The sequence below is a fragment of the Myxocyprinus asiaticus genome, chromosome 6 (assembly GCF_019703515.2).
Source record: "Myxocyprinus asiaticus isolate MX2 ecotype Aquarium Trade chromosome 6, UBuf_Myxa_2, whole genome shotgun sequence".
In the NCBI taxonomy this organism is placed as follows: domain Eukaryota; kingdom Metazoa; phylum Chordata; class Actinopteri; order Cypriniformes; family Catostomidae; genus Myxocyprinus; species Myxocyprinus asiaticus.
In genome coordinates, this window is record NC_059349.1 from 27,934,704 (window position 1) to 28,045,125 (window position 110,422).

At 40.3% G+C, this 110,422-nt stretch overlaps 2 protein-coding genes across 3 annotated transcripts; both read left to right on the plus strand.

Annotated features, from left to right (window-relative positions):
- Positions 1-384: 384 nt before the first annotated feature.
- On the plus strand, positions 385-68,318 carry LOC127442285 (glutamate receptor ionotropic, NMDA 3B-like). 2 transcript variants are annotated; one of them, XM_051700189.1, is made up of 10 exons: positions 385-1,034; positions 25,922-26,583; positions 33,780-34,872; positions 35,400-35,545; positions 41,716-41,831; positions 44,483-44,634; positions 62,386-62,550; positions 64,694-64,764; positions 66,344-66,900; positions 67,006-68,318. In XM_051700189.1, the coding sequence occupies exons 1-9, from the start codon at positions 582-584 to the stop codon at positions 66,897-66,899; spliced, it is 3,414 nt and encodes a 1,137-aa protein (XP_051556149.1). In that variant the 5' UTR covers positions 385-581; the 3' UTR covers position 66,900; positions 67,006-68,318. The 2 variants fall into 2 exon arrangements, with proteins under 2 accessions (XP_051556149.1, XP_051556148.1); XM_051700188.1 differs by having other exon boundaries at positions 66,344-68,318.
- An 8,468-nt stretch (positions 68,319-76,786) lies between these two features.
- Positions 76,787-107,818, plus strand: LOC127442290 (phospholipid phosphatase-related protein type 3-like). The gene is made up of 8 exons (XM_051700197.1): positions 76,787-77,124; positions 81,978-82,081; positions 83,678-83,863; positions 84,087-84,216; positions 90,474-90,669; positions 99,182-99,239; positions 101,674-101,847; positions 105,771-107,818. Exons 1-8 carry the CDS (start codon positions 77,097-77,099, stop codon positions 107,091-107,093), a joined length of 2,199 nt encoding a protein of 732 aa, XP_051556157.1. The 5' UTR covers positions 76,787-77,096; the 3' UTR covers positions 107,094-107,818.
- Positions 107,819-110,422: the final 2,604 nt, after the last annotated feature.

Genomic DNA, 110,422 nt, shown 5'->3' on the forward strand with positions numbered 1-110,422 from the left:
CTACTGAACAATACATTCTTGTTTTTTTTAATTAAATATTGTATGAATGGTGTATTGTCCTTGAACTATGACAAACCGTCTGAATTCACGAGGCAATTATTGACTCAGTCACAGCTTTATCTCTTTCTAAGACTTTACTGAAATCATTAACTGCAAAAATATTTGCCTTGGCAACCTAGCTGCTGCGTATGGGATTTTACATCTGCTATCTTGACTTAATGATTCATTAACTGAAGATTTGAATATATATTAATATTGTTTCATGAGTTTTTTCCTTGATCATAATCTGATATTGTATCAAATCTGGCATGGCCACAGCCAAGAGACAAGTCGTTGCCAATGCAGCGCAACTGTCCTCCGACCAGATGCTAAGAATATCTCAAGTGGCATAGCACCTCCTCCCTTAACTGCGCGCAGGCAGACCACCTCGCTTTCAACACTTGGAGTAGACGAAATGGTTGCAGTTGCATCTTAACCGAGACTACATCAGCGTAACAACTATTAAGGTCAAGACAAACTGGACAAGAATAGAGCGATGCCATCTTGTCACGAAACCTCAATCCAGTTGCGAAAGGAGCAGGATGAATTTAGTGCTCTCCAGATTTTTGGCATACCTTCACGTCGGGCTCCAGGTCGCTCTCCAAATGTTTATTTACCCTTGCCATCTGCATCCCCAGCCTTGCCACATCCTGGCACGCATTGGGCACACAGTGCGCTTGGGTGCGCTCCTGCCGACCCGTCAACAGTCCAGGATACAGGGCGCCCTCAACCGCGCCTTGGTCCACCTCCGGCAAAGTGGGAACAACTTCTTGCCGTACAACCTGAGCTTGGAAGTATTGTCCCGAGAACCGCTAAATGGAGACCCGGAGTCCATGTTCAGGTGCGTGTGTCAGGATATCGTTGTTCAAGGAGTCTCCGCTGTGCTCGCGTTCCCACAGAACCACGAGGAGCTCATACAAGTGGAGTTTATGTCCTCGTTTTTGGAAATACCTTTCATCAGCATCATTGAACAGGGCGAACCTCTTAAAACACAGGTGAGAAGGAAACTACGTTTCTACGTGTTATCTACTAATATTACTCATGTCATTTTTAAGCCGTCTTTTTAGCTTTTGGGAGAAGATACCCTAGCTAATCTAGAGTTTCTGAACTAATCTAGAACGTATTTAAACGTTTCAGGCCACGTACACACTAATAACTAAGTTTTAAAACACTGTTCAGTTTCCTAACGTCATTCGTTTTCCAAAAGATGCGGTTATGGAAAAAGTCTCCGTTTTCGGTGGAGGAAAACCACGTTCAAGTGTGGATTAGCGTCGTTAAGGTTACAAACGAAAAACGGATGAGTGTGAAAGGGGCTGTTCACACCGAACGCTTAATTTGCGTCCGTCTGCGCTGTTTTTCCAATTGTTTTTCTACACTCACTGAGCACTCTATTAGGAACACTATGGTCCTAATAAAGTTCCAGATGTGTTTTTCTGCTGTTTTAGCCCATCCACCTCAAAATTCAACTGATGTGCATTCTGAGATGCTATTCTGCTCACTACAATTGTACAGAGTGGTTATCTGAGTTACCATAGCCTTTCTGTCAGCTCAAACCAGTCTGGCCATTCTCCATTGACCTCTCTCATCAACATGGCGTTTCTGTCCTCAGAACTGGCGCTCACTGGATGTTTTTTTGTTTTTGGCACCATTTTGAGTAAACTCTAGTGACTGTTGTGCGTGAAAATCCCAGGAGATCAGCAGTTACAGAAATACTCAAAGCAGCCCGTCTGGCACCAACAATCATGCCACAGTCGAAATCACTGAGATCACATTTATTCTAGGGATGGGCATTCATCAATAATTTGGTATTCGAATATTTAAGCTAAAAAAAAAACGAATACTTGAATATTCTATTATTAAATGAAGGTAATTAATGAGAAAGAGATGTTGTAAAATTATTTATTTAGTCATAAAGTTGCGTCACCATTTAAAAATACAAGCTTCTAATTATATCCAAAACAAGCTTATATTATGTCCTGTGTTTTTTGTTTTTTTTTTTTTGAAAAATTTTAACAAGCAATGCGTGAAAACAAAAAAGTATAGAATGAAAGCTTTTAAGCTCACACAAAGCGAAGAAAAAGAAACTTCTAATAAAGTAGACTGACGCAATTAACGTACAGGACGAATATAAACACTCGACAAATAATAGTTATGTTAATATAGTATCTCATGTCATGTTTTTATTGAGAAAAACAAGCATATCCACGTGCTCAGTAAACTATACTCATTTGTAAACACCAGTTTAAATGATGGAATGTCCCTTACCTCAGCTAGCATAGTCTTTCTCGGATGCCATGTTTGTTGTTTACAGAAGAATCGCAGGGATTAGGTTGTTACGGAGACACTGCTTTCTGTCGAGCTGCACATTTACAGGAGTAAATTGTACACTGCTTATACAGTACATTTAAACAGGAACCCAGCTTTCTCGCAGTAAGCCACATCACAATAACCCACTTTTTGGTGTCCATCTAAATGTACTGACAGAGCGGTTTGTTCATCAAATGTGATCAACTTGTGTCCACACTCAACAGCGCCACCCAGTGCATTCTGTTAAATCTGGCAGTTTTAGTTTGTGCGTTCAGGATTTAACATGTATCTCACAGTATGGCCGGCAAAGCAAAACTTTGCGAAATCCGAATAGTATTTTTACTTTTCAAATAATTATTGCAGATGAATACTCGAGAATTCGACTATTCGTGCACATCCCTAATTTCCCCCCCCATTCTGATGGTTGATGTGAACAACTGAAGCTCCTGACCCGTATCTGCATGATTTTATGCATTGCACTGCTGCCACACGATTGGCTGATTAGATAATCGCATGAATAAATAGGTGTACAGGTGTTCCTAATAAAGTGCTCAGTGAGTGTATATAAACATGCACAAGACATCTTTAACCATTTTTTTCAGAGTCTCGTGCAGGTGTGTTTTTTAGAAGCAGTGTTAAGTGTAATTAAAAGAACTTCCCATTTCCAAAAAAGTGTCTCAAACCACATGTGTCGATGTTGGGTTTTTTTTAGCGCAATAACGCATTTGGTCTGAACGGCCCCTAAGTCTGCCGTACTCTAATTTTTTCTAGCATTTTGCTTTTTGTTTAGTTTTGTTCCTTTTTTTAATGTATTTTTTTAGATTCCCTATTATTTGTCACTCTTGTTATCAACATAATCCTGGTAACAAACACTGTAAATTGTAACATGCAGTGGTTACCTGTCTATTTCTACCTGATAATGCTTAAAAATTACTTTTATTTTGTTACTTAATGAGGTCAGGCTGATTCAGTCATAATAATAATATTTTAGACAGATAATTTAGGTGATACCACATGAAGCTCATTTTAGGTTACCTGACAAAACATTCTAGGAAGCGTGTAGTGATACAGAAAATGGGCTGAGCACTGACAGCAAACTGTTCTACCTACCGCACTCCCAAACAGATATTACAGGTTTAATTTTTTTAAAGAGAGGGAGACACAGAGTGAATGTTTTCAGAGTGTTTTCCCAGTTTTTGAATGAGGGGCTGGACACAGAGATCCTGGTGTATTCCAGTGGAACAATCCCAATGCTGTTTAGGGCTCAGTGTTGAGATGTGTGGACTCTCATTAGTATTCTAAGCAGCAAACGGAGAGGATGCCAGTCACACCAGTTGTTTCTCTCTCCAGCAGTTCAGCCAGTTGCAGCGGTTTCTCCTGGCAGGGAAACCTCAAAAGATTTTCCTCCCATCAAACTCTGCCAGCATTTGGACACAAAGGAACAAAGACATCCCTGATTTTGCATAAAGAGTCTTGAACAGCGGGTCAGCAGAGAGACTCGACTTTATAAGACGTTTTCTTCATAAGAGCATGATTTATTCTACATCTTATAAAGTGTCATTCAGTCTTTTGTATCTTGTAATGTACATTTGCAGGCAGCTTGCACGAGCGACTTCATATATTTTGTCACTCCAAGCCAGAGCTGAAACATAACCAGGCCCATTTCTGTGATTAAAATTATTCACAAAAATGTTTGTAATTGCTCCATTTTGACATAGCCCTTAGGAAGTGTGAAGTCATTAGTGCATCATTTTTAGAAATCATTAAAAATATATTTTTTCCTGACAAAGCAAGGCTTGGCTTTAGGCATCATAGTGGAGTCGTTAACTTTCCAAGTTACTTTAACAAATTAAAAGTAAAGACAAATGTAATGCTACAAATTTCCCTGGCCTGTGAGAGAACAAGTATGCTCATTTATTTTAGGTGGCAACCCCAGGATATTGCATATATCTGTATGACTTCATACTGTCTGAATGCTTTTATCTTCCAAAGTAATATTCTTTATCCTGGTGAATAGCTTCCCCTTTTGGGTTTTTAAAGAAAAAAACCCACTGGTGTCCTTTGCTGAGCACTATCTGAATTCACAATTTCCGCCTTAGTGGTTCAAATACAGTTTCTCTCACTTCCGTGAATATATTCCCCCCAGCCAATCAAACAAGGGGTAGATTACCATATTTTTAGTGTGTCCTAATTTATTTTGTTTGCTGACCAAATATTATGGGCCTGTTTTGTCTAGAAAAATTATTCTGCTCATCTATGCTTGAGTGCTCATTAACTTGTCTCCATTCTATTGAAGTACAAAAGGAAGATTAGCACATGAAAAACTCATTTTGTCCCTTTGAATAAAATTACATTCTAATCCAAAGGCCTTTCTCAATTATGCCTCATTGTTAGCTCACCAGTGGACAACTGCTGGGAGGGTTATTAAGCTTAATGATTACTTAACTCAAGAGAGACTACCCAAATGTTGATTTTCAGTTCAACCCTAGCTCTTAACATCCAGAGTGGAACTCCAAAATGACCTTGTTCATGTACACCTAAATGAAGACATTAATTTGAGCAAAAGGTATCATTATCTCATGGATGCCCTCCTCATTACAGTATAGCATGGCCTTTTGCCATTGCAGTCTTAACTTGTAATCACAGAAAAAAATAACCTTTCTAAGAGTAACCCATTAGTGAAATCATATACTTTGCAAAACAGCAGCCTTGGAGTTAGGGGACCATGATAACAGTGATAAAATCTGACAGATTGTACTGAAAATTACACTGAAAAATGTGGTAACCTATAACTTTTCTTTAGTTCTACTTGACTAACGCATAAAAGTTACATTAGTTGGTGTAACTTAATGTAGTCAGATTGAGTCAGCCAGCTTAATTAAGAGTTTTTACTTTAATTAAACCTAATTTAGATGTTACCACATGAAGCACAATGTTTAGGTTACCTTCATTTTTTCAGAGTGACTATTTGCACCCAGGTGTAAATAGAACCTGCCACACAGTGCGGCTGTTTGCAACCTAACAGTCTATTGGAACTAGCTATGCGCACAAGTAAACGATTAATCGAGTACTTGTTCGTCTTTTAATATTTGATGAGTAAACACACTACTCAAATATTGCAATTTGATTTTCATTTGTGCTTTTGCCTGCCATGGGCAACAATGAAACTGCTTTCCTCACTTAAATCTTGCTGTTAATTCAGCCCAGAAAAATTCTGCCATAATTTAAAGTGATTGTATCGCTTCAGAAGACTTGGAATGTATGTTTCTATGTGTGAGTGCAAACTTTTATTTTTATTTAATTTTTTTCACTTTTGAACCTAGATCTTGTTGTTTATAAATTGTGCAAATTTTTCATAAGAAAAACAGATTCAAAAGTTCAAAGTTGAACTTAAACCTGCATTTTTAGACAGATTGGATATCAGTCCGACAAGCCTGATCCAAATCCGATACTGTGTGCCATGTTTGTAACTCTCAAGCTCCAAAAAATGACATAAAGGAACCATAAAAGCACAATTAAAGTAGTCCATATGACTCTTGCATTTTATTCAAAGCCACTTGAAGACATGCAATAGCTTTGTGAATCGCAAAAGGCCGCATTTAATCAGTAAACATAGAGCATGCGCATTGCGTTTTAGTGAATGGCGCTGCTCTGTTGACACATACAAAGCATGCACGGGCTGGTGGGGCTGCCGTAGCTATTTTCAGCCCTCAGAGCTTGTGCTTTTTTCATATTTGAGCGCTACTCAAGAACAACATCTCAGATGTAGATGCTCAGTAGTTTGGTTTATTTAACATGTGTATTTAGAATGGCACCGGAGGAGCATTTTACCAGAATTTGAATGTTAATCTAATTAAACTACTGTGAACTAGCCTACATACAGACACTTAAAGGACTTCCTGGAGTGTTCTAACCATCAAAATAAAAGCTAGATGGTTTTAAAGTTAAAGGTGCATGACTGAAATATCTTACTGTTGTATATTAAAATTCTGAAAGTCAATAATAATAATAATAGTAATAATAATTTATTATTATTATTGTTATTATTTATTTTCAAATTACAACAATATTTAAGTTGAATGGGTTCCAAAAAATAACTGATATCTTAACTAAATAAAAGAATAATAATAATAAAAAAAAAAAAATCGATCTGAATCCTTTAAAGTCCAGATATAAGTTGAAAAAATTGTGCAAAGAAAACTGGCTTCTTTTCTACTGAAGACTTAGACTGGAATTTCTGTTAATTTTGATGCTCCATTATCCAGTAGACTAGTTAACAATAAAGTTTTTCTTAATAGGCGATACATTTATATTGGAATAATGTGTAGTTTAGAGGTTTGTGTTTCTTTACATAAAAAAAAAAAAAAAAAAAAAAAAAGAGTACCTCCAATTAGTTCCACACACTGAGGTATAGAAAAGGTATTATTCTAAACTGATTATAAAAAAACAACACTGGTATCGGATCGGAACCGGTATCAGCCGATACTGAGATTTCAGATATCGGAATTGTATTGGAAGAGAAAAAGTGGTATCGGTGCATCCCTAGTTAGGTTTAGTGGTAGGGGTTGTCTGTGGGACTCTAAATAAACACAATAAACACGCCGCAGTGATGCCCCTATACTGTATGTTAGTATTAAATTTGGGGTGCAAGTAGTATCTGCCACTGTTTGCACCGGGGAACAATTAGCATCAACCTTTATTTGTACCAGGGTGGGGGTGCAAATAATATTTTTTTTATTTGCCACTATTTGCATTAGAGTGTAAACAGAATCTACCTTTATTTGCACCAGGGTGCAAATAACATCTGCCTTTTTTATAGTACAGACATATCCCACTTTGTAGACTATAAGTCAAAGAAATGCAACAGTAGATACATTTTCAGAACTCACATTGTAAAATAGAATGATGTCATATTTCCTATAGAATTCGAATGTTGGGAAAAAAAGAGCTTTTCAACGGAATTTTTTTTTTTTCATGTGGTAACGTCTAAATTAACTGATTCAAGTCAAAATATGATTTAACATATCTCAACCAACCTAAATACATTATGTTACACCTAAACAATTTTTAAGGGTTAGGTCAGGTAGAAATAGTTACTTAAGGTAACAATTGTAAGTTACCACTTTTTACAGTGTAAAGTGACTGTTATTTACATACTGTATAAAAATGCACAGTGGATGTTAATCACACAACATCAACAAAAAATTGCACAAAAATACACATTTCTGAAAACAACAGGTATGCCAGCACTTAATATTCACAGAGGTGGTCTATGCTACTGTATATCTCCCTTTCTCATTAAACTGCCATGCACACATGCTACAAATTCTCCACCTATTCCCAGCCTGAACAATGCTGATCATCAGTGCATTGCTGCTGTGATTGTCTGCAGCCTGGATCGCTCCATTATAAAGGCTGAGGGTGTAAATAATGTGTGAAATACCTGGAGGAGATGGTCTGTAATCTCCCACATGTGCAGGGCTGAGATAAGAGCATATGGGCCACTGAGGTCTGTGACAGTAAAGAGGTAGTAAGAGCAGCGGTGTGCCAGACAGGTGAGGGAGAATGTGCTCCGAGCAGCGCTTGTGGGGTCAGGAACGCTCAGTGTTGCCAGGCACCTAGCTTTACAGCAACCTAGGACATTCAAACATTAAATATACACAGCTGTGTACTGTATGTGGTTTAATACCATCTGGATTTGGGTCAATTCCCATATGCTATAAGCCAAGAATTCTCTGACCCATCAAAACTAATTGAACAAGTAAGCTGAGGGGTGTTTTTGGTGGCCCTGGGTTGGTGTACGTTTTGTTATAGCTAGTTTTTCTCTTTTTTGATGCACCTGCAAAAAGATGAGAGCTTAATTGAATCTGAAAGTCCATTTCAAGTGGCACAGTTCAGATTTAAACTGTGTCCTGAGGTACTTCATGAGACTTTCTTAACCTTCTACCTTTTTACCACCTACAATGTGTTTTTGAAATTCAACCCTCTGCCTGCCTAGGGTGAGCTTTGAAGTTGTGGCTGATCTCTTAATATAACGTGATTGAGTTTTCACCCTGCTTCAATCTCACATCTGACTCAATATGTCCCACTGAATGATTCACACTGGCTCTCATTCATCTCACTACCCACTAAATCATTCATTGTCTTTATTTTGGCAGTTGTCAGCACTATGGTGTGCACAGAGCTGACCAGTCTACATCTCATGCCAATAATTTCTCCCCAGAGTCCCTAATTCTCGTTTTGTTATGGAATGATTATTGTTTTCACTGTCCTAATAGTGCATTCCAAACCTTTAATGGTTTTTGCAATGTATCCATTGCTCATAGCATAATAATGAGAAGCCTGTTTATCTTTTTATCTATTACATCTAACAGACCTTTTACATTTTTTTAATCAATTTTCCTTTGAAGAATCCACTCAGTAGCTTGGCATTCGCTGAAGCCTATATCTAAATCTGCAATCTCATTGCTTCTCTGATTGCTTTGATGGCTTAGCTGGTGGAGAAAACACAGAAAGAGAGAGAGAGAAAGAGAGAGCAACGTCTGTTCATCTTGGCATGGGGAACCACAAGCAGCATCTAAAGGATGCAGGAGAGATTTGCATTAGTGGGTATTATGGCACTATGGATACTTCTCATGCAAAGCACCCTCTGTGTCAAAGTCCCTCTGAAAGTCATTTTCCATCTTCTCTGCCTCGTCCATCTAATTCTTTTATTTCCATTACTTTTGTCTAATCTCTTTTACTCAACTCCCTGAGTGAGCATGTTTCAGTTATCTTACTCACTTTTTTTTGAAGGGGATGGAAAAAGACTTTGGCTGCATAACAAGGCAGGAGATGTGACGAATTTTCCCATATGTGAAGCATGCACAGGCAGCTTTGGTATCATGCTTATTAATGACTGTGTATGCACTTTAAGTACGCTGCACTTCTGATCAGAGCAAAGACTCTCACCCATGTGCACAAACTTGCCTTTGGCTTCAGTTAAGCTGTAAGTGAGGGATTTCACTTTCTGTGGAAGACAGTCTACAATATTTAACTCTCATGTTGATTCATAAACACACTTATGTACTCCTCTCTTTTAACACTAACAGCACTTTAAACACTTTAAATTCTGTCATCTTTTAATCACCCTCATGTTGTTTCAAACCAGTATTACTTTCTTACTTCTGTGGAAAACAGAAGGAGAGGTAAGGCAAAATGACAGTCTCTGACACCATTCATTTTCATTAGTAATTTGAAGTAGAACGTGTTGGGTGTAATCCAATTACAAAGTAGTTAGTTACTGTAATCTTATTACTTTTAGTAAAGAAAAGTAGTGTAATGAATTACTTTTTAAATTATTGAAATCAGATTACAGTTATTGACTTTCAATAAATGTAATTTCTTTTAAGTACATTATAGGCTTATGCTTATTTCTAATATATTATTTATATAGAATACATGATTTATGGCCCCGTAACGAGTCATTGAGACTCGTAAGAAGGAGAAATGTGAGGTTCTGAGTGTATGACTTGTGTGTAACAATGAACAAGGAAGAAATATAGACATTATTTTGAATTTGTTGAGCAGAAAAGTTTTAGGATGTAACTTAAAAGTAAAGTAATTAGTAATGTGATTAAATTTTAAATGAAGTAATTAGTAAAGTAATCTGATTACAATTTTAAATAAATAATTAGTAATTTAAGTAACTTCCTCAACACTGGTAATGGATTACCTTTGAGTAACTTACCCTACACTGATGATGACAGAATTATTTATTCTGCTTATAGCAAATGATCTACTGAAGGTGTGACTCCATTGGACTGACCAGATTTAGACATGTGAATGTGTGAGTTCTGCCACAGCATTTTACACTTAAGGCTTTTTTTTAACCTACTGTAATTGTGCAACTGGTGGTGAACAGTCTGCTGTTTGTTTTTGCTCAGAACAAGAACAATTATTTTAGGATTTATACTGTAACAGTCATCAGAGCTTTTACTGTTTTTAATGCCAGTTGCAAGCCAGTAAAATGCTAAGTTAACAGCCACAATGCTGCTCAATAAAACGAAAGCCCATCTGCTTTGATGCAGCAGTAAAACTTCACTCTCTTACAGACTCTACAGATACATTAATATCCGCCCTCATTCTGTTAGCTGAAAATTCATTTCCCAGTCTTGTAATGTGCCTCAAGGTGGGTCAAGCTTTGAATGTTTTTCAGTTACAGTGCAATAAGGAGCTTGTCACTGAAGATAATCTCGACAGTAACCAGGGAAACATAGAGACAGCCGTGTGGAAGTGTTTATTCAGCTCTGTCAGTCTCACTTACTGTTGGCTGTGTGTTGCTGATGATTGCAGACATTGTGCTGAATTACTATTGTACCTCTCTGCACCTTCTAGCAAAGTTGCCTAGCCTTCTAAGTGCACATTGCTTGGCAATCAGAATTCTTGTTAACTTTCATCTTTTCTTTCCATTTCCCTATTGCCATTTTAAAAGCATCTATAAACATGACCTGATTTGCCTTGACATATCCAATAACATTGTTTTTGTTTTTTCCGTATGGACAACTCCAATGACTGAGAAGGAGCAGATGTCAACTGCCTTTTTATATTTACAGCTTCATCTTTGAATCCAAAAACTCCTTGACACTCTGGAAAATCACTTATCATAAATAATGAATCAGAGGGTTTAGATGCCCTGCAGAATAACGCAGGACATTGACAGGTAAAAATATTGCTGAAGAAATGGGGCATCTCTTTTGGCACAGACAAGTGTTCCTTTTTTATGCCCATCTTGCCATGACAGGCTCCAATCATCATCTTTCACTGCTGATGTCACAATTTAAATAAACATTAGTCACAGCTACTGTAGAAATAGACGTTAAGATGGTACAGGTAGTATGTCTTTGTGTACAGTTTACCTTTGTATCTAAACTGGTGATTTTCTGTTGCATTAGAAAATCCATCATCAAAATAAATGTTTTTGGCAATTTAGACTAAGCACATTCTAAAACCGAATTAACTCCCGAAAAATTCAGGTAGTGACAATCGCATTTTCAGAAATTCCACGTAGTGTGTACTGAACTAAATTGAACAATTACTTGTTAATGGCATGGTTAATGGTGCGTGTGAGTTGTGTCCTTCTTCTCCTGGTGTAAATCACACAAACAGAGGTATGTGTCTTAATTTATTTATATATTCCAGTCTCTCTCTCCACTGTAGTTTCTCTCATCAGCCCTGCAGTCTCGGGGTAACCTGTCCATCACAGTCCAGAGAAAGCATGCGCGCTGTTTAACACATAAACAAAACACAGTGATTCTGTCAACGGCAGTTAACTAAACATTGCCAGATGATAATACATCTCTGGTGGATAATCTTTTTGCTCAAAAATAGAGAGCACAAAACTGTTAAACTGGTAGTATTGTTTCTTGTTCGCAGGCGCGAGAGGCTGCAGCGTTGCTATGGTTATCACTTGTCAATCATCTCAATTGCGAGAGTAACACACATGGAATGAAAATTTAGGGGATTCACTCCTGCATTTAAATGCTGTTTTCACTCCCGAAACTTTGTAGCGTGTACGTGGCCATACTTACTCTGGATGCATACTGTAGTGTGGATTTTTCTTTCATACCCTAACTTTCCAACCTGGTCTCATAGAACCCATTACCATACCTACTGTACATCTTTGCAAAATGATTTTTCGTGGCTCATTGTACATACTGAAGCAGTTTCCTGGTGAAAAAAACACTAGAGGTGCTACAACCACAATAACTTTTGTTCACTTTCAAACAAATCTCACAGTTCGTACTTCATAAACACAAACTTTTTGCCCTGTTCCTCACACAATGCTATCTTATGAAATCTAAACACTTTTACTGTAGTGCATCACTTAAGGTCATACATTTTAGCATTTGCATAACCAACTACATTTACAAGCATGTTTGAGTGCGATTTGAGTTTAAGGTAGGGAGGTAGGTTTTGTTGATTTAAAACTTGAGCATTAACCTTAAAAACCAGATCTGTTCGGGAGAACATTTAACTTGATTTTAGTGCCACACAGTGTATGAACGTGTATGAACCACGTGATATAATTTAGAAAAATGTCACCACAGTCACCTAATTTTCCTGAAATCAGTAGCTGGGTTTTCATCCACATATTTTTATGCACATTTAAAAAAAAACGTATATACTCGCCTGAGGTGGATACATTTTTTATTTGATAAGAAGAAATGTGTATAAACTATGATGGAAACACATTAACTGAATAAACTCCTATTGAATTTATTAGGAATACAAGATGCGCAACAAAAAAGTAATATGACCGAATAACACGTTCATAACTGGACTAACCAGCGGACCAATAATCGCATCTGAAATGTTACTCTGGTCATCCTGAAATAATGGTATCTATAAAATTCAAAGCATGCAAAGAGTTTGCGGGGCAAACAAGTCAAATTCAAACCTGAACTGTGCCAAAGAGCAAGTTTTTTGACACTTTTGAAAAATATTTTATAGATCCACACGGTAAAGACATAAGAAAGGAGGAATGCACACACCTAGTGCTCCCAGAACTGTGTGTCACGCTGTCGCTTCCAGACATGAGACAAAGTTATTTTCTGTGTTTTGTCTGTGCACTCTAAACCGCAACTAGTTTATTAATAAAAGTTACAGTGGCTTCAATTTCTCCGTAAGTGACAGTTTTGTTCTTTTGAACACATGGGATGGAACCGTGGCTTTATTCGCACTTTGTTTTTGCGATATTATGGTTTTTTCACGTTAATTAAATTTGCAACTTGGATGGAAACATAGCTACTCTGTAAATTTGAGAGATTATGCGTCTCATGTATTGAAATTTCTTCTGGGGGAAGGTTTAAGAACAAAACGTGGTTAAAGTGATGCGTGTTATTTTTCAATGTTAAAATACTTTCTCATATTTGAGCTTCATATACTGACACAACTATAAGTAGGCAATTTGTAGGATGATATCCCTGAAGAGTGTTAACACTGTGGTGCTTTCCAAACTTTGCTCTGTTTGTTTGGAAATCCTGACCAGCCCAACAAAGCAACATTGGGGGGAGTGTATGGGACTTTAAGGTGGTTTTCACACTGGGCACGTTTGCTGCGGTCCAAATCCGAGTGCGATTGTTTCTGGCGCCCCCCGGAGCGTTGGTCTGGTTTCAGACTCGCATATGATTCTGTTGAAACCCAGTGCTTTTCTGTCATCAACTTGCATCATCACAAATGTGCACATATTGGAAAACATGATGCAGGTCAATATATTTGTGTGTTCTTTTATGAATTTTGTGTCATGATGCGTACTAGAGTGAACAACACTTGCGCCTCTGTGCATCGCATGCCGTAATTCAGCATTTGTGCATGTCCAGGAGAAGGCAACTTTATCTGATGCTTAAAAAATCTTTTTTGAGGACACAGCTGGTTGCATGCTCACTCACGCACATATATAAAAAGCACCTCACCTTTTCTGTGTCCCACAACATTTCCCTGACACTCATGATGCACATGTGTTTGTTTTTATGCAACTGATTATGCCATCTTGCTTAAATAGGCAAAAACGTGTGCGCAAGTCATTTTACTTCCTGAACAAGTGCGGACCTGAGTACAGGTTGCTTTCTCACTCATGCGAACAGCGCCACGGTTCCATTGCAACAGAGCTCAGACCACCTCCTACAGGTAGTCTCGGGTTCGGTACCATGGTTTGCTCCCCGGTCCTCAAAACAACTTTCACATTACCAAATTTTCATGCAAACCATTCTCTGTTTCAGACTAAACTGCCAGTGCGAAAGCCCCTAAGACTTGCTAAAGTAACACTAGATATACCTCTACTTTCCTTTAGTCCAAATGATAAACCGTCTCCAGAAATCCTTCCTTTTGGCCTGATCTTCAAATTACCACTATTCTAGAAATCCTCTATCTTGTAGCTGGATTCTAAACCAACCCCACATTCTCCTCTCAGACATCCTGCTCTGGGGTTCTGCTGTCTTTCTACTTTGCCTAAAGCCATCAACCACAGGCCTTCATCTCAGCTCAGCCTGATAAATTTCCCCCCACCAACAGACTCTGTTTTCTGGCATCCGGACCTGCTGAGAGGATCAGGCCTGCCTTGTTCAGACATCGATTCCAAAACGTTATTCTTTCTGAGCAGAGACCATGTAAATGTCAACCAAAACTTGAAAAAGGAAAATTGATCCAAGCATGAAATCATCATTATCTGCAAAGCACAGACCAGTAGTCTTTGGATTAAGAGAATTTCAGTGGTGACAACAGAGAGGTGCTGCTGCTCTTTCCAAACAGATGAATTGGAAAAGGAGCTCAAAAGTAGCAGTTGTAAACCTACAGCCATGAAGCTACATTTCTCTGAAATTCTGTTTATTGAATGTCACTTATACAATAAAGTTTTGAAGGCACAATAAATAATACCTTATTAAAGGGGTCATGAAATGCTCTTTTTTGATAGTTTTATTATCTTCCCTGAGGTCCACTGATAATGTTAGTAATTTTCCACCCTGTTTGTGGCCCTCTGTCTGAAATGCTCGGTTTTGGCCTAAACGACTCCTTAAAACTTCAACGTAAATGCCCACTGTTATGATTGGCTAACATCGTGCAGCCCCTCAAATACAGCCATTTTTGAAACTCAATCAGAAGAGAGTGAACCAGCTCAACAACATTATAAAACTAAATGTCGAGGATTACACATAACGCACATCCAACACATTGCATCCAAATATATTAAACTGTTCACCTCAAGCACAATTGTTAACACACACACCCTGTCTACAACAGACATGAGAGTCACGTCACTTCAAAAGCAATTGAACCCATTATAATCAATAATGCTGTCTACCGTGGAAGCGTCCGTTGCGGCGTGTCGCGATGCACCAACAGTAAACAGATGTCCTGTTCCATTTTGCACTGCACGCGGTGGCGCTACTACTACCAACAACACAAATAAATGGTTTAGAAAGTTCATGTAGACAGCCTCAAGCCGTTTGTGTCACGTCAACGGATGCGCCCAGTGTAAACAGGATGTCAGCACCATAAACTATCACACAGTCATGATCAATGAAATATTCATGAATTAAACTATTTACTCACGTTTTTTTGCGATCGTGTCCAAGTGTTTGTAACTGCCTCATCCTTCAATAACATTTTGACTGGTATGTTATGAGCCGAACATAAAATCCACTCTAAAATACGCTGAAGACACATCCACATCCTGATTCCAGTATCAGTCCTTCATGTTTTCATACACTAACAAACTGAAAAATAGCGCAGATGAGTGAAAATGCGTCAATGATGCGATTGTGCTCAGCTGAATGACAGCGAACTTCTCCACTTCAGAGTTGTAAATTGACACCTCATCTTTTAAAAGCGGCCCAAGATCAAGCGGTCAAAGATGTCTGTCTGTGCATGTTTAAGTTGAAAAACTTTTAAATCCAGACAGACACATGAAAGTGTCGTGTGCAGGTCCATTTAGGATGAATCTCCCATGACAGACCCCATCTCTCTGCTCTTCACATGTGTGACTGACTCTGAGCACCAGTGGGCGGGACCAAGGATGCAGTGATGGAAAAATAGGCGTTGCATATGCAGATGTATTTGGTCCTAATGATGTCACAAGTTCCACAAATTCCAAACGAGACGTTTTTACAGCTTGGTTTAAATAAATGCTCTTTTTCTATTAAGGAGGAGGTTTTCAGTTCTGAAACCTACAGTATGTTTTTATAGTACAATGACCTCTTATATGTAAAAAACAAAAAAGAAAAAAAAAAAAGATCAAGGAAAATGTTATTCCTCATGTCATGACCCCTTTAAATCTTCTCACTTAATCACAGGCTACATCATAACTGGCTTTTCAAAACACGTAACCTGCATGCATAGCCATTTCTAATAATAAAGACTTACATGGAGCAAAGTGTCTTTGGTCAGGCTGCAAAGGGTTCATTAAAAGTTAATTAAAGGGAATTATTTGTTAATTATTAATAAATAATTAATCAGTGCTCTGTCATAAATCCTGGGACAAATTATGTGTCATGCATCATATATTAGGATCTTTTCTTAAGACCACCATGGTGCAGCCTACCTGAATGTTTTCCTGGCCTGACTTTGAATCAGATAGCATATTTCACTGAAGACGTTTTTGCATAAAGCTTAAAAAGATTACTCTTCACTTGTGATATCTTTTGCACATTTCAATGCTATCAGTCAACATTCTGAGAACAGCTTTGCATATGAAGCATCTAGATGAGGCTAAGCAGAGCAGGCTACACATGCCAGGCTGTAAAGAGAGAGGATTTCAGGGCATTTCAGGATGAGTGTGGAAGGCAGCTCTCACTGCCTGCTGCTTTCCTTGCTAATTGAGCCAAATGCAGTGTATGTACGCCTCGCTAAAGTAATGCTAATGACTTTCTTAGCGATCAGAAAGTTTAATGCAGCTCCATACATTTATTTACATTAAAAAGGATTTTTAACCCTCTTCTACCAAGTGGGAGAGCAGGATTTAGAGCAGAATGTTGGTCTGAACAGATTGTTCATAAAAATGCTTTGAGTCTAGATTTAAAGGATAGTTCACAAAAATGTAAATGTTTACATGTTGCTCCCAAACTTGTATGACTTTCTTCCATGAAACACAAAAGGATGTTAGGAAGAATATTAATCACAGTCACCATTCACATTCATTCAATACAATGAAAGTGAATGGTGACTGAGGCTAACATTCTGCCTGATATCTCCTTTTGGTTGCCACATAAAAAAATAAAGACATATTGTGAGGACAAATAAATGATAGATTTTTTTTTATTTTTGGGTGAACTATCCTTTTAATGGAGGAGCTGTTTTGTTATCATTCCTCTTTAGCAAATTGATTTTGGTAGAGATATCAAAGGCAACTGGGAAGCCAGCTTATCTGTGTCTATTCCCCTCTGAGGCTAAGTTGTTCTCTGGCCATTGGGGCACTAATTCAAACCCCAGCATTCAAACCTCAGTTACAGTTAAACAAAATTTGATATTAACCTCCTCTTATCAGGCTGACATAACACAAGTCCATTAAGCAGGCACTGCTTGGATGTGCGGCAGGAACATGCAATTCGATTTTAACTATACATTTATTTTGTCCTTAGATAATTATTTAGATAACTTGTCCAAAGGTGTCTAAGTATTCATGAAGATAATAAGATGATAATTATTGTTCTAACTTCTAATATTTAATTTGAACTTTTAGTGTCTTTAACAATTACATTTATAAGATAAGAACCAAATCTAATTTTATTGTAACTTTTTAGTTTAGTTTAAGTACTTTCTCCTATTCCACTTTAATGTGCAGAGAATACTAAGCCTTGTATAGGCTGCCCTCACAAAAAGTGTTTTTGTGGTTGCTGGTTTTGTGGTGCTCTTAAAATATTGCTCTGTTTTTAATTGTGCAGTCTGGTGTCGGTTTTAGGCTCAAAAAATTGTGAGTCTGCGCTATGGCACAGTGTAGTAGTTTGTTGCTTTCAACATATAAAAGAGGTGTTGCACTTAAAGGGATGTGGTTTCACAATTTGTCTGAACAATGGAAGAAAGCGGAAGCTTTTAGAAATGAATAGTTATTTAAGCAATTCCGTTTGGTGCCGTCTCATTTTGAATTCAGCGACAGCAGTTCAAAAGTCCTGCTGCTGAAATCAGTCGAAACTCTGCCTCCAGTGGCCGAAGCTGTAAGTGTTGCTGAATGTATGGGCACGTGTGAGCTCAACCCAGGTAGGTGTAGCTGCAGGCTTAAGATTTCTAAAAGAGGGCTTGGTTATTCCAAAAGGGGGTTGCACCAACTCCAAAAGGGGGTGTCACTTCCACACATGGTTAGGGTTAGGGAAAGGGTTAGGTTAGGGGCTCCTTACCGTTGTGGCCAAAAATATTGGCACCATTGGTAAATATGAGCAAAAAATGCTGTGAAAAAAATCTGCATTGTTTATCCTTTTGATCTTTCATTCAAACATTTCACAAAAATCTAAACTTTAATTGAAGTAAAACAATTGAAACATTGGAATTGAAACAATGGAAATATCTCATTATTAAATAAATATTTTTCCAAAACGCATTGGCCATAATTATTGTCACCCTTTTATTCAATACTTTTTCAGTCTCCCTTTGCCAAGATAACAGCTCTGAGTCTTCTCTTATAATGCCTAATGAGGTTGGAGAACACCTGAAAAGGGATCTGAGACCATTCCTCCATACTGAATCTCTACAGATCCTTCAAATTCAGCGGTCCATGTTGGTGGACTCTCCTCTTCAGTTCACCCCACAAATTTTCTATGGGGTTCAGGTCAGGGGACTGGGTGGCCATGGCAGAACCTTGATTTTGTGGTCAGTGAACCATTTTTGTGTTGATTTTGAGGTTTGTTTTGGATCAATGTCCTGCTAGAAGATCCAACCAGAGCCTATTGTAAGCTTTCTGGCAGAGGCAGCCAGGTTTTTATTTTTTATCTGTTGGTATTTGATAGAGTCCGTGATGCCTTACATGGAGCAAAAACAAGATTTCCAGGATCTTTGGCAGAAAAACAGCCCCACAACATTAAAGATCCAGCACCACATTTAACTGTGAGCATTTGGTATTTCTTCATCTCTGTGTGCGCCAAATCCATCTCTGGTGTTTGCTGCCAAAAAGCTCTTTTTTTGTTTCATCCGACCATATAACCCGGTCGCATTTGAAGTTCCAGTAGTGTCTGGCAAACTGAAGATGCTTGAGTTTGTTGTTGGATGAGAGAAGAGGCTTTTTCTTGAACAACTTGTGGTGATGTAGGTGATTTTTTTTTTTTTGACTTTCCCCAAGACCCAACTAATTTCTGCAATTCTCCAGCTGTGATCCTTGGAGATTCTTTGGCCACTTGAACTATCCTCCTCACTGTGCGTGGAGACAATATAGACGCATGTCCTTTTTCAGGCTGATTCTTAAGATCTCCAGTTGATTGGAACAAGTGAATTATTGCCCTGATGGTGGAAATGGGCATTTTCAATGCTTTGGCTATATTCTTATAGCCACTTCCCATTTTGTGAAGCTCAACAACCTTTTGCCGCACGTCAGAACTATATTCTTTAGTCTAACCCACTGTGATTGATGATTAAGGGAATTTGGCCTGTGTGTTACCTCATATTTATACCCCTGGGAAACAGGAAGTCATGACTGAACAGTTTCATGTCACCCAGGTGCACAAAAAAATGTGAAATATGAATGGGAATATACTTCAGATATATTTTACTCAAGAATTTCTAGGGGTGCCAATAATTGTGGCCAATGTGTTTTGGAGAAAAATATTTATTTAATAATGAGATATTATCCCTCTTTCAATTGTTTTACTTAAATGAAATGTTAGATTTTTGTGATTTTTTTTTTTTTAATGAAACATCAAAAGGATAAACAATGCAGATTTTTTTTCACAGCCTTCTTTGCTCATATTTACCAAGGATGCCAATATTTTTGGCCAATACTGTATATCTTTGCTGGCGGTTTGGAGCCCCCGCACCTATTTGGAGCTCTGTCTGCAGCTATATCCTTCTCGCTTAACCTGGTCTCATAGAATGACGTCACTATAACTACATTAATAAACACTAGAGACTAATAAACGAGTTTCACTTTCACACAAATTACAAGTAAAACGGCAGTTCCCTATCTGTCACTCACTCAATGTTGTGTCGATGTAGTGACACTAGGGGTCACTCTTGGGAGCCCGAGACACCTCTGGTCTTTGATAAAAGGCCAATGAAAATTGGCAAGTGGTATTTGCATGCCACTCCCCCGGACATACGGTATAAAAGGAGCTGGTATGCAACCACTCATTCAGATTTTCTCTTCGGAGCCGAACGGTCATGCTCACTGAGCTGAATTCCCATGACTGTTCATTCACCTCTGCTGGATCTGACGGCACATTTCAGTGGCTTCTCCCCCCTCTGCACTGGTGCAATGCAGAGAATGCCCCTGGGCGCTTCGGCAGAAATAAAAGAGTATATTTCTCTAAAAGAGTATATTTCTCTAAAAGAGCGGCACACGCAGAACGTCTTTTTAATGACGCGTCTTTCTAAAGATGCTTTTCCGATTGTGTGTTATTCCTGGTTGCGCTCGTTATCTCTCGCCTTCTGACGGTCACGATCACTGTCTTTCGTGTCTGGGCACTGCTCACGCGGAGACAGCATTCGTGGATGGTCATGTTCTCATTACGAGGGCATGTCCATGGCAACGATGCGGTCGCGGCTCGCCTTCGTAAGAAAGCAAGCCACCCCAGAGGCTCCCCGCCTCGGTCCTTTTACCCACGGGTATGAGGCCAGCGTGGCTAGCACTGGGGGCAATTTGGGGACCCCTTAAACCAGCAAGTATTTTGTGGGAGAAATCTCTCTCTGATTCTGTTTTGTACTGTAACTTGACTTGATTGTTAGCAGGACTCGACTTGACTTGCTTGAGGTGATCCACTGACTTGACTTATCTTGCTTGACTGTATGCATTGCTGACTTGAGACTTGCACATGTATGACTTCCTCCCACTTCTGCTAAACCCTATGGGACTGTCCCTCCAATAAGTGTACTGTAACTCCACTGTAAACTGTAAACTGTAAAATCCACTGCAAATATTTATGCATAAGAAATACATTTTAAGGTTCAGTTTGTAATTCCCAAGCAGGCAGCCACGTATATTTTCCTTGGCTGTGTAGTGAGTTTGCATTTAATGAAAAAGTTATAGATGAAGGTTTAGAGTAGTAAACACATTTTCTGGAGTGCCCAAATAATATGTCAAACTAATGTCCAAATATTTGGTTAAACATTTTTCCCTGTCTGAAAGCTTTTGCACCTTGATCAGGAATTATACCCCTGGTACAGAGTTTCCCTGGATGTTTAAGGTTCTGTTCTGGTGAATTTGGACAGAGCTATTTGGTAAATCACCTCATCCATAACCTCACATGTCCCCAAATGGCTTTCATTTTCAGATATTACTTTAGCACCCAGTGGGAGTGTACCGTGCTACTCACAAGGCCTAATGTGAGAGATCATTCCTATTATGAAATGTAAAAAATATATTTGGTTTTAAAACCTCCAGACATCTCATTACGGTGCTGTTTTCTATGCTATGGTGTTGTGAATTTATGAGCTCTCCTCTCACTCATGAAACGGGTCATTTTTGCAGCATAGCATTAGGGTCACTGCGGAGCAAACAAGATTTGGAAATGTTATCAAAAGTAATAACAGGTCAGAGTCCAGGCAGCTAATATTTAATTTCACAGGAACTCCATTATACTTCGGACGCATACTGAGTGCAGCGGTACACACGGGACAGTGATATAGTGATACACGCAACACAATGTAACAAGCAGTAGTGAAAAAAAAATAACCCTCACTTTCTGCCCTCAGAGAGGAAAGACACACACAGTTTGGTGCAAAGTATCCACACTGGCACCTCCTAAAAGAGCTGAGCTTTTTGTTTCTTGACTTAGGTTTCATTATTTTACAGTACCACATAAAGTTCTGATTCCTGTGCAATATATGCACAGTTAAGATAAGAAAATTAGAGTGCAGCTTTGTCACAAATCATTTTTATAATTCTGATCTCAGCACAAAGAAATTAATTAAATGATTCAGTTTTTCTTTTCTTTATTGTTTTAAATGATTTCCATTGCAGATCTGAGAATGTAAAGCAGGGAGCCATGGACTTTGATGGTAATGCAGAGATTATGAAGAGCTGACATCTCTCCACTTATCTGATCTTGCTTAAGTGAGCCTTTTGTACAGTGTTAGACTCAGGTTTTCACATATTTGCCAAACAGATGTGGCTAACTGAATACAGAGGGGATGCCACTCAATATATGGCAGGCTGAGAGAGTATTTAAGTATCACATTCACAGCATATGAAGGATGATAGCTGTGCTCTTCATCACTTATACAAGCTAATTTACATGCTCTTTAAATAAATCTTTAAAGTATGCTAAATCTTTTTTCCTAGACGAATTTACACGGTACATACATGAGCATGAATCCTTTATCAGGTCATAATGCCCCAAACAATTCATACATAAAATTAAATGTTCCATAAATCACTTCTTCACATGATCCTCTTTAGATTTCAGTCAGACCCCTAGAGAGAACCTCATTTTGATTCTGTAATTAGACATTTGTTTTTTGCGAGACTGTCTAAGTGTTTTGAAATTATTCAAATGTGTTAGTAAATCTTCGCTGATTCCCACAGGGGTCTGTTTTAATTAGCTTACTGTCATTCCTAATAGAGGAGAAATTGTATCGATGTACATTCGCTTACATTTTTCTCTCTGCCACCTCATTTCTTTCTTCAAAACATTCTCAGTCAGAATTTTTATATAATTCACTAGATAAGCAATTCCCTTTTGTAGTTCACTTCAAAAATACAATGGGAATACCCCTGGTGGTCACGATGGTCCGAAGCCCTATAGAATCACATAAATGTATTGGCTGATGGTGCTTAAATGACACCCATTAAGGAGCTATGCCATGGGCTCCTTATAAGCGTCCGCTTGCCGCCGCCTTCTCAGATTTTCTTCACTTCAAGTGCACGATTTGGTCTCAGCCTGTGTTGTTCTGGTAACTCCCACCCTAACTAGTATTATTTTCTTTCTTTTGAATAGCAACGTGAGGATGTCGTTCAGGAAGTGTGTGCATCAGTGTACAAGATTCAACATAGGTGAATATACTCACAAGAAATGCGTTACTTGTCAAGGTCAAACTAGAGGAATTGGATTGCCCATATTGTGACATGATGAATGTACCAATCCTTCTGCCTCAGACTTTGTTAATGTGTGTCAAGCAGCAGAGCACGGATACTGTTATGGTATACTGTTCACATCGGGTCAGCCACTGACGCAGCGTCAACGTGAACTATGAAAGAGAATGTCTGGGTTACATAACCCTGGTTCTCTGTGTAGGGAACAAGATGCTATGTAGCTTGCCATACTGCATGGTTGCTGCACAGGCTCATGTCTCTTGCAGAAAATCTGAAGAGAAGGTGCCAAGCGAATATTTATTATTTAATATGATATAGCTTCTTATTGGGAGTTGCTTAAACGCCATCAGCCAATAAATTGTTGTGATTCTATTGGGCTTCAGACCATCGTGACCACCTAGAGGTGTTTCCATTGCGTCAGCTTCTGACGAAGCATCGCGTTCCCTACTTAGGAACCAAGATGTTTTCTTTACAGCCTTAAAGCACTTTAGCACAGCGTTGTAGAGTTGTAAAAATGATCTCAAATTTGCTTATGGAGTTATAATAACAATGCTGAATCAGAAGTCCGTTTTGTTCTAAATTAAATGCAAATGAAATTAAACAGACTATAATTTCAAAATTACTTACTATATGAATATAAATTTGTTATACAAGCACATCACCTATCGGAGCAGACATAATTGGGTTTAACAAGTCAATTTGGGGAAGATAGACAGTCATTTCCGATTTCTCAGCTCAATTCTGGTTTGTTTAGGCATCAGGTGCTGGTGCCATGTGAGTGACAGATAGATTCAACACGCCCTATCTCTACACATGCATAGTAATTGGATGGCAAAACTACTCTATGTGTTCATTCGCAAAGCCTGTATGTTGCCATATTAGTTATATATGAAATTTTACTCTACAGCATTTGGAGCATTTATGAGTTATCATTTAAAGAATAGTATGCATTTATTTGGCCTTGGTTGTTAAAACAGATTCTGAAAATTGCTTGCGGGGTGTGGATAAGTCGTAATGAAAAAAGACATATTAAGCAGATGTCCGAGGTGGATGGCAAGTCAAAATATTCATGCTGCTCTGATTGTCTGATTCAGAGAACACCTGAATGTGGGCAGCATTTCTACAGGGTGTATCTATTGTTTGGAGGAGCAGGTGTTTTCAAATCGATTGAGCAATGAGAGGCCTCAAGGCTTTAAGTTTGCATTCAAATATAGAGTGTTTGTTTGTTTTGTTTGTTTGTTTGTTTTTATTCACCTGGGAATGCTTGGATATACTGGTAAATAAAAGATAAGCTTGTTCCAGTTCTCACTTCTTATCTGAGCTCCCATATGTACACAGAACAACCCTGAGATCCCTGTGGTCCATTTCTGTTTTGTTTTTTTTAAACCTTTTTCCTATTCTTTTGTTTCAGCAGAGCAGAACTCTAACACCAAAAAGAATCAAAAGCCCACACTTTTTTATCTTTCTTTTTCAAATCCGTTTGGTTTGGCATCGCTGCATGGAGTTGTCAGTGTGTGTACTAATTTGTGGATGGGTTGTGATGTGAGTAATGATGAAAGTCACTGGGACACATGGCAGAGCTGCTATGCTGGCAGTAATGTAATTCCAGTCACATAGGTTTTAGCTTTGCGTAGGGGCTCCACTTGAGCGCTGCGGCCCCGTGCTTTGTGCTCACAGCTCCCCCACCAGGTTCAAACACTCCCTCTCCCCCTCAGAACACCCGAGCATCCCATCATTCTCTCACAGCACATTCATGCACACCCCCCTGTCAGTACCCATCAAAAACAACCAAGTGTCTGTATAGACATGGCCAGGAGCCATTCCAGATCTGTGATAGAGCTTTCAGCCTGATTGCTCTTTCTTGCTGTTTAGGTGTATATTTGTCATTCAAGTGATTCAAATGATGTCTCCATTTGGGCTGAGATTGTGTAAAAAGGAGTGTTATATTGGGTATTCTTGAGTATGGGGTCAAAATAAGTTCGGAGTTAGTAAAATATGTCTCTATTTGCCTGTGAGGCAGCTTGGGGAGATGCAACTTACATTCAATACTTTTATTCAAACTTAAAATCAATAGGGACTACAATATGCATTTGCAGCCTGAGGCTATCTTTATTCAATGGTAGAGTTTTGTTTTTGTTTTTGATGAGGCTTTGAATAATAGACCTTAGTCAGGGTAGACGGCAGATTGAATTTTATGCAGATGAAAACAAGAGCTGTGTCCCAAATGACGCACTATGCACTGTGCACTTACACTATGCAATATGCACTTAGCTATGTAGTGTATGAATTTTCAAAGTGTAGTATGGTCTCAGATGTTTTTTACTACAAGAAAGCAGTCACTGTTTTTCAGCTAATGGAAGTGAAGTTTCAAGTGCATGCGATGTGTTGTCGCTAGCTTTACCGCATTAGCAAATCTCGGTTGAACACATATCTCAAATGATGTACATATTTACACAGTGTGGGGTGATGGTAAAGCTTTCAACTCACATTTGTAAGGTGCTGTCTTCACAGAATTTACGGTAGATGCCACATTCACCATTAATTAAATTAGTTTTGTTAGGCTTGCTTCTGCTACCTATGTAAAGCCACAAGCGCTGATTGCGTAAAATGTCAAATTTTTATTTTGGTTGAATAAGTACAATATCTGGGTACTCGTAGTACTTTTCTTTTTGTTGCATTTTCAGTGTGATACTCACACTACTTGCAGTACAAAATGACATAGAATACTGCAGAAGTATGCGATTTGGGACACAGCTAAGCTTTTATGCAATTTTATGTCTACTGAAATTTTTTGGAAAATTTTATTTTAAAAGTTTCGCCAGCTATACAATCAAAACCACATCTGACTTTGTGTATGTTCTCTGGGTCCAGAACCGGTTCCATCTGCAGATGATGACACGTACGCCCCCTTCAGGTCTAGCGGAGCTGCTGTTAGCAGTGTTGCTGAAAGGGGGCTGGCAGGGTGGGGCAGCCACTCTTTGTCCGGGAGGTGGGAACACAGGAATGCTGGAAGAACTGGAACAGAGGGGTCATCTGGGACTGGATGGCGCACACTGGCACCTTTGGGAGACCCTCAACTTGTCCAGACTAGAAACTGGAGCCACAGAGGAAGGAGATGAGAAAGTGAGGGAGCAGAAGATGATGGAGCTTCTCTCACAGCTCTTCAGCAGGACTCCTTCTGCTCCAGCATCTTCCGTGGTGCTTTTTGGCTCTGACCCGGAATGTATGGCCACTGTGCTGCATAGCGCCCACCAGTTGAGCTTTGCGTTGCCCCTGATGCACTGGATAATGGGATACCCACTTAGTCTGGATTCTCTACATTCCATCGGCTCCCCCCAGGGCCTTCTGGCTTATGGGGAGGTGAATCGCAAGCCCCTAAACTTCTACATAAGGGATACCCTGCAGCTTATTGGCAGGGCAGTGTATGCTGCTACAATGGTGAGACCGGACCTGGCACTAATCCAGAATATGGTAAACTGCTTTGACAAGCCCAATAAACATGAGCTGCCCTCCTCTGGACAGTACCTTGCCCGGTAAGCATGTTTTTTGTCTAACATTTTCCAGTGTAAGGGGTCATTCACACAGCTAAATGGAGTGCAACGGAATTGAACAGAAGGGGCGTTTATAGGCGTATTAACTCCCATCCGTTGCTAATAAAAATTACTTAAAGTGCTTCTCTGTGTGTAAATAGATTAATCTAATTGGTCCATTGTTTTAAAATTGACGTTGATGCTCTGCGCTAATATTGCTAGATGCTGAATAAACTGTGAGACTTGCCCTAACGGCTCAACACATTCATCTAATGTATGATTAGACCAAAAATTTTGCAAATGGAAGGCAAGAATGCTTCCTGTGTGAATGACCTCCTAATGTGTTGGAGAGTAGCCAACTACAAGTAGCAATGCAACAAAATTGACTAAATGTTTCAGTAGCATGACAGTAGCTCAGCTATTTGCAAAATATTGTAGCATTTCCAGTAACAAGCTTTTTATTCAAACAAGAAGTGGTGTAGCATGACAAAACGCTGTTGTTTATGTCTCATTATCACTAATAGCCTACATTTTTGCACAGGTAGACTACTCCCCATTTACCATGTTTCACATACTGATTAATGAGAAATTTATGGGCAGCTAGCCCAGGTATTTAAACAGAGGTTTCGTCAAGACCAGACCATCCAAGACCCAGACCCAGACCAAGACTACACCCCTTGAGACCCAGACCAAGACTAGACCCTTCAAGACACAGATCCAGATCAAGACCTATCCACAAGACCCAGGCCAAGACCTGTCGGTTCAAGGACCAGGCAGTACATTTTAATGAACCAAGATGCTGAATTTATATTTGAAGAATCTTCTTTAAAGTTTTCAAAAGCAAATTTGACCACTGCAGTCTCTGTCATTTTCCAGACAGCTATATAGAGAAAACAGACCAGTTTTACAAGATGCCTTTGTAACCCAAAGGTGTCACAAAGCAGTTTATTCTTCTGCCGTAAAAAAAGTCAGATAAAAAAGTGTCATATATGGCTCTTTATTACAGGCATCATTAAAAAAAATAGAAATAAGTAAAAATCCTGAATGATAATACAGTAGATTGTTAAAGAAATAATAAAATTTCTGTTTATCCAATATGATCTTAATGTATTCTTAGTGGATACTTTTCTGATTGCTTTAGAATTGGTTCAAAATTATGAACAATTACTTCAAGATTTTTTGCATCATAAATTAACTCTCAAAACACAGATGGCTGATTCACATGTTAATATTAAATACCAAATTCATCTTCACTAATCAAAGTTAAACCGAGAGATGGAAACGTAATTGAAAACTATTGTTGGAAAATTAAACTATTAAAACAGCTATGCATAAACAGAATGTTCTTCACGGACAATAACACTGACCATCTCTGATTGAAATAAAGAAAAACAAATGCTGATGTAAAACAATCGCAATAATTGAAAAGAACAGTTTGAAAGAATTGTGAGTTCATGCTGAACTGAAGTGATTCACAGCTTCAGTGATTATAAAGGGAGTGTTCTTTGCTCACTTTCTGTATATTATATAATTACAATTTAAATCACAATTGTTTTTCATGCTGCTAAGAGAAACAATGCGAAGTTGACTGTTTCTTTGTGTTGTTAGACCATAGTTCTTGCACTTACATCCATATGATGAGCGAGACAGTGCTTGTCAATCATGCAAGATGACACAGAGGCAGAAGTACTTGCAAATTCTCAGTAACGGTGAAGATGCCATGCTAACTAGTGGTTGAAATAATTATCACATTTAGTGCACTGGTAATACACTGCGGTCTTGACTAAGACCATAAGCCGAGACCCAAATCCAGACTAAGACACTGAGTAATGACACCCAGACCAAGACACTGAGTAACGAGACACAGATCCAGACCAAGACACTGAGTAATGACACCCAGACCAAAATACTGAGTAACGAGACATAGATCCAGACCAAGACACTGAGTAATGAGACCCAGACCAAGACACTGAGTAACGAGACCCAGATCCAGACTAAGACCACCTTTATATGGTCTCAAACGTCTTGAGACCAAGACCACAAGATCAAGACTCCAGCTCTGATTTACAATGGAGCTGCATGGCAGGAGAATTGGACGTTAGATAAGGAAGCAACTATTCATGGCCTTATTTGTTGAAATCATTTTAGACAATCTGTGCCAAAGAAATCAAGCATCAGTTTAAGAATGCAGTGTGCAGACTTATTATGTTGGGAAAGACTTTTGCAGCCAGATATCACTGGTAACGGTTTACCTATAATTTAAAAAAAGACTCTCCTTAACATCATTGTAATTCTAAATGATCTTATTTGAAATTTTTTCATATCATGTATATTTTCCCCAATTTTTGTTAATATAGTAAAATAGACATTATTTTATGTATCTGTGTTTGTTAGTAGCTTTTATTGTAGCTAACTACTTTATCAAAAGTGTTGATTGATTGTAACTTAAATGCTTTTAATTATAAGTAGAATGTAGTTTGGCATTAAGCCAGCTTCTAAGTAACTTCCCCATCACTTGTGTATAGCCTGTCAATATTAAAATCTATTATATTTGTATTTCATAATCACTTATTCATTTGCTAGCTGCTCACGCAGTGCAGTCATTTCAAGCTTTAAATTAACTTTTGGCCATTAGTGTGGGTAGACATATTCAGCACATTTTCTATAAAGGCTTTTATTATAAGGTAGTAAATATTCTCAAAGGAAAATGGCTGTATAAGTATTCCAGCCACTTATATTAAGTCACAGGAATATTCTTTCTTGGCTCCAGCATGGTTGCATATCTTAAAGTTATTTTCCTAATGGAACCACTGGAGACTTTAAAACGCAATTACATGACTAAGGGGCATTTTAAATACATTAATACCTCCTTAATCAAAACAATATCCCTGTGTGCATTTAGATAAACAGTCAAGTTAGCAAATATACAATGATGTACATTCTCAGCAGTGTGGAATTAATTAATTTATGCCACTTGTCTGCTCCACTCTGTGGTGTGGGCTTCCATAGAAAAGAAAAATTACAAATGAGATATCATAATAGTGTTCTATGCAAGAATGAAAGTCAAACAGGTTTGGAACAACATGAGGATGAGTAAATAATTACAGAATTGTCATTTTCTGGGGGAACTTTCTTTTTAAGTCTTATGCTTCACAAATGTTTCTCCTAAGAAACAAACCTTAGTAGGTTAATTTTCTCAAAAACTGTAAACTCTGGGCCTCATTCATGAAACTTTCTGAAATGTATGAGTAAATTCTGAGTAATGTGCGTGTAAAGTGGACCTTCCCAAAAACTTTCCACCGGATTCACAAATGTTTCGTACTCCCCAGATTTGTTAGTAAAATATGTATATGTTTTCGTAAATAGGGGCATGTGGACATTCATTCACAATTATCTTAATCCATGGCCATGAAAAACGCCATATAAGGAAGGCACCAGACTAGGTCGTAAATGCTGTTAACATCTATGCGGAACAGTAATGAAATCATTTTTAATAATGAAGTGCATTCACATAGTAAAAGTTTGATTTAGCAAACACAATAGCATCTAAAAAAAAAGTGAGGACTTACTGTTATCACATGTTTTTGCTGTCATCTGAGGCTCTTTTGTTTCTTTTAAATCAAACAGTTCAAGAACTCAATAAAAATGGTTTGACATGAGTGTAAACAATGTTCAGTTTATGCCAGGAGGAGGATGTCCACCACCAATAAACTTTTCTGGTTGAGTTTGCTGCACATCGCCAGCATTATTTGTGAAACTTCTTGGGTAAATCATGACGGTAACAGTGATATACTTGCAACTGGAAAAATCTTCAGAGAAATGTATAGAATGCCTGAAGAAGATCGTTGACTGAAATGCTGTAAGATATTACAGATTTGCAAGCTACACTACAGTGTGCAGACTTTTCCTAGTTGTATTGTGTATGCACTTGCCCGCGATGTGTTTTATTTATTGGTTTAACAGAATTAGCACTGACCATAAGTTCAACTGAAGATGATTTACAGATGCCTATACTAAATTATTATGAAACCTAAATTATAGAGCTCATATCAAATTAAAAAAAATTGTCCAACCAGTCACGTTAGGGGCCCTTCATTTTCATGAACTTTTCACCTAATATCAAGCACTTCTGCTGGAAAAACGATAAGCAGAGTTAGAAAAAAAACTATACTTTGAAAATATAAATGCAAGCAGTAAAGAAATGTTTAGGCTATGGTTTAAAAAAAAAAAAAGTTTTTTTTTTTACTAATTTATGTTATTTTTTAGGTTAATTTTACTGATTTAATTATTAGTCAATTTAATTAATGAATAATTTGTTAATTATGTTTGCATGAAAGGGCACAACATGTTCGGATGTCTTAAGCACGATTTACACGTCGGGAGCAGGTGTAAATTTTGTTCATACAAATTAACGTTTTGAAAATACGAAAACTTTCAGAGAATGTTCATCAGCACGGCTTTACAAACAATTTACACAAAAGTTTGTTCTGCTCATGTTTCATGAATGAGGCCCTCTGTGTCTATGTGGCACTATAAAAATTCCTGTGTTTGTTTTGAGAGGCCCGTTTAGACCCACCCCAACAACATTACTCAACCAATGGCGTGAGTTGGGGGTGGGAGTAGCTCTTTGTTTGATCAACGGCAGTTTTGAAAACATGGTGTATTTTTGCAATTCCATTATAACCGCTAGTGTCACAGAAATTACATATTTAAGCTATAGAAACATTTTATACAACATTGAGGAGGCTTAATTCAAAGTTAACTAAGAACTCAATTAAGCCTCTGAGTTATGACAGAGCAACCAATAAAATTTTCCTCTGGGCTGCACATGTCCTCTCTTTCACTCTCTGACCTCTAAAAAACAGGACAGGGAGTCTTTCTGTATTCAGGCTGTCTGGCTCTTAAATGCCAGTGTCCAGTTCAATGTTAAGAGCTCACAGAGCCTCCTGTCCACTGCCTCTCAGACTGATGCATTGTTATCTTTGTGCCAGGGGAGGAGGCTCTCGGAGGGTTGTGACATTAGCTCTGTTCCAAAACATAGTGAGCTGCCTTGCTGTCTAACTGAAATGCAACTTCAGTAACTGATTTGGAACACTTTAAATAGAGTAGGCAGCAACTCATCATTCCAATAGTGCTTCCAGTAAAAGCACAAAGGAGACTCAACAATTCATGTCTATAGAGTTTGGTGTTGCTAAGCTAATGGCATAATACCTTAATAAGCATAAAAATACATGGCACACAAGTAATATTTGGCAAAATATTCAATTTTTAATCAATAATTTTTTTCAGAATTATTGGCCAAGTGTATTTATAATCGACATTTCTCTTGCTTCGCCAACCATTTTGGATGAGTTTTTCACTGAGCCTGCCATAATGGGATGCTGCCGTAGGATTTGCCCAAAAGAAGGTATCTTAGAAGTTAGCATAATCATCTTTTTGAACAGTCTTCACGACTGGAGTGTCCCTTTGATGCCTTAAAGTGCTTCCTACTCAGGCAGCTGAGCTTAAGATACTATCACTAAACCAAGCCAATGTGTTTATTAGATTGTTTCGTACACCCTGAGGGGAACTAAATGCAATAACCTAAGAGAAATTAAAAGATATATAGCTGGAATACAAATTGAAGAGACACCGCTGTGGTGGGGTTGACATTAAGTCCCCATCCACAATACTGGATAACTTATCACCAAAGGCTGGAGAAAGCCTTACCTATCTGCTCTCTTCCACAAATGAAATTTTCTGTGGTGGAAAAAAATGTAAGATTAAAGTGCATTTGTTATATGTGTCTTTGCTCAGATAAGTAAACTTTTCATGAAATGATAAAATATGAGACTCGGGAACCCTGAGATTTTCTACTGGATTGAATGCAGTGATGTAATCTTTAATATTCACCTCATAGTCTGAAAATACCCCATGTTAAGAAATGTATTTGCTTTGAGAAATAAGGGTATATCACAGGAGCACAGGTAATAGGACTGTTCTACAATGCTATTGATGTTGGAATCTGAAAACACAAATCACCACAACACTATTGTTCCACGGAGCTGCTAATGCATTCTCAGAGTTTAATAGTAGACACAACAATGGCATTCTCAGTAAGGATTCAGAGGTATAAAAAGAGAATGAGCTTTTGCAATGGTAAACACATTATCCTGATTTTTAACTTCTGCTCTCACACCAAATCAAGTGTTCTCAAGGGGTCAAGCTTAGGGCCATCAGAAGAAATTAATGGTCCAGACAATCAATTTACCCCTTTTATTTTCTCTGTTCTGCTCTGTTTTAATGGAAGTATGCAGTTATGGTCGCACAGAGTGCATATCATTTATGGTCTCATTTAGCCACACATTACAAGCCACTTCCGCTGGGGATTTTTCATCCTCTCTCTGTGACCCAGACATCATCCACTAGCCCTTTGACTTTTCTACATCCTCAGCTGATTTATTGATGAAAATCGATCATCTAACTAATTCATGGCATATATTCAGCCATAAAAGCAGTGTGGTTAGGCAAGAGTATGCAAGGAATGACAATTAAGTGATCTATGCTGAGCAACCCAAGAATATAATATCTAGAGCTACATGGAGGGTTATTCATCTATAAACAATGCTTTACTTATTTATTTGGTTCTTACATTTCAATGATAGTTAACACCACTAAGGTTGTGGCAGCCTGATAGTTATGGACATTGACTGTCAAAGGTCAGATATTGCTTTCAGGTGAGGCTAAAGATTTTGCGTATCAGCCTTTGGATGATTGCTTGGGTCATAATCCTACCATTCCATCCTTGTGTCTTTTGAAGAAAGGCTCTGAATTTTAAGGTGCTTCAAGAGTGATCTATATTTCCTTCTGTTCGCTGATTCCTTTTTCTAACTGTTAAAAAAAATTGCTTGTGTCAGAATTTAAGATAAAATCTTTTGGAATGTTAGTTTAAAAAACAATTTCCCGGTACCTGTGAAAATCAGGTGATGTTTAATAAGTAAGAAATAATTATTTACACAACTGAAATGGACTGAAATATTTTTTGGAGTGTGACATTTATTCCTTACACTAGTTTTTAAGGCTCACCTCCTCTGGCTATTGTGTAGGATTCAGTTAGCTAGAGATTCAGACACTTTTTCCTTGTCATCTCATCACTGTCTATGCTTTTGCTGGAAGCATATTTATTCCCCTCACGATGCTCATGTCCTTGCTGTTCATAGGTTTTTGTCAAACACTTCATTCACGGGGTTGACAGGCCTAGTGCAAGTACAGCACTCCCTCTCCAGGGTGCTTACCTCCCAACGTTTCCACATCTGGAGTCTACAGCGGGACCCTCTAGGCCAGCCTAGTTGGGTGACCGTGGCGAGTTGGCAGTCGGGCCAGTTGGAAGTGGAGGAACAGGGCCTGTGGCCAGGCATGACCAAGCGCCACTGGGAGGAGGGCCCAGGGATCAGGCTAGGTGGCCGCTGGCAAGCAGGACTCCCAGTTGCAGGCAGCAGATTGCGGGTGGTGACCTTGGTCGAGCACCCGTTTGTTTTCACACGGGAGGTGGATGATGAGGGCCACTGTCCAGCAGGCCAGCTGTGCCTTGACCCTCAAACCAACAGCTCTGAAGTCCTCAACCAGCTGTTCAGAGAGCTGGAGCAAACCAACAGCAGCTCACTGCCAACGGACATCCGTAAATGCTGCTATGGATATTGCATCGACCTGCTAGAGAAGTTAGCAGAGGACATGAACTTTGAGTTTGATCTTTATATCGTGGGTGATGGGAAGTACGGGGCATGGAAAGGAAGAAGATGGACTGGGCTGGTGGGTGACCTTCTCAGTGGTATGGCTGATATGGCCGTCACCAGTTTTAGCATCAACTCAGCTCGTAGTAGAGTGATAGACTTCACAAGCCCCTTCTTCTCAACCAGTCTGGGGATCCTTGTGCGCAGCAAGGACACAGCTGCACCTATTGGTGCCTTCATGTGGCCCCTTCACTGGTCCATGTGGGTGGGCATCTTTGTGGCACTGCATATCACAGCACTTTTCATCACCCTGTACGAGTGGAACAGTCCATTTGGCATGACACCACATGGACGTAACCGCATCAGGGTCTTCTCTTACTCGTCTGCCCTGAATCTCTGTTACGCAATTCTGTTTGGCCGTACTGTCGCCAGTAAAACTCCAAAGTGTTGGACAGGCCGGTTCCTCATGAATCTTTGGGCCATTTTTTGCCTCTTGGTTTTGTCCAGTTACACAGCCAACCTAGCAGCTGTCATGGTGGGGGAGAAGACCTTTGAGGAGGTCTCAGGGATTCACGATATCAAGGTAGAGCACTGCATTTCATACTAAATTGCTGTAGAGGTCTTGTTTTTCTTAAGTGCTATAACCTGGGTGGGTGGGCAATATAGTGTAGCTCACTGCAAAAATTATTTTCTTAATCTGTAGTTTAGCATTGTTTTCCAGTACAAATATGTAAATATTCTTAAAACAAGACAACTTTACTTGAAAAAACTGTGTAAGGTTATAAGACTTGTTTTCAGGGCATATATGTTGAATTAAGTGTATTTTCTTAGTTTTTTAGTAATGAGTTATTTATTGATAAAGTTACTGTTAATAACTTTTCAAAAGTTCAAAGAACTGTCATTATTATTTCATTAGCTTTTCACTTTTGCATACAAATTTGTGAGTGTGTGTGTGTATTCTTATTGACCAAAAACCATAAGAATATTACAATATAAATGTTTCCTTATATCGCCCACCCCACCTTATACTGTGCTTTAATATTGCCAAGTGTGTATCAGAGTCTGTTCTCAAACATTTTCATCAATTCCTGTTTCATTCGTCTTTTCAAGCTCCATCACCCATCTCTGGGGTTTCGCTTCGGCACAGTTCGAGAGAGCAGTGCTGAAGACTACGTAAAGAAGAGCTTCCCTGAGATGCACGAGTACATGAAGCGCTTCAACAAGCCCACAACTCCAGATGGAGTTTCTACACTCAAGTAAGTTTTTAAACCCAGGAGAGCAACCAAAGAGATAACAGGCACTTGAACATACAGTACTGATGGTGAAAAGTTCAGGTTATGGCAAAGAAATTAGTGAAAGGGAGGTAGATCTAATAAAATGATCAAACTGAATTTCTGAGTGGCCTTCTTCACTTGCAGTAAATACACTTGCAATACAGAGTACATGAGATTGGCTATAATATTAAAATCACACATTTATATATTTTTAACATGATAAAATCAAATGGTATTGAGCACGGGCCCCAGTTCACATAAAATAAATAAGAGTTTGATAGGAGCTAAGCAACTTAAAAAGAGCTAAAAGGGAATAGTGCTCAGTAATTGCACAGTGCTGCAGGAGATACACACAGGCTGACAAAAACAAAGAGTCCAAAGGCAGAATTTTTTAATCATGATCCTATTAAAGGGGGTAAGAAAAGCACAATATGAGGGCATCATGTTAGTTCTTACAACTTCAAGAGCTGTTGACAATGCTGTTGAATTACTGTGGATTTTTGTATAGCCCTTTTTGAATCCCTTTTTTTATTCAATTGTATTTACCTCCTGCTTTCCATGGGCAGTAATGAACCTTATATAGAGTATACATTTTTGAAGGGAACAAATAGTGACTGTGGGGGATAAACTTAAATTTTCCTCAATGGCTTGTTCTGTTGATTAATTTGGTATAGATGACTAAACATTGTAAAAACATCTTTCCAAGAAATGTTCAGTAGACAAAAAAAAACTAAAAAAGAAAAAAAACTAAAGAAAATACGAGTTGAGAAAATGTAATGTAATCTAGGACATGTATAAAGCTTTATACAGTGTGTGCCATTGTACAGACTGTAGTTCTATTCCTCACAGCCTTGTTTTCATTCCTGTCTATGGAACTAAATATAAACTAAATATGCCGCAACTCGTTCCATTACTGTGAAGTCACTACAGTGCGTTCCTACTGCTGTCACGCTAACGTTATTGGTGGACTGCATGTCTGACCAATCAATAATGGGACATGTTGCCAGTAAAACTAAGATAGCAAGGAATCAGCTTTCTTGTCACCAAAAATGAAAATTGTGCAGGGGAGAGTGTTTTATTTAAACTGCAGCAGTGCTCAATGCATCTTATCATAAACAAGAAGACTGAATCTATCTATGTAGGAATCAAACCCGCTCAGACTGATGATAATTTACTTTCCACTCATAATCCTTTATTATATCCATGTATGTTGTTGCAGCCGAATCATATACAGTGAAACTGCTCACAAAAACTTTAACTTTAACTCGACTCCAATATCTCACAGGAGACGAGTGACGTGAGCTCCACTGACACCCTCTTCACTCCTATTGCCCCAAAAGTCACTCCTCATTTGCATAAAGTTAAATTTTTGCCAACTTTCTCAAGTCGCTGGACACACCTACATTTAGTCACAAGAGGTCACTGGAAGATTGGGTTACTTTGTCGCTGGAAGTCACTGCATGTGTGTACGAGGGTGAAGGTGTATAGCGCAGTGTTAATTTTAGCAGGCAATTATTTGAGAATAAAGTGAAATATAATAAGCCTAATTTATATAGAAAGGAGGCGTGTTTGCACTGAAAAGAATGGCAATGACTTAATTTAAAGGAATAGTTTACACCAAAATAATAATTCTTTCATCATTTACTCACCCTAATGCTATCTCAAACTCATATGACTTTCTTTCTTCAGCGGAACACAAATAAAGATATTTTGAAGGATATATGATGTGGTCCAAAAAGGACACACAGGCAGCATAAAAGTAATCAATATGACTCAATTTGTTTAATCAATTTCTGCTAAAGCTATACAATTGCTTTGGGTGAGAGACAGACCAAAATGTAAGTCCTTATTCACTATACATTTTGACATCTGGCCCGATTGAAACACAGTGCAGGCTAAAAAATGATGATGCTTTGAAGCTGCACGTGGTTGCCAGGAAATCAGTTTCAGTTTTATTATACATTAATTTCATTTTCTAGTGTTTATCATTGATATGGACCCCATTGACTTACATTGCATGGACAAAAATACATACTGTAACATCCTACAAAATATCTTTGTTTGTGTTCCGCAAAAGAAATTAAGTCATACAAGTTTGAAACAGTATGAATGTGAGTAAATCATTTTTGGGTGAACTATCCCTTTAAAGGGGTCATGTCATGATGAATTACATTTTCCTGGATCTTTTGACAAATAAGAGTTTATTGTACTATAACAAAAATACTGTAAGTTTCAGAACTGAAAACTTCCTCCCCAGTCCAAAAAGAGCATTTATTGACACCAAGCTGAAAAAAGCTCACCAAGCTCGTTCTCCAGTTCCGCAACTTCCCTACGTCAACTTGGGGGCCTTCAATAATGCATGACCATCTCCACATCAAGAGATCAATGCCTCCTTTTAAAACATCGCCTCTTTGGCTTGCCCACTGGTGCACAGTCAGAGTGAATAATGAGAGGTGGACAGGTACAGCCATTGCTATACACCCAGAGGGACAATTGCTGTAGTTGTTATTTAACTAACAAAGTGATTTCAATGTCGTGGAAGATTTGAAAACATTGTGCTGTTTCTGGCTGTGGAAATTTAGTGTCTTTGCATAGCCTTCTGAAGTATGACAACATTTGGAAATAGTGGGTGAAGTTTATTTTTTAACAAAGTTTCTGATCGATCAATGTGGGATTATATGTTTTGTAAACCATTATGATTTAGACTTTTCAAAGAAACTTATGTTGAAAGATGGAGAAGTACCAACTATGCTGGACATGACAGTAATGCTTATGATTAACCAGTTTAATACTGCTGTTTCTGTCTGTGTTTGTTTGATATGTAAGGAATTGTATAGTCAGCTGTTTTTAATCGCAAAATAAACCATGATCAGGACTCCAACGCAGAGTTTTATGCTTGGAAAAAACAGTTCCACGAGTGACGACTTTAAAGATGTTAGCCAATCATAACACTGTGATGTATATAGTCTTAAAGGGGACAGCACACAAAACCAAGTGTTTCAGACAGAGGGCCAGAGGCAGGGTGAAAATTTTTTAATTTAACACTTTATTATGACTGTTTTTTATGCAAAAACCTTTACTAACATTATAGGTGAACTTCAAGAAAAATAATAAAGTAAAAAATATTTAGTGAGCAGCGCTATTTCAGAAAATGTGTCTGTATTTAAACTTCATTAAGGGCTCTGGGATTTGCACTATAATACCATGTGCAAAAGTGCCGCACTTTTAGCGTTACTGTTACTGCAGTGAATTAATCCCTGAATTTCAGAATCTTGATCCAGATAAAGGTGGTCAGAAAAACAGTCACAGTACAAGGACAACATATCAGTTCTCACAACCTCATGAGCTGTTGACATTGCTGTGCAGTCTTCTCCTCGTGCGCTGTTAAAATCATTCCTCTTTCAAAAGGAATTATGCGCATCATCTAGCTCCCTTTTTTACACATACAGAGTGCACAGGAAGAGTCGATAACAACAAGTGACTGCTCTCCAGTTTTTTTCTCTGTTTTCTCTGTTTCCATTCATCCCTGAAAGAACAGGGACTGCTGCGGACCCCAAGCTTAGAAGTAAGCAGAGGCAGTCCCTCTCAAGTAAAATCCTCTAAACTTGCTGAATGAAGCCAAAGGTTTTCTTCAGAGAAAACAGATAACTCAAGCACACACTTACATGCACACATACACACTAAAAGATACAGAGTAAAGCTCGAGTATTTTTCTTTGTACTGCCTTTCATGACTGACGCTGCCTTTTCTCCCATTTCAAATTCTCCCCACTTGATTCATAAGAGACACCTTACATGGTCAGCATTTTTACAGTTGAGAAGCTATAGTTCTGAATCCTTGGGGGCAGGCTTTTTTTGACAAGCATCCAGGCAGATTTTATGCTCAAAAACATTGCATAACAGTTGTAGTGGTAAAAACAAGGTTAAGTTTTCCAAATGTTCCTAGTACTGTCCCTTGATTTAAATCCACAATGGAGATTTTGATGCAATGATGTCCTGACACGTGCAAAAATAGATCCAGAGGCAGATGGAAGATTGAAAATGATGCTTGAATTTATTGAAAGAAAATAAATCAAACAGTTAACTTTTGAGCAGTTTGAAGGCTTGTAACACAATGAGCAGTGAGCACCATGTGCATGGTCAAATGACTGTTTGCTCTTGCACCAGCACCCCCAACTGCCAGGGGTGGCATACACCCTTTTAAACCTCCTTTCCCTCCATACCTATAGAGGGCACAAACTCACAGAATATAAACACACACTTAAACCATTAACAATATTACTCATATAATAAACTGAAATGGATTTGTTTTGATAACATAATTGAAATTAACAAATAATATGTTATTAAATAAAAATAATATGTATGGCTCCTACAACTGTGCTAGTTTCATCCTTCAAAAATTCCCTGAACTCTGCACTTTATCATTTTTCTGTCACACTCGAGGTAAGATGAGGTCAGTTGATGAGCAAGCAACCCAAAATGTAAGTTATTTTGTAGTGAAAGTCTTGATGCCAGTTGCACGTTCATTAGCGCTATGACAGAAGTCATAATTTAGTAATATATGATTATTTTCGACCCTGTCTCTGGCCCTCTGACTGAAAAGCTCGGTTTTGGCATAAGCGTCTCCTTTAAACTTCAGTGGAAACGCCCACTGTTATGATTGGCTAACATCGTGCACCCACTCAAATAAGGCCATATTTGAAACTCAATTGGAAGAGAATGAACAAAGCTCCACAACATTATAAAACTAAATTTCAGGGTTTACACATAACACAACACATTGCATCCGAATATATTAAACTGTTCACTCAATCACATCAGCACCATAAAATATCAAACAGCCATGACATTTGAAATATTCATGAATGAAACATGAATGTTTACTCACAGTTTTGTGATTGGGTCCAATATTGTTTTTAACTTCCCCATCCTTCAATAAGAGTTCCTTTGCAAAGCTTGAATTGTATTATTACTGGTTCACAACAATCCACGATGTTATGAGCAGGATAAAACTCACATACATAGTCCAAAGCACAGTGAAATGATGCACAAACATAGGTGCAATGAGGTGCACATCGCCGGAAACACATAGAAACGACCAAAGACGTCCATCTAGTGCGTGTTTACATACACCAACAATTAAAAATAGCACAGATGTGTGAAATAACACGTTCAGGATGAGTTTGTGCTCAAAATAGCAAGAGGCAGAGCAGCTGAATGAAAGAAAATGGCGTCTCCTGTTCTGAGTTGTAACTTGACACCGCGTCTTTTAAAAGTGCCGCAAAATACATGACAATGGTCAAAGACGTCTGTCTAGTGCATATTTATATTAAAAAATAATTCAAAATAGTCCAGATGGGTCCCCTTTGGTGTTCAGGAACAGTCTGTCTGTCCTGCTCTCTCTCTGTCTCTCGAACTGAGCGGCAGTGGGTGGGGCCAAGGGTGCGGTGACGCATGTTATGGGATGTGTAAATGCAAATGAGCAATGTCTTGTGATGTCACGAACACACAGATTTCAAAAGGAGATGTTTCAGCAGGATGGTAACTATAAATGCTCTTTTCAGACTGTGGAGGAAGATTTGAGTTCTGAAATTATGTATATATATATCAAGGTAAATTTTATTCTCCATTTCATGACCCCTTTGAGTCTTGATAGATTCTTTGCCTCCTTTTATGTCAATTAGGCTTCTTATAGATTCTAGCACTCAGAACTGATCTACAAGATTTGAAATTGCATGTTGCAGATTGGTTTCAGCAAAACATTTTTGGCCATGTTTGTGCCTTTATCTGATTTGCGTTAATGCTTTAGTAAATTGGGTACTAAAACAACACAGTGCATGCAAATAAACCACACAGTCAGCGTCACACCATTTCATTCTTAGTGAATTCCCCCCAGATTTGCCAATTATTATTATTATTATTATTATTATTATTATTATTGTTTTTTTCCCTTTCTTTTCAGGGTGATGTAATCCATGCTGAGTTTTTCCAATTTGATTCATTGTGCATTGTTGTTACTTTCCATTGTGCTTTTTTTCAATCAACTTTCAATCAACCAATTCCCAATTACAAGAGAATTTTAATTATCTTATGTTTGGATGAAGACATCTGTTTTGCTTCACTCTGATTATATTCTTCTGTGTGTTCAAGGACAGATCCCCCTCAGCTAGATGCCTTCATCATGGACAAGGCTCTGCTGGATTACGAGGTGTCCATAGATGCAGATTGCAAACTCCTGACTATAGGAAAACCATTTGCTATTGAAGGTAATAACCCCTGTGCCCCTGGTCATATTGCTTTAAAGAGTTGCTTTGCAGCCGTTTTAACAGGATTGCATCTGTGAGCCGGGCACCTTTGGTCACGCTACATTGAATTACATAAGCTTACAAAAGCCTTGAAATTCTTCCTTGAAAGGACACAAGGTTGTGCTAAATATTCCACATATTCAGAAGCCAAGTTTGACATGTCATTTCATAAGCAAAAGCTATTACAGTGTGAAGATGGGTTTTATGGCAGTCACCCAGCCCTGTCCACACCTTTCATCCGGATGTTATCTGCTGCTGTGCATAGGAATTTACTCTGCAGTCTGCCAAACCTTTACTAATTTCTTTGAGCCAGCTTTTTATTAGACGGCTGATCAAGACTGAACCATCGTGTACATGTCTGCTGGCCCTAAACAGGGCTAAATGAAAGCCCTGTAAACAGTATGTTGCATAATGACTGTAAGCAGACATAAAGCTGGAGTCAGGCATCAGTTAAATTCATTAGTTTTAAAAGCAAATATCCTTGTAAATGTTATGATAATACATTCTTAAAAAGAGAGAACACAACTCAGGAGAAAGCTTCACTTCAGAATGGGCTCTGTCCTGTTAACACAGCTGGAAAATCCCTAATTGTTTTAAGCTGGGTGCACACTGCTATTTTCTTTCTGTCCTTTATGATTGTTGCTTGTCAAGATTTCACAGTGTGATTTCAGTGAGATCTTGTGTTAAAGCCAAGACAGACTGTGTAACATCAAACGTGGTTTATGGCATATTGTGCGATATGCATCTTAGCTAAGACTTGGTTATGACTGACAGCATTAACTGGCCATTTTTAGTCACAGAAATTTTTTTTTTAAGTGATACCGCACAAATCCAAGCAAGCCCTTGCATTAATAATGTCAAAAAATCTGAAATATGAGAGTATGGAGTCAGTTGTGGCTGGGCAAAAGAGGTAATGGATTGCTAATTCTTCAGAGCACACTCAATATTATTTTCTTTGTATAATCATAATGTAAATGGGATGCTAACCGAGTTAATCTTGTCAACAAAATTACTGACAAAATTCGTTGATTAAAGTTTTTTTTTTTATTTTGTCAACGATAATGAAGAAAAAGATGCATCATGACAATGATCAATTAAATGTTTTGATAAAAACATGCTGTTGATGAAAATATGACAAGAAAAAAATAATATTGCTAGATATTAACAATGCACAAACACTGTTTTATACTTATTTATTTTTTAAAGAAAGAAAAATCTAGAAAGAATTGATTTGCACACTATTGTAAACAAAAAAATAATATTTTTGTTGACTTAAATTATATGCCATTTTTGTCAGGGTGAAACTGACTATAGGAAATGTAAAAAAATATAAAATGTATTAAATTTGTTTTTTAAAGTAATCCACTACAAATTACTAATTACTTCTCAAACTGTAATCAGATTACTGACTTTACTGATTACTTAATATAAAGAAATCAGATTACTAAAATTTTTAAGTTACTTTCTAAAAACACTTCACAGAACGTTTTTGTTTTTTCGCTCAACAAATTCAAAATGATGTCTATATTTTTGTCCTTGTTTATTGTCACACGCAAATCACTTGCTTGTTACTTCTTAACAATGACTCATTAGGGAGCACATGCCCTTCAGCTGTCACAGAAACATAAATAGACGTACAAATGAACATAATTATTAACACATTTTTAAGTTATGATAAAAATTCAAAATAATTTTATACAGTTTTGCATATGTGCAAGCTTGCATTATTTTAACTGAACGTTTCCTGCTCTCTATCTCTCACACACACCTAGGTCATCAATTGCTATGCTCCTATTTTATCTTCATTAGATGGCCGTCATAAGAGCAGTCATACTCCAGGACTGTGATCCAAAATGTATGACACTTTCAGAACTTCGGAGGCATAGATTCATCTTCAAGGCAATCAATCGGCTGTCAGTGAGCATGTCGCCCTAAGTGATCAAAAACTGCAGATTTTGTCCTAGGATTAAATAAATATTTCATGATTCCCGAAATTTTTCTCAGACAGCAAAATCATGGGCAAATTCGTACAGTGTGGACCAGGCTTTAGTTTTATGACTGCCTAGATCCACTCCTTTAAGGATGTTCCACTGGCCAGGCAGTGGCCCCAGACTTACAAAGCACACATTTGTTAGTTGCAGAGAGCTGTGTAAAATACATTGGCGAAACTTGGTATGAGAGTACAGATGTTTATTAGGATGCAAGGGGTGTTGTGCTGGAGGGGAGGGATCGCTTGCCAGGACTGATGTTTGGGTTTGCTGTGAGGCAAGGACTTTGATGAAATTTGTGGATGTCAGAGTTGTGCTCGTATCTTTCCGGTTGCCTGGCTCCAGAGACGGCACAATGACAGATTTGCTGTCTATAGTGCATTGGCAGAGAGTGCCAAAAATTCATGCTTTTTTGTCCCAAGGCTCTGTGACATATCAGTAATAGTGCTATCATTACAATCAGCACAAACAAAACCCCACAGTGTGATTTTGCAAAACCCCTTCAGTGTGCAGTGAGCTTTCCGTGTACCCTTTTGTATACCAATCGAGGGCCGCCAAGATGTGAAGTTGTTGTTTTTATATTCTCCTCCACTGACTGACCTCTGATTCTCCTTGTGCTTTCAGGTTATGGGATAGGGCTACCCCAGAACTCTCCTCTTACCCGAAACATTTCTGAATATGTCAGCCGCTACAAGTCTGACGGCTACATGGACATGCTCCACGACAAGTGGTATAAAGTGGTTCCCTGTGGAAAGAGGGTCTTTGCTGTGACAGAGGTGAGCCTTAAAAAGTAATTGTTTCCATTTGAGTGTGTAGCAGTGATGGCTGGTGCTTTTCAAGAGTGGGTCACTTATCAATGGCAAAATGTGTACTCAAATCCATTTTTTTTATTTAATTTGATGTCTGCAATGTTGCTCTGCCCAGAAGAGTAAAAGTTGTAACTACACATTTTTGTCAAAATTGAGTAATGAAAAATCAAGTCTCTTGAACTATGATCTGTCCTATGACAAATGAGTTTAGCTAAACTTTGAATTAAATGAAAACTAAGTGAGACTATTTTATAATCCATATTTGGCTGGACAATTTTATTTCATTTTCAGTGTTGGCGGAGTTACTGCATTGAGGCTTTATAGAGCAGTATTAAACTGTGGAATTACTTAACAAAAATAATTGACCAAGCTCAGAACTCTATTTTTTACAATATTTACCAATAGCAATAGGCTAGAGCCAACTTAAACCAACTGCATCTCTATTTATGAGCATTACTTGTACGGTGGTGTTTTTATTATTATTATTATTATTATTATTATTATTATTATTATTATTCCAAATGCTGTCAGTCACATTTGGTATATCACACACTTTGAAAATGTTGTGTCAGGTAAACAAAAAATTGTGCTTCATGTGGTAACATCTAAATTAACAGGCTTAATTCAAGTAAAAAATATTATTTAATATGACTAAATCAACCTGATTACATTAGGCTACACCAACAAAAATTTTAATTAAATGTTAGATCAAGTAGGTTTTTAAAGGTTAGATCAAGTAGAAATAGATCCTTAACCCCATGTATTGTAAGTTTATGCCTAAAATGTAGAAGTCCCTGGATACAGAAGTAAGTCATATGAGGTACCATTTGAAGGCTTACAATCTAATCTTTTCACAAAACACCATTACTTTTGCATTTATGTTACATAAAATAACAAAATAAGGCCTGAAAACCTTTGCGTCGCAAATGAGTGCACCTTGTGGTAATGATGCAGAAATATGAATATAAAAGTTTTTGTTAAATAGTACTGAAATAGTCAAGTTATGTCAAGTCAAGCCAAGTCAACCTTTATTGATAAAGCACATTTAAAAACAAAAGAAGTTGACTCAAAGTGCTTTACGGATCAAACAAATAAATAATGACAGTGATATAAAAACAGATTGATTTAAAGTTAAATATTAAACATAATAAAATAAATAAAAACATTTAAATACAGCATCATGTATTTAACCATTTCAAACTATTCAATGATCTATTCAAAAGCTTCAGAATAAAAATATGTTTTAAATGAATTTAAAAGAAGTTTTAAAAATGGCTAGTGATGAAGCTGGCCTCACATGGAAAGGTGACTATTCCATAGATTAGGACCTATCACAGAAAACGTCCTGGTTACTTGCGTAACCTCCGTTCCCTGATGGAGGGAATGAGACATTGTGTCGATGTAGTGACACTAGGTGTCCCTCTTGGGAGCCCGAAACACCTCTGGTCTTTGATAAAAGGCCAAAGAAAATTGGCGAGTGGTATTTGCAGCTGTGTGCTAGCGCGTCTATGCCGAGGGGTGCCTTGGTCAGGGCGTACCAGAGCGGGCAGTGGGAGGATTCTTGGGAGGCGAACAGGTCTACCTGTGCCTGTCCGAATCGACTCCAAATCAGCTGGACCACCTGAGGGTGGAGTCTCCACTCTCCCATGAGGGTAACCTGTCATGACAGCGCGTATGCTGTAGTGTTGAGGTCGCCTGGGATGTGAGTGGCTCGCAGCGACTTGAAGTGCTGCTGACTCCAGAGGAGGAGACGGCGGGCGAGTTGTGACATACAACGAGAGCGCAGACCGCCTTGGCGGTTGACATATGCTACCGTTGCTATGTTGTCTGTCCGAACTAACACGTGCTTGCCCTGGATCAACGGCCGGAACCTCCACAGGGCGAGCAGAATTGCCAACAACTCGAGGCAGTTGATGTGCCAATGCAGTTGCGGGCCTGTCCATAAGCCAGCGGCTGCGTGCTCGTTGCAAACAGTGCCCCAGCCTGTTTTGGAGGCGTATGTCATGACCACGACGCACCTGGAGACCTGCTCTAGGGGAACACCTGCCCGTAGAAACGAGAGGTCGGTCCAAGGGCTGAAAAGACGGTGACAGACCGGCGTGATGACCACGCGATGTGTCCCGCGCCGCCATGACCATCTCGAGACTCGAGTCTGAAGCCAGTGCTGAAGCGGTCTCATATGCATCAACCCAAGTGGGGTGGCCACCACTGAGGATGCCATATGCCCCAGGAGCCTCTGAAAGAGTTTCATTGGAACTGCTGTTTTCTGTTTGAACGCCTTCAAACAGGCCAGCACCAACTGTGCATGCTCGTTCGTGAGGCACACTGTCAAAGAGACTGAGTCCAACTCTAAACCGAGGAAAGAGATGCTCTTAACCGGGAGGAGCTTTCTCTTTTCCCAGTTGACCCAAAGCCCTAATCGGCTGAGGTGCGAGAACACCAAATCCCTGTGTGCACACAACATGTCCCGAGAGTGAGCTAGGATTAGCCAATCGTCGAGATAGTTGAGAATGCGAATGCACAATTCCCTTAACGGGGCAAGGGTGCCTCTGCGACCTTCGTGAAGACACGAGGGGATAAGGACAGGCCGAAAGGGAGGAACTTGTACTGATACCATGACCCTCGAATGCAAACAGCATGAAGGACTGTGTCGTGGTAGAATCGAGACGTGAAAGTACACGTCCTTCAGGTCTACCGTCGCGAACCAATCTTGATGCCGCACAGTCGCCAGAATGTGTTTTTGCATCAGCATCTTGAACGGAAGTCTGTGTAAAGCCCAGTCCAGTTCTCGCAGGTCCAAGATTGGCCACAACCCACCGCCTTTTTTCGGTACGATGAAGTAGGGGCTGTAAAACCCCTTCTTCATCTCGGCCGGAGGGACAGGTTCTATCGCACCCTTCCGTAGGAGGGTAGTGATCTCTGTGCGCAAGTTAGCAGCGTTTTCTTCCTTCACCAAGGTGAAGTGGATACCGCTGAACCTGGGCGGACGCCTGGTGAACTGAATCGTGTAGCCGAGTCGGACGGTCTGGACCAGCCATTGCGACAGATTGGAAAGTGCAAGCCACGCATCCAAGTTCCATGCAAGGGGGACCAAAGGGACAATGTCGTCGGACGTACCAGCAGGTGGGGCCTCGGGGCGGGGCGGAGCTCAAGGTGCCACACCATGTCATGGCCGTGCTGAGTCTAGGGACATCGAAGCACTTACCTGGCTCCTTGTGACCACCCCCGGAACAGCCTGGGACGGGGGAGGAAGAGGCCTGTCCTTGTAACCCGTGGAGACTGTCACATCGGGGGCGGATGTGTGCCACAGCTGGGCACGCAGGGGCGGGGAGACCGCCGCTGGAGCGCCAATCCTACAAGGAAAAACCCATGGACGGTGGTCGTGATGACGACCGTGCACACTGGGTATGTGACCCAGGGAAGGAGGAAAACACTCTTTTGCTGTACTGTTGGGTACCGCAGCCACTTGGGCATGTGGCGAATTCAAATTAAAAGGCAAAAAAAGATTCTCCACCCGGCCCTCCATCGGGGGATGGAGTGGTCATACAACCAGCTCCAGTGCAGTGGGTTTCGTCGACCCTGGGTCGCCTGTCTCAGGGGCGCTTTGATGACCTTCGTGGGTTCTTAGTGGCCGGCCGTGAGACGGGTGGCATCTGCTTCCTGCGGTGGGCTCCACGCCGGGGCCGGGCCGAAGGGGCGGGTTGCAGTGGAGTCGGTGCAGTCACCGCAGAGGGATGCCCTTGGCGACGAGCAGATGGGGTGCGGGATCTTGAACCACGCCGGGGCAGGATATGCCGGATAGCCTCCGTCTGCTGCTTCACCGTCGAAAACTGCTGGGCAAAGTCCTCGACGGTGTCGCTGAATAGGCCAGCCTGGGAGATGGGGGCAGCAATGAACCGTGTCTTTTCGGCCTCACCCATCTCGACCAGGTTGAGCCACAGGTGGCGCTCCTGGACCACTAATGTGTACATTGTCCGCCCGAGAGACCGCGCCGTGACCTTCGTCGCTCGGAGAGCGAGGTCGGTCGCCGAGCACAGTTCCTGCATCAAATCTGGGGCGGAACTACCCTCGTGCAGTTCTTTTAGTGCCTTGGCTTGGTAGACCTGCAGGAGAGCCATGGCGTGCAGGGCAGAGGCGGCTTGTCCAGCAGCGCTGTAGGCTTTGGCCGTCAGGGACGACGTGAACCTACAGGGCTTGGACGGGAGCTTTGAGCGTCCGCGCCAGGTGGTGGTGCTCTGCGGGCATAGGTGCACCGCGAGCACCTTATCCACAGGGGGAATTGCCGTATAGCCCCTGGCCGCCCCACCATCAAGGATAGTGAGGGCAGGGGAACTGAGAAATCGGGACTGGGCAGTAAAAGGTGCCTCCCACGATTTTGTCAGCTCCTCGTGCACTTCCGGGAACAAAGGCACTGGAGCGTGGCGTGGCTGCTTTGAGCGGCGCTGCGAGCCCAGGATGCGAATCATCGAGCCACGAGGTTTCAGGGGAGAGTGGAGGGTTCCACTCTAGCCCGACGCTCGCGGCCGCCCGGGAAAGCATGTCCGTCACCTCTGCATCAGCCTGTGACTGGGCAGTCGACCCCGAAGGGGGGAGCCCAGTTGAGGCTTCTGCATCTGGCTGGACGAGCCCGCTCTCCAATGCTGCGCTCGAGAGCTCATCAGCTTTGCGGGCTCCGAACAAGAGGTCGAACTCGCCGTGAGACGAGCCGGCGGACTCATCCGGAAGCCCGATTGGGGCAGACGAGTGTGCTGGGGAATGGGAGGTCCGCGGGGGGATACCAGGCGGACACGATCCCATTGGAGTCCCCAAATCGCCCCCAGTGCTAGCCGCGCTGGCCTCAAACCTGTAGGTAGAGGGACCGAGGCGGGGAGCCGCTGGGGTGGCTTGCTTTCTTATGAAAGCAAGCCGCGACCGCAACGTTGCCGTGGTCATGTTCTCGCAGTGAGAACATGAACCATCCACGAACGCTGCCTCCATGTGTGTCGCGCCCAGACACGAAAGACAGCAATCATGACCGTCTGAAGTTGAGAGGTAACGACCGCAACCAGGAATAACACACATTCGGAAAGGCATCTTAAAAAAGACGCATCTTTAAAAAGACGTTCCGTGTGTGACACTCTTTTAGAGAAATATACTCTTTCAGAAAAATATACTCTCTTTTTTCTGCCGAAGCGCCCAGGGGCGTTCTCTGCAGTGCACCAGTGCAGAGGAGGGAGAAGCCGCTGAAATGCGCCATCAGATCCAGCAGAGGTGACTGAACAGTCGTGAGAATTCAGCTCAATGAGCATGACCGTTCGGCTCTGAATGAGTGGTTGCATACCAGCTCCTTTTATACCCGTATGTCCAGGGGAGTGGCATGCAAATACAACTCGCCAATTTTCATTGGCCTTTTATCAAAGACCAGAGGTGTTTTGGGCTCCCAAGAGTGACCCCTAGGGTCACTACATCGACACAACGTCGAGTGAGCGATAGATAGGGAAGGCACGTTAACCCTTAAACCTATAGCGACAACGAGGAACCCTCAATAAAAGTTGATCAGAAGACCTGTGCGCTCTGCTGGGGGAGTAAGGGAGGAGAAGGTCACTGATATATTGGGGCACGAGATCAGATAGTGCCTTGTAGACATAAATCAGAATTTTAAAATCGACCCTGAATTTCACAGGAAGCCATTGTAGAGATGCTAAAACCGGGGAAATGTGATCCCTATTCTTGACCCTATTAAAAGCCTAAATTCCGCATTTGAACTAGCTGTAAGTGGGATAACATAGTTTGGGGGAGACCAATGTACAAAGAGTTTCAATAGTCTAACCTTGATTTAATAAGTGAGTGGATCACATTTTCCAAGTCTTTATGGGAAATAATTTTTTTTTATTTTAACGATAGATCTCAGGTGGAAAAAGCTACCCTTGACAACATCACTGATCTGCTTATTGAAAAGTAACAAGGAGTCTAAAATCACTCCTCACATGATCTTGTTCAATCAACGTCAGAGGACCTAACTGGGCAACTAGGCCAGGTAAGAGGACATGGAGGAACTTAAAATCAGAACTTCGGTTTTGCTTTCATTTAATTGTAAAAAATTGTTTGCCAGACAATGCTTAATATCTTTTAAGTAATTTAGGACATTCTCAAATGAACAATTCTTGTCTACGCTCACTGGAAAATAAAATCGTGAATCGTCAGCATTACAGTGATAAGATATGCAATACTTCTGAAAAATAGAGCTCAGAGGAAGTATATACAGGGAAAATAACAAGGGTCCTGAAATCGACTCCTGAAGGACCCTACACTGTAATTGAGCCGACGCAGAAGAAAAATTACTTAAATTAACAGAGAACGTCCTTTCTTTTAGATAGGATGAAAACCACAGGAGGGCCATACCCTGGATGCCAACCATACATTCTAGACGATTGAGGAGAATATTATGGTCGATAGTGTCGAATGCGGCACTGAGAACTAATAAAACTAAGACGACAGGTGAACCTGAATCCATGGAGAAAAATATATAATTAGTGACGTTCAACACTGCAGATTCAGATTCAGGTCTGAAACCTGACTGAAATGTGTTTAAAATTTTAAATGTATTTAGATAGGAGTGGAGCTGCGAATAAACATCTCTCTCCAAAATCTTGAAAATAAAAGGCAGTTTGAAGATTGGTCTGTAATTGTTGTGTATTGCCAGATCCAAAAAAGGTTTTTTTTTTTTAACAAAGGATGTACAATTGCATGTTTAAAAGTTCTTGGAACAACTCCACTTGCTAATGAGCTGTTAATTATAGCTGTCACACAGGAACTGATAGTCATGAAAACTTATTTAAGAAGGCGCGGAGAGAGAATATCCAGCTTGTAACTGGAACACTTCATCTTAGAGACTACATCTGCTAACTGGGCTGACGTAACTGGTTCAAAGTGAGTCAGGGAGCTGGACGGGGAAGGAATTTGTGGATGATCAAATTGTGAAGGTACAATTGCACCTTTAATCTACTCAATTTTGTGAGTAAAGAAGTTTAAAAATGTTTCACAGGTCTCTTGGGTGGCATCCAGAAAAGCATTTCTAACATTTCAGAATCAATTGTTTTGAACAAAATTTTTGGTCGATTTGCATTATCAGAGATTAATGTAGAGAAAAACTTAGCTTTCGTTTCATTTACAGCTCACTGATAGTTAGTTAAACACTCCTTTAAAATATCATAAGAGACATTAAGCTTGTCTTGTTTCCACTTGCGGCAGCTTTTCTACACTCTTGTCTGAGAGCGTGGGTGACTTGTGAAACACCCTTAATTCTCCTTGGCTTGAGCAGAGCGACATTATCAAGTGTAAAAGTACAAGATTTATTAAAAGCTTCAACCAATGATTCAGTGTCGAGTCCAGCTAAGACATCATCTGTGAAATGCATTAGATAAAAATCTAAAAAAAGATTGGCGAAAAGATGAGTGAATGGACCGGGAGTGATGTAAGGGCTGAGAAAAAGTAGGGAGAGGACAAGTAGAGACAGACTCTATTAAGACATTATTGGACAATGGTCAGAAATGCCAATATTGAAGACCTCTAAGTTGGATACAGAAAGACCATAAGATAATACAAGATCTAATGTATGACCCATATTGTGAGTAGGACCAGTGACATGTCATACAAAATTTAAAGACTCAGTGAGGGAGATAAATTCATTTACCAGAGGTTTTGATGGACAGCATACATGAATATTAAAATCCCCAAGAATCAGGAGTCTATCACCACGTGACACCAGCCCAGAGAGAAAGTCAGAAAGTTGTTGGATGAAGTCCTTATTAAATCTTGGAGGTCTATACACAAGTGCACAGAAAGCAGGACCCAAGATATCAATCTTTAAGAGTTGGACCTCAAAACTAGAATACATGTTCAAAAGCATTCTGCATTTAAAAGTGTTTCTAAAAACAGTGGCAACACCACCTCCTCGCCCTGAAGTCCGTGAGTTATTTAAAAAGTCACAGCCTGGTGGTGTTAGATCCCCCAGGGCCATTTGTTCGGCAGGATTCAGCCAGGTCTCAGTGATGAATAAACAGTCCAATGATCACGATATAAAAAAAGTCATTCAGAATAACAGACTTGGTCAATATTGACCGTGCATTAATGAGAGCCATCTAGTGGTGACAAATGCATTTTGCGGTGAAATAAAAGATGTGCTTTTCAGCAAGCTGATATTATCAAAATTGACACCAGCATCACATCACTTTCACCAGTCAGAGGGTGACAGCTTGAAGACCAGATGGCCGGTATATGGTGGTTGTCAGAGGAATCAGTCGTAATCTGCAGGGATGTAGGTGTGACCCTCGATGGACAATTCCAAGAGCAGCGCAATAGTTATAAACTACATCTGACAGGCGGGCAGAGGAATTCAAATGCTGTAAATCCAGAGAGGAGTAGAATATAACCATGTTGGAAGATGATTGCATGACCTTGCAAACAAGCAGGGAGCTCTCCGCTGAAACTGGCGAGGGCCAGCAGCAAAACTCCAACAGGCCAAGATGGGCAACAGAAGGCAGAACATCCTCAATGAATCCACCAACACGATTTGAATTCAAAGTCCACGTGCTCCAGCACCACTGGACATGGACGATGGACAGGGAATCAAGCAGCCTATTTAAGACTGCACATAGCAGTCCCGGCAAAGACCATCTGTAAGTGCAGCGGTGATCCTCTGGGGTCTGAGGGTGTTTTGGGCCCCTGGAGAAGTTTTGACATGCCTTGACATTTGTGCTTTTTTCAGTTGCTAAATGGCTAAAGTCTGATAACACTGTATTCAGCACAAACTGGGCTACAATAATATGTGAGCAACATGTATGTACATGTTTGTACTTTTGAGAAAATAACATTTATGCATGGTTTTTAAGTCACTGAAATAAGGCCATATAACACATACTAAATATTTGTTCACAAGACTTTTGAGGACTGGATCTTGTAGCCTAGGGTTTTTGCTACAAAATGATCTGAAAACCATCCTGATCACTCATTCATACTAAACAATATAGTCATTTAACTTTTGTAAGACACTTTTAGTGTTAGAAAGGCCATATGCGAGGAGGCGTGGATGATCATGAATATATGATGTGATTCACACCTGAGGAGACAAAGACCCCTCCCCTGGGCCTATCAATGAGGAATGTGACTGAGAGAGAATGAATGTTAGGAGACTTAATGATTGAATGTACTGTTTGTAGCTTATTCACAAAATCAAGTTTAAGTTAAAAGAAGTAATCTGACTATACATTTTCTTTACATAAAGACTTAATTAAAAACTTTAGACCTACACTACCATTTAAAAGTTTTAGATCGGTAATTTTAAAATGTTTTTAAAATAAGTCTCTTCTGCTCACCAAGGCTGCATTTATTTGATCCAAAATACAGCAAAAACAGAGATATTTTGAAATATTTTTACAATTTAAAACAACTGTTTTCTCTTTGAATATATTGTAAAATGCAATTTATTCCTGTGATCAAAGCTGAATTTTCAGCATCATTACTGCAGTCTTCAGTGTCACATGATCCTTCAGAAATCATTCTAATATGCAGATTTATTTAATATGGGCATATTTACAGCACATTTTACACATTTACACCCGAACAGATATTTGCGAGCACAAGCTGATAATGAAGCAGCATAAACACTAGTTAAAATAGAATCTAAACATTCATATTATTTTTATATCACATTACATATCATATTTATATCATACAGCATACAATTTAAATAACTGCTTAAGCCGAAAAAACATTTAAATGTAACTAAAACTTGCCTATTAGGACATACAATATTTCAAATTTCAATACTCTGAATACTGGCTGGCAAGTATGGAAATAGTCCAACTAGTAAAATATGTACGTTTATATAAAATAGCATGTCAACTAATGTAAGTAAAGACTTACTCATCCGAAATTGTATCCTCGGCTGGATCAAGTTGCTCTTCAAAATGCAAACGTTCATCGTTGGAGTCCTGCTCTTCTTCTGAGGAAAATGCGAACTCTTCGTTACTATCCAGGACCATCTGTAGAGCTTCCTCACCTATGTAGCGTGCCATCTTCTAAACACGCAGGAAAATGAATGAATCTGATGATGAACTTGATGCTTTTTAAGACATTGTTGGGGGCGTTTACCATTTGCATTGATCGCCTCAGCACATTACCGTGTGAATAGCGTCCTCTGCGCATGGGTGGGATCACATTAGCGATAATTAGCTGAGCCAGGAGAAACTGTACATCTCTTTAGTTTCATACAGATTACATTGCAGGAGAATATTTGTTTTAATTTTGAATTGTTTTATTTAAAAGTAGACATTTTAAGCTTTCTTTAGACACGTTTCATGTTTTTTTTTTTTTTTTTTTTTCTCCCAATTTGGAATGCCCAATTCCCAATGTGCTTTTAAGTCCCCGTGGTCGCGTAGTGATTCGCCTCAGTCCGGGTGGCGGAGGACGAATCCCAGTTGCCTCCTCATCTGAGACTGTCAACCCGTGCATCTTATCACGTGGCTTGTTGAGCGCGTTGCCACGGAGACATAGCGCGTGTGGAGGCTTTACGCCACCCACCACGGCAACCACACTCAACTCACCATGCGCCCCACCGAGAAGGAACCACATTTTAGTGACCACGAGGAGTTTACCTCATGTGACTCTACCCTCCCTAGCAACCGGGCCAATTTGGTTGCTTAGGAGATCTGGCTGGAGTCACTCAGCACGCCCTGGGATTTGTACTAGCAAGCTAGCGAACTCCAGGGTGGTAGTCAGCATATTTTACCACTGAGCTACCCTGGCCCCCCATATGTTTCATGTTTGTTTGATAAGTATTCGCTGAATTTCAGTTCATTTTTGTGAAAAAAACTTTTTGAGAAAGAGTAATCATTAGGTGTAGTGTAGATTTCAAACAAACTAAAAAGTCAATAGTCCATAAGATTGTCCATAAAAGAGAAGCATAAAACTCGATTTCCTGAGGTCGCTCCTACAAAAGGCCACTAAAAAAAAGCATCTAAAAACATTGAAAAGAAGCCAGAGAGCAGCGGCAGACAAACACTCCAGCGTTCACTCGACCGGAAGTCATTTATATCAAATGAAAACCCTCATTGTCAAAAAAGCAGACTATGACTTTTCTTTTTTTTTTCTTTTTTAAATAATCATGAAGTTAAAAGAATCAAAATAATAACAAAGTAAAATATGATCTCTGTGAGACAATAACAACAATTTTCTCATGTCTGCGCCGTTCACAGCTTCTGTAAACCCTAAATAGACAAAAACTCTATATCAGCTTTTACCTTAGGCTGTTATCTTCAGAATGGCTGGGTTTCCATCTAAATGTTTAGCATTTCAAAAAAATGTACTAAAACAAAAATAGGAACCTTTGCGTGTTTCCATCCACTACGCCGTGCGCATTATCTTTAGGGAATCCGCCTTGTCTTGATGGAGCAGCTGAATGACCTCCTTGTTTCCAGGAGAGTTTTATTTGCAGGATTGGAGCAAATTGTACATTTGTTTTATTAAATGCTGCCAGGAGACGCCACAGAACAAGTGTAATATCCGATATAATGAGGGCTAAAATGGATGCGATGCCCATACATGCCAGCCTCCGCATACATGGGAGCGCCCGCACTAAAAATTGTTCTGGCAGATTTTGAGGAACCACTTTAAAGACCAGCTGTGGGTTGAACACTTCCGAATGCTAAGGTCTATGCATGAAGAAAGGTCTGACCTTTCGTTCACATCAAGCTATCGCACACTCATAACACGTGCACGAATGGTCAAAACACGTCATAGTTTTGCAAATAAACTGTTTCCATCACCTTAATGCGCATTTTAAATAATGCGAAGCTCTAGAAAATCCACCTACCCCTAGCACATTAAATGTGATGCAAATTTTGAGCGTTTATTCAAATATCAAGCATTTCCATTCAGGATTTCTTATGCGCAATTTGAAAATGCGCATAAAAAAATGTTGGATGGAGACCCAGCTAATGATCTCAAATCTCCAGAACACAATATGCAGTCCAGTAGAAAAAGCATGATAAACAAATTTTGCTGACCATTGATGATTAATTGATATAAATCATCACAAAGCTGAGGATCTTAGCTTTCCTACAACACTTAGATTAAGCTTCTAGTCAACTCAGAGATATTTGATAAATCATCTTGGAAGGTCTGTGGGATAACACAAAGACTGAATGTCTATGGACGAGCGACACCTGCATTTCAGATATCTATATTTTTTAGTATAGTGGAATGAACTAACACTTTTTTACAGAGTCATAGAGCAAACAGAGACTGAATTGCATGCTTCCAAATTATTTATTTATTTTTTATGTTCATGAAAACATTGTAAACATACAGTACTGTTTATGACTTATTGGAATAGTCAGAAATTAAACCTGCAATTGTTAGCCAAAATAAACAGCAGAGTGTAAGGGGTTAAAAATTACAGGTTAACACTTTTTACAGTGCAGCTGTAATTATTGGTCTTAAAGTTTCCATTTTAAGAGCTTATTTTTTTAAGGAATTTCAAGGCAAGCCATTTTTGCCTTGCAGCTTTCAAGCAATCGTCACTCCTGTGTAGATACATGGGTTTGTTTGTGTATGTGTGTGCCTCTATACAGTACATCTGTTTTTGTACAGGTGAATAAGTGGGTTCTGCCCTTGACCAGTTTTCCTTACTGTCAGACCAGCTCTTTTCCATCAGAAAAATCCTTTTGTTTGGAATTACTGTCTCCCGCAGTTTAATAGTGAGCTTTTGAATAGCAGCCGCCAACATACTCCATCAATGGAGTCCCAGTCAATAACCTCCCAGGAGTTGTAGTGCTCCTGTAAGACATTGTCCTGGACAGTCTGGGTTCATTACCTAGCTGTGGTTATGAAAGGGGGACTTCATGAGCAGAAGCAATGACATTTGTTTTTGGCCCCTGTGCCAGCTGGAACCCATCTCAGTGTCTCTCTCTCTCTCTCTGCTCTGGAGCCGAGCTGTCCTGTCACCACCGACTCTCTGCTGTAAAAGCACTACTCTGCTGTGCAATAAATTCAGCAAACTAGCAGGCAGAATCACCTATGAAGTCCTCACAGTCGGTTGTCCCCTTTGACTGAATGTTTATTTCTCTTTATTCCCGAGCTGTTTATAGAAGTGGCTTCAAATCAAACAGCAGCATTTTATCTCCTCAATATTATTCTGTCTTGATTTAACTAGACACATTTTTTCAAACAGCATCTTGGTTCATTGCCAGATACAAAGATGTGGGGAAACAGAGAAAGATGGGGAATTTAAAGCAACAATCCGACATGAAGTGCTGCATCTGGCATACTTTCAAAATAAATGAATAAATAAATTATGGACAAAATGCCAGTATTTGTTCTTAAATATTACTTTGTTGTTCAGAAATCCTTATATCTTGTGCCAACAGTGTGTGTACAGCCAAAGTTAAATAAAAATTTTTTTTACAAATGAGTAGCTTCTTTTTTTTTTGTGGACTTGTTAAATTTTTAATACTACAGTAGCATTGTTGTTTTGAACAGAGTGAAAAGTGTAAATAGCACTGGCCATGCAGTGCAGATATATGTACCAAAATTGAAATAGTACATGTTAGTAAGTATTATATTATTCTAATAGCTACAATAGCATGTTTTTTAAGGAATAATTCACACAAAAACTAAAATTCTGTCATCATTTACTCACCCTCATGTTGTTCCAAACCCAATGACTTTCTTTCTAACATGGAACACAAAAAGAGAAGGTAGGAAGAATATTAGGGACTGACAGTCTTACTTTTCATTCACTTTTACTGTATGGAAAAAGAGTTGCTTCAACGTTCTTCAAAATTTCTCCCCGTGTTCCACAGATGCTAGAAAGTCATACGTTTTTGGAATGACACGAGGTGACTAAATGATGACAGAATTTTCTTTTTTAGGTGAACTAACCCTTTAAACTACTTGTACTATACAGTATATACAGTAATGTGTGTTTGTATGTTAGTATTTACACTGTTGTGCAAATAATATATTCCACTATTTACACTTGGGGCTCTAAGCTCTACGACTGTGCGCTATGTCAATTTTCCAAGGCAATGCGCAACTAAGAGTGGGTGGGAGTGTTTGCAATAGCTGTGGGCATATATATATGGGTGGTCCATGCAAATAAAATGCTGCAAAATCTAATTTGATGTGCATTTGCAGTTTGGGGATTGGTGATTTCTAAATGAGTGTCCAAATTCTGGAATTACAATTGTACACAAAATATAGTCCCTGACAATTGCAGATAATACTAACTATGGTGTGGTGTGTCAGTAGATAAATATGATTTATTATACTTATATTCTCTATAATTTTATAAATCCAAATAGTCCCAACGAACACCGTTTGTTCCACGCATATATAAAAAGCGTCATAGAGGTATATCTAAATGGTATATATTTCTGATGTTCACTAGCTACCAACTTCTTATGTATGGGCTGTCTTCATTTATATTGCTTGCGCTTTGAGCACACAATTTAGCTGACCCACTTGTGTCTAGACTGGCATTAAAATACCAAAACTTCATGGCCATACCCAGTGAATTTGCACATATGGTGTATCGCATAGCACTGCGCTCAAGATGTAGTGGTTTTAAAATAAGGCCCTTGGTGTAAATAGCCTTTGCCTTTTTTAAATTGCTAAGGGAATCAGCTCAGCAGACATGATATGCTCTTCTCCGAAACCAGTAGTGGCATTTGGATTATTTTTAACACTGCAGTGAGCTCTGAACTTCAGCTGGCCACTAAGGTCAACCAAAGCTTATCAGAGGCTGACAGAGTGGCATGTATGCATGTTTGCATGTGCATTTTGCCACTGTCCCCTGCTTTAACTTTTTAACATAACTCACCAAAGTGGTAATGTCATGCATAAGTATTTGTATCGGGGCAATTTAGCCCTCTCTTAAATACTTTTCTGTTTATGTTTCCTATTTTGTGCTGAAATATTATCTGTTCATCTTTCTAGATTTCAGTCATTTAGAAAGAGTAATCTGGTGGGATATACAGTATCAAGTTGTGTTAGTGCAGGAGATTTAAATTTTAAGCTATTTATTTAACATTTGACGTAGCATAAATGTGAGGGAAGCGATTCCAAGATTCTAGAATGGAGCTGAGATTTCTTTAAATTTTCTTTCACCTCACATGAAAGGCCAATCTCCTGCAGTTCCTTTACACTGCCAATCCATATTGTCAGTGTGTCTTGCTGTATTTTTTGTCTGCTGTGCATGCAAATCAATAATCATCATTCGAGAGGGTAGTTATATGAGGCAAGCCCCCCACATAGGGTTCAGGGCCCTGCAAAACCAGTGCAATTGTTAGACAGTATTACAAAGCCCTTTGTCCACTGAGATGTGCTCCTTGTCTTATTTTACAAAGTGTGTCCCACACATATGAGCGACAGGAAGTGGAATATTTTTTTTCTTTCCAACTATGCAAAATTACTGTGACTTTAATTTAAATTCGAACGGTGATACTGTCACAGTTATTCTCCGTTCTGTTCTATGGACTCTTATTTTGAATTGGTTTTGTGTCATCCTTAGTTTTCCCCGGACTACACTTCCCATAATGCACTGCCCTCATCACTGCCATCTGTTCCCAATCCTCCTCACCTGTTCTCCATTCCCTCATCTGCACCCACTTGTATAAATACCCTCCTGTTGTATTCATTCCTTGTCAGTTCTTGAGTTGTTACGTTGTATTGTTGAGTTTTTTTACTTTGTAGTGTTCCACTGTTCCAGCGTTTTCTATTAAATGTCTAAAGTTACTCCTGCGTCTCCTCGCTTCCACTCCACAAACACCACCATGACAGAAGAACTGACAGAATAAATGGACATATCGGCCAAGAATCCTCCTCCTCGAACAAGGAGACCGTCCAGTTGAGGATCACGTGCGTGAGTTTCTCCATCTAGCGAATTTGGTGCACTATGATGACCACTCTCTGGTCATTTTCTTCAGAGCTGGCCTGAATAGTGCACTGAAGGAACTGATGCCTCCGACGGGTCCTCACTGGATGCTGGCCGACTACGTGGAGGTGGCTTTGGAACTCTGTAGCTCACCCTTCACTCTGGGAAAGGAGGATGAGGACAACTGCACCAAGCCTTCCACGGCCCCTGTCTCCAAGCCTTCCACGGCCCCTGTCTCCAAGCCTTCCACCTCCCCTGTCTCCAAGGTAACTCCTCTCCATACATTTCCCCCGTACACTGTGAATTATGGCGGGAACCCCGGGCCACAACCAGCACCCGCACCTGCCACGGTATACAAGCCAGTGCCCATGCCTGCCACGGTATACGAGCCAGTGCCCATGCCTGCCACGGTATACGAGCCAGTGCTCATGCCTGCCACGGTATACGAGCCAGTGCCCATGCCTGCCACGGTATATGAGCCAGTGCCCATGCCTGCCACGGTATACGAGCCAGTGCCCATGCCTGCCACGGTTAACGAGCCAGTGCCCATGCCTGCCACGGTATACGAGCCAGTGCCCATGCCTGCCACGGTATACGAGCCAGTGCCCATGCCTGCCACGGTTAATGAGCCAGTGCCCATGCCTGCCACGGTTAACGAGCCAGTGCCCATGCCTGCCATGGTTTATGAGCCAGTGCCCATGCCTCTAGCCTCGTCCGTCCCAGAGCCAATGCCTGTAGCCTCGACCATCCCCGTAACCACGTTCCCTGCTGGTTGGAAGAGGAGAAGGAAAAGGACACCTTCTCTCCAGTCACTGCCAGTGCTCACAATCACGGAGGTCGTTCCCCAGTCTCTGCCCATGTTCATGACCACGGAAGTCGTTCCCCAGTCTCTGACAGTGCTCACAACCACGGAGGGCATTCCCCAGTCTCTGCCCATGTTCACGACTACGGAGGTCGATCCCCAGCCTCTACCTGTGCCCTCGACCACAGAGGTCGATCCCCAGTCTCTACCTGTGCTTTCGACCACGGTAGTCAGTTTCCAGTCATCCATGGCTCCGCCGCTCGAGCCTCCCATGGCTCCACCTTCCATGGCTTTGCCCTTCGAGCCTCCCATGGCTCCGCCTTCCATGGCTTCACCCCTCGAGCCTCTCTCGGCTCCACCTGCCTCCGTCGACCCTTCCATGGCTCCGCCATCTGTGTCTCCCACAGCTCTGCCCTCAATCCCTGGATCTCCACCTCCTACAGCTCTGCCTATTCCATCATGGTCTCCACCTCCTAAACCTCTTAACCCAACTCCTGCTGCTCCTCCTGCCTTTGTCAAGCCTCCCTCGGCTCCACCCTCTGAATCTCCCACAACTCCAACATCAACCCCAGAAACTCCAGCTCCTACGGTTCAGCCCGCTCCACCACTATCTCCACCAACTGAGTCTCAAATCCCTGATCCTGTGGCTCCGCCAGCACCTCCTCCGGTTCCTCCTCTTGAGACCCAAATCCTCCATCCTCCTGTGGCTCCATCTCCAGACACATCTCTGGCTCCACCATCGAGACCATGAAACATTACAACCCCATGTAAAGCATGACGCAATTCTTTTTACCTACTGTGTAGCAGGGAAGAATGCATATTCGGGTGCAATGAAAATCACTTGATTGCAGGAAGACTTTCGGCAATTCTTATTGATGATGATACTTGGTCTCTGGCATGACAGACCTACTCAAATAAAGTATTGTGGTTAGGTTGCACTCAGCAGTAGAGCTGTAATTTATTGTAATGACTGAGATCCTCTCTTGTGTCATTGTGTGTGCAGACGCTGCAGATGGGTATCCAGCATTTCTCGGGACTGTTCGTGCTGTTGTGTGTGGGGGTGGCAGGTGCTTTACTCACTTTGCTGGGGGAGCACGCTTTCTTCAGATTCATCCTGCCTCACCTCCGCCACCAGCAGAGATTCAAATACTGGCTCCACACCAGTCAGGTGAGCCTGTGCCACCACATGCTATAATTAAAAAAAAATAAATAAAATAAAAACAGGACAGATTATTAACCTTCAAAAACACATAGGGGAGACCTGGGCAAGTTATTTTATTTTTACTAGTGAATATTTCTCAGGTGTTCAAGGTGCTGTAAGTGTTTTTTTTTTTTTTTTTTTTTTTTTTTTACGGAATGGTATGCAGAAAATGTTGTTACTCCCTGAAAGATATCAGAGAAACTAGTGTCCTAAATTATCTCACCGGTTTCTGTGACAGCACTAGACTGTGTAAACTCCTGTAAATTCCTTGATCAGCCAATCAGAAGAGTTTGATGTGTTTTCTGTCTGCGCATTTTAAGTTGAAACAGATCATTCATGTTTAACGCCATATTCAAATTAATAACAGTTGCCATTTGAGGGCACTATTTTGCTATTGTTTTTGACAACTGTGAGAAGACGCACTGCTGCTCTTCTGTTTGGTATCGGTCTTGACGGTATCTTTGGAAGGTGGGTTTTGAAAAGAGGGGTCATGGCTCAATCTGTGGCTAAGTCTAACAAAAGTTTCAGAATGGATAAAGGCTGATTTATACTTAATGGGCGAACAGGCTTTGCTTGGTTCGCCTACAAATGATGATGAAGTGCAGTGACTTTTTTGTTCTGCCAAGGTGCTCCTTTGGTGAGATTTGTCCTGTTCGTGTAAATCTTTGAAATTCTTGACCCAACAGAACTCGACTGGTCGAAGAGTGCTGATGATTGGTTAAAACAATTTGTGGTTGTGGTTTGGACGTGATGCTTATTATTTACAATCGCACATGCCAGCTGAGGAGTTACTTAGGTTACTAAAATTGATAAGCAGAAATATACATTTATAAATGATTCACAGCACAAATTCCACAAAGAAAGCGGGAGCGTATCTATGTTTCCAAGGTCCTATGTTCACAGGGTTCTATGTTCCCAGGGTCCTATGTTCCCCAGATTTATATGGTACATACTGAACACATGAAAAAGGGTCCAATACGGACCCGTATAGATGCATAACTCGGCCAAGCGAGGTCGGATCGGCCTCAAACTCGGGTCGTTGGTAGTGCTGGTGGTACCCGAGCGGATGGTGGTAGTACAGCTGGCTGGGGAGCCATGGTCACAGCCCCCCGTGGCCGAACGTCCAACACGGACCCATATAGATGCCATATAAATCTGGGGAACATAGGACCCTGTGAACATAGGGCCTTTTTTTACGTGTTCATTATGTGCCATATAAATCTGAGGAACATAGGACCCTGGGAACATAGGAATGACCCCAGGACAGCATGGCCACAACAAATGCGTGGAGAGAGATTGGAGTTTTTATGAACTCCGATCATATAACTTGCCACCAAAGTGGAAGGGGCTCTGTGACAAGTCTAACCAAGCTGCTGTAAATTATTACGACAGTAACAGCTTACCTGCTGTGTCGTCTGCCATAAATGTAAGCCTTACGAGACGTCTTTCTCAACGAACTAATTTTTAAATCGACGCCACGCTTAAGTATAAACGCCAGCTTTGTTCGCCAAGTTCGGCTTCTTCCAAAGTATAAACCAGGCTTAACATCGCTTACAGCACCTTTAAACAGCCTATAATAGGCTTTTCAGAAAAAGTAAACATTAAAACAATTATAAAACACGACATAATTTATGAAACAGCACAAATGTAAAAGGTAGCCTATCATAGGAAATATCAAACCATTGTTTCAGCCAAGGAATGTTGTAATTAATAAATTCTCTAGATTTTTAACATTTAAGATACATGTAACATCTTGTCCCGACTTGACATTTGTGATGATTAGCTTTGATCTACCCTATGCTATGTGCAAATAAGAGTATGTTAATGATGCTAAAAGTCGTGCCAACTGCATGCACTTCCAAAAAAGCTTACTTATTGGGAGAGTTTAAATTATGTTAATAAAAAACAAATCTTTTTGTGTAATACTCTCTTTCAAAGTACCAGGGAAAACCATTCTTGTTCCTGTGATACAAAACAGGGGGACCTGCACCCTCTAGTGTTACAAAGTTGAAAGCACAAGTCTGTAGGGTGGGATATGTGCTAAGCACGTTATATGTATATACTGCATTGAGTGTGGTTTTGTCTTTTTTTGTTGTTGCTATTATTACAGAAAATCCACCGTGCATTAAATATGGGTTGTGAGGATGAGAGAAAATCAGAGACTGAGAACACAGACAGATGGTAAGCCGTTTATGATTATCACATAGCCAACTGACACATTTTAGGTTTTATACCACACTTTCTGCCATAAATGTATTGTTTCTCTGTATTGAAGTGTGTGTCTATCTATTTATCTAAATGTATAGCTCTCTGGAATACTTGATTCTGATTGGTCAGTCGCAGCATTCTGCGGTCCAATATTTCTGTATAATGACCACTAAACTGTATAATTGACAGTTTTCAGACCTAGTTACAGGTCTCGCACATCATTCTGTGGTCACTTTCTTTTCTCATAATAAAATAACAGACTGACTATAGGCACTAGGTGTAAATAGCACCTGCCACACAGAGCGGCTATTTGCACTCCAGTTGTCTGGTGGAAACACAGAAATTGAAGACAAACTGCACCTGTGTTGCTGCAGTGGTGTGGGGTGTAAGTTAACAATGAATGAGGATGTGCCTTTTTTTGTGCAGACGATCCAGGTTCGATTCCACCTTTTGTCCCACTTTTTCCCATCCTGTTCCCTGTCTCCACTCTTGTTATTTCCTTTAATACTGCAATTAATATTAAGGTTGATTTCCTCAGTGATTTGTTCATGGTGAAGGTCGGGGAGTTGAGAGAAAGGTTGGATCCATGTAAAATGAACCATGGTTTTACTATAGTAATACTGAAGTAACCTTTTTTTTTTTTTGTGGACACCATAGTTTTAATGCAATTAACCATGGAGTTACTACAGTAATATGGTGTTATTATAGTAACCATGTTTAATTTTGTGGTTATTGTGATTTTACTACAAAATTCCATGGTGATACTATGGTTACTGTAGTAAAACCAATGGTTAGTTTTTGTAAGGGAGGGTTAGGTTTAGGGGTAGGGGTTGGTGTAGGGTGTCTGTGGGACTCTAAATAAACAGAATGATTCCCCCATTCTATATGTTAGTATTGAATTAGGGATGTTTGCATTTCTGTGACAGCTGAAGAGCATGCATCCTATAACAAGTCATTGTAAGGTAGAAATATGTGGTGCTGAGCAGGAGGAAATAGACTTTTTCTGCTCAACAAAATACAAACATTCTGTGAAAAGTGCTTTAGAAAGTATCTTAAAAGTAATTAGCAATGTGAATATGTTTTTGATGAAGCAATCAATAGTCAGTAATCTGATTAAACTTTTGGAGAATTAATAACACATTTGTAATGGATACATTACTAACAGTACCTTTTCTAACACTGGATACAAGGTTATCTGGGTTAATTTTGGTTTATAATGACTGCCTGACTGTACAATATCCTTTATGTGTTACTGATGAATGTCCTCAGAAGAAATACTATCGTCTATGAGCTTTGAACAAATGTGTGCATTCAGCGTTAAGTAAAAGAAAAAAAAACACACCTTATAAAAGAACATGCGAAACAAAGGACACAAATCAATGGCCAGTATCAATATCTCTCCATTAAAAGAGAGCTGAGTGGATACTGTTCCATTTGCTGCATTAATGGCACATTGAAGAGGCCCTGTGTTGCCATTGATTATAGAGTCTGTTTTTGAAGTGTTTTGTATCTGCAGCTTGTATAAATGTTTGATGCATTGTCTTTCTCTCAGCCCCACCTTGTGCCTGTCAGAAAACTGCAACCTCCATCGCCTGCCAGCACCCGCCTCCTCTTCTTCTCCGCCCTCCACCTTCTCGAATTCCCCTTCCACCTCTACAACCAAGTGGAACAATCAGACTGCCAAGGCCGTTCGAGAGGCCAAGGAGCATAACAAGCGTGTCCACTTCAACCTAGAGACACTCAACAGCTATCAACTGCAAGCTCCGCCCCCTGGACCAGACAGAGGCAGGAGGGGCCTGGTGGGCAGTCCGCCAACTCAGTTGTGCTCCAACGGCGGTCCTAATCTCAGTCTCAGTTTGGTGCTCTCACCCCCGGCCAGCTCTGGACACTCCACGCCATGGGAAGAAGAGCTCCAGGAGCTGCAAGGGAGGATTGAGGAGTTTCGTGGCCGTCTCAGGGCTGCCCTAGCCAGGAGAGCTGAGCTCCAGCGTAGCCTGGTCAGACAAAGGCTCAGCCATACCCAGACAACCTCTTCTTCTAATACCGCTGAGCGGTCGGTCTCTTCCACCACCAATACCCTGACCAAAGACATCAACATGCAGAGTTGATGTAAGTGGCAAGACATTCAGGAGGGTAACAGTGGATATGGGGGATAAGGGACAATCTCTCATCTGAGAAGCCATGTAGCCCTTTATTCTGCTTTTGTCCTTTCAGATTGACAGCTGGGGAGTAAGGTGGGAATCAACTTGTAATCCTGCAGTCTGGCTGACTTCCAGCTCAAGAGAGAAAGCATTTATCTGTGTGTGTGTGTGCGTGCGTGCATGCGTGTGTGTGTGTGTTTTAAGCCAGAGAGAGAGCACTGGACCTAGAACAGACCCTTAAAGTGATAGATCACCCCAAAATGAAATTTCTGTCATCATTCACTCACCCACCTGTTGTTCCAAACCTATATGACTTTCTTTATTCTGTTGAACACATAAGGAGATGTTAGGCAGTGACAGCCAGTGTTGGGTAAATTACTTAAAAAGAGTAATCCACTACAAATGACTAATTATTTCCTCCTAAATTGTAATCAGATTACCTTACTAATTACTTCATTGAAAAGTAATCACATTACTAATTACATTAATTTTAAGTTATTTTCTAAAACATTTTTCTGCTCAAAAATTCAAAATAATGTTCCTTTTTCATTGTTACATACCTCACATTTCTTGTTCACAATTGACTCGTTCACAATGACTCGTTATGGGGCTATAATTTATGTATTCTATATAAATAATATATAAGAAATAAGCATAACCCTATAATGTACTGTAATAACCCTATAGTCAGTAATTGTAATCTGATTACAAGAATTTAAAATGTACTGCATTACACTACTTTATGACTTTAAAAGTAATTAGATTACAGTAACTAATTATTTGTAATTGGATTACACCCAACAGCCTCATTCACCATTCATTGTATGGAAAACAAGATGCAGGTGAAAGTCCATGGTGACAGGCTGATGATGACAGAATTGTAATTTTTGGGTGAACTGTCCCTGTAATACACCACTCTCTGCTGGCCAAGATGAATATCTGCATCTACAGATGTCCAGCATGAAAATAGCTTCATTTTGTAAATAATTGAATGGGATAAGCAACAATGGACCAAACTTAAACATTTGTGTACATTACTACTTGTCTTGCTGTGTATACTTTTCCACACTTATACTGTATGAATAGATATGTTTGCTTGTGTGTTTAAATGGTGATAAAGTATGATTGTGTTGGAGATGTTTGATTCTCTGATGTCACAGGCCATCTGTATTCCACTGTATAATCTAAATGTTATAAAGTCTGAATGAGTTAATACATTTACTATCATTAATAAATACATTTTGGAATAAATATGTATTAGTGAATTTATTTCATGTAATCCTCTGGGGCATGGTGTTCACTACAATAAACAGATATTTAAAAGCCATTAGTAAAAATTCAGTAATACAAACCACAATAACATTTAATCCTTATAAATAATTCTATATAACGGTCATCTTTATATTTTATGTATGTTTTATTTATGACATCTGGTTTATGTAATACTGTCTTGTATTGCAGTGGACAGATGTAAACTCAAAATACACATATTAAAAAAAGTTTTGGGGATGATTATATTTGTTTGTCATTTTAATTTGTAAGTAATAAGAAGCATAAGGAAATTTTTTTCTCTTTGTAATTTAATAATTCATGCATCATCAGAGGGTTAAAAAATTGTCTTTCAAAAATGTCTTTCAACATTTTTTGTGGTAGAGTTAACAAGTGAATTATGTCTGTCAAATGACTCTGGCCTATTATGCTTGATCCAAATACACATTTATTAAATCATTGATTACTGAACAGTGTTAAACTAGGTTAACATACCCTGAAATGTTGGGTGTGGCTGTCAAACTGTTCCACTGTTTGCAAGATGATAGCTTTCTCTCATTCATTTCAAAGTAAGCTTCTGAGAGCAAACTGTCTGAGGCAGACTGTCAGGGGACTGATGAGGAGAGTGTCAGACTGATAGACAAGCTACCATTTTCCTCTGGGAGACTGATGAACAGTGGCCTCATTATGTTGAATTGTTTCTCTTCAAAGAGTATGTTTGGCTGGCCATTGAGTGTTTGACAAAATAGTCAAGTGTCAAGTCTTAGGTTTACCGCTATAGCTGTTTTAAAAGTCTGTTGCCAGATGCAAGAAACTATAAAAGGGTTAGTTCACCCAAAAATAAAAATTCTCTCATCATTTACTCACCTTCATGCCTTCAGATGACTTTAATTCTTGTGCAGAACACAAACAAAGATTTTTAGAAGAATATCTCAGTTCTGTAGGTCCATACAATGCAAGTGAATGTTGATCAGAACTTCAAAAGCTCCAAAAAGGAGATAAAGTCAGCATAAAAGTAATCCATAAGACACCAGTGGTTTAATCAATGTCGTCTGAAGTGATCCATTTGGTTTTGGGTGAAAACAGACCAAAATGTAACTCCTTTTCACTGTACAGTTTGCCATTGCAGTCTCTAGAATTATCTAGGCACGATCATAATTTCAAGCTTGATTACACTCCTAGCGCTAGACGCATGCGCAGAGCGCTTGATGGCGCTATAGGAAATGTAATAGATCCTGTAAGCTTTCGACATTTAGAGAAGCATACTTCTGTATTTTGCTGCATTCAGCTTTCCTTCAACCCTGACCAGTCGCTCAGTCTCTGCCACTGAAAAACACCCAGCATGATGCTACCACCACCATGCTTTACCATTGGGATGTTATTGCACAGGTGATGAGCGGTGCCTGGTTTCCTCCAGACATGATACTTGGAATTGAGGCCAAACAGTTCAATCTACATTTTATCAGACCAGAGATCTTGTTTCTCACAGTCTGAGAGTCCTTTAGATGCTTTTTATGTGTCTTGCACTGAGGAGAGGCTTCCGTCTGGCCACTCTGCCACTAAGCCCAGATCGGTGGAGTGTTGCAGTGATGGATGTCCTTCTGCAAGCTTCTCCAATCTCCACACATGATGTCTGGAGCTCAACCAGAGTTACCATCTTTCTGAATGCAGTGTATATTATATATATTCTGTATATATATATATATATATATATATATATATATATATATACACTGGCGGTCAAAAGTTTGGAATAATTTCTGAATGCACTGTATATATCTATATATATATCTATATCTATCTATCTATCTATCTATCTATCTATCTATCTATCTATCTATCTATATATATATATATATATATATATATATATATATATATATATATATATATATATATATATATATGTATACATAAACACTGGCAGCCAAAAGTTTGGAATAAGGTACAGATTTTTCAGTTTCGGAAGGAAATCGGTACTTAAATTCACCCAAGTGGCATTCAACTGATCACAAAGTATAGTCAGGACATTACTGATGTAAAAAAACAGCATCATCACTACTTGAAAAAAGTCATTTTTGATCAAATCTAGACAGGCCCCATTTCCAACAGCCATCACTCCAACACCTTATCCTTGAGTAATCATGCTAAATTGCTAATTTGATACTAGAAAATCACTTTCCATTATATCAAACACAGTTGAAAGCTATTTGGTTCATTAAATGAAGCTTAACATTGTCTTTGTGTTTGTTTTTGAGTTGCCACAGTATGCAATAGACTGGCATTTCTTAAGGTCAATATTAGGTCAAAAATGGCAAAAACAAAAAAAAACAAAAAAAAAGAAACAGCTTTCTCTAGAAACTCGTCAGTCAATCATTGTTTTGAGCTTCAAACTCAGTGCTTCTTTGCTTGACATCATGGGAAAATCAAAAGAAATCAGCCAAGACCTCAGAAAAAAAAATGTGTGGACTTCCACAAGTCTGGTTCATCCTTGGGAGCAATTTCCAAATGCCTGAAGGTACCACGTTCATCTGTACAAACAATAGTACGCAAATATAAACACCATGAGACCACGCAGCCATCATACCGCTCAGGAAGGAGACACATTCTGTCTCCTAGAGATGAACGTAGTTTGGTGCGAAAAGTGCAAATCAATCCCAGAACAACAGCAAAGGACTTTGTGAAGATGCTGGAGGAAACAAGTATGTCTTATATCCACATAACCTGAAAGGCTGCTCAGCAAGGAAGAAGCCACTGCTCCAAAACCGCCAAAAAAAAAAAAAAAAGCCAGACTACAGTTTGCAAGTGCACATGGGGACAAAGATCTTACTTTTTGGAGAAATGTCCTCTGGTCTGATTAACTGTTTGGCCATAATGACCCCCCTCCCCCCAAATAATTGATATCTTCTTGTTGTTGTTGTTGTTCTGCTGCAGTCCATTGTGCACCACTGTCTAATTGTAATTAAGTTGTTGCAGGAATAGCATAAAGGTTTTAAAAAATAATAATAATTTTAGCATACTCAGTAGTCTAACACCGCTCCTCAATGTCATTTGAGCCAATCAAATCGATGGTGGGACTCAAGTTTCAGAAGCTAAGCGGGAATCTCGTGGATTATTCCAGCACCACGCATCAGCAAGCAGTTCAGGTTAAGAGTGTCAGTGTCATGTAAGATATAAGTATCTAACTAAACATGCAATATTTGACCACTGTTTTATTATTAAAATGTTGTACCAACCAAAAGTAATTTCCAAGGGTGTAAACTATTCACCATTTGGCGAAATTCGCCGTTTTGAATTGAAAATATGTCACGTACAGCACTTGATTTTACAGTACGCGAAACAAATAGACAAGTATCTACAGTATATATATCAAATATTCAGTATAAATTATGTCCAATGTTAAATTTGTATAAGCTGTATTTAGCATTTTTATTTTTTTATTTATGTTGTTTGTGTACAATTTAATGTTGTCAATTTTTAATTATTTAATGATGGATGGATGGATGGATGGATGGATCTGTCCTGACATAAATTAATATTCAACAACTGATGTATTCTTAAGCAAACGGCATTAACTCAATGGCATATAGTGTAGCGTCGGGTAATAGTGGTCTTGATGGTCCTGCTCTCATTTGTGGAGCTCACTCTGCCACTTTTGGCACATGTTTATGATTCTAAAATAATGTTGCATGCTGACATTATTTAAAAACTTCACTTGATTGACTTTCAACAACAATGATGGCACAGAGAAAACATTAACTTGTTATAATATTGCAAATTATGATAATGGATTCAGGGCATTGCATTTGGATTTCAATTTCAGAACTTATCTCCTCTGCATGCTGCCATTAGAACTTTCCAAAAGTTAATGGAATGTTTTGGTTTCTCAATCACACTGACTGAATTGTTGCCTCCAGAACACAATTTACATGTAATTGCAACACTACTGCATTTGTCAAAAGCAAGAAATCCCATGTGTCAACAGGATTCTGTACAAGACCAACTGTTGTGATGATAGGCTTCCTCCACAAGGGGTCTCCTGAGCTGTTTTTTAGTATTGTGGCACAAGACAGGTCTAAGAAATAAGAGCTAATAAATTAAAAGCCATTCAGTCTTTTCAGGATTTTCATGACCAGAACCAGCAATGAAGATTCAAAAGAAAAAATAAACACTACTGTATTAACAGCTAATTTGCAATATGGCAGAAATAATTCACAGCTTTGTGCACATAGTTTTAATTTCCCTCCTTTTAGTCAACGCTGCAGTGTATACCTCAAATAAAATCCCTCCATAATCTTCTCAGCAATGGTACCTTTGCCTCTATGATGTTATACAGCCTTTAAAACAGGCAACATCCAGGGAACCATATGTTCATAGAAGGAAATGGGAATGCTAGTGGGTATGTACACTGATTTATGAGCTGGTCCCTCAGTGAAGCACAGCACACATTTATATGGTAGTTCTTATTTCTTTGAAGTACATGTCCTTATGAGATATGTCTTGACATGATAACTGGGCAAAAATAAATCCTGATACAATCATACAGTGCAAGCCCTTTTGAACAGACCTGGGAAAATCAGAGCAGCATATCTGGACACAATAATTAGGTCTGTTGTCAGAAAACAAACTGATCCCCAAAGCATTCATAAAGACTCATCTGTGGAAGGTTTTTTTTTTTTTTTAAAGAGAGAATCTTTTGAATATTGTGACAAGAATATGGTGGGAGAAGCTGCAAGGTCTAACAGCATCTTTCCCTTTTGAGGCTGTAATGAGTGTGTATGAAATTGACGAGAGCGTGAAACATGTTGTGAAGGCAGTCAAGCCACATAGGGTGTGAAACTAATTGGCTAGAGAGGACATGAGGAGTGAGGCTAAATGGCTGAGTGATGATTTTATTAACTCCATGCAGCTGGGCCCAATCCTGAGGTATAGGAGAACTGCCCAAGAGGCCTTATACAGTCTCCAATGGTAAGCCTTTTGCTGAGGGGAGACCCCTATTCTTCTAGTGTGGGAGAGGGGAGAAATAGGGGGGAGGAGCTGTTTGTATTTTTTGCCCCTCGATGCAGTGCTCTGGTATGGTGCATCTGCTGCAATGTTTGATGTTTTTACACAACAGATTTGATTTTGTATTTAGTCTCTTACACTTAATCAGTATGTTGTGCTGAATATAGCTAGTTGGTTATTTAGGATTCACCTTTAAATAACTTTTTTTGTAATGCACTGTTTTTCAATTTCAGTACTTCAATAATTTGTGTGTTTTTGTTTGGGGTAAAAGGCCCACAGGGGGATATTGATATTGTGTAAATATAGGAACAATAGTTAGAGGGCAAAATCTGTCACTTAAGCAAATACTTTTGAGACAGCAAGATGCTTTTTAGAGTAACAAATTAAGATTGTTACATTCACAGAATAACCTCTTCAGAAAAGGGTTAAAGGGATAGTTCACCCAAAAATGAAAATGTTCTCATCATTTACTCTTCTTAAATTTGCAACATTTTAAAAAGTATTAAATATTAGATCAAATTACTTCAAAATCAAACTTTAGACATTGCAAACAATGATATAATGAATCAGGAATATTTTGCAGTGTATAGTCACACACAGGTGTTAAGGAAGTACTGTAGTATAGTTTTTGTTGCTGTTTTGGGAGAAAATATCATTTAAAGTGCCTTTTACCCTGGGGGCCTTTAGATCTGTTTTACCCTATTGTAAAAATCACTATACAAATTGACTTAATTGAAACTGTGGTCTATTAATCTTCTATTATATTTAGAATTCACTATACAGTTGAAGTCAGGAGTTTACATACAAAATAGCCAAATACATTTAAACTCAGTTTTTCACAATTCCTGACATATAATCGTAGAAAACTTTTATTTTATTTTTATTTTATTAAACACTTTATTAGAATAATAGTAGAGAGAATGATTTATTTCAGCTTTTATTTCTTTCATCACATTCCCAGTGGGTCAGAAGTTTACATACAATTTGTTAGTATTTGGTTGCATTGCCTTTAAATTGTTTAACTTGGGTCAAACGTTTTGGGTAACCTTCCACAAGCTTCTCACAAGAAGTTGCTGGAATTTTGGCCCAGTCCTCCAGACAGAACTGGTGTAACTGAGTAAGGTTTGCAGCACTCCTTGCTCACACACTCTTTTTCAGTTCTGCCCACAAATTTTCTATCAGATTGAGGTCAGGGCTTTGTAATGGCCACTCCAATACCTTGACTTTGTTGTCCTTAAGCCATTTTGCCACAACTTTGGAGGTATGCTTGGGGTCATTGTCCATTTGAAAGACCCATTTGTGACCAAGCTTTAACTTCCTGGCTGATGTTGAGATGTTGCTTCAATGTATCCACATAAATTTCCTTCCTCATGATGCCATCTATTTTGTGAAGTGCACCAGTCACTCCTGCAGCAAAGCACCCCCACAATATGATGCTGCCACCCCCATGCTTCACAGTTGGGATGGTGTTCTTCGGCTTGCAAGCCTCACCCTTTTTCCTTCAAAAATAACTATGGTAATTATGGCCAAAAAGTTCAATTTTTGTTTCATCAGACCAGAGGACATTTCTCCAAAAAGTGAGATCTTTGTCCCCATGTGCACTTGCAAACTGTAGTCTGGCTTTTCTATGGTGGTCTTGGAGCAGTGGCTTCTTCCTTGCTGAGCAGCCTTTCAGGTTATGTCGATATAGGACTCGTTTTACTGTGGATATAGATACTTGTCTACCTGTTTCCTCCGGAATCTTCACAAGGTCCTTTGCTGTTGTTCTGGGATTGATTTGCACTTTTCGCAACAAACTACATTCATCTGTAGGAGACAGAATGCATCTCCTTGCTGAGCGGTATGATGGCTGCGTGGACCCATTGTGTTTATACTTGCAAACTATTGTTTGTACAGATGAACATGGTACCTTCAAGTATTTGGAAATTGCTCCCAAGGATGAACCAGACTTGTGGAGGTCCACAATTTTTTTTCTGAGGTCTTGGCTGATTTTTTTTTATTTTTTTTTTTTTATTTCCCATGATGTCAAGAAAAGAGGCACTGAGTTTGAAGGTAGGCCTTAAAATACATCCACAGGTACACCTCCAATTCAGTACACCTCCTATCAGAAGCTAATTGGCTAATTGTCTCAAGGCTTGACATCATTTTCTAGAATTTTCCAAGTGGCTTAAAAGGTACAGTTAACTTAGTATATGTAAACTTCTGACCCACTGGAATTGTGATATAGTCAATTGAAACAATCTGTCTGTAAACAATTGTTGGAAAAATTACTCATGTCATGCTCAAAGTAGATGTCCTAAACAACTTGCCAAAACTATAGTTTTCTAATATGAAATCTGTGGAGTCATTAAAAAATGAGTTTTAATGACTTCAATGTAAGTGTATGTAAACTTCTTACTTCAAATGAACATAAATGTAGCCTATATAAAGTTCAACATACATAAATGTAAATTCACTAATCACAAAGTAATTTTTTGGCATTTGTTAATTAAACTAAGCAGCCTGAAAACGTTATTTGCATCTTAAAACAAAAAAAGCCTTACGTTTTTGAGTGTGTCTTTTTAATAAGATAGAGGCTACTCCGTTTTAATAAACCCCCTGGCTTTTTTATATTTGTATAATTTGATATTGTGTGTTCTATCGTATTGCAATATTATCTATTCTATATACTTAAGACAGATATTCTTCAGAAAGGACTGGGTTTGCAATCATGATATATATATATATATATACAATGCTTCTAAAAAAAATACACGATAATCTTGGAAAAGAAAGGCGCATATGCTCGTTTTTGTAACCAGCATGGATGCGACTCACTCATGCGAAAAACGTGGTGACATCTTCTCACTAGAGGCGTGCTTCGCCATGTGCTGCTGTCCGCTTTTTGACTTGAAACATACCTAGACACAAAGGGGAGCATCGCATGGTCAAAATGCAACCCCACCCCAAACAATTAAACAAAGACCATGAGCTTCATACTGGTCTAACGTAAAACAATATAAGATATTTGCTCTGAAAAGGATCCTACCATCTAAAAGCAAAAGCAACGTGCAAAGCAAAGTGATGGAGACGATGCACATGCACAAAGAGAGGAGCGCTTTAAGGGCCGTTCACACCGAACACGTTCTGTCGCTCTGTTTTTCAATTGTATTCTATGTAAACATGCGCTAGATTGACGTCTTTGACGGTTACGTTTTCAAGACGCCGTGTCATGTAAAAAAAAAAAAAAACAAAACAAAAAAAAAGAACGTCAACTTTTAAAAGCGCGTCTCGAAACACGTTCTGTTAGCATATATGCGCTGAGCTGCGTCTAGCATTTTTTAATGCAAGACACGTTCCGTCTGAACTGCCCCTAAACCTTACGATCATATCCGACCATGTGTGGAATCTCTCGCGTCTCTACATCTCTTTTGTAAAACATTATTGGAAGATGGATGGAAATAAGTGAGGGTAAAGATGTATCTCCGTGTGTGTGTTAAAAAGTGTACCGCCTCCTCGCTTCTTTCCACTTTTCCCTCCCTCAAGAAACCCCCCTTCCCAGTAGCCTTTTGTGTTCACGGAGCCCTACACAGCAACTGCATTCCTATTCCGTTTACTATCCGCCTCATCCGTGAGGTCTGTATTAGAGATTTCCATCAGAGGGTGGCTCTAGAATCCCATCACAATTGCGAGGACATTACTAACATCTACTTCTGAGACTTTGCAACGTTGAGGAAATATACCGGAGTGTCCGACTCCATTCATACTTTTATCAGTTCACTTACCTTCACGAACAAGGGGGACGTGAACACAAAGATATATTGTAAAAGCGTGGAATGGATTAAGTGCCATTGAGGAAAGCTGGAGCACCACAGACGAACGAAGCGAAGGAGACGGGGTCGGAGGGAGTCGATGAATTTTCAACACCAACGAGAAAGAGGTGAGATCAGGCTTGTCTGTCTGTCTGATGATGACCGAGCCTGCTCTCGGGAACCGTAAAAAGCAGACATGGTACGACCTGAAAATCAAGATTTCGGGCAGTTTTTTATATATATATATATATATATATATATATATATATATATATATATATATATATATATATATATAATTCTGAAATGCAAATAAAATTAAAATACCATTTTAGATTACTGGGTGTTCTGTACAACATCCCAAATAATTAATGTCACCATTTCAGGAGAGCAGAGGTGTGTAGTGTGCTGCTAACTGACTACGAGGACATTTTTAAATGCCAAAATGTTCGCGAACATTTAATGAAAATGTAACATGTTCCACTTTCAGCCGTTGCATCATGTGAGATAGGTTATAATTTGTCCTTAACAACAAATAATAAAACTGTATAGACGCTAAGATGATCCTCTTATAGCTTTCTCGTGAACATGGCTCTTTTAATAACATTGCGATAACACTTCGCGTCAGAGCGCTGCTCATTTATGCACTCTCAGAGCGTTTTCAGTACCATGTAGTGGACAGCGCAGCTGGTACAGTAGATTATCTCTAAGTGGTGATTCACAGGATGAAAACTGCTAATTATTTTCAAAGTGATAGGTGCATAATTTGGGGTAATATTGGTTGCTCAAAGCAGGATTTTGCTTACATTACATTACTTTAAAGTGTTAGTTCATGAAAAACGTACCTTCTGTGGAACACGAGGTGTTTTGGAACTGAAAGAATATGGACACTGCTCCATCCCATAACAAGAATTGTGAATAGGAACTGGGGCTGTCAGTCTATACCATTCTGCCATACATCTCCTTTTGTGTTCAGTGTAGGAAAGAAAACCATAGAGGTTTGAAACAACATTAGTGTGAGTAAATAATGACAGCATTTTCATTTTGGGTGTACTATTCCTTTAAAGGAATATTCCGGGTTCAATACAAGTTACGTTCAAACAACAGTATTTGTGGCATAATATTAATTAACAAACAAAAATTTGCATTGTATAGATTCGATACAATGCAAGTGAATGGTGACCAAATTTTCAAGCTCCAAAAAGGATATAAAGGCAAAACTCCAGTAGTTTAATCAATGTCTTCTGAAGTGATTCAGTCGGTTTTGGGTGAGATCAGACTAAAATATAACTCCTTTTTCACTGGATATCTTGTCATTGTAGTCTCTATGCACAGTTCCTAGTGCTTGACATATGCGCAGAGCGGTAGATGGCAGAAAGTATATTCAAGCTTGAAATCATGATCACCAAGGAGACTGCCGATGTCAAGATGTACAGTGAAAAAGGAGTTACATTTTGGTCTGATTAAATGATGAGAGAATTATTAAGGCACCTACAACGCATGAATGGGACCAGTCCATAAAGACTAAAATACATTTAAGGTGTAAACATTATACGTGATTTTAGTGTTATATAATCTCTTACTAACCTTACTAACCTGTGTAAAGTTAGACGTATATCCAATACTGGGATTACAAGTTTTAATACTGGATATAACTTAACACAGATAAGGTTAGTAAGCGATTTTGTCACACTAAAAAAATCATGTTAACATATATACACTCACTGAAGACTTTATTAGGAACACCTGTACACCTACTTATTCATGCGATTACCTAATCAGCCAATCGTGTAGCAGCAATGCAATGCATAAAATCATGCAGATACGGGTCAGGAGCTTCAGTTAATGTTCACATCAACCATCAGAATGGGGGGAAAAAAATTGATCTCAGTGATTTCGACCGTGACATGATTGTTGGTGCTAGACGAGCTGGTTTGAGTATTTCTGTATCTGCTGATCTCCTGGGATTTTCACGCACAACAGTCTCTAGATATTACTTACAATGGTGCGAAAAGCGAAAAACAAAAAACACCCAGTGAGTGGCAGTTCTGCCGACTGAAACGCCTTGCTGATTAGAGAGGTCAACAGAGAACGGCCAGACTGGTTCGAGCTGAAAGAAAGGCTACAGTAACTCAGATAACCACTTTGTACAATTGTAGTGAGCAGAATAGCATCTCAGAATGCACAACATGTCGAATCTTGAGGTGGATGGGCTACAACCGCAGAAGACCACGTCTAGTACTTTATTAGGACCACTGTGTTCCTAAAAATAAGTGTAATTTTAAAACAATGTGTATTGTAGCGCTTATGGGCTGGCCCCATTCACTTACATTGTAAGTGCCTTAAAGTTACCAAGATTTTTGCCTTTTTTAAATAAGAAGCCAAAGTGATTTTTGTGTGTGTGTGTGTGTGTGGTGTGTTAATCAACATTATGCCACAAATGCTGTCTATTGAGCTCAACTTGTATTGCTCAACTTTTCCTCCACTTCAATGTGGACTCAAGCATTGTAGGTTGTCTTAGATATCGGGCACAAGGGCCTTAGATTTTCAGAAACTCTTTCAAGTTCTTTTCAAACAACTGTCAGGCCAGGGATGCTGGAATGGTTTGATGTTGATCACTTCAATGGGTTGAAAAATCTGTCTCACTTTCTCTACACTTAGTACGTATTTATTCAGTACCAACTTCCCACAAGCTCTGACATATTGCTGAAGAGGTTCACAAACAGACTTGATTACTGCTTTACAGCTAAGCTCTTTTATTTGCCAGCCAATAAACTCCTTGACAGCACAGACTTGAGTCTGTTCATTCCCAGTCCTCCCCATATCCCCCTTTCTCTCCAGAGACAAAGTTGTGCAGGATAAATAGTCCTGCTCTCCCCTGAAAAGAGCCTTCTTTGTTTGTTCAGTGTGAGGCGTGAAAGCCGATATGGCCACCATGTGTCACCCTACATTCATTAGCTGTCTGCTGGTAGAGAGATGAGACAATTCAGACTATTGCATTCTACGTCAATACAGAATTGCAAAGTGTAAATCAGTTGTGTGGTCGTATAGTAACTGCACTCTTTTTAATCTGATACTAAGTAGCTTTAGTTATCGAATCCTGATATTGACTGGCTCTGCACTCTGCCTCAATTACTGTAATAACATCCAAAACCACAAATCTGAACATTTTTGTTGGATTGCATTAGTGTTTCATTGAAGAGCTCTTTTTGAAGTCCTTGTGGGCTGTGCTTTTAAACATCGCACGATCTTAAACAGTTTAAGGACATTTTGCTGTGTCATGTAACACAAAGCTCTCTCACTGCCAACTTAGTTCTCTTTCTTATCCTTATCCACCTCCAAAACCAGTGGCTCTTTTATTGCATGCATGGGGATTTTTTGATGAGCATTTGATCACAGCCTGCTCTGCTTGCTTCCTAGTTGATTTTTATCACCCCTGTAAAGTACAGCAGACTGTGACTTTAAGTGTCACTTTGATTTATTTTTGATTGGCCTCAAGATCAAAAATGCAGTTTACATATGGAAGAAATACAGATTTTTCTAATATAGAGTAACATGTTATAGTTACATGGGTATATATATTTTTTTAAATACTGTAGGTTGGCGTGACAGATATAACTGTAACTGTATAACAGACTCCAAAGAACTGGGATTAAGATCCATGTGCGGTTTTATTAGAAAAGGTGCAAATCATAAACAGACAGGCAGGGTTAAATCTCCAGCAATAGAGTAGCGTTGACAGATGAAAGTCATGCTCATAAACAGGCAAGGTTCAGGGCAGGCAGCAAACAATCAAAGTATAAATCCAGACAAACCAGACGTGATCAAAAGGCAGGCAGCAGAGAATCAGAACGACAGGTAAACAGGCAGGAGTCAAACACAGGCAGGCAATATAAGCCATATAAATGCTCAGAAACATTAGCCATAGGAAAACAAGACTTTGCACTGAGCTTAGAACACTTAGTGCTTAAATAGTCCTTGGAATAGGGAACAGGTGTGAGCATAATCAGTCCAGGTAGGCATGCTGGGAATTGTAGTTCAGAATGCTACTAGTATTTGGGCGAGGGAGTCCTCTGATGGTGAGCAGGAGAAGTCCTTGAGTTCATGACAAACTGCAATGCCACACTAATGAGTGTAATCACTTTACACTCCCTGAAAGTAGTGTGCCTGTCTGTCTACCGATCCGCATCAATTGCATTGAATATTTGCATGCTTAGTTATATGATTTACAAACATGCCCAGTGATCCATTAACCAGACTGATTTGAACTCTTAGATATTCCTAAAACTTTTAAGGTTGGGCCAAATAATTACTTAAGGTTGTAGGATACACTGTAAAAAGTGGTAGCCTGCAATTGTTACCATAAGGAGCTATTTCTACCTGATCTAACTCTTAAAAATTAGTTTTGTTGGTGTAATCTAATGTTTTCAGGTTGATTCAGACATGTTAAATAAGATATTTTACTTAAATCAAACCAGTTATTTTTAATGTTACCACATGAAGTAAATGTTTTTGGTTAACATTTTTTTCAGTGTATTCAATACCAGAAGCATTAGACAGTTTATTTTATATTTAAGCAATAAGGTACAAGAGGCTGTGCTATATTGTGAATGTAGTCATGGGTAGCCAATGGTCAGTTCACAATATAGCATGGCCTCGAGTGCCCTATTGCTTTTATAAACAGTTATAATAAAAACATTAAGGACATAACATAAAGCGAATTCATTATAAAGCAAGTGTCATCCTTCCACAAGAAGATAGTCTGTGACATTTAGACCATAGCTATGCAAGAAAAAAGCACTACTATGAGTGCAATGCATCAATATAGCTGTTACTATATCATGGATTTTTGTATTGACCAATAAGCATCCAAGACTGGAACTATTCATTTTTAATGGGAGTCATTCTTTTTGTATCTTATTTATCTTTCATCAGCAAGTTTGCTCTTATTATTCTGTTCTGACTATATATTCACTTTCAGATTTTACTCGACCAAACCCCAAAATGATGTCTCCTAAAGACAAGCCCAAGAAGAAACCACCCAAAGACAGCATGACGTTGCTGCCTTGTTTCTATTTTGTGGAGGTATGCTCTCATATGTCACAGTATTTGAACTGTTGTGGTGAAGATTTGACAATTTCTGTTCAAGCCTCCTTAATTTTCCCCTTTAAAGGGATAGTTCGCCCAAAAATGAAAATTCTCTCATCATTTACCATCCCAGATGTGTATGACTTTCTTTGTTCTGCAGAGTACAAAAGAAGATTATCTCAGATCTGTAGGTCCATACAATGCAAGTGAATGGTGACCAGACATATGAAGCTTCAAAAAACACATAAAGACTGCATAAAAGTAATCCATGCGACTCCATTGGTTAAATATATGTCTTCTGAAGAGATGTGATTACTTTGGGTGATAAACAGATCATTATTTAAATCCTTTTTTACTATAAATCTCTACTTTCACTTTCAGATTGTGAAAGAATATGAAAGTGAAAGTGGAGATTTATAGTAAAAAAGGACTTAAATATCTGTTTCTCACCCACACTTATCACATCGCTTCTGAAGATATGGATTTAACCACTGGAGTCTTACTGATTACTTTTATGGTGCATTTATATGCTGTTTGGAGCTTCAAATGTCTGGTCACCATTCACTTGCATTGTATGGACCTAGAGAGCTGAGATATCCTTCTAAAAATCTTCGCTTGTGTTTTGCAGAAGACAGAAAGTCATACACATCTGGAATGGTATGAGGGTGAGTAAATGAGATCATTTTCATTTTTGGGTGAACTATTCTTTTAAACTGCCTAAAGAAAAGCATGACCATTGTAGTGACATAGTTACACAACACTGACTTATCAAGAGTACAAGAGTCATTTACATAGAATGCTGTTTGTTCAAGTTACAATATTATGCATCTTAACTGTGATAAATGACATGCTATGATTTACAAGTGAAGTGTCATAGAAGTGATATTTAGCACCATAGATGCTGTTTGTTTTGATATACAGTGAATCATAAGCTGAAATTGGGAGTGCTGTGTTTCTTAGCCTATTAAAGGTGATGTCAAGTACATGTTTTTAGAGAGGGTTAAGAGGTTTTAACAGGATTTCAGCAAGGATTATTTGGGATTAAATCGTTTTCTTCTTATTCTCAGTGCGATAATATTGATGAAAATGTCTTTCTGAGAATGAAATTTTTTCTCTGAATGGAAAATGGTAACTAGTCGCAGCTAGACTTTTTTTGGATGCTGCATCTGTTTAAATATGTGTAGATATGCCTAATGCTGTGAATGTATTTAAAGGGTTAGTTCACCCAACAGTGAAATTTCTGTCATCATATATATTTTTTCATTATATGTCATTCCAAACCCTTTTTATCTTTTATGGAACACAAAAGGAGATTAGAAAATTAGGCACTGACAGCCTCAGCCACCATTCACTTTCATTGAATGAGATGACAAGAAAGTGAATGGTGACTGATGTTAACATTCTCCCTAACATCTCCTTTTGTGTTCCACATAAGAAAGAATGTCATACGGGTTTGGAACAACTCTGAAGGTGAGTAAATAATGATTTTTAGATGAATGATCCCTTTAAACAAAAATGCTGACTGATTCCACTTGCCGTAATTCTTCTGTGCCAGCTTTCCCATAATCCAACCATTCTGTCTCTGTCTCTCAGCTACCAATAGTGGCTTCCTCCTTGATCTCTCTTTACTTCTTGGAGCTGACAGATGTTTTGCAACCGGCCAAAGTAGGGTTCCGTTGCCATGACCGCACACTGAGTATGCCCTATGTGGAAACAGGAGACGAGCTCATCCCTCTGCTCATGTTGCTCAGCCTGGCCTTTGCTGGGCCTGCAGCATCTGTGAGTTTTCATACTCTATTCATAAATGGCATAACCTATTTATCTCAGCATAGCTACTGTGAATAATACACAGTATCCTGTTTCTGTATTCAACCAATTGATACAGTGCATTGCATGGTCAAGGATTGAGTTTTGTAGAGAGCTTACATAAACACTTAACAGATTGGATTTCTGAAATGTTGCTTCAGGCAGGTTTTGGTTTTCTGTGTGTTTTTTGTCTTAGATCATGCTGGGAGAGGCCTTGATGTACTGCATGCAGTCCAGGCTGAAGATTCACTCTGGTTCTGAAGGCAGTATAAATGCAGGAGGTTGCAACTTCAACTCCTTTTTACGCAGGACAGTGCGCTTTGTGGGTATGTTTGTGGGAAATTCCATATTGACAAAAGTATGTGGACACCTAATTTTTTTTTTTTTCAATTAACATTTTTTATTGATTCATAGACATATAACAAAGAAAAACACAACATACAGTATATACATTGAATCAACATTTAACATTTAACCCCCACTATTTCCCCTCCCCCTCCCCAATCACCAACCCCACCCTGAACCCCAACGAACAACCCTGTGGTCACAAATAAGAACACACACACACACACACACACACAAAAAAACAGAAAAAAAAAAAAAAGAAAACAAAAAAGAAAATATAATAATCAAATATAGTTAAAACTAAACTACTCTCTCCACAGCCTCTCCTCAAGAGTCCCCCAAAAACACTAAGTACTTGCCCCATTTCCTATCAAACAAATTCCAAACCCCCAGCCTTCTGCTTGACCCCTCCTCGAAAGCAACCACTCTCCCCATCTCAGCACACCATTCCGGAAATGAGGGCGCTCCATCCGACTTCCATCCCCTTAAAATAATTTGCCTGTCAATCATAATGCTGGTCAGAATCCAATTTTTTATGTGTTTATCCCCCAAATGTATGAGCGCCCCATCGCCCAAAATACAGAGTCTTTGGCAAAATGAAATTTGAGTGCCCAAAACATCACACATAAAACTCTGAATCTTCAACCAAACTTTTTGGATCTTGACACACCCCCAAAAAGCATGGGTTGTGTCTCCATCTTCTGATTGGCATTGCCAGCAGGTGGGTGTGTCTTTAAGACCAAGCCTATACAATCTAGAGGGGGTCCAATAGAATCTATGTAAAATCTTGAATTGCATAAGGCACACCCTTGCATCTCTAGATGCAGACTTGACTTTTTTTAGAATCCTAGCCCACACTCTCTCCTCCTATTAAAGTTTAAATCTTTCTCCCATAATCTCTTGATAGAAGTTAAAGCTCCGTCCCTCAGACTCTGAATTAGGAGAGAGTAATACACTGATGCCTCATGACCTTTTCTAAAAGCAGTAATCACCTCTCCCAGGGTATCTGCCACTTTAGGGGGTGTATGCTACTCCCAAAAACAATACAGAGCAGGTGGCGCAGCTGTAAATACCTAAAGAATCTGGGAATCCCAAAATGTTGAAACAAATTTTCAAAAGATCTCAACACTCCACTCACATATAGGTCACCGAGTGTAATAACCACCCTCACAATCCACTCTGACCAGCAGAAAGGGGACTTATTAATACGTAATTTAGGGTTCAGCCATATGCTTGAGGCAACATTTAAATAAATGTCCAAATTAAACACTCTGGACACTTTTGTCCATACTGAGTGCAAATGTGAGATAACGGGGTGTATATTAACTTCTCCGGTTAGTTTAATAGAAATGCTTTCAATGGCGAAATAGGGGCAAGAACTTCCTGTTCAACACAAAACTGTAGCAGGTAGTTAAATTTTGGAATACAATTCATTTTAATAACATTAACCTTCCCAATCATAGATAAATGTAATGAAGCCCACCTGCCCACAACTAAATCAGACAAATTTGCTCGGAATAAAATGCCCAAATACTTAATGCCCTCTTTGGGCCACTGGAAGGTGCCCGGCTGGAAAGCTGTTACTGGGCAGTACACTGTCAGAGCCAAAGCTTCGGATTTAGACCAACTGACTCTGTATCCTTAGAACTTAGAAAAGGAGGAGGCAAGGCATAGATCTAATGGGGTCGGAGACAAATAATAAAATATCATCTGCGTAAAGCAAAAGCTTATGCACCATACCTCCCGCCACCACCCCTGGAAAATCATCCTCCTTTCTTATCACAGCTGCTAATGGCTCCAGGGCAAGACAGAACAATAATGGGGAAAGAGGGCAACCCTGCCGGGTGCCCCTATCCAGAGTAAAATAATCTGAAATTAATCCATTTGTTTGTACAGCTGCTACCGGATGTCTATAAAGTAACTTAATCCATCCAATAAAAGTGTTCCTGAACCCGTATATTTACAAAATCATAAAAAGATAATCCCATTCTACCATATCAAATGCCTTTTCGGCGTGAAGTGAGATGGCCAGGACCGGAGTCTGATTGTTCGCCACTGACCACATGATACTGATGAAACGCCTAATGTTATCAGAAGAGCTGCGGCCACGAATAAACCCCACCTGATCTATATGTATAAGAGATGTCATAACTTTACTTAATCGGTTAGCCAGAATTTTTGACAATATTTTTACACCTAGCTGGATCAGGGAAATTACTCGCTTGGATCTTTGTCCTTTTTAAGAATCAGACTGATCCGGGCTTGTGTCATGGTTGGTGGAAGCTTCCCATTCTTTAATGATACCGTATAAATTATAACAAAAGTGGAGCCAGTTCTGTATCATTAGATCTAAAAAATTCAGTGGCAAAGCCGTCTGGCCCCGGAGGTTATCTCAGAATCAAGAGAATTTTTTTGCTCAGTCATCAGTTTAGGGAGTTCTAATGGTTCCACAAAGTTTCTAATATCTTCATCATTAGATGAAGACGTGGAAAGATAGAGATCAAGATAGACTTTTTAAAAGCAATATTAATATCAATGGCCAAGGTAAATATTTCACCACCAGCAGATTTCACTGAGGGAATGGTAGAAAAAGATTTTCTCTGCTTTATATATCTAGCCAAAAGCTTTCCTGCTTTGTCCCCCAACTCAAAGTATGACTGTCTTGCCCTGAATAGCCAAAACTCCACCTTCCATGACAAAACAGTATTATATCTATATTTCAATCGGGTCAATTCTCTGAGGCCATCAGACGACATTCGGCGCTTCAGCTCTGCCTCAGCGCTTTTAATATTCCCTTCCAACTCCACGAGTTCTCGTGCTTTGGATTTTTTGATGGATGAGGCATACTGTATGATCCGGCCCCTAAAAGCCACCTTAAGTGCCTCCCAAGCCACACCCACAGAGGATACTGAGGACCAGTTTGTCTCCATATAAACATTGATTTCAGCCTTTAACATTTGTTAAAATTCAGGATTTTGCAAAAGGGATACATTAAAGTGACAACTATATGATTTCCTTTTCTCCATATGTGGCAACACCTCTAAACTCATCAGGGCGTGATCTGAAACTAAGATGTTTCCAATTGAACAATCAACAACAGATGAAATGAGGGACTTTCTTTTTTTTTTTTTTTTTTAATCTATTCTAGAATAAATCTTATAGACTGATGAAAAAAATGTATAGTCCCTACCAGATGGGTACAAAAGTCTCAAAATATCTGTAAGACCAAGATTTTTACACATCCTGTGAAGCATCAATGTTGCTCTAAGGGGCTTACACACTTTTACTTCACTATGATCAAGGACTGAGTCCATCAAAAGATTAAAGTCTCCTCCCAATATTATATCATGAGGGTGCCAGTGGCTTGCAATTTCCCTTCAAGATCTATAAAAAAGCCCTGATCATCAGTGTTAGGTGCGTAAATATTAGCCAAAATCAACCTTTGCCCCTGAATTTCTGCTAAAACAATAATGACTCTTCCTAATTTATCTTTAAACTGTTTGAGACATTTGGATAGTAGATGTTTACTTATCAATGTAATGACTCCCCTGCTCTTACTTGAACCAGCACTAAAGAAAACATGTCCACCCCATAGCTTACCAAATTTTTCAGCTTCCTGCGGGGAAAGATGCGTTTCTTGAAGAAACACTATATCATATTTCTTACATTTAAGAAAAGAAATAACCTTCCTTCTTTTTATGGGGTGCCCCAGCCCATTCACATTCCACGTGGAGAGAGACAATCCACTCATATTAACATTTGACATTTTTACATATTAGAAAAAATAGATTGTGTGTCAAAAATAGAATTATAAAAACCACATTCTAACATTAGTGCAATAATCAAACCCCGAACATCCCCCCAAACCAAACAAACAGAAAAAAGAAAAATGTGCGCATTAATGCATGACAGCGCCAACTGACGTCCATCCCTCTAAACTCAAACAGTCCATGTACGCCTACGAGGGCCCCTGCGACTACATTGCCATCGGATTGCTTAAGTCCGGTGCTTCTATACAAATTTTGTGAGACAGATTTACATAATAGAAAATAATCAATAAAACAAACTCCAGCCAATAAGCGGAATAAACAAAAAAAAAAAAAAAACATGTAGATTCATCCACTCAACTGTCTCGAAGGTGTATGCCTCCATAAAACAAGCTCCAGCACAGAAAATTTTGATAAATAATAATAAAAAAAAAAAATCGAGCTATTCAGTTTTTCAGGCAGTCAAACTCACTCCACTGTCCCGCAAGAAATATTCCACAAAACCAACTCCAGCTAACAGGAGGCACCCAAAACAGATTCATCCACAAACTGTCCCGAAGAATTGATATTACACAAAGCAAACTCCAGCCGCTAGGCGGAACCAGCACAAAACGAAACGAAAAAGATGCCCAGTTTCCTCGAACAGTCATGAGAATGTTCAGTGAGTCAGGTCATGAAAATGAAAATCACCAAATGGCTTACTCATTCCATTGTCTTTATGTAGGACAATGCTTGTTGTGGGCATGTAAATTCTCTATGGCCATCCTTAGTATCTATTCTCAGTTTGGCCGGAAACATCAGATGAAATGTAAACTTCCATTGATATAAGAGTTTCTTGCATCCTCTGAATCGTTCACGTTTCTCTCGAATTCGAATTCGCAAAGTCTGGGAACAGGAAAATGCTGTGGTTCTTCCAAGAAAGCTTTCCTTTATTCCTCACCTCGCGTAACACAAGATCTTTATCAGATGATCTCAGAAATTTGGCCAGAATTGATCGGGGCCTGTCTCCCTCCGCGGATCTCCGAGCCGGGACCCTGTGAGCTCGTTCAATTTCCATCTTATGGCCTGTTATGTCAGGCAGACTCGGGAAGAGCCCATCTAGGAATTTTACCATATCTCGACCTTCTTTGTCTTCAGGAATTCCAACAATTCAGATGTTATTTTGTCGGCTACGATTCTCTAAGTCTTCCAACTTTTCCCAGAGGCACTCCAAATCTACTTTGGTCACTAGCGGATTAGCAACTAATTCCCTCTCTGATGACTCCAGATAATTGATCCGTTTATCAACCTCTGCCACTCTTGTAAACATATCAGTGAATTTTGTCTCCATGGCATTGATTGATCAATGTATTACAGCAAGATCCTCCAACTCAGCAATGACCTTCACCAGCATTGCCGATACGTTCAGCAATTCACGCAGAATCTCCTTCACTTCTCCGGCCAAATTGACTCCCTGGTCCGCGGCCTCCGGGGGGGTGTCAGCTTGAGCACGTAAGTGTCTTTTAATGTCTCCAGAGCCAGAGGATTTTGAATTCTTTGACGTATTGTCTTCCTAGAACAGTTAAGGATCATGGTGTTTCAAATCTCACCGGTTTATGACATGAAAAGTATAAACTAGCAAAGTGCGCAGAGCACGCCGTTCACACGTCCGAACCTCGCATGGCATCACATCTACCTGTGGACACCTCCTAATTAACCATTTTGGGTATTTCAGCTACACCCATTACTAACAGGTGCATAAAATTAAGCCATGTAATCTCCTTTAGTAGAATAAGGCGTACCAAAGCAACTTTGTGCATAAATTGTGGTCTATAAAGAAATGGTTTACTCAGTCTGATGGGAAAGAACTTGACTGGCTTCCAAAAAAAGCCCAGATCTAAACCCTGTTAAACACCTTTGGGATTAAGTGAAGGCCCCATCACACAACATCACTAATGCTTGTGTCTGAATGGGACAAATCCTTGCAGTGATGTTCCAACATCTAGTGGAAAGCCTTCCTAGAAGAGTGGAAACTGTTAGTAGTGTTTGGATGTTCATATTTTTGGCTTTTAGAGTGCAATGCTACTGTATATCAAAAATAGACAACAAAAAAAGACAAATTTTATATTCTTATCTCATTATTTACTGGCTTGCTTACTGATTTTTGTAACAACAATAATAGTACACAAAACCACTTTGAATTATCCAGAGCTTATATAAAACCATTTTTGCTCCACTAGATGTCTAATCCTACATTTTAATACTAGACACTTGGGACCCTGAATGACTTTCGAGTGCTGACATTCATTATTCAGGTGCTCACCAGCATTCAGGCACTTTTACAGTTTTTCAAAAAAAAATTATATATCTATTTTTGAAGAAGCATATGCTGGAGCGTTGGCCACGTAATACTCTAACACACAAAAACAAGCCTGGATCCATCTGTCTCTGTGAGCACAGTTCCACACTGAGGCTTTCTCTTCCCCTCACAGGTGTTCATATGTTTGGGCTTTGTGCCACTGCACTGGTGACTGACGTTATTCAGCTGGCCACTGGCTACCATGCACCCTTCTTCCTCACCGTGTGCAAACCCAACTACACTCTGCCCGGTGTGGCCTGTGATAAAAACCCCTACATAACCCAGGACATCTGCTCTGGCCAGGACCAGTATGCCATCCTGTCAGCTAGGTGAATACACCAATACTCTTTTACACTCAAAATAACACCAGCTTCAGGTAGCACAACTGAATTTACATTAAAACCACATTAGTGATGTTTAGTTCATAAACGAATCTGTCTTTTTGAAAGAGTCTTTTAAGAGAACGAATCGTTCTTGTTCACCTCCATACACTGAATCATATTTCTTGTTCATTGAAGGCTCTCCCTTTTAAAGCCAATGAGCTCTTCTGCTTTTCATGCCTGTAAAGTCTGACTACAGCACGAGCCAATAGCATTCGAGTGCAGGCTGTGAAGGAGCATATAATTGGTTTGACCCACTGAACAAATATGCCCCATCACTGAACTAATAGTCAGTCATTTGAGTCTGAATGAGACAAGACATCTTGTTCATGAACAAACTGAATGTACTGGTATACTTGTTCGCAAACAAAATCAATGAATAACTCAGTCATTCGTGAACGAGGATCTGCTGACTGGCTGAACAAAAGGAGGCAAGTTGTTCGTTCAGTTCGGCAGTCTCATTCAACAAGAAAAGAGGCTGGATGAATTATGAATAATAGTGACTGATGAACAAACATTACAATGACATATGAACATTATTGAAACTCATAAATAAAAAAATTGTCACAGCAGTTCACAATATGGTAGATATGCTTTGTTTTAATTTTTTAAGAAACACTTATGACTCTGCAGTTCTGAAGTCTTTAGTATGTTTGTTTGCATGCAAAATATAATAAAAATTATTAGACTTGTTCCAGTCATGAATGACTCTGTGCTTTTGGTTCAGTGTAAATACTCGTTTAACCCTTTAAGCTCTGAGGGTGTTTTTAAAGATTTCCTGTTTCAGTGGCATACCCAGAATTAAAGGCTTATAACTAAAAAAAAAGAAGAAGAAATTGAAAAGGAGGGTCAAATGTTTGCTATCATTGTAAAGAAAACGTCTTGGTTACTGAAGTAACCTCTGTTCCCTGATGGAGGAAATGAGACGTTGTGTCAATGTAGTGACACTAGGGGTTCGCTCTTGAGAGCCCCAATCACCTTTGCTTTATTCAGAAAAGGCCAAAGAAAATTGGCGAGTGGAATTTGCATGCCACTCTCCGCCCCGGACATACGGGTATAAAAGGAGATGGCGTGCACCACTCATTCAGAGTTGTGCTGAGAAGCTGAGAGAGAGTCCCGGCAATGTCAGCGGTCGGTTCAGTGCCGCGGCAGGAGGGACACAACGTCTCGTTTCCTCCATCAGGGAACAGAGGTTACATCAGTAACCAAGATGTTCCCTGTCTGTCACTCACTCGACGTTGTGTCGATGTAGTGACACTAGGGATTCCTATATGAAACACTGCAGGCGCTGAACCGTGTCACGAGGTACGGAGGAGTGGACACGGGCAGGCTGCTGCGTGCCTCGCAGCAAGCACTCAACCACGTCGTGACCTTCCAGCGAGTTAGGTAAGGCATCTCCCTGGTCCCGATAAGGGTGGGAGGAGGCACTTACCTTAAAAGGCTACAGGTGGTGGCCTTTCCTGATTTTTGTATTAAGCAATTTCCTGCTGAGCACCTGCTAGAATAGCACTGGGGAAGTGCTGTTCCCTCTCAAGGAGGGAGAGCACTACAGAGACCACATCCTACCGGAGGGAGGTTAATATGTGGAGAATACCTCACATGGACATACCGACGGGGAAGTTCACATATGGAATGATGCCACAGGGGAGGACCCTATCTACGGAGAGGGTATACAGCAACAGTGGCTGAGGCAGAGCAGAGCTCTGACGAGGGGCAACACAGGGTTCACCTGAGGGGAAACCGAACAGTGGAAATGCATCATACGGGATTATCGAGGGGGGAATCACCATGTCTGGAGCACTGAGCCCAAGTACGCGGGCTCACCTGAGAAGGGGCATACCACGAGTACTGGGCCTAGCGGCGTTACTCCTCCACAGAGTTCGCCACTGAATAGTGCTTAAGGAATTAAAGAGGCATCCAGTGTTCACCAATTGTGGGGAACTGTTGTGGACAAGATAGCACACATTATCACCTTAAAAGGGGAAAGGCGCAAATGCAAGCAATACACCTGACCGGCTGCCCGGCTGACCTGTTGTTACCCCGTAACATTCGGGTCGAAACTGGTTCTATGTGCAAGTTGTAGAACCTCGCAAAGGTATTGGGTGTAGCCCAACCCGCTGCTCTGCATATGTCTGTTAGAGAGGCACCCCACGCCAGTGCCCAGGAGGACGCAACACCTCTAGTGGAGTGCGCCCGGACACCCAAAGGGCACGGCAGATTTTGTGATTGGTAAGCCAGAGAAATGGCATCCACAATCCAATGGACCAACCTCTGTTTGTAGACAGCTTTCCCCTTCTGCTGCCCTCCAAAGCAGACAAAGAGCTTCTCCAAACATCTAAAGCTCTGCGTGCGGTCCAGATAGATGCGCAGGGCGTGAACTGGACACAGCAATGACAAGGCCGGGTCTTCCTCCTCTGAAGGGAGTACTTCCAGGTTCACCACCTGATCCCGGAAGTGAGTGGTGGGAACTTTGGGCATGTAACCGGGCCGGGGTCTCAAGATCACGTGAGAGTGTGCCGGCCCGAACTCCAGGCATTTGCTGGTGACAGAGAGCACCTGCAGGTCCCCAACACTCTTGATAGAAGTGAGCACCACCAGGAGGGCCATCTTCAGTGACAAAGTGCTGAGCTCGGCCTGCTCCAGGGGCTCAAATTGGGCTCTTTATAAGGCAGGTAGGACCACAGAGAGATCCCAAGAGGGAATCAGGCGTGGCCTATGGGGATTCAATCTCCTCGCAACTTTGAGGAACCTGGTGATCAGGTCGTGCTGCCGTGAGGGTCTCCCATCCAGTGTATCGTAATATGCTGCTATAGCAGCCACGTACACCTTCAGGGTAGAAGGAGACAGCCGTCTCTAAAGCCCCTCCTGTAGGAAGGACAACACAAACCCGACTGAGCATCTCTGTGGATCTTCCCCGCGGGAAGAACACCAATTTGCGAAGAGACGCCACTTCAAAGCATACAGCCGCCTCTTGGAGGGGGCTCTGGCCTGAGTTATCATGTCTATCACCGCTGGCGGAAGGCCTGCTAGGTCCTCCGCGTCCCGTCCAGGAGCCAGACGTGGAGATTCCAGAGGTCTGGCTGCGGGTGCTGGAGCGTGCCCTGCCCCTGAGTGAGAAGGTCCTACCTCAGGGGAATGCACCAGGGAGGGGCTACTGCCAGGAGCATTGGGTCTGAGAACCAAGTCTGGTTGGGCCAGTACGGCACAACCATCAGGACTTGTTGCCCATCCTCCCTGACTTTGCACAACGTCTGTGCAATGAGGCTCACTTGTGCAACCCCCAAGGCCAGCTGTGCGCCAAGGCATCCGTGCTGAGGGGAGCCTCGGACAGGGAGTACCAAAGGGGGCAATGAAAGGACTCTCGGGAGGTGAACAGTTCCACCTGCGCCTCCCCGAATCTCTCCCAAATTAGCTGGACTGCATGGGGGTGGAGTCTCCACTCTCCACGGAGCGTTACCTGCCATGAGAGCGCATCCGCTGCATGTTTGAGGACACCCAGGAGGTGAGTGGCTCGCAGAGACTTCAACGCTGACTCCAAAGGAGGAGGTGGTGGGCGAGTTGTAACATGCTACCTGAGCGTACACTGCCCTGGCGGTTTATGTACGCCATGGTAGCTGTGTTGTCCGTCCAGACCAACATGTGCTTGCCCTAAATCAGCGGCCGAAGCCTCTGCAGGGCCAGCAAAACTGCCAGCAACTCTAGGCAGTTGATGTGCCATTGCAGGCGGGGCCCTGTCCAGAGCCCAGATACTGCCTGCCCGTTGCACACAGTGCCCCAGCCTGAATTTGAGGCATCCGTTGTGACCACGACATGCCTTGAGACCTGCTCTTAGGGAACCCCTGCCCATAGAAATGCCAGATCTGACAAAGGGCTGAAAGTTTGGTGGCACTGTGGCGTGATAATGACACGCTGGGAGCCGTGCTCCGAGCCCAGAGTCCAATCATCCAGCTGCGAACACTCAGGGCATGGCGGAGGGTTCCACTCAAGCCCAATGTTCACGGCCGCCCGGGCAAGCATGGCTGCCAACTCAGTGTCTGCCTCATCCTGAGCTCTACTGCCTGAGAGCGGTAGCTCAGAAGATTCGTCCACTTCAGAAAGCAGAAGCCCACCCTCCGATGCTGCGACATAACCCATCCTTGTCGCGAGCCCTGAACAACACATTAAATCTGCCCTGAGGTGGACCACCTGCCTCGCTCGTGAACTCTACCGGGCAGAACGAGCATGCTGGGGGATGGGAGCACGCTCCCATATCCACATTCAGATCGCCCGTGGTGCTCGCCGACGCAGCCATCGGAGTCTCAACCCAGGACGGACCGGGTCAGGAAGCAGCCGCGGTGGCTCTCTGCTTCACGAAGAAGGAAGAGAGCCGCGACCGCAACATTCTCATAGGCATGTTCATAGGCACCTACAGATTTCGTGGCCATCCAGTGGGGAGAGATAACAGCCACACCCAGTAGCACAAAGGCGAAAGGACATCTTTAAAAAGACGCCAATCATTTGTGCGAGCTCTTTTAGAGAAAATATACTCTTTTGAAATATACTCTTTTAACACCTTTGGACTCAGCCGCCGAAGCACCCAGGGGAAGCACACCACTTGATCGTGCGAGGGTGACTACTGATATGCGCCATAAATTCCAGCAGCAGAAGGTAAGGTGACAGGACGAACACACATACACTCGGCTCCGAAGAACGAGTCTGAATGAGTGGTGCACGCAATCTCTCTTTATACTTGTATGTCTAGGGCGTAGAGTGTCATGCATATTCCACTCACCAATTTTCATTTGCTTTTTCTGAATAAAGCAAAGGTGATTGGGGCTTTCAAGAGCGAACCCCTAGTGTCACTACATCGACACAACGTCAAGTGAGTGACAGACAGGGAACTTATCACATTGTGCCAAAAATTTACTTTTTTCAGATTTTTCTGATTTGACATTATATATCTCTGGTTGTTAATAAGGTGGCTCCAAAAACTGCTTTTGTTTTGTTCCCAATCATGTCAACTGTAACTGAGAAAAATTTTGTGTTGATATGACAAAGCAATCAAAAGTTATAGCATTACAAAAATAATTTATTATAGTTTCCAAAAACACCTTCAAGTGTCCAAAAGCCTCTCCAAACAAATAAAACATAATAATTGTACAAAAGAACTAATTACACATGCAAACACAACAATGACTAAAGGTTTGCATAGCATGCAGATATGATTTTAGTTATGAGATTTCACAGAATGAGTGCCTTTTGACTCAATGAGTCTGTATTGAGTCTGTGTCATTTACTTGGTGCCATCTCCTGGTGGTCATATGTAACGTCTTGGTTACTGTTGTAAACTCCATTGATGGAGGGAACGAGACGATGTGTCGATGCAGTGACACTAGGAGTCGCCCTTGGGAGCCCCAAACACCTCTGATATTTGAGAAAAGGCCAATGAAAATTGCAGAGTGGAATTTGCATGCCAATCATCCGGACATACTGGTATAAAAGGAGCCGGCTTGCAACCACTCATTCAGGTTTGCCTGGAGGGGAGTAGCTCTACAAACACGGCCACTGGGGGCAAAGGAGGCTCTGCCCAAGGGAAGACACGGGTTTGCCATCAGGGAAACAGTACCATGGAAAATACATCACATGGGGTTACCACAGGCAACCAAAACATGTGGAGCACCTACCCCAGTACAGGGCATACTAATACAAGTACTGGGCCTGGCATCGAATTTCTCCACCAAATTCACCTGCTGCAGGGCTGAGGAGGAAAGTCATCCATGGTTCACCGGTCTCGGGAACTCACTGAATGACTTCAGGCAGTTTAGCACTGACTGGGTGCACTTGTTTGTGAGGCACGCTATCATAGCGACCAAGTCCAACTCCATCCCAAGAAAAGAGATGCTCTCCCCCGGAGAGAGCTTGCTCATCTCCCAGTTGACCTGAATGCCCAATCGGCTGAGGTGTCTGAGCACCAGGTCCCTGTGCGCACACAATAGATCTCAAGAGTGAGCTACAATCAGCCAGTCATCGAGATAATTGAGGATGCGGATGCCCACTTCCCTTAGCGGGGCAAGGGCTGCCTCTGCGACTTTCGTAAAGACACAAGGTTACAGGGACAGACCGAAGGGGAGGACCTTGTACTGATATGCCCGGCCCTCAAAAGCAAACTGAAGAAATGGTCTGTGTTGAGGCAAAACCGAGACATGGAAGTAAGTGTCCTTCAGGTCTACCGCCGCAAACCAATCTTGATGTCGGACACATGACAGAATGTTCTTATTCAGCATCCTGAACGGGAGCTTGTTCAGGGCCAGATTCAGCGCTCGCAGGTCCAAGATTGGCCGCGACCCACCGCCTTTCTTTGGTATGATGAAGTAGGGGCTGTAGAACCCCTTCTTCATCTCGGCTGGAGGGACAGGCTCTGTAGAAGGACTGCGATTTCCACACGCAGGACAGCGGTGTCCTTGCCTCCTACCGAGGTGAAACGGACGGCATTGAACCTGGGCGGGTGCCTGGCAAACTGAATCGCGTAGTCGGATCGTCCTGGCCAGCCAATGCGATGGGTTGGAGAGCGCTAGCCACGCCTCCAAGCTCCGAGCGAGGGGTACCAAGGGGACAATCGTGTTTGACATATCTGGAGATGGGGCCTCGTCGAGGAGCCTCACATCCCGAGCCCATGGCTGTGCTGAAAGAAACGCTAAAGCATTTACCTTGCTCCGCATGCCCACTATAGGACCGGTCAGTGACGGGGGAGGAGGCTGAGCGTCCTCGTGGCTCGTCACAACCGCCTGAGTGTGGGTGTATATGTGCCGCAGCTGGGTGCACGAAGGCGGGGAAACCACATTCGTAGCGCCCCGGCAGCAAATGTTCAATGTATGGGGTCATGACAACGACAGCCATAAACACAGTGTATGTGACCCAGAGAGTGAGGAATCCACTCATTGTTTAAAGTGTGGGTGCCACAGCCCCTCGGGCATGCGGCGCAATCAACACAAATGGGAACAAAGGATTCTCCTCCCGGCCCTCCACCGGGGATGGAGTGGTCTGTGCACCACCTCCAGACTTACAGCGGGTCTCCTCGCCCCTGGGTCGCCCGTCTCAGTGGCGCGTTGAAGCATTCCTGGGGTTCTAGGCACTGGATCATGGGATGGGGGCATCAGCTTCCTGCGGGGGGCTCTACGCCGGGGCCGAGCGGTTGGCTCAAGATGCCCTCAGTGATGAGCAGACATGGTGCGGGATCTTGAACCATGCCGGGGCAGGATGTGCTGGATAGTCTCCGTCTGCTTCTTGACCGTCGAGAACTGCTGGGCAAAGTCCTCGACGGTGTCGCGGAACAGGCCAGCCTGGGAGATGGGGGCATCAAGAAAGCGAACCTCAACCAGGTTAAGCCACAGGTGGCTCTCCTGGACCACCATGGTGGATATCGTCTGCCAGAGAGCCCGCGCTGTGACCTTCGTCTCCCGTAGGGTGAGGTCGGTTGCCAAGCACAGCTCTTGCATCACTCCCGGGTCAGGACTACCCTCGTGTTGCTCTCTCAATGCCTTGGCCTGGTGAACTTGCAGGAGGGCCATGGCATGCAGGGCAAAGGCGGCCTGTCCAGCAGCGCTGTAAGCCTTGGCCATCAGGGACAACATAGACTTACAGGCCTTGGAAGGGTGTCTCGGGCGATTCCGCCAGGTGGCGGCATTTTCTGGGCACAAGTGCTCCGCAACCACCTTATCCACCTGAGGAATCTCCGTGCACCCCCTGGCCGCCCCACCATCGAGGGTAGTGAGAGCGGAGGAATTCTGAGGCCAGGTCCGGGCAGTGAAAGGTGCCTGCCACAACTTTGTGAGTTTCTCATGCACCTCCGGGAAGAATGGAACCGGGGCAGGGCGCGGCTGTGAGCGGCACTCCAAGCCCAGGAACCAGTCATCAAGCCGCAAGGGCTCAGGGCAGGGTGGAGGGTTTCACTGAGGGTTCCACATTTCTTTTGGGTTGTAATGTAAACCGTCTCTGGCTGCTGCTAATATTTCTTCCATCAAAAATAGCTAACACTAAACGGGTTGAACCATTAGCATTACTATGTAAATCATCAGGGGTTCAGGAGTAACCTCTTTCTGTACACATGCAAAATGATAATTTTGGCAACTTTGCAGTTTGTACATTATGTGGCCATAGAGTGGGTAAAATTTGGAATAGACAAGAGGATAAATATGTCTATTTTTGATGTTTATTTCATGTTTTGTTGCTTATCCCCTCAGTATTACCAATGGATTTATCCCTACTTTGCTCCCAAATCCCTCTTATTCAACACACAGAAGCTATAAATAGATATGACATTGTCTTTTTTTTCCTCACATAAGCATGATGCACTCCTTCTGCCTCTCTCCTTGGCTGATTTACATATTTTCCTAAAATGCTAAAACTCAGGGCTGCACTCTAAGATTATTCAAGTGATGTTTTACTAAAGTCCCTGTCACTTTCCCTCTGTCTATGTTATCAGGAAAACTTTCCCTTCCCAGCACGCCACTCTGTCTGGCTTCGCAGCCGTCTACATATCAGTAAGCATTTCTCTTTACTTCTTTGCTCAGGGAACTTGTGATTTGAATATGATCTGACACAAATACTTCTTATTTGAAAAATGTTTTGCCACTACGATCCAAAAGCTAACACTTGTATTAGAAGGATCTAGCACTTAGAGAACAGTGGCCCAAAAGCAAAGGCAGCTGTCTTGCTGACAAGTAATTCTTCATTGACCTAATGGGTTCATTTACCCAAAAAATGAAAATTCTGTCGCCATTTACTGAACCTCATGTCATGCAGCTCTTTTTTCCATATAGTGAAAGTGGATAGGGAATGAAGGTGTCAATCCATAATGTTCTACCTAACATCACCTTTCTTTTTCCACAGAAGAAAGAAAGTCATATACGACTTGAGGGTCAATAAATAACGACAGAATATGCATTTTTGTGAGGTACATTCAGCCTTGAATGACCGTACCTCCTAAGGAAACTGGTTTCAGACAAGCTTCCAAGGCATCAGATCATTATGTCTATTGATTTAGAAAAAATTCAATTGAGCTTTAGATATAAACAAGCAAATATTTAATAACCACCATGCTTATTTCTCAGTAAAAATTCAATCTTAAGTTGAAAAATAAACATACAGTACTGTGCAAAAATTTTAGGCACTTGTGAAAAATGTTGTATAGTGAGGATGTCTTCGGAAATAATGACATAAATAGTTTTTATTTATCACTTAATGTCATATAAAGTCCAGTAAACATAAAAAAGCTAAATCAATATTCGGTGTGTGACCACCTTTGCCTTTAAAACAACACCAGTTCTCCTAGGTACACCTGGACACAGTTTTTCTTGGTTGTTGGCAGATAGGATGTTCCAAGCTTCTTGGAGAATTTGCCACAGTTCCTCTATCTATTTAGGCTGCCTCAATTGCTTCTGCCTTTTAATGTAATCTCAGACTGACACAATGTTCAGTGGGGGGCTTTGTGAGGGCCATGACATCTGTTGCAGGGCTCCCTGTTCTTCTATTGTAATCTTTTCTATTTGCAAAAGTAATATATGTGAGTCTAACATTTATATTTCCTATTGACACACTGAAGATATAAATAACCATCTTAAGACAAATGTTTTTGTGAAACATCTTATGTGCCTAAGACATTTGCACAGTACTGTATATAAGTAAAACATTCTCAACCGCTCAATAAGATAACATTTTTAGTCTTTCAACCAACCACCAAAACGCAAGCACAGTATTGTGGGATTTTATAGTCAGTGAAGTATACATCTATGCTGCTCTCAAAAAATGACCAGATGAAGGCATCTTAGTAGGCAGGAGAATTGGATTCGAACATGCCTTAAAGGGAAAGTTCACCCAAAAATGAAAATTCTCTCATCATTTACTCACCCTCATGCCATCCCAGATGTGTATGACTTTCTTTCTTCTGCTGAACACAAATGAAGATTTTTAGAAGAATATATTCAGATTCTGTAGGTCCTCATAATGCAAGTGAATGGGTACCAACATTTTGAAGCTCCAATAAGCATACTAAGGCAGCATAAAAATAATCAACAAGACTCCAGTGGTTAAATCTTCAGAAGCTATATGATAGGTGTGAGTGAGAAGTAGATAGATTTTAAAGTCCTTTTTTACTATAAATTGTCCTCCCTAACAGTAGGTGGTGATATGGACGAAGAATGTGAATCGCCAAAAACAAAAGAAGAAGAATGTGAAAGTGAAAGTGGAGATTGATAGTAAAAAAAAAAAACTTAAATATTGATCTGTTTCTCACCCACACCTATCATATCACTTATGAAGATATGGATTTAACCACTGAAGTCTTATAGATTACTTTTATGCTGCCTTTATGTGCTTTTGGCGATTCAAAGGTTTTGGTCGCCATTCACTTGCATCATATAGACCTACAGAGCTGAAATATTCTTCTAAAAATCTTTGTTTGTGTTTTGCAGAAGAAAGAAAGTCATATCATCACTCACCCTCATGACATCTGGGATGGCATGAGGGTGAGTAAATTATGATAGAATTTTCATTTTGGGGTGAAATAGTCCTTTAATACCGTCCTACCCCTGTGACTGTCTGCAAATTCAGCTTTTTAAATGTTTTGGACACAGTTGGGGTCAACTGCTGATTGACCTCTGCTGATTCCCTAATAGGTGCACGCTGGAGTATATAGGCCACAGCCAGCTTGGTGTCTCCCAGCTGCAGAGCTTGAGATGCACATTAGTCTTTTTTGTTATTTATGCTTCCTCAATGTGGGATTCTAACTGTTAATGAAGTCATTCTATCTGGACTTTGAAGAGATGCAGACTAGCTGCTGGAACTACATTTGGAATATTTCACTTGATTCTACTTGGAAATTAGTGTAAGGTCTCAGAGGTCATTTCAGATGAGCTTTTATGTGCATATGTGTCATGATGTTGTGAGCGTACTCATGCTTGTCTTCTCTGCTGTTAGATGTACTTCAATGCCACCATCTCAGACAGCACCAAGCTGTTGAAGCCTGTGCTGGTGTTTGCATTTGCCATAGCAGCAGCCCTAGCCAGCTTGACCCAGATCACCCAGTATCGAAGTCACCCTAATGATGTCTATGTGGGTTTTGTGATTGGAGCTGGCATCGCTGTTTATCTAGTGAGTCTTTTCATCATTTTTGAATTTGCTTCTCTGTTCTGAGTTGGCTGAGGATCTCAAGACTTATTTGTCTTCCTTTTATAATCTGTCTGCTGCAAGTTCTATATTTAGGATTTCTATTCTATTAGAGGAAGAGTAAGGATTCTTTCACAGCAGAACAATTTCACAGCTCTTTTTCGATTTCTGTCATCTTTTCACTTCGTCTCTTCACTGTGTGATATGCTTCTGTTTTATAATTGCTCTAACCAGTCAAGACTAAGAGCACTAAAATAATTTCTGAAAGTGTAATTTCGATTAAAATATAAAATAAGTCAAAGAAAAAAATCAACCAAAGAAAGTGGAAAAATAATGAAGCTTTAGAAGTCTTTAAAGACCCCATGAAATTGTCTATGGGCTCTGATGAGCCCAGTTTTTTTTTCCTGTGTTGACATATTCCCCTTTTTTAAATAACCAAGAGGCTTTAGTAAAGTCACAGCTATAAACAGTGGCCCCATTTACACCTTGCTTTAAAGGAATAGTTCATCCAAAAATGAAAATTATCATCTGCAGAACACAAACAAAGATTTTTGGAAGAATATTTCAGCTCTGTAGGTCCATACAATGCAAGGGAATGGTGACAAAACTTTGAAGCTCCAAAAAGCACATAAAGGCAGCATAAAAGTAATTCATATGACTCAAGTGGTTTAATCCATGTCATGTCTGATTAGCAATCTAATCGATTTTGGCTAAGAACAGACCAAAACGTAACTCATTTTTCACTGTACATCTTGCCATTGCATTGATTTCAAGCTTAATTACACTTCCTAATGCGTTATGCATGCACAGAGCGCTAGATGGTGCTAGGAAGTGTAATTGAGCTTAAAATCAAGATCACCAAGGAGACCGCTGATGTCAAGATTTATAGTGAAAAAGGAGTTATATTTTGGTCTGTTTTCACCCAAAACCGACTGGATCGCTTCACCATCTAATGGGGATTTTCCACTGCACGGTACGGCTCGACTCGACTCGACTCTGCTCGCTTTTTGGGGGTTTTCCACTGTGGACAGTACCTGGTACCTGGTACTTTTTTTAGTACCACCTTGGTCGAGGTTCCAAGTGAGCCGAGCCGATACTAAATGTGACGTCAAAACCCTGCAGATCACTGATTGGTCAGAGAGAATCATCACTACCAGCATCACTGGATTTGCAACACGGGAAATCAACCCGCTAGTTTTAAAGTTAGCAACAGCGATAGCAGTATCATTTGTTCACGTGACTTTCGAATTGTAAAAAGAAATGGCTGTGCGCAAAACCACGCCGTGGTCAATAAACGAGGTGCGGATGTTCCTCTCGTTAGTAGCCGAGGAAAGGATCCAGCGAGAGCTGGATGGGGCGACGCAAAATGAAAAAGTCTTTCAGGAAGTGTCTCAGCAGCTGTTGGCCGCACACGGCTACCACCGGACCTACCAACAGTGTAGGGAAAAGTAAAAAAAAAAAACTTAAAAGTGACCACAGAACCATCAAGGACCACAACAGCCGGAGTGGTTCAAACAGAAGAAAGTGGAAGTGGTTCGACCAAATGGACGCTATCTATGGCAATAGACCAGTGAGCAATGGGAGGGAGAGTGCCCACGGCCATGGAGAATGGTACGTTTTGTTACGTTAACTCTATATTCTGCTTGAAAGCTTCACTTTATTAAGTTGACCAGCTACTGGAAAGCTTGCTTCTAAAACAACCAGGCCAATTTAACTGTTACACTTGTGTAAAATCACCATGCAACAACTGCTTTATGCAGCACAGTGAGCTAGTAGCTAACAGCTCGTGGTCGTGCTATTGTTTATGGTCAGTAATGTTCTTGAGTTGTTGTTGCTAGTTTGTTTTGTGTCACAGTAATTCATGCAATACAAGCAAATTGTTTCAGTTTCAGATGTGTTTGTGTCACGTTTAAGATGATGTCACGGCAGTATAGGCGGCACAACTATGACGATCAGCCTATAATCCCACCCAAGTTGAGGCTGCACTAAACTGCAGTGGAAAAGCAAGTTCAGAAAAGTAAAGCGAGCAGGGTCGTGTCGAGTCAAACCGTAACGTGCAGCGGAAAAGTGCCATAATATTACTGTGCTGCTCAGCACAAACCCACTAGAGTGCGCTGCTACATCACATATTGCTGACTGAAGTGCTGAATGCAGAATGTTTTATACAATGCAGCCTTTTTCGGTTTAGTAAACGCTCAAGACCATATGGCGATTTCATTTTAGTATAATGCAGCCTTAATGGAGGCCATACCAATGTCTCAGAGCCAGCCACTAAAGTCTGCAGGTTTCAAAGAGTTTTGGATGGTTTTCCCCTTATCGTGGAAGCAGGGGCGGACTACACATTTGTTGAGGGGTATGCAACATCAATGTTGGCACCCACCCACAGCACCAAATACACACACACACACACACACAAACACTATACAGATAAAAATCCAAAAACCCATAAGCAAATTTCCTGGCCTTTGAAGCCCTTTTAACTTTATATTAAAAAGTCATGTGAAGGTGACAAAAAAATTGTCACCTAGAACGGAACTATTAGTAACTCAACACTTTTCAGACTGCTTCAAAATGTAACAAATATTACAGTTATGTAAATTAAAAAAAAAACAATTTATACAAATATTTTTTTTATATCAAGAATTCAATAAAAAAGTTACAAATTTATATGATGACAATTATTTAATTCAAACTTTTATATTTAGAATTTTATTTAGAATTTTTATACAAACAATCATGTACAAAGCAACGAAACCCTTTAATTAATAACTAATTATTATTTTATTTAATCTGCATCGTTATTTTCCATCTCAACAGAAAAAGAAAATAAAGAAGAGGCTTAACTGATAGACATGATTGATTCTGAAGCAAGCCTCTCTATCACACATTTCTCATATTTAGTCAATAATTGATCCAGGTATTTCTTAATCATTCCTGAGGTAATGATTGGGGTAGGGTAAGGTTTAGGATTAGGGTTAAGGTTACAGTGTAAATACAGATTGAATTAAATGCAGGTACTTTAGATGTAAGTACAATGCAACCCCTAACCCTAACACGTATGTACATAAGAACATAACTAGTTAAGAACATAACTAGTTAAAGAATCCTAATATAAAGTGGGTCACTTTTTTAAATAACAGTGTTCATGTTAGATGTGCAAGTCACTTGAACGATCGCTTGGACGCCACCATTTTAGAGCATTTTAGAACATTTAGAACTTTTCAGATGGGAATATTCAGCCAATGTCAAACCTAAAACTAACTTTACCCCACTTAAAATTCAGGGGAGGGGTTGAGGTATGCTGTTTATTGTTTGACAGGAAACACAGACAACAAGCTGGGCCATGAAATAGTAGCTCTCTCTCTCTCTCTCTCTCTTGTCCTCTGTGAGGTTCACACAGCATCTACTTTTATCATAAAATCTTTACTTAATCTTAAGTAAAACATCTTGTGCAAGCATCTTTATTAAATTATTTGCTACTTTATCTATGGTTGCATGTGGTATTAGGAGGAGGGACATTCTCATTCTAGAGAGCATTTGTTTGGAAAAAAAACGATGTAGTGTAAGATGAGTCATCAATATTGTTGGTACGTTTTCCAGAAAGAGCGAGATTGTAAATTTTAAATGCATACATCTGCTGAAAGTTAATTTTGTCAACTATTACACTAGTATACTAGCATATACAGTAGGTGACCTCAATGCTAACACACATAAACTAAAAGCCACACCATATTTATGGTGTCTTCAAATGTCTTTAATAAGTACCTGAACAGTGTATGATTGGTGCAGTACTTATGTGCAATGTAATTTAATGTAATGTCTTCATATGGTAAAAGAGGCATATTAATTAGTGGATTTTCATTAACCTTATAATAACAACACTTTTTCCCATATATTCCACACTCCAGGCATTATATGCGGTTGGGAACTTTAAGTCCAATAAAGAGTCCTCCCCTAAGCCATTGAGGCAGACCCATCCTCCACAAAAAGATCCTCTAAAAGAACTGACCCAGCGTGGCCATGACTCAGTGTACCAAAAGGCCCATGCTTCTGAGAGCAACGATGAACTGTCTGCCCCGCCACATGTCGCTGGCCTGAATCGTAAGGTGCGTCGAGAGAAGGCCTCCATGGGCAGCCTGAAAAGAGCTAGTGCAGATGTGGAGCTCCTGGCTCCTCGCAGCCCAATGGGAAAGGAGACCATGGTGACCTTCAGTAACACGCTTCCTCGTGCCAGTACCAATGCTATGGAGGAGACTGCCCAGCGACACATGACTTTCCATGTGCCAATGGACTCCCACCATTCGAAAAAGCTGGTGTCTGAATGGAAGCAGAAATCCATGGAGATGCGGAGTCTTAGCCTAAGAGACGATGAGGAGGAGGGAGCAACTACAGAGGGAGTTGATGGAGTCGAGAGGGAAGCCAAAGAAGAGCTTGGCATGCCATCCTCCCTTTATCCAAATGTGCAAGCCAACAGGGGAGCAGCAGCTACAGCAACGGCTGCAGGGGGTGCCAGGGTGATGATGCCTCAGAGGCCTGGAGCTCCGCAGTTGGTTCATATACCTGAGGAAGCTACCAGACCACCTCCAGTTTCACCTAAAAGTTCCACCACACGGGCTAAATGGCTGTCCATGACAGAGAAGGGAAGCCCGGTACAAGCAGCCACCCCAGAACCTCCAAGGCTGCCCAACCAGCCTCGGGTTATGCAGGTCATTGCCATGTCTAAGCAACACGGCCCGGTTACAGTTACCACACCCAAGTCCTCAGAAACGGCCTCTTCTTGTGCCACTTCCAGCACAGGCTCAGAGTCTCCGTACTACCGCATCCCCTCAGACCGAGACAGCGCCAGCATTGTCACAGTTGACGCTCACGCCCCTCACCACCCAGTGGTGCGCCTGTCTTCAAGCAATGGAAACACCTGGGATTGGAGGAGCACCTCCAACGGCAGCACCGATGTCCATGAGACCAGCCGAACACTGCCCAGGCAGGACTGCCTACGTGATTATCGTCCCATCAAAACAGACTCCCTCCGCTCCACTACCAGTGAGCCGGACCCAGGGATTCTGCCTCCCCCACCTCACCCCGACCTGCTGTTGGACAGCAGACTTAGCCGAGATTTGTCTCTTCATCGCAAATCCTCAGTCTCGGCTAAAGATTGGGAGCCTGGACAGCCCCACCCAGAACCTGACCACTTCTTCAAAAACTTGCAAACTAACAGGAAGTTTACAGACTAAGGAGTGTCTTGTAGGCCAAAGAAGGAACACTACAGAGTTCTTTCAGAGGACATTTTTTTTTCGGTGGATGGTGAGAGAAGGCTTCTTGGTTATCTCATATTGAGCATCTGGGGTGGATTAGTGCAGTGGAGAGCCAGAAGGCTCACACAAACTTGAGGGACTAAGTCTATATGCACAATCTGTGAGGAATGCTGCACCACAAACCTGATTAGCCCAAGCTGTAATTAATAAATTTTTCAAGGTTTTCTGTGTCCCACTATTTTCACAAATTCAATGTGCAGGAAAATTTGCCTGCCTCTTTCAAGATCAAGCTATCACATGTTCAGTGATATTTCTCGTGAGTCCAGACAACATACAATAATATTTACATTTTAGATATTTTATTTTAGGTTTTATTCCTACACAAGGAATTACATCTTATTGTACAAGAGGAACTCATGTTGTTGTGCTCTCATGACTTGCTGGGACAAAAGAACAGAGACAATTTTAATGTTGGCTAGAAATATTGACAGGTAAGTAATCTCATCACACCGCTTTTCTGTGAATCCTTAATGAACGCTTTTTGCTGTGTATGGAATCGTATGTAGGCCTAGTCACTTTCTGCTTTTTATACTAAAATATGAAGTACTCTTGCTTGTTTGTGTGTTGCACGTGTGTTTATTTATGTCTTCTAGACCTTGGATGGACTGTTATATATCAGTAGGGATGGCCTCTTTCATTTTGCTGCCCAATGTTTTTGTAACAAACTTTGAAAAATAAAATTGTAATACTAATATCTGCTTTTAGCCAGTGATTATACAAAATTCAGATAATTGATTTGTTTTAGGCCACATCCAAACTAATCCATTTTTGTTTGAAAACCAAGTTTTCAGTTTCCTAACGTCATCATTTTTCAAAGTTTTCGAAACGCTTGATTTTTGGTTGAGGAATACACTATTCTAGAGTGGATGGGAGGCGTACGTGTAGTCAAACTATAGCATTTTCAAACGAAAACATATCATGTGGACATGGCCTTAGAAAAAATACAGTCAAAATCCTTGATTCTCACAGACATTGACTGTCTGAAAAGCAAGTGACATTTATTCATTGTGTTTATTGTTTATCTTTTCCCCCATCCATTATTTATATTCCAGCAGTCTTGATAAATGGATCATTAGATACGTTTTAAAATATTTTAAATCAAAACTTTGAAAACAAAAAATAGAAATCTTGTGCATATTTTTATATAATAGTTTAGCAGTTTTCAATTATTTATCATTTCAGCTCCAGAAATTAGCTACTTTGCTGAAGCAAAATATTTAGTTAATTGCTATTGTTTGTAGCTTTAATATATTTAGATACTTTTGGTTAGTAGCTTGTAGTGTCACTAACTACTTTTTCTAAAGGCTAGTTTAACTGTAGTTTAGCTAGTTTTAAGTTAGGTGCTTGTATCTTGGGAAGCTAAAGATTTAATGAAGCTTTCCTAGTACTGCTTGGTTTAAAAGATCAGTCATACAATTTCACTGATAAGCACTGCTGTTTTACAGGGAGGCAGAATAAATAATTTTGCCTTTTTTTTTATTTGTCTTTTCAGATTTGTAAAAACAGCTACATCTTTAATGAAATCTTCTTAGAGAGAAAAAACACCCAACATGATCTGTGCAATTTTGATGCTTAAAATTGTATAAATCAGAGCCTCTGGGGACATACTGTAAACATCCTTAGAGAAGCCTATCATGTGGCTACTATCTGAGAAAAGACTGCATTTATAAAAATTGAGAGAAAATGGCGAGACATGCACATTTTACATTTACATTACAGTGATCAAATCATATACCCATTTCACAATAGTGCATCAAACATTCAGTGCCTTGGGCCAAGTCAGGCTGTGACTCAATATTGCTGCTCTACATAAGCAGTGAATGTTCCCTTAGTGGGTCATGAAAGAAGCTGCAGCTCAGACTTCTGTGGCGTGACTGTGACTTGCCTGTGCCTCTCTGAACTCCTTGTGGTAATTTAAAATTGCAAGAGGTAAAAAGGAGAAAAAATACAGAGTTTTTATATTTTTTTGTTAATACTTCATATGGTGTCCCTTCTTACTGGCAAGTCACTTTTGGAGTATGCTTTATAAAAATCAATCAGAGATTTTTCTCAATTTCTCAGTAGGCTATTGCTTCCATTTATGAAACAGGCCCTTCACATACTTTATCTGTAATTCAGTCAGGACCCCTTTCGTCAAATGAATACTTTTGACTTGAATACTTTAAATGAATACTTTTATTTACTTGTAGATAATTGAAGCAATCTGTTGGTGTTGGTGGTATGGTTCTGTACTGGGTATACACCCTGCCCATCCATACAGCCATGAAACATAGCACATAGAACTTAAAATACTGTATATTAAGTTGGTAAATGAAGAACAAGGCGCAATAATACATTGAAGATAGGAATTCCAAACTGGCAATCAATTGTAGTCTAAGAGCACAGAGCAACAAGACAGATGTAGAGAAAACTAAAGGCAAAGTGGCCATACAAGAGGTGGAGTTGGGGATGGCAGAGAGTGTTAAGTGCAGTTTGCATCCATGCAATGGAAAGGCAGCTAAGGCAATAAATAAATGGACTTAAATAGAACCACTCTAATAAGCGTCTGAATTGTATTGGTAAACATCATGATCAGCTGAGCATCAGATTACAGCTTGACTAATATGACCTGCCTGAAATGGAGAAGCTGTCAGATATTAAACTGACCACAGTTGAAAAGGTAAGGACAAAAGCTTATTGGCTTAATCAGGTTCTATTAAAGATTTGACCCTCATTTTGCTACATTAGCGGCTCTATGAACCATTATGACAAAGTCAAAGTCAAAGGACTCATCCTAATTTACTGATTAGAATAGTGAATATGAGGAATCCTCTAAGAAGCTAAATGTGCAGTAACATTTACATTTGCACGATTAAATTTCACAGGCTAAATACAATCATCTCAATGGGATTCCGCACAATAGTGAATTTCGCCTGATGGACTTCTGGTGCTGAAGAAATTACCCTACTCTAATTTTGGTGAAGTTTGCAAAGTTTGGTGAAATTTGATACACGAATGACCATTGACCAATAGGAAGGCCCTGTCCCAAATGCCACCCTATGCCCTAGCGGCCCTCCTCCGAGTGCAGACTTTGGTGACATAAACAAGTGCAGACTGATGGGGTGCTAGTTGGCAAGTCCATGAGGATACATGAGTTATAAAAGTGTGCAGGACTTTAATCAGATGATGCATTTTTAACATTGTTTTTCATATAATATATATTTTACAAATTATTGTTCGAAAAGTCACAACATTAGTAAAAAAAAAAC

Coding starts and splice junctions, on each gene's coding strand:
- LOC127442285 (XM_051700188.1), top strand. CDS start 582: ATGAATTTAGTGCTCTCCAGATTTTTGGCATACCTTCACGTCGGGCTC. Junction 34,873..35,399: donor CAGGGATTCACGATATCAAG/GTAGAGCACTGC, acceptor CGTCTTTTCAAG/CTCCATCACCCATCTCTGGG. Junction 41,832..44,482: donor AAAACCATTTGCTATTGAAG/GTAATAACCCCT, acceptor TTGTGCTTTCAG/GTTATGGGATAGGGCTACCC.
- LOC127442290 (XM_051700197.1), top strand. CDS start 77,097: ATGAATTTTCAACACCAACGAGAAAGAG. Junction 82,082..83,677: donor CTTGTTTCTATTTTGTGGAG/GTATGCTCTCAT, acceptor TCTGTCTCTCAG/CTACCAATAGTGGCTTCCTC. Junction 101,848..105,770: donor CTGGCATCGCTGTTTATCTA/GTGAGTCTTTTC, acceptor TCCACACTCCAG/GCATTATATGCGGTTGGGAA.